This window comes from Thamnophis elegans, chromosome 3, assembly GCF_009769535.1.
Source record: "Thamnophis elegans isolate rThaEle1 chromosome 3, rThaEle1.pri, whole genome shotgun sequence".
In the NCBI taxonomy this organism is placed as follows: domain Eukaryota; kingdom Metazoa; phylum Chordata; class Lepidosauria; order Squamata; family Colubridae; genus Thamnophis; species Thamnophis elegans.
The window spans coordinates 26,852,685-26,974,580 of record NC_045543.1 but is presented as its reverse complement, the minus strand read 5'-3'; the positions used below and the strand labels follow the sequence as shown (position 1 = coordinate 26,974,580).

General features: G+C 41.1%; 1 protein-coding gene across 1 annotated transcript; it reads right to left on the bottom strand.

Moving 5' to 3' along the window:
• Positions 1–1,600: 1,600 nt before the first annotated feature.
• SPRED2 (sprouty related EVH1 domain containing 2) lies at positions 1,601–99,875 on the bottom strand. The gene is made up of 6 exons (XM_032214185.1): positions 99,152–99,875; positions 28,530–28,707; positions 24,802–24,970; positions 23,917–23,981; positions 7,048–7,197; positions 1,601–6,229 (listed from the first exon to the last, which is right to left on the bottom strand). The coding sequence occupies exons 1-6, from the start codon at positions 99,175–99,177 to the stop codon at positions 5,576–5,578; spliced, it is 1,242 nt and encodes a 413-aa protein (XP_032070076.1). The 5' UTR covers positions 99,178–99,875; the 3' UTR covers positions 1,601–5,575.
• Positions 99,876–121,896: the final 22,021 nt, after the last annotated feature.

Sequence of the window (121,896 nt, the reverse complement as noted above, 5' to 3'; positions counted from 1 at the left end):
TAACTTGGGAAACTGAATACTTATTTGTGGAAAGGGAGCCCGGTAATATCGGAAGGAATTCTCAGAACCCAAAATGCAAGAATAGAATAGGAAATTGATTTTTATCTGCTTAAGTGGAGATGGAGAATTCTGATATTACTTCAAGGAATAACTTGCAACCATAACCCTCTCTCAAAATGTTTTTTTAACACTTAATGAAGTTTCAGAAAACATGAAATCATTCTGGTTTGACTGTGTCTCTTCCCATCAACAATGCCAAGCACTGAAAATGCTAAGTGTTAAAATAATTGCAGGCAGCACAATGAGGCTTATTCACAGATATAAATACCTATAATCCTTATAGTTGAATAGCCAATCCTAAATATGTTTATTCAATGGGCTGTCCAAAATAAGTGCTTGAAATTACAACACAAAACATCTATCACATGCCTGTGAGATATATGTAGCCACCACCAATGTCACCCAGCACTCAAGCCAGAAATTAGCATCTACCCAGAGGCATATTGTCTGAATTCCAGGAAAGTCTGTCATACCCTCACCTGTAGTCAGTCTTTTAATTAAAGGTCAGTTTGTTTATCTGAATTTGATCATTGGGTGCAGAATCATGTGAGCTAAAACCCGGAAGTTCGGCTTTTCTGGAGCTGCCCCTCCGACGAGCATGTGCATGCACACACAACATTTCCGCACCATCTTTTCGGCACTCGGTTCCGAAAAGGTTCACCATCACTGCCCTAGACGTTTGTCTTGAATCTTATCAATTAACCAAAGTGTCCAGTTTGTCAAAACATGAAAAACACTTACTTGTTTTTATATGATGTATTTGTATTTACATGATACATTTTTAAAGCAATAGCTACAATGATCATACTTATTAGAAACAATAAAAAAGAAGTTAAGAACTAAAATGTACATCATACACTTGTATATATATTCTTTACACAGAGGTAAAAAGGCTTATAAAAATCAATACAACTGAGTTTTTAACTTTTAGTATACAGATACATAATGGAAGTTTGCTTCAGGCACTTAAATCTGTTAACGTGAGCAATAGCTTGAAAAAAAAAATCACAACTGAGGAAAAAAACCCACCTTTTCGTTAATGGATTGTTACCACAGATACAAAAATAAAATCTGAATCATTTCTCAGATGATTAATGTCAGTACTGAAAAGCTGAGAGGAGGAGAAAACCACACACTGATCAGCTGCAGTGTGGCGATCAATGGGAAATATTTACACCCCCCCCCAGTTATCCCCATTTCTGCTCGTGCCCCTCTGAAGCCTCCTTCCCAAAACAACCCTCTTGCTCCAATGCACAGAGAGAAAGAAGGAACATGAAACAAAGTGCCAAAGATTCAAAGAAAGCCAAGGTAGATATGGGAAGAAGGAATTTACAGGAGGAGGCAAGGTGGAAAGTTTTAGCTGCTTTAACAAAATAAATAGGGTGAATTTAAATGGGAAACCTTGACAATCCTTAAGATATCTTCTGTAGTGTTGTGCTTCATAGAGGAGAAAGACCTTATAGAAATTCAGGAAAATGGGACAACTTTGCAACAATAACTAGGATAATGAAGTTGTTCCATTATTTGATTTTTGAGGCTGGCTTGATGTTTGTTAGTCACCCTTTGGAAAGATGTCATTTGCTGTCAGGCACATAAAATATGCATTTGCCCCATAAATTTCTCCCCAGTTAAAAAATAATACTAATACTAATACTAATACTAAAGTAAAGTGAAGAGCTTCCTTTACCATTTAGCACTTTTCCAAAAAAGGATATTTAACAGCAGTATTTTCATTTGTACTATGTCATGTTGCCTGTATGTTACATACAAAATCCCAAATTTGGAATTTGAAAAATGAACAATGGAAATTTTAGAGCTAATTGACTCACCCTTTGATTGAAGGCTGCAATTGAGGAATTATTTTTTAAATAGCTGATGTAAACTAGCATGTTAAGGAGATTATATGAATTTTTACTGAATTCTTACTGATAAACAAAGAAAAAATATTACTTGGTTCCCTATGTATGTGAAAGATGAAGTGATCTAGTTCAGATTTTTACTTGCTATTAAGGATGAAAGAATGTTGAATTTCAATTCCTCATTTTTCCAAGCCTTAACCCAGGCTTATCCCATCTTTGTATTTATCTTTTTAAACACTAACTTTAGGCAACAATTGTACCATTTTTTGTGCTAAATGGCAAGCATATTTCCCAGCAGAAGGCAATTCTACACTCTAATTATTTTTGCTCACCTTTCTCCTGACACCTTGGTATTGTGTCTTTTTGTTTGGAGAACTGCAAGCCAACATTCTTGCATAAGTGCACATTTTAAAAAGATAAATTAATTTTCATTCAGGTATGGGTTTGAAAATGAAAAATCAGGTAGATTCGCAGTAAAATGCAGAACTAAAACTAATTGCCCCAATCCCAGTATCGTTCTGCAAATTATGTCAAAGATCTGAGTTTGCACTCTCCTCACTTTACCTTTATGAGAGGAGGGTTTACAGCCAAGTGTTCATTGTTCAGCTGTGAAGATATGAGAAGAAACTCCAGGGGCTCTGGAAGGGGAAAAAGCACCCCACCCCCCTCACACACACAAAGGAGGACCATATTGACAGGGGGAGGAGCTTTAGCATCAAATCATCTCAATACAGCCAGGGGAGAAAACAGGCCCAGCCAGCAGGGGGACAGGATATGTTTAATCAGTTCCTGCCTCTAAAGGCAATGCAAGGAGAATGTAAGATCTTTTTTGGCTGGTTTCTACACTGACACCTGCAAGTCAGTGTGGCCTCTCCTCAAGACTTCTCCTGAGGTGCCCTGAGTTTAAGAGTAGCTTGTCATGGCAAACGGTCGGGTTGGAAGTTGCGTTCAGGAGGGTTGTTCATTGAGAGGGTGCTGGATCCATGTCTTTCTGGATTGGTCCAATGCATTCTATGAAGTGCCCAAAGCAGAGAACTGCAAAAAAAAAGGGGGGGAAATGTCCTCTGATTGTGAAATCAATGCCTGAGTATAATCAGGGTTGCTCTGGCTGCAGGATTTGGCCATAACATCGCAGATTGTTGCATATGCAATTAAACAAGATCAAAACGACATCACTCCTGGAAGGAGCTTGCTGGCCTGTTTCGCATGGAACAATGCAAATGTGTTCACTCTTGGTTGCTGCTATTTGGCAAAAACGAAAAGCCATTTCCCTTTCTTTTAATTAAGACTCCTTTCAATGTGCAATAGAAGAGGTGGGAGAGGGGCAAGGCCACGCCTGCCCCGGCAGTCAGCTGCCCAAAGCAGGAACAGCAGTGCCTGTTCTCACAAGCCAGCGCCTATAGCTGCCTCAGAATATTCAGATTGTACTATGCTATATTATAGCTAAACTGTTCTACACTTTATTCCTTTGAATAAAACCTTTGCTATTTCCACATCATATATTAGAAAAATATCATTTTCCCAGCTAATTACAAGCCTTGTACACAAGACATGACTTTTAAAAGAAGATAAAAACCTCACAAAATTAAGGTTATCACTTTGCCCTGCTGTATTTTACAACTCAGAAATCAAAAAGTGGGTTTGATACAGGTTTTGCAATGCATGCACGCTTTGTACACTACCAAGTTATATTGAAATTCACTAGCTTGTCGGTGTCGGGATGCCTAGTGATTTCAGCAGGGCCCACCTTAAGGGCTACGAAAATATTTGACCTAGTATCGGCAAGATGATAAGAAGGGCCTGGGATTCGTCCAGTTTTGAACTATTCACCCTGGTTCTCTGCAGATGCCAAATATGCTGGTTCAGTGCATTTGAGAATGAAGAACAGGGTGGCCTTATGCCAACTGTAGGTTGATCCTATTGTCTGCACAGCAGATAGCTGGAGATAGGGTGGGGAAGGGATGTTGGTTTAGGCCAATGAACCCTACAAACACCCTGATGCAACTTTGCCCGGTTACTTTTTCTTCCTATCTGTGCATTATGTCACTGAACTGGGAAATAGTAACATTGACCCAACATCACTAGGAATTAATTATGTTCACAGTATAATTACTGTGCAGATCCAGGAACTTGAGAAATGGAAGATACACGCTGCCTGGATGGGGAAACTGTTCTCAGTCAATTTCACCTAAGAACAAAGGCATGCAGGTTAGTAAAGAAAAGGGGGAGGGGACAGCTAGAGCACGCATTGGTACTAAAAACATGAGTAAATGCTTCTTTTAACTCTCCCCTCCCCGTTTCTGCAATGTCTCTGGGTTCATGATTGGGACAGTATGTGTCAATTCTTCTTAGGCTTTTCTTTAAAGGAAAAAGAGAGAGAGAGAAATAAATGCACTTCCATTGAAAGAAACTGAATGATTTTTTTAAAAGCCATGTTCTTACCTATATCTAAGTGATTGTCAAGTGCTATAGCGGCGGTGCCCTCTGGCTCTATTAAATCCATACCCAACCAATCTAGGTGCAGGCAGTCCTATGTCCTACTCCATGATAGAAAATGTTCAAAGCACCCTCATTGGTTCAAAGGCCTTCAAGGCAAAGACACTGGCCAATGAAATGCCTTGCAATTGAGGCTTCCCTATATTTCTGGATTAGTTTGGAAAGCATAAAATCTTCGATTAATTCCAGACACACTCCCACCCTGGATTCCAAAAAGTGGGGGATGGAGGAGGATTCATTCCCTTATCTTTAGCATACTGACCTGTAGACAAAGTTTAAAAGCATAATTCCCACTTTTTCTGTTCAAGGTACACAAGTGCATGTCAATCTCAAAACATGCAAACTCCCCCTTTGCCTCAGATAGGAACACCACAGCATAAAGACTGCTTTCATCGGGAAGAACATCAATGCAAAGCTAATTTTTCCACTGTTATTTGGAAGAGAAAGGCGATGTTGGCTGGGGAAAGAGGAAGAGGAGAAACCTATTTATAAATATTTCACTTTGTGTATAAAATTGGTCTGAAATCACAGGAGTTCTCAGATTCTCACATATAATACAGATAATACTAAGGCTCATTTCCCACATTTTAGCTGACCCCTGAAAAATCAGAAAATCCCAGAAGACCACCCAAAAACCATGATGGGACTTTTCAGGAACTGTAGGTTGTGCAATTGGTGGTCCTACATTACCATGGTGCACAATTATTACCCACAAACATCTTCTGTATACACAAGAATCCATACCCTCAAACTGGCTGCAAGGTGCTCACAATCCAAAGTGGGATTTCACTCCATTGTTATATACTCTCACGGGTGTGTCAAGCTTGCTAAATATAGGTAACCCCCGTGAGATGTTGCAAATTCTGTCCCAGTCAACCGTTCCCATCTCAAAATGCTTTCCTTGCAGGAGGGAAGGAATAATCACACAGAAGACCTTCTGCTAGATGACAGATCAATAATACAAACGTCTAGGTGGTACATTAGTCTGTTAGAACTCCAGGAGCAATCAATGCATAGCAGCCAAGTGGGAGGGAAAGAGAAGGAGCCGTCTGGTTCCTAGATTCCAACAGGCTCCCAAGGCCGGCTCAGATGGGCGCAAACCGAGAATGCTCCAGACCAAGAAGGGGAAGAAAACTGGCCTTCACCGGCTTGGAGCGCTGTCATCCAGCTGCTTTGTGTTTCCCACCACAGCACCTGCACATCACCCCACAGTGGTAGCAAGCCCGGAGGGGCAAGTAACAGCACATACAAGGGGCCAGAAAGGACAAGGCGATTAGGGCCAACCACCGGAGGCAAAACTTTTCATCGCTGGTATCGCAGGAGCAAGGGTCTGTATAGTCTCCTTCTGGATCAGACATGCAGTGGTAGAGCATACTGTCTGCACACCACATGCAGCTGACTCGGCGGATACAGCTTTGGACTCGGTCTGGAGCATCCTGGCACTGACCCCGCCTGTTTTCCTCGCGGTTGAAGATGTCCCTACAATAGACACACCGTGACCTTTCCCCGTCTTCTTTTCGCCGCCGCTGTTTACACCTGACTGGCTGAGTTTTAATCACGGCACCCTTAATGTCATCCCCTCGATCAAAGTCAGTATTACTGACATAAGGGTAATTGTAGTCATGCTTCGAGGCCTCCGTTTTGGCAAACCGCACATAGGAGTCCCCATCATCGGGATCAATGTACTTCCCCCGCACAGGGGTATGACGGTAGTCCTCATAACCTGTCACCCAGTTCTTTTCCCTTGGATTAATCCGTACAATCTCTTCGTCATCATCGGGGAAGCTGACGTGGCGGCACGATCGTAAGATTGACTATAGGAGAGAAGGGGGGGGGGGAAAGAGATTTGAGAAAGCACAATTTTTTTAAGCCAGCAGGTGAGTATGACATTTAGCAGTAGATTTATCAGAGATACCAGCACAGACAATGACACAAGTAAATGCAAAGGCTAAAAATATTATATGTACAGTAAAAGCCAACACTGCAAATTATTGTGGCACACAAAACTATAATTCCCATAGAAAGGCACCCTTCCTCAACTGATACTCTCTAGAGTAGGGAAGGACACCAAAAAGGGTGCCTTGAAGCTTCCTCTCCACAGCAGGATACAAGCTGGGGTTTTGGAGTATACAGTAAGTCCCACAGTCACTTATTATGGCCTTAAATGAAGCCCCAAGTACCCCAAGATTGACTATTCCTTCTGAATTTAGAAAGCTAAGCTACTGTATATAACCAATCAGGACTGTAGCATTTGGAGACAATACCAATGCATTTTCAGTTACAGTCAAAATGTACAATGCTGTTTTTTATATACATATTGAGCAGCTGTAAGAAACAGCTGGTCTCAAAGATAACCTCTTTTAAAATAGGTTAAATTTTAATTAAATTTAAAATTAAAACAATATTTTTAAATAGGAAATTTTAAATAGGCAACACACCAAGCCTAATAAATCTTCTGCTATTTCTAGTCATGACTTGGAAGACAATAGTGGTAGAGCTCATATCACAGATCTCTATCAAAGAGCTCCTGCTTTCACACTAGCAGATATTCACTTTGGCTTTCTGGCCAAGCGAGTATGAAGAAAAATCAGCATGCTGGAGCAGCAAGGAAAGAATCTAAAGAAAGGCTCACTTGTTCTAGATGGTAAAGCTCAGGGCTAAACTGATCATGAAAGTGGCCACGGGTGCAAATTCGGTGATGCTCAAAGGATGGAGAAGATGCTAGTGTTCGTAAAGGCTGCTCTCTTTTCTGAGAAGAATTAGAAGAACTGTCAGTGGCATTCTGTAAAAAACAAACAAATGGGACAATATTAACTAAATTGTGAATACAATCTTTCTGCAGATTTGGGTCACAATACACACCTCCCTCCCTAAAAAAAAAAGCAGCTAGATTTTAAATTGACCAACTTTTCCAAAATCACGGTTGGTTATGTCAAACACTAAAACCCAGGAAAACAAGTCACAATTTTGTATCCATATACAATGTTATATCTGAAGCAGGATGAACCACAGCTTAGTCATTATTTTTAATAAAATAGTGTTGTTTTATGAACCCAGGTGGTTTACAAACCAATATAAACAATTTCGGTGGCAAAAAGCTAGTTGAATAATCAGTCTAATATACATAGAGGGATTTAACATTGTTTAAACCTCTTATTTCATGAAAATTAAGGAGGCATTGGGAACACTGCATTGTTGTATGTCAAAATACTACAAAACGTTGCCCCTTGCTACTGGCTATTATTGGCAGAGACCAGAAGAGTCACAATGTAGTGACTGCATAGCTGAAAGTCTGTGGGTCTTAAAATGTTAACGTTAAGAAGCAGAAATGTACCCAATCTATTTAAGTTGCTGTTACACAAATTACAGCCATAACATCAAGTTTCTACCCACACACCTGCCTCCTGTTTGACAAATTCAAAGAGATCTCTGTATACTACAATTCAGAGAAAAATAACAAGGAGTAACACTTATTTATTTATCTTTATTTATTCATCACATTTCTATACCGCTGACCTCACCTAAGTACCCTTGCATTTGCATTTCAAGTAATCCTTAAATTTCTCAGGCTAATTTTTCTGCCTTTCAATCACCAGGAAAATTTGAGACAAATTTTAGCAAATTTGTACTACACACTCAACGAAGAAACAGGAATTATTTATTTTCAACCAATGTGCAATTTGAAAAAAAATGTACAGTGAGAATTCTCAAGTCACAAAGTGGTGTGATACGCTAAAATACCCAGAGCCAGAAACCACATGTCAATATTCTGACTTGGGACTATGCAAAGGACTCCTTTAGAGATGCTGGAAACTGCATATAAACACACACACACACGAACGAAAATGGGATTTTATCCCCTTTATAAACAATGTGTACATCTGAAATGAGAAAGAATTAAAAACATGTTTAAAATCCTTATCTGATGCACAGAATATGCTTTCACTACTCATATACAGTTTTGGCCCTCCAGACAGGCTTTTAACAAATTCGCCTGGGGCCCTGTGATCCCAACTTGCAAAACTGGGCTGACATCTGTTGCACAAATGTTAGATCGTCATGCTAGTTACCTTCCAGATAAACCAACATTCTGGCCTGTATCCAAACAGAAAATGAATTGTTTGGATCAACTTCATCTAGGTCTACTTAGTACATCACCACCTCTTGATGCTGAGCATTGTTAAGACAACCCAATTCTTATGAAACAACCTAAAGTATTTTACAGATAGATTAAATGGCTGCTTAACTTCTGTTTCTTCCCAAAGAAGAAACTTTAGATCAATAAAAGTAACTATGCTTTTATACAAAGCTTGGCATATTTTGAAAGAATATTTTCAAACTTTTAGCGGCATCAGCTGTTGAATTCTATTTTGGCAATGGATTCCAGCTCAAATAAGTGTGGATGAACATCATAACTGCAAATAAGTGACCCCATCTGACTTCTTAAAATATCATTCTGCCTGCTCTGAGAAATCTCTGCTTGCAATAACGGTCTTTTTAATGTATCAGCATAAGCTCACAGATGCGCAGCTGAAGTCGGAAGGAATTTTTAAAAGCTGTAAATAGCAAAATATGAAGGCAGAGCATGTGAGCAAAATTTAACACAAACTTTTAATTGAAATGCTTCTATTACAGACAAACATGGTATTTCACCTGTCATGCTAATATTAAATCTTAGACAGAGGGCAGGAATGGAGAAAGGTACACATGCTTTAGAGACTCACATTTAACACAACACCCAAACCCGCATCAATATGACTCTTCCCCTTTAAAGAAGCAACAGAGGCACTCACGTTTTGATTCCCATGCTAAGACACTATACTGTCTTAGCACAGCATCCATTTAAAGGCTCACAATGCTCATTTAAGATGTCAACAGTTAGCCTTACTATTGCCTCTGAAGAGCATGTCTGCATAACCTTGATCCGGAGACTATATGCTGGCCCCAACTGTCCTTTTGTACTCCCAAGACTACCCTGAGAACATGCCACTGAACTGCTAAGTTTCAGAATAAAAGAAGTTATACAAAAAGAAAGCCCACATTTTAACAAATCGACAAATACAAAAAAAATAGGCAAGAGATGCTTGTCCTTCTTCCTCCTAGTGATACCTCTTCATCAATGGTCCTGCTCCCCATGATTTCTGGAGGCCAAAAAAAAAATCACTTGGCTAATTAATGTTGCCTCCTCCTTCTTTAAAGCCACCGTTTCTGTGTTCTTCTGTATAGTTGGTCATGAAAAAAGGACCTCCCAATGCATAACACTGCCTCTGGACAATGCAGCAGGCAACCTAGCGATTTCAAGCAGCCTGTCTCTGGGTGGCAGCCAGTATGAACAGAAAGAAAAACAAGAGGTCCATCCAGCATTCAAAAGTATCCTTCATGTTTACAAGAGGTTATTTTTCCTGCCCCAAGCTATCCTTCCATTTTGCAACCATACTGGTTTGGCCATACCATGCCTTGAGGAGACCAAATCAAAGAAACAATACCTGTTTTGAACCAGTCCTCGTTTCCTACCAGTTGCAATAAAACAGCATTCTAAAGCAGATCAGAGTATCCCGAGATTGCTTAAGGAAGAGAGCAATAATCTTGCATTATTATAATTAATTTTTGCTTTTGAATCTTCATTGGTTTATTTTCTGCTTGAATAGCATTGGAGGGAACCTACCCATAGGACAGGGAAGGCAGAAATCACTTCAAAAACTAGTTGCAGATCCCTTCCTTTAAGTATCCTTAGCTGTATTGATAGCCATTCATTATACTCTAGGCCAGTGGTTCTCAACCTTCCCAATGCCATGACCCTTTAATACAGTTCCTCATTTTGTGGTGACCCCCAACCATAAAATTATTTTTGTTGCTACTATGTAACACCGGGAGCCACAAAACCTGGGTGGGTATGGCCAACTCAACATCACTCCCACCCAGTCACATGACATCCCCCCAGACATGCCTACCAAGGTTTCATGGCTCAGTGTTTTCTTTTAGAATAGGGTCTCTCTCTCTTCTCTCCCCCTCCCTCTCATTTCTGTTTTTCTCTATTTTTCCCCTCCCTTTCTCTTCTTTCTTTCCTTCCCTCTTTCTTTTTCTTTCTTTCTCATTGAATACGATAGCAAATCCAAAATAAAGTTATTAATTGTAGGAAATTGCTTCTCTGTAATCTTTTCATAGTGAACTCTAAGTTGATAGAAGCTGGCAAGATTGTACTAACAGCAATAAGATATATATTTTGATTTCTTTTGAGTTTGACAATATAATACGCTATCCAAAATTATAAATAATCTTATTTTCAGATGCATTTTTTGCCATCACTGTCAATCAGACTTGCTTCCAATTTGTGCCTTCTGGCAAACTGCAGTTTTCTTGGTAAGAGATCTAGCTTGCCTTTACTTTCATCATAGGTCTGAGAAAGTTTCTTTCTTTCTTTCTTTCTTTCTTTCTTTCTTTCTTTCTTTCTTTCTTTCTTTCTTTCTTTCTTTCTTTCTTTCCTCTTCCTTTCTTTCCCCCTGATTTGTTTCCCTCTCTTTTCCCTCTATCTCATTCTCTCCCTTTAGCTCTCTTTCATTTCTTTCTCCCTCTCCCCCTTCTCCCTCTAATTTGTTTCCCTCTATTTTCCCTCCTTCCCATTCTCTCCTTCCAGCTCTCTTTCATTTCTCTCTCTCTTTCTCCCCTTTCATCTCTTTCTTGCACGTGCAAGCAAAATACCCTCCTGGGCATGGAACACGGCGGCGGGGACAGCGACTCCTTCTGCTGCTGCCACTGAGAAGTGAGTAGCTAGCTGCGCTGTGCAGGAGACTCCTCAGTGCCAGACTCAGGTCGGTCCCCTTTGTGTTGACTCAGGAAAGAGCCAGAGCAGCCATTTCTGGATGCAGAGAGGGAAGAGTTCCAGAGCCCTGCGCAAGGAGAACCCTGTGCAGCATAGGAGAACTGGAGTTCTTCCCTCCCTGCACCCAGCCACCTGCTGCTGCTGCTCCCCATTCTTCTCCTTCCTGAGCCAACACGAAGGGTACCACGGCTCGCGCTGACCTGAGTCTGGCGCTGAGGAGTCTCCTGCACTGCATACCCAGTTACTCACCTCATAGCGCAATGGCAACAATGGGAGGAGAGTCGTTGTCCCCTCTGCCTTGATCTTGCCCCAGGAGGGTATTTTGCTTGCGTGCAGGCACGCACGGGATGAGCACAAGAAAAGGGCTGGAGCTCTTCCCGACACTGAGTTGCCTGCGAAGGATGCGGAATTGCAAAAGCAGGCGAGAGGCTCGTGCCTTCTCGGGGCGGAGAGGAGATTGTGTGATTGGGTCAGCAGGGAGCCGCAGGAGAGGGGCCAAAGCCTATTAAGACTGTTACCCATGCTAAGCACTGTTACCCATCTCAGCGTACACGCATCTCACGTTCCTTTAATTTATTTTCCACGCCTTGTTTTATGCCTCAAATGGTACCTCTTGGCTTCTATAGCTCTGCCCATCAACCTCCATCACTCGGAGAGAGCTGCTTTGCAGTGTCCTCTGTGCTGCGCGTGTCCCTCTTTCCCCCCTCCTCGTCTCCATTCCGACTCCTACTTCCTCCCCATACACCCCTCTTCTTCCGGGGGGAACCCCAGCCGTTCCTTCCCTTCAAACCGGCTTCTTGCCAGCCTCTCTGTGGGAGGCTTCCCAGCGACCCCTGTGAAAAGGTTGTTCGACCCCAAAAGGGGTCGCAACCCATAGGTTGAGAACCGCTGCTCTAGTCTAAAAGACAATTTCCAAATTCGGTGCTCAAACTAAATTGGAACTTGAGGAGATGACGCAGGGTGACTTTTTCAACCTGATCAAGCTTTTATAGGCAATATAGATCTGCTCCCAAAAGTCACATAGATAAACAAAGAACTTTCTTACACAGTTTTTACTATTACCATTCATTTATCTGTCTTGAGAAAATGACAAAGAGATTCAAGCAAGCTACTTCTTGGCTCAGGATCAAATCCTCACATATGGATGCACAGGTAGAAGTAAATTGGTTGCATTTGAGATGAAGGTGCTCTTGAGGCATGTCTTCAGTCAGTATATAGTTCAGTTTTGCTGTCTATGGAAATTCTCAATTGTCCAGGTCACAAAGATGCTTCTTCCAAAAGGCAACAGGACTTTCTTGGTTAAGCTTCTTCAGTTCTAAATACTACTCAGTTTTGCTGTTCAAAATGTCCAGCCATTTCTATGACTCAAACCTAATACTAACCCTTTGCTATTCCATCTTTAAAAACCTTAGCAACTGAACATTAGCATGCAAATGCTATTGTCAATAATTAGTACCAACACATTTAGCAGCCTTTTAATTACAATGTCCATTAAAAGATACTGAGCTTCTCTACACATAAGCTCATTTTGTTTGCATTGCTTTTCTGCACAGACACAGGTTGCAATGAATTACCTAGGGTCTAATTTTGCAAAAGCAGTTTATAAAAAATCACCACCAAATGCCCAGTTTATTTATAAAAATTGTTTATATAGCTCCCCAGTAATCAAAAGGAGCACATACCCAACTCTGGGCAGCTTACAGATCCACTTGATCAGTAAGATTAAAACACGATACAAAAATATAACAACAAAATATCAAACCTTAAACCCAAAACAGCTTTGCATTCAGAAGAATTAGATGGTAGGGGAAATATTGTTCCAAAGAAGGGGGGCAGCAATAGAAGTAGCTTGGCTCTGGCATGTCAGGAGATGGTATTCCTCAAGGGATGGGATCCAGAGAGCTCAGTCTTCAAGAAACAGCTGGAAGTAGTCAATCCTGCATATATTCATGAAGGACTTTAAAAGTGAAGCCAGCACCTTGAGTTGCATCCAGAAGGAGATTGGTAAGAAGTGCTGCTCTCAGAGTGCTACACAGTCAACTCACAATATATTCATATCTACTCAAGTCACTGCATTCCAGTCATTAGCTGGAATTTCTGAGCGAACTTCAAAGGCAACCTAATGTTGCAGTAATATCAGTGGGAGGTGACAAACACCTGAGCCAATGTTGCCTTCTCAGAGATGTACCCACCTGGGATTTGGTTCCACCAGCAGCTTCTTACCTCCCCTCCACTGATCTGAAACATTCAGTCATGAAGAACACTTGCAACACTGTACCTCCCCCTTCTTGTTGACAATTAAGACAGACACTGTAGTAAAAGTCATCAAGGGATCAAACAGACCAGGACTTACACCTCCCCATCTGCAATAGTGATTGATGTGGATTTCCTCTAGAGTTCTCTGCAAATGCTGCCATACAACCCTCTCAACAAGTCTTCCCAGTAAGGGAATGTCACTGATACACTTAATAGGCTGAGAGTTAACTAACTTTGCTTGGCCAAGCAATTTGTCAGGGTTTCAAGTAACACCCCCAACGAAAGAAAACTCCGAGGCTTGAAGTTCCTCGAAATTCCATTTTATTAGAGATGGCATATTGGCACATCTGGGAAAACCCGAATCTGAAAGCTTCCAGGTTTTTGCCCACCCAAATGAAAGTCCAAGTCAGGTCCATCATGTGACCCAATCAGGCAAAATCCCAACTGGAGATGCTTCCCAGTCATACCCCTCCAGGTGCAAGGCAAGATGTCCTTGACTCTCCCGAGAAAGGAATGCTATTTTGACTATATATCTCCCATACTCCATATAACCCCACTCCTATTTTCCCATAGCATTGAATGTGGCAGGCCGGAATACAAAAGATGGCTTCCAGGCCTGACACAATAATTTCTTGAAGAAGGATTGCACTACTGCCTCTTTCAAGGCAGGTGGCACCATCTTCTCCTTCAAGGAAGCATTCAGTATTGCTTGCACATGGCCAGATTCCTTCTTGAAGGCTTTCATTAACCAAGAAAGGCAGGTATCTAAGATACAGTATTAACAGAAAATGGAAGCTGGGTTCAAACGTCATGTTTTGTCCATGGCTTATAGAATAAGGAATCTGGTTCACTTAGAATATAAAAGAATAGAATATAAAGACTTTGGTTTACAAGTCAGCAGGCTCCCAATCATACTATACCATTTGAACAAAGATGCAACTTTTAATATTACGAAAACCAGCCTTGTAGATTCAGTCTACTAAACTTCAATTGGTTCTCCTATCCTTTCTAAACTTCTGACATATTGCAATCAAAAGTTCTTTTAGGAACGAAAATACAAATTTTTAGTTGGGTGGGTGTAGAGAACTGAACTGGCTGTAATTTGTGAAATCAAACTTAGCTTCTCTTGTTCCCTCTCACGCACATTTTAGCAATGTGATTGTAGCATATTTCACACTCCTCTGGGAGACAAATGTAGGCCAAAAGCTTCAGGAAGGAATCTCTAGAAAGGAACATAGTTCCTTAGTTCTGACTGTGAGAGGGACAAAGAAAATAATATATATATTTAAAAATGTATAAATGGTTTTGCATTATTTTATTATTTATGCTGACAATGCAGCCAAAGGACGCTTGGTTTAGTAAGCAGGAGCCAAATGTGAAGAACTTACTCACATACTCTATATGGGACATTGCAATTATCTGTACATAAAGCAGCTGGAAAAATCATTATTCTAGCTAGGCCTATGGTCAAACTAAATATACATATGCTAAACAAATCCTCTGTATTGTAAGCAAAAGTAATTTCATATTAGCAAGTTTCGCAATATCTCACATCCCTACAATCTATCTTACAAAGATATTTCGGGTCCAGTTTTCTTGCCCTTGGCAACTACTTCACATATCTCCATCTCTGAAGTTTTTTTGTTTTGTTTTGTTTCCTCCATTTCTTGGATCTGTATATTTATATCGTCTCTTTATGCACAATGTTTCCACACTCCTTTCAAATGTTTTTTTGTCTCATTTTCCGACTGCCTGCAAATGTCCCGTAACTAATATGCTTGTTCTGAGCAGAATAAATGAATGTCATAAAGTAGTGGGCTCAAAATCTGATACAATCATTGAAGGTTTGAGATTAATGTAACTGATCAAACAAGCCTGGTATATACTATTGAGAATATTTTTAAACTCAGCAATTTGGTGTTGGCCCAACTTGCCAGAAAGAACATGAAATTTCTGAATGTGGCAACAGAGAGACAGATGCAAAAGGAGATCATCAGTCTCTTATGTGATGTCCACACACACACACACACACACATACAAGCACCAGCATCTTCATTGAAAGGCATGCATTAGTACTATAGAAAAACCAGGTTGCATTTACATAATAAATATCCTTTTACAAATAAAATACATACAATAAAGATCTCAGAAGATACTTATTTTTTGGCTTGGCACTATAGACCATGGCTCCTCAAACTACAGCCCGGGGCCCACATATAGCCTGCCAAAGCTATTAATCCAGCATGCACAGGACCACAAGGCTGCCCCACTCACATTGCTCTGGCCACCCTTTGGCCCCAGGAGGCCAAAAATGGGTGAAAACAGCCTGTTTTTGGCCCAAAATGGCCCATTTTCACTCATTTCTTGTCTGCAGAATGCTTCTGGAGGTGGGGGAGTTGAAAAATGGGGTGGACAGATGCCCCAGGATGCCAAATAATGGGCAAAAATGGCCCATTGCTGCAAAAAACCAGGCCATTTCCACCCATTTTTTGCCTGCAGAAAGAACATGAAATTTCTGAATGTGGCAACAGAGAGACAGATGCAAAAGGAGATCATCAGTCTCTTATGTGATGTCCACACACACACACACACACACATACAAGCACCAGCATCTTCATTGAAAGGCATGCATTAGTACTATAGAAAAACCAGGTTGCATTTACATAATAAATATCCTTTTACAAATAAAATACATACAATAAAGATCTCAGAAGATACTTATTTTTTGGCTTGGCACTATAGACCATGGCTCCTCAAACTACAGCCCGGGGCCCACATATAGCCTGCCAAAGCTATTAATCCAGCATGCACAGGACCACAAGGCTGCCCCACTCACATTGCTCTGGCCACCCTTTGGCCCCAGGAGGCCAAAAATGGGTGAAAACAGCCTGTTTTTGGCCCAAAATGGCCCATTTTCACTCATTTCTTGTCTGCAGAATGCTTCTGGAGGTGGGGGAGTTGAAAAATGGGGTGGACAGATGCCCCAGGATGCCAAATAATGGGCAAAAATGGCCCATTGCTGCAAAAAACCAGGCCATTTCCACCCATTTTTTGCCTGCAGAATCCTTCTGGAGGTGGGGGAGGTGAAAAATGGGGTGCACAAATGCCCCAGAAAGGCAAAAATGGGCCTATTTTTCATCTCCCTCACCTCCAGAAGATAGATAGAGAAAGAGAGAGGTAGACAGACAGAAACACGCACACACACACACAGAGTTGTCGATTGTAAGCTCCTTGGGGCTGAGAAGAATTGCTGTAAAACTGAGTTTCCTGAAGTGGGCCAGTAGACTCCTAAACAACTGAAAAAATAATCTAGTAAAAAGAAAGGTCAACCAAAAGAGCAACATGCAACAAAAGTAAATAAAACACCCCCAGAAGCAAAACAAATTAAAGTTTAATTTGTGTGCATTGTTTAATGGACTGTTAAATTGGCCACACCCACCTATTCACATGACCAAGCCACGCCCACCCAGTCATATGCCCACCTGCCCACCAGTCTGAAGGACTTTAAATTGGCCCCCTGTTTAAAAAGTTTGAGGATTCCTACTATAGACTATCTTAACATTTTTCCCAATCTATCCCAAGTAGAAGTACATGTGGAATTTTTTTTTGAAGATTTGTATAGTGAAAACTATTGAAGTGCTCTGAACTGAAAGTAGGCCTTTGACAATTTTCCACAAACACAACTAAGATTCAAAAAAAAACATTAAACTGTATCCCTGCTGTCAAACAAAAATTCAAGATTATTTTAGCAAGGCTGTATCTCTGTATAAAACACTGACTTACAACTTTCTCAACTCCAACACTGGGAGCGCGCCAGTTAAAGATATTTGAAGAGATCCAGTAAAATTACTTTTGTTGCTGTATTTTGACAATCGACTTCTTTAAAAAAAACAAATGCATAAACCAAACTAAAGAACAATCAACTGGCTTCTAGAATTACAATTTGCTGCAGAATATAAATCACCCTGAGTTCTTAGAGAAGAGTACAATCTGATTGCTAGAAAAGAAAACTAAGTTAGTGTTTTATATTTAAGGTGCAATTCCCTTTGGCCCAACCACTGTCACCTTTCCACCAAGCCAGCCACCAATTTTCAGAAAGCTGTCATCATTTCTAACGCATTCTCGTCATTTGTTTAAGTATAGCCTGTAAACATGTAATTCAAGAAGTGGCATCATAATAACCTTAGAACAATTGTGCTGTATCAGCAAACCAAAAACTATGCTAGTGCTCCATTTCATTTTCTTGCTGGCCAGTTGAATGGCTAATGTGCCTTAAAAAAACAACCAACAACAAAATATATTTTATTTAAAAATGCCTTATTTAAAGGTCAAAGATCATTAAACCACACATATCTAAACAACTGAAAAAACAAACAGCAGGAGGAATGTAAATATAACACCACAGTTTTTGTCAAAACTGGTAGTGTTCCTCTACCATGTATGCACAGATAACTTCACTATGCAGAATAAAGTAGGTTATTCTCAAGCAAGCAATTTAATAATGATAAATTTCATTAATTAAATTTCATTACTCATATATTTCTAGCATTTTGCCGCTCACTTTCTTTTTCCCCATTCCCTTAAACTTTAGGAGGAATTCTTATTGATACTCAATGTTTATGTAGTATCCTCATTGACTTTCTACCTCAGAATCGAACTTCCTGTCTCTCATTTCTCTTAGTAACTGGGTGCCTTCTTCATTCAGTGTTTCTGGGGAGTTTTAGGATGCATCTGTGCAAGCTTTCAACCCAAAAGGCATGACAAATCCTAAACTAAGCCAAAGTGTAGTTTTGCAGTATGACATTAGCAGTTCAGGAATATGCCAGAGAAATGAAACAGGGCTGAAATGGCGAACAGGAAATCAAGGCATTGATATCCCCAGGATCTCTGCCTCAGTGCTGTGTGGGATGAGAGCAAGTAACTGGTCCAAGGTCTCCAGCCAGCTTCATGCCCAAAGTGAGACTAGAATTCACAACCTCACAATTTCTAGCTTTTAAGTCTTAACCAATGCCCCAAACTGTCGCTTTCTGCACACCTTGATGGTTATCTTGTTTATTTTGAATTTTTACTTTGTGAGCCTATATACAATGTATGTAGAATTCTCCTGATTTTCTATCCAGATGACAGATAGAAGTACCACACTAATTTTCATTTTTAAAAAATGAACAACCCCCTGCATCTTTTAAATCAAGGAGTGTGAAGAAATCAGTGATTGCAATCACAAGAGCCCTCAGAACAGGAGGCCGCACTCACTGAATGAAGTCTTCCTTGTCCCCAGTCCATATAGTTTGTGTATAAGCTTGCATGTGTGTCCAGGTTTAGCTAATGTACATGATTAGCCTTAGATTCAGGAAGTGCCAAAGAAAACATTTCAACATACAGTAAATAATTCATGGAATTTACTGAAGGCCACTGTCTGAAAAAAGTTTTAAAGGGGAATTAAATACATTGATGAAATATGGTAATATAGGAATTCTTCACTCAGAAGTAACAGGCATCTCAGTACAACAAGTAGAAAGAAAAGCTATTGGCTTCATGATGGTCTAATTAGCATTCTTACTAGGTTGCTTAAATTCAGGAAGATGTCTGAAACTACATCCAATCTGGCATGTACTTACATTATTCCCTTCCATCCCTATTGACTCCCAACATGATGCTTCATCCAAGTGACCATTCAAGCTCTGAGCAGAAGTGGCCTGACTACTAATGTAAACAAATTCTGCTGGAAAAAGCTTGTCAAAACCAATGGGGGAGTACATAACTTTAGCCATAGATTCCAAGGCAGGCAGTAATAGCAACCGCTTCATGTTTTCCTTGGTCTGGCTTCTCCTTCTGCATTAAATGTGAACAGTCAATGTATATGCTATCCTACTATATAAAAAAAAAACCTGAATGGTTCTTCGTTCAACTAAAGCTAGATCGTTCTGTGGCTCATTAGTAGCAGTATAGCTATCAAGCAATCTGGTTGGCCTATAACTATTCGCAATTAGCTAGAACTAACTCAAAAGTGTTAACAAATCAGGAAGACCTGCCCTAGTGAGTAAATACTACATGTACAGTAAAGGACATAGAATGCTTGAACGCCACAAAAGGGGAAGAAGGGGTGTCCTTTCACCCAACGGAGAAACTAAGGGCAACCTCTGATCGCATTCATAAGCTCTTTATAAGTATTCAACTCAAACCTTTGTTCTTGAGAGAGAAGAAAAAACAAACAGTGCCAGAGTGAGAGAATATGCGGAGAGGAGGCACCCATTTTGGCTCTACTCTTATCTGGAATTAGCTTCAGCCCTGCCTTACCACATGATACAGTCTTTAACAAAAGGGGGGGGGGCAATAATTGCCAAGTTCTGCTTTATGAACTGGATTCTAATATTGTTGGTAATTTCTGAGTGTATTGCTGGTGTATAACCATACTAAATTGATGATGATTTCTTAGACTAATTTTTAAATGCATACTCTGGAACCTATATGTAGGTCTGTGGCTTGCCATAATTTTGTTAGTAGTTATTTCCAGTATGACTGCAGCATAAACAAATGGGTTGCTAAATCAAATGGCAGCATGTCTGGAGAAATCAAGATTATGGAACAAGAGCTTGTTAGAGCCGAAGAACCATAACTTCAAGTAACAATTGTTACATTCGGATAATAAAAAAGTTACAACTTTAGTGATGGTCCAAAATTCGACGTAACAGTTCCAGAAATTTATTTTAAAGGCCTTTTGTTTTATCATGGAGTCTCTATTCAAATGGGTTCTTAAAGAAAAAAAACAGTACATCCTTTGTGCTAATTTTCTGACCTAATGTTTTATCCATTCAACATAGTTCCAGCCTTCCAAAATGCCACTCTCAACCTGCCAAAATCAACATCTCTACATTATGTACAGTATGATTTGATAAACCTTTTAACTTTCCCAGATGGTTATCTTGGCAGGAATCATTTTGACAAAATGTGCTATCCAGTGCCATGCTGCAATAACGATTAGTTACATACAACATTAAGTGGTTAATTCCTGAAATACACTATTCTTCACCAGAATATTGCTTCTTCCCCCCTGCCCCACCAAGGTTAAGCTGAACCAAGCCATTCAGGATGGCTCATCCCATTTCAGAAATAAATGCCGATGTGAGGAGGTGGGCAGGAGGACAGATAGTATCCAATTTATCTCAAATACCCAGCTGCCTTATTATGGAGAACACCATAATATTGACAAAGAAAGAAGGAAAAGGAAGGCAACAAGCAGCAAGATGGATGAGCTCAAAATGCACTGGCAATAGGTGCTCCATTAGAAAATCTGAAGGAGAGCCAGATCATCCTGGAGAGATCCATCTATGTGGTTGCTAAACGGTGACACTAACTTGATGGCACATCACGTCATCAATAGGGGTGTTAGCAATTATGCCAGTTCCTTGGATTGTCTTGTGCTTGCGACTAGAAGGTAAAAAGATGCAATGCTTTCCACATGGCACTGTTTGCAATTCCTTGAAAGAAAATCTGTTCTACCCCCACGTACACAGGAGAAAAGGTACAGCCACTCTAAGAAGTTGTAACCTGGGGTTAAGTATCTTTAAATCTGAAGCAGTGAAGAGTCTGAATATTTATCACCTCACATCAGATGCTTCTCTAACAGTTGCACCGTGAAAGGCTGAGTACTACAAGAAAGCAAAACATCAAGGCTCAGTATTGCTTCTCTGCAGGTGAACTTTTTTCTAAAAGGTGCGTTGCCTGAATGCACTCAAGGCATATGTTTGTTGCTGGCAACCCAGTATTCTTTCACAAAAGACAAACTGAAGAAGTGACTTTACTCAGGTTGCCTCTAGAGAAGAGCAAGGGGTCAGGATAAGAAGCATGAAGAAATTTATTTTCAAGCATATGGGGAAAAAAGCCCAGAGCCTTAAGAGTTAAGGAAACAATACATGGAAGAAGAGTCCCCTAAAGTGGTGCTTCATCTTAGGAAGCAAGGACATGTTTTTCAGCCACAGCTGAATCATTTTTTGCTCCTTTCATTGCAATGTGTGCTTTTGGCCACAAACTGGGAGAGAAGACAAAAACTAAGCTCTTGAAATTCAAACATAATTAAAGTTTATCATCCAAAGGAGCAATAGAGATCTTTTTAGGGGAAGAGAGGGAGTGGAGTTTCAATGTCAGAGAGGCTAAAGTAGAGAACATATCTGCTTCTTTCCAGGGATATATCAGGACCAATAAATACTGGTATTTGGGGTATTTTGAAGCACTTTAAGTATGGATAAACATTTGTGGAAAGCTATATGTATCTACTGGGATCCTCTCTCCCTTTTGCTCCTATCTAATTGTGTAGAAGAGGAAGCCATTCCAGCTTTGTGATGCTCTCCCTCCTTTCCTGACTTTCTTCCCTCCCTCCTCCACCATGGAATCTATAAATCACTTCTGGCAGGTAGCTGGGAAGCAGCGGCTAATGATAGTTCTGCTCTGGAGGAAAGGAAGTCACCTTTTAACCCTGCCTGCTGTTGTTTGTCTTACAATAAGACTGGAGAACAGATAAAAACAACATGCCAACTGTCACAGAAGATCTGATCACAACTGCAGCAGGAAACCTTATGCCAGACCCACAACACGTTCAGACTGAGGATGTCTGTCCCTCAGTCCGAGTGTTTTGATGGGATGCCTTTAACCCTACACTCATTCAAATGCTCCGTACATTAAATCAGGGAAGAATCAGCCAATTTTCTGAATGGAAAAATCAAGAATATTGCATGCCTGTTTCAGTCCACTAGAGATGATCCCATCAACACTTTGACTTATGAAAAATTAAGGGAGGGGGGAGAGAGGGAAATAGAGAAGCATCATGCAGTTTAAGTCATGAGAGCTAAGGCTTAATAACGGGCCAAATTCCAGAGGAAAAACTGTGCCAAAAGTACAACACACAGTACGAATTAAATTTAATAGGAAATGGTGAGATGCTGATAGCCTGAACAGCTTTGTGAGTAGGTCTAGGACAACATATGAATGGAACCCTTTTGTTCCTTCAGTGATAAATAGATTATAAACATAATAAAAAGGTGAGTGTGTCTGAATGTCTTAAAAGCTACTCTTCAAATAATGTCCGGTAAATAAATCATATGAAGTACTGAAACAGAATCAATTCAAATAATCACCGAGGGTCTATCTAGCCAGTTTACTTTTCAGTTTGTGAAACTTGAGAAGGTGGACAAAATTCCTGGAATGATAAGGTCTACCATGCCTGTTTTAACTTATTAAATCTTCTAGGACAGAGCTGAGCGATTGGGTCAAGGAGATGATAAATGCTTTCCTGAAAGACAGCAAGGTCCTGATTCATCTTGAAGCTCCTAGCAGTAAACCTTCTAAAGACACCAGCCTTTTGCTAAAGCATACTTTAGAAAAACAAAAACAAAAAACAGATGTGGGGAATAAGCTCTGAGCATATGGTTCAGAGTGTCATGGTCTGATTGAGATAGATTGTTTAGATCTGCTCTAGCAGAACTTCTGGAAGAGATCATTTGGAGATTACAGTTGGAACGCCATTAATATGTCCTTCTCTTCCTTCTTTTTCTTACCTGGGAAGAAATGAAATTTCTAAACTAGTGCCACAAAACTTTCTGAAATGGATACAAGAACCTAAGCATTAAGTAAGATCCTAGATTTTTCTATTTACTTGCTAAGGTTGGAGATTGTTGGTCTTAGAAGATTCATTAACCTATGAGATGAAGCTGCATTCCCACTTGAAGCAAAAAAGAGGGGGGAAAGGGAGTGAATCAATAGAGCTATTCCCACTTAGGAGTGCCTGTGGTAGTGCAGCATTTATCACCTCCATCCAATTTGTTAACTGTTCTCTTTTCCTAGGGAAATTAATTGTGAGAACTTTAGAATGGTTGCTCAGGATAAATTTATCAACTGAATGGCATTTTTAAAGCCAGAGACTATATTGACAGCTTTCATTTTATTATTTTTACTTTTTTTTACTGATAGAATTATGCCATAATATCTATTTTGTAATTTGTCTTATATTTTTGTTACAGAAAAGCAAAAGAAATGTTCAAACTAAAGACATCAATAATGAATATTCTTACATGTAAATTTGCATGTAACCATTTAGCCAAAGTTGGCTGACCTCAAAATAGCTAAGTAGTATTGAGCCTGATAAGTGCTTGGATGGGACACCACCAGGATATCTATGCCTGGGAAATCAAAGCAGTATTCTAGAAGAGTACCAACCTAACCATTGGAATATTCTTTTCAAGAAAACAAAATGGAGGTGATCTTTGTGTTGTCATCAAGAGCTCCGTTTCGCTTAAGGAAGAGTTTATTTTCACTTTTACAACAACCTTCTGTTTGTGCATATGGCAATCAGTCCCCTAAGCTCTACTTTCTCATGAAAGACAAAAACCATTCACTGGCCACAAACATGAATTTGATATGGAGGGTACTTACAGTAAAGACATCGTCATCCCCAACTTCAGTTTCATTGTGGATCGTGGAAGATGATGTTGTAGAACCTGCAAAGACATTTTAAAATGTGTGTTGCTCATTTAGATTAAATATTATATTCCAGCCCATCCTATTTATAAAAATTAAGCAGAGGGTAAATATTTGTTCTGGATACAGCCATCCCTCTCATAAGCCACCTGCTAAGCCCACATTTCTAAAGTCAAACAAGCCAGAGTGTTGTGCTGGAATGAAGTAGAGCACCTGGTCTCATGCTTAAAAACCAGGTCAATGTTCTTTTAGAGCAAATACATTTTTTTGCATTTTCACGAAAGCAATTCTATATGGTATATATATATATATATATTGGGTGAATTCCTGATCAAGTGTTTTAGAATGGTACAAAAATTAGGTGAATTAGGACTTCGACTTCCTCTTGCCACTCTCCAACTGTATAAAGCCCAAGGTATGTCTCAGTTGGCAAAATAATAATGAATAATTACAATTTAACATCAATCTTAAAAAAGTATATTCAAGATAACAGCAAATATGGAAAATAAAAAGTAAGACCCACAGTATGAGAAATACATGACACTTGGTCACTCTGGATTAACCTTACAGTTCCTTCTAACAAAACAGTTCCTAGATAGTACAGAGGACTGAATGATGGGCTGAATGATGGGATCACATTCTCTGAAAGCCAATACAGAAGGTTAAGACTCTGATTTAAGTAACGTAGCAGGGCTTCTGTGAAAGACATGCAACATTCTGTCTTCAAAGTTAGCACCAAAATCAAAACAAAAAAATGGGAAAGGGGTGGGGGTGGGGTGGAGAATAGAGAAGACAGCCATTTTGCTACACACATTAAAGTGGTAGGATATTGTATAGTACCTTCTGTGAGATCTTCAATGGCTTTTCTCACCCCTCTGTCAAATGCTCGTGCATCAGCAGGGCTTAGAAAAGTGAGTCCAAATTTTCGGTTGTCAACTTTCCAGTGGTGAAATGTAGGATTTGCCTTAGTGTAGATCAAGTCTTTTTTCACATAGCATTCCAGCACCACCTGGGGTGAAAATGCAAAGATGTGCAATGATGATATTTACAGGCAAAGGACACAAGTTTATTAGCATAATTTACTACTTCCTCTTGCAGGCATTAAAAAAAAAATCTGCTTGCTTTGCAGTTGTTTGGTATGACTTTTCTTTCAACACAAGAAATCAGGAAAATTAAATGACACGACAACATGCTTGAAACATTTCCTGCTTGGCTGATACAGGAACAAAAATTTTTTATATTACACACAATATTTCATATCTCTGCAAAGCCAAGTTTAACTTCCTTAGGAACTTATTCTTCACATATGTGTGTATATAAATGCTGTACCATTTCAGCATTCATGACTTTACTCCTTTTCATGCAAAATGAAATCCAATCTATATTGCTATATAGTTAGTAGCATGGAGTCATTGCTGCTCTTCATTACCCATTTTATAATGAAAACTGCTTAATCTCACAACACATGGTCAAACTCAACCACAGTTTCAACTGGGAAATTATCTTAGACCAAGCCAAATCCCAAAATGCTAGGGAATTCCTGGAAGTCTGGCATTCAGACAAATAGACATGTAGAGATAAATCACATTTAGTACAGTTCAAAAGAGAGAATAAAAAAGCTAAAAAAGGAACAGAAAATTAGAACACATCCTCTTCAGCAGTTTATATCCAGATAAGCAGGGATTAACACAACACAAACAATCAAGCAGAAAACAATACCCTAATCAAGGGACTACCAAGGAGAAAACTATATTCCTACCAACACTGGCAGTGCAATCTACTGGGAGCAAGCCCCACACTCACTAGGACTCATAATGTTGTCTCTGCAAGCAAACAACTAAGCTCAGAGAATACCAAGGATTCCAACCCTGAGTTACAAATATTCTTTTCTTTTGGGCAATTAGTACCACACTGACCACTCACATATCATAATCAACCATGTAATCATTATGCTTTTTCTCTTCCTGTAACAGCTTTGTCTAATTTAGTATCCTCTGGACATATTGGACTACAGTTATCATAATACACTGGTAGAAGGCCAACCGGCATGCTAATTAGAAGATACTAGAGTTTAATTTATTATAGTGCTTTGACCTTAAGCGCATCTCCAAACCAGTATCACTGAATCAGTAAAGCCCAGCTCATTAAAAACATCTGTATCACCAAACCATAATAACAGATTCATCATCTCATTCATATTTATTTTAACAGTACCTCCATTTATCAGTGGTTTATCCACTCACTGTAGAACAGCCACATTTTTAACAATTTCCAAAATGTTATGGTTTTGGGGGTTGTGGGAACTACCCACCAACAATTTTGCTATTTTCTCTTTTCAGCCAGAAACAGCTAACATCTATGTTTTGCGATACTGGTTAAGACATGGATAGTGAGATCTGAATTATAACTAATACTGAACATAACAACCTTATAAGTTATTTTAAGTTATTCATTTATGATTGAGTTGTAAATTAAGTTATTCATTATAAAGGTTTAAATGTTTCTTCTGTCCAGCCAAGGGAGCATGGCATTGCCTGAGAGATGTTTCCATCATGTGGCCAGCATGAAAATATGAAACACAGTGACTTTTCCCACCAAAGCAGTACCTATTTACCAGCTTGCATTTGCATGCTTCTGAACTGTTAGGTTGGCAGAAGCTGGAGCGAGTAACGGGAGCTCACCCCAATATGTAGCACTTGGGTCTCAAACCTGGGCTGTCAGCTTTCCAGCTGACAAGTTCAGGGTTTTAATTGCTGAGTCATCACTTCTTACTCATTATGATTGCCACCAATCATAATGGCCAAATGCAATTCAGAACTCCCCGGAGAAATGGTAAGCATCTTTCTTTCTGTTGACAGGATGTGCATATATATACTCGCCCACGATGCAAAAAATCCTGGCCATATTTTCAGTGACAAACCTGAAGAATTTGGGGTGCAGAACAAAGGCAAAAGCATATTCAGAGTCACCTAGAACCTCAAGCAAGCCCCACATTTGATGGGACCACTTCAATTGTGAGAGGCCACCCAGAAAGCTAGCTTGATTTGAGGAAGCAAAACTTGCTTTAAAAGAAGGGGAAGAGGCAGAAAGATTTAATGAGGAGGGTAAAGCCAGAAGCAACCCAAGTAGGAATGAAAATGTTCAGTAGCCACAGAAAATGAAAGGATGGAATGGTTTTCTTCATCAATGTGATTGTCTGCTAAACAGCATTAACTTATCTAAAGTATCTAAAATATATAAACTGCTTCTAGTTCATACTCTGCTTTTACCAACAATAATTCAACCCACAACTAACTTGTTTTTTGTCAATTCTTCTTGCCTTAGAAATATTGTCTCCCCTTTCTTGTATTTCCTGGCTAGCACCACATTTGACTACAATTGGAATGGAATATTGCTGAGAAAGGCACAGTTGGCTCTGAAGACTTTACATTGTAACGTTTTATTGCAGGCCTCATTTGTTATGTCCAAGACCTAAAGGTGCAACAAAACATGTATCTATTATCTCTTTAGCTTGTTACCCCATCTTTGGATTAGACTAGAATAAACTTGTGGACAGGGGCACCTTCTGATTAAAAGTGGGCAAGAAGAGAATTCCAAAAATTTGTCCCACAAAGAAGCAGGGAGCTATGGCCAGAGCAACTCACAGTCACGGCAAAGAGCTAAGTTTAAATCATCACAGCATTTTTGATCTTCCGGACTCTTATCTCAAATGAAATGGTATGAATAATTCAGTCCAGAAGTGGGTTCTACCAGTTTGCACCTATTTGGTAGAACCGGTTCGTCAAATCTACCGAACTGGTTAGAAGAGGTTCCACCAGTGGACCCCAGAAAGCAGGCCACACCTACAGAAGAGGTTCCAAAATTTTTTGAAACCCATCACTGGTCCTTGGATATTATTATTCTATACTATCATGCTCATATTTATAAAACTCAGTGCCTCTGTGAAAGGTAAGGATGACTACTGCATTTGTGGTGCAATCAGAACATTGCATGTGTTGAAGTTGTTTTAATGCAAACCAAAGATGCCTTTTAAAAAACAAGTTTACATCATATTCTTATGCATGCCAGTGCTGTGTGTGAGGTAATTTAAGGTGGTTCTGACAAGTGTCATTGGCATCTTCATATCCGGTCACATGGGCGGCAAGCCACTCCCATCCGGTCACATGGGCAGCAAGCCACTCCTACAAAGGAGGCCACACCCACAGAGTAGGTTCGAACAACTTTTGAAACCCACCACTGATTCAGTCCCATTTCAAAAGCTTGAGTTATCTCATATAATGTGGCTGGCTTTGCTAGTTGTTTAAAAGACATATTTCTAATCTGTTTAATAAATTTTGGAGAAAAAATGTGTTGTTTTCCATTCTCATTCTCTTTAAATGTTTAAGGAGTTTAAACATTAATATGCACCTTACTCTTTGTGAAAATAATAGATAACATCCATTTACAATAAGAGAAGCTTTGTAGATGTATCACACAGGAGTTTAGGAAGTGTTAAGGAAGTTTGGGGGTGGGGGCATTTGGGAAGAAAAGGGGCCAAAGACAATAAATACCAAATCAATTTAATTTACCAGTTTGTCTTTTTGCCTTTCTCCATGGATGAGAAATCCATTCCTTCCATTGGCCTCTGTGCACTGGATCTTGCAGACACCAACCCTACTAAGGCCACCTCCTTCTTGGGGCAGCCATCCTCCACTGGAGTCATCTCGGGTCATAACCACAGCTTTGACTCGCACAATATAGCTGTCACTGCAACAGACAAAAAACAGGAGGCGAATAAATCACAGAGTACATTTCACAGATTTCAGCATCTAATTATCTAAAGCTGCAGGAAAAAAATCAGTAGTCTTCTGGGGTTGTAGACCTCAATTAAAAATGTGATTTGCCATCACAGTTAAAAAGTGATACCACAGAAAGATTCCAGGTGTCATTCATGCCCAATCCAGCCGAAGACCTAAAACTGCCTCGAAGAAAATCTTCATACATTGAGAAGGTAGATCTCACTCTGCACGCGAGTAACCTACATTCGGCACCAAATTTAATTCCACACACTAAGTGACACAGATGATTTTTTGAAACAGGGATGCGGGGGAAGATGAATAGCTAACGGATCTATGGAGTGAGATCAATGTTTATGTTTTATTGTGAAACAAAAAGATTCAATCTGGCTTTATGGGCCCTTGCCGATAAAAGCTGACATCAGAACAAATGCATTAGACAAAGCTGCTGTGTGACTCCGGCAGCATGGAGCTATTGGTACTTGAAACAGGAAGGTCAGAGTTGCAAAAATATGGTTATTGGAGATGAGAGAGAGGAATGGTAGGATAGAAGGGCAAGTTGAAGGGTAAGGTGTCCAAGTACAATAAAACAGCATTAGTCAGCATTCCATCCTTCCGAGGTCGGTAAAACAAGGAGCAAAATTGTTGGTAACAACATGCTGACTCTGTAAACTGCTTAGAGAGGGCTGTAAAGCACTGTAAAGCGGTATATAAGTCTAAGTGCTATTGCTATTACTCTAGAAACCCTAGGACTGAGAAAAGAGAAGGATTCTTTAATTTTGCTTTTATTTCCTCCTGTTTTGCCAGGTTCTGAATCCCACCCAACTTATCACAATCTGACCCAGAGGAATCTTTTGTTACACTACAAACATTCCAGCAGGAATGAAGTGCTGGCTATTGTTCATTCTCCTTTCTTAAAAGATCAAATCATGTAGCTTGCCTAAGGAAGCGCCATCTCCCTTTCTCTTGCTCTTTTTCCGGTTATTTTATATAATAGAACATAAACTATTTTCTTTACATAAAGAAAACATCCAACAGGATACTCACATAAACTCATTATCAAATCCTTAATGAAAGATTGCATTAGAATAAATGCAACTGAATTTCACAGATGCAACTTTCAAGCTGCTTGGGAGTCCGTTTTCGCTGGCAGAGTACTCAGGCCACCATAGGCACCCCGACACGAGTGACATTGAACTGGCCATGCCCCCCTCAGCCCCCTGAGGTCAAACAATGCAGCCCTCAATGAAATGCAGCCCTCAATGAAATTGAGTTTGACACCCCTGATATAAAACATCATTTTCTAAATATTTGAAAATTTAGAGTACCTAAATATTCTAGGTAAACAATTATTGACTGTGAAACTAATCTGTTTAGAGATTCAAAACAATTATGCTTCCTTGCTGACATGATGAGCATTAGCATTATCAATAGTACTTATATAGCACTGCTCAATTGCTTAAAAGTATTTCTCATACTTTACCCTTATGATAGTCATGTACAATAATAGCAATAGCAATAGCAATAGCAGTAGACTTATATACCGCTTCATAGGCCTTCCAGGCCTCTCTAAGCGGTTTACAGAGAGTCAGCATATTGCCCCCAACAATCTGGGTCCTCATTTTACCCACCTCGGAAGGATGGAAGGCTGAGTCAACCCTGAGCCGGTGAGATTTGAACCGCTGACCTGCTGATCTAGCAGTAGTCTGCAGTGCTGCATTTAACCACTGCGCCACCTTGGCAGCATTATCAGCAGCATTCCCAGAATATTGCAGCTATGGGGCTTTGAGAATGTGCTAGCCTAAAGTTTTAGGCACAGGTACATTGTTCAGTTTATGACAGGTCAGACTCCACTCAGACTTGCAGAGATTTCCATGCACTCTTTCTTTAAAATAAGCCCACCTAGTTCAATAGGTTTTCTCTTTCTTTAGTATATTCTTTTCTTTCTTTTTCCTTGTACTTTTCCCTCCTCTTGTTTTTTTCTTTCTTTCTTTAAATTTAGCTTGTATTATTAATATGGCCTAAGGGATTCGATGGCTCAGTGGCTAAGACGCAGAGCTTGTCAATCAGAAAGGTTAGCAGTTTGAATCCCTAGCGCCGCATAACAGAGAGAGCTCCAGTTACTTGTCCCAGCTTCTGCCAACCTAGCAGTTCGAAAGCATGTAAAAAAAATGCAAGTAGAAAAATAGGGACCACTTTGGTGGGAAGGTAACAGCGTTCCATGTGCCTTTAGCATTTAGGCATGCCAGCCACATGACAACGGAGATGTCTTCGGACAGCGCTGGTTCTTCGGCTTTGAAATGGAGATGAGTATTGCCCCCTAGAATCGGGAATGACTCGCACATATTATTATTAATATGGCTGTCAGACAAAAGGCCCTATTTATTTCAAAGGGGTGGTAGTGGTGAAAAATTATTAATTTCAAAAAGTTTTATGCTGTTTCAATCCTTCCAAGTGACTGAAAGGAAATGGCCTCTCATGTCTCTCTCTTCCTGGCCCCAGCGTGAGTTCATTACAGCACCCAATACCTGACACCCAACGGTGTGCTTCCTCCCTCCATGGTTTTGTGACAACTCCAACTCTTGGACATTGACAACAACACAATGAATGCGATAATATTCAACGCCATCTTCAAAACCATCCACAGATGTGGATGTCTTAAAGAGCAAATTGAAAAAGATATCTGGTGAGCTGCAACTTGTAAGAAGTTGATATAATGGGAGAGATAATGGTAAGATAAGGAGAATCATATCTTTTCCATCTCCACTGAAGAGACCCATTCATAGTAATGGTAGCATCCTGACCTGATCTACAGATTGGAATGAAGACAAAGGAAGAAAGATCCATGATCAGATGTACCATGGTTTATCATTATGGCTAAACAATTGCAGTTGCTTATAACTTTATATCTTCTAGGCATGATGCCCCACCCCCCCCATCTTAGCTGGTATGAATGTTGCCAGTTCGTTGGAAACTTATGAGAGGCAGAGCAGGTGTGCAGTTTTTATAGTTATGACTTGTGTATTCCTTAAGTATAATTATAATATTCTCTAGGAGACAATCAAAGGTTTGTAATTTCTTCAGAAAATCACAAATAGCCTGATATACTATTAGCATGAAATAGCACTGAGGATATCTAAAGCAATCTATTTATTGAATTGTGCATTTTGAAAACCTCAAAGAATATTCCTATTCAAGACTCTAGGGCACCATTTTATGCACATCCTATGTATTTGTTAAAAAAAATCATTTGTCATATTACATTATCTTTTTTTTTAAGAACTTCATAGTTAGGACCCTAGACATAATAATTAAATGATACTGGTAAAGTTGCATTGCTTATGAAAACCTGAGAATCAGCTGCTCTTCCCTTTGTTAAGCAGACCTTGTGACTGGATTATCAAATTTATGTCAAAATAAGGGCAACCCATTCAGTATAGTTGAAATCTTGACAAGTGAAGCTGCTTTCTGATTTTGTCAGCTTGAATGCAACAAATGCAATTGTATAATAAAAGCACAGACCAATTATAAATATTAAAAATTCCTAATATTCTAATTAAAGAAATATTAATATACGTAAGGATGTGATAAGGGAAAAATCTGCAATGAAGCCAAAGGCAGATCTATCACTTTTAACTGAGGAGAAGTGAGAGTTGTATAATGGGTTGCAAGAACAACCTTTAGATACAGAAGAAAGAGCTGCAGCCTAGATAATGATCCGATAAGAGGAAATTGAGTCCATAGCAGGAATGGGGTGGATAAAGCATTTAAGGGAGAATTGATTCTCTCTTGTTCTCTGGTCAGAGAGTGGGGGAGTGCTTTCTGGCTTGCAATTACCATAATCCTTAGAATAAAGGTAATATTAGTATTCTTGGTTTTGGTTTCTGCAGCATCTTGAAGGGCTCACAAGCTGGAACTCTTGGATCTCCAAAAACTGGGAAAGCAACGAGCAATTGAAATGATCTGTGAGAAAGGTGGATAAATCCTCCTCCAATAATATATCAGAATTCAGGGATATTGTCCGTTTAGAGGAAGGGTGTCAGACTCAAGGCCTGCCAGCCAGATCCGGCCCACAGGGTGTTAAATCTGGCCTGTGAGGCACCTTGGAAACAGCAAAGGACCAACCCCCTCTTCAGAAAACAGAGCTCTGTTTTTGCTGGCAGAGGGTTGCAAGAAGCCGTCAAGAGGGTTGCAAGAAGCCATCTCAGCCGAAAACGGAGCTCAGGAGCACATTTTCACTGGCAGAGCATCCGGGCCTCCACAGGCACCCTCGACACAAGTTACATCGAGTTGCCTACGCCCACCCTGGCCACCTGAGGTCAAACACAAACCCTCAATGAAATTGAGTGTGACACCCCTGGTTTAGAGATAAGGGAAAGTGCGCTGGCTATGCAATCTACAATCAGCAAATGTAATGATGACTATCAAAACAGATGCTTGGAAAGGGAGACTAAATGGATCTTCAGACTACCTGTAGTTTCTGTGAAAACATGCAACCAACTTCAATGAAGTGATTATTTAATGGACTTTCTGATACCTCTGGGGAAGTTTCCTGCACTTCTAAGGCAAACATCATTTTGAGGCCTTAGGCCAGTGATGGCTAACCTTTTCCCCATCGCATGCCAAAAGTGGGGGGAGCACAGGGGGTTCATGCGCAGGTGTGCCCACACCCATAATGCTATGCATGTGACCCTCTGTGCACATGCACGTGCAACCCCCTGCTTTTGGCGTGTGATGGACCCATTTTTCACCCTCTCAGGCTCCAGAGGTTTTCTAGGAGCCTGGGGCGGGAGAAAACAGTTCCCCCCTGATGGAGGTCCTCCGTAGGCTTCCCTGAAGCCTCTGGAGCGTGAAAAACAGCCCCAGGGGCAAACTGGAATTTGGGAACTGACTTCTGGTTTGCCCATAGGGCTGTTTTTCGCCCTCCGGAGGCTTCAGGAGGCTTCACTGAAGCCTACGGAGGGCAAAAAATAGCCCAACATGCAAACCAGTAGTCCATTTCTGAACTTCAGCGAAGCCTCCGGAGGGCAAAAAATGGCCTTAAAAGAAGGCTGAAGTCAGCTGGTCAGCACGTACATGCATGCTGGAGCTGACAGGGCAACGCCTCATGTGCCGTAACAAATGGCTCCGCATGCCACCTGTGGCATGCTTGCCATAGGTTTGCCATCACGGCCTTAGGCCATAGCACTCAGGAGGGGGGAATAGATGGGTAACCTAGATATTGGGGTGTTCTCCTTCCAATGTCTTTATGAAAATTGTAGTACCAAGTCAGGTCCTTAGAATTCTATGCTAAACATTAAGGTTCAACAAAAACAGAAATAGTAAACTGCCAATACATTTATAAATAAACCTAACTTAAAACTCATTAGCAGGCATATTTTACCACTGTTATGACTTCAAAATGGGCTATTAACAAGTGGATCAGCATGGGAGATATCTTTTGGAATTCTTTCCGGAGAAATTATCTTTAGATTTACCTCACCACCTTCCGAAATATAAATATATGAGTAGGAAAGACTAATAATAACTTATTAATTATGGTTGCTTTAGACATTTAGATTCAGGAGTAATATATGTCTCAACTGTAATGCTAGAGAAAATGAGCAAGAGACTTCTATTCATATCCTTTTTTTAAAACTTCTGATGGGCATCTGGTTGACTACTGTGGGATACTGGATAAGGAAGTTTTTAATCTAAGTCAGCTTGACTATTTTTATTTCTACTTGACTCAAAGTTTGGTAACCAAGGCAAAAAACTTGGAATTATCCATGCTGGTTCTCTTTAGACAGGTGTTTCTTTTCTTTTTTTCATATTTTCTTTTTCTTAAAGAGAAAGTGTCAATAAATGGATAGAGAAGTACTGAAGTTATACAATTCACTCAACCTAACATTAATAAAATATAAGCCATAGCAAGCAACATTTTATTATATTTAAATATTAAATGTTTTAGCTTAATGCCAAAATCTGTAATAGCAATCTATATATGTTTAAAAAAAGGAAAAACCCACCCTAAAATATTATAATTATAATTTTTTTATTTCTCCCTCTCTCCCTTCAACCAATTTATAGTACCTATTGGCATAAACTTAAGAAACCATACTCGAAATGCTTTTATTTATCTTGTCACATATTAAATGATATATATTGATACCATTCTTACTGAAAATTGTTTGAGACAGGTGTCTCTTTCTTTAAACAAGTTGATGCATTCTGGAAAAAAAGGGTGCTTGGGCTTTGCAAGCTCAAAATTGGTCACAATGCATGATATAAGATTATGTGGATTCACGATATAAAGAGATGAAATCTGTCTTTCCTGACAAAATAGCATTAACATTCACAAATTGGATCATTACTTTTTCATTTAGACAGCTTAGCTTGTGAACATAGATGCATTTTTCACAAGAAGTAGAACATTTTAAAATTTATTTTGAATTTTGAAGCCAAATTTCTGTCATCCTGACTTTTTAAGCATACCCTGATATGATATGATATATGATGATATATTATCCAAATGTGCTGGCATATGGATCTGTGAATTTGTGAATCCACATAATCTTACATCAATGCATTGTGACCAATCTGATCTTGCAAAGCCCAAGCATCCTTATTCCCCTACAAAAGCATCAAATCTCTTTGGCACAGCAATGCACTTTAAGAATGGAGTGCTCTTAATGACTTCACAATTTACAATGAAATAATCATCTGGCTCTGAAGCACCCATTCAGCAAAAGAACATTATAGTGTCAGAGGTCAAAGGCAGGCGTTGTTAAATCAGGGGCAGACAAAAGGGAAGGGTGGAATTCAATAACGAAGCAAATTAATGGTTGAAACTCCATTCAGAATCTGCACTAATTCCATTCAGCTTCACATTCTGCGTTTGCATTCACATGATGTGTTCGTCAAAAGCAGCAAAACAGATTGATCCAATTATGTCTAAAGAGGGCATTTAATTGGATAACTGGAAGGTGTACATATTTTTTAAAGCTTTAGACTTTTTGGGATGGGGAGAAAGACTGATACTTTCTTGAAATACTGTCAAGCATTTTTAACAATTCTATTTTCACTTAAGGGCATAATTTTATTTCAAAAATTAATATGTTAACACATTACACAGATTAAGGAGGTAATATTGTAAAATGAATCACCTCAGGCTACTGGTGTTATGTTTTTGGCTATATTAATATTTATGATACTCTCAGAATTACAAATTAAAGTTGAAAACCAGAAAACATTTTAGTATACTGTTTTGTTTTACTACCTATAATTCTAAGCTATCTTTCCCATTTGTTTTGTAAAATTCTGTCAAATTTAGAAATGCTAGTGGTCACTAAGAGCTTTTACTCTAAACCCCCAGATGAATTTGCATTGAATTTTAATGACTGCCAGGCTTATTTAAAAAAAGAAACCCAAACCTACAAAAATTGTAGCATGAAAGAGACTACCTTCACTGCTCCTAGCAGGAAAATAATACTTTGTGCCAAAGTCCTGTAGTTGCGACTCTGAAACACACCAACTTGGTTGACTGAAAGATTAGATTTTTGCTCAATGTGAATAAACTTTACATCATAAAACAAATGTATTTTATTAATGCTATCTACTCATTAGAAGCACCAATTAACTATCTTTAAGGGTTATACCAGGAGAAACTTTCTGATGAGGACATATTTGGAATTTTCAGTGGCTTAAGATGGGCACAAATGTGAAATGGCTGCCATTTGCTTCTCTGCAAAATGGACACCACAGCAGGCACGGAAGTTTCAAAACCACCATTTACAGAAGGAAAACTAGTTCTTGAAGATATTCTCATCTCAGTAGAAGTTTGAAGGGCCAAAGGCATTTCTGCCAATAAGTATGTTAAGGGACAATGTTTTGCTTTGCAGCGTTTCTGCCACCTGTTTAGTTTCATTTTTAATTAAAGGAATATTTTTTAAATGACAATTGGGACAATGAGTCAGGTGAGCACAATGGGAGGTGTCTACTGGTCTACTGCTGCTATGTATAATATATGTTGCCAACACATGGATAGTTGCACTAATTGATCAAAGCAGGGAGAAAAGTGATTAATTTGCTTTTACAAGCAGACAGGATTCAAGTCTACTCCCTATAGTGGCAATCCAGAGACTAACATTCTTCAAATGCATTGGACGCTGACTCCCATAATCCTAAGTCCGTGATGGCGAATCTATTGCACACATGCCAGAGGTGGTATGCAGCACCCGCTCTGAAGGCAGGTGAGCCGTCACCCCAGTTCAGCTCCACTGTGCATGTGTGTGCTGGTGTTCGAGTCTCTGCCGTGCATGCGCAGGGCACGTGGGGGACTGAGCACACATGCACGGGGCAGGGCACGTGCATGCATGGGGTGGCACATGGGGGGCTGTGCACATGCACAGGGGTGGGCTGCATGTACAGGACACGTGCGGGGGTGGGGCATGCATGCATGGGATGGGGTACATGCAGGGGACCACGGGTGCATGCACGGGGGGGGGGGGGCAAACATTGCATTTTGGGGGTTTGGGCGCACACGCTTTGGGCACTCATCCAGAAAAGGTTAGCCACCACTGCCCGAAGCCAACAGGGAGGAAGGGTTATCATATTCTACAGAGTTGATCTGGAAAATTTCAGCTAATAACCGAAGTGTTGCCATAAAGCAAACTGCTAAAGTTGGTTCTTGCTGACCGTGTCATAATTCAAGAATCCCCTTCTTAAAATGAAGGCAATATATTACTGAACATCAGTTAAGCCAAGAGAGACAGCCCGGAAAACTTCCTGGTGATGTACTTTTAAAAAGAGACCATTCTCTAATGGTTGCTTAAAGCCATTAGTCAGGCTTTCTAGGAAATGAATTCATAATTAGCCTCATGTCAGATAACGCAAAAGCACTTCAGTCACAGCAGGTAACACGTGGAGAGCTTGCCAGTTCTTCTTTAGCATGTTCTCATGTTAAAGCATGGTCAGCTACCAGCCTTCATTTATGAGAAGGCAAACTAGTCTTCTCGCATCAGCCCTACAGCATACACAATATATTTAATATCACACCCTCAACTTTGTCTATATATCATTTCACATAATTTTTCTATTAATGTTTCTAGAAAATAGCTAGAAATAAGATATTTCCTATTTCTATTTTCTATTGGTGGAACATAGTAAGTGGTAGACTAGTTGCAATTTTGAAAGAGCTAGTTCTTATCTGTTCTTAAATTTCCGTTTTGGTCAAGCTATCATGGCAGAATTCTATTACATTTGTCTAGAGACAACAGAGCTTCTTAGACATCAGAATGTTCTGCCGCATCTAAATTGCACAGCGTTATTCAAAAGTTATTACAACACTACATTCCTGGCAGACAAAAGCATGTAAGATAACTGCTCCAAATGCTCCATGAAGTGCTCCAAAATCTCCTTGTAGACGGCTGCATTGACCCTGGTTTTAGTGAAGCACAGTGGTCCAAAGTCCTGTTGCTCAGTGGTCCAAAGTCCTCTTTTCTGATGAGAGCAACTTTTGCATCTCATTTGGAATGAGTATGGAGGAAGAATGGAGAGGCCAATCAAGCACAGTAATCCACGGTCATTGAACCAGGTTTTAGTGCTTTTGGCAAAAGTTGCTCTCATCAGAAAAGAGGACTTTGGACCACTGAGCAACAGGACTTTGGACCACTGTGCTTCATTAAGACCAGGGTCAACGCAGCCATATGCTGGGAGATTTTGGAGCACTTCATGCTTCCTTCTGCAGACGAGCTTTATGGGGATGCTGACTTCATTTTCCAGCTGCCACACTGCCAAAAGCACAAAAACCTGGTTCAATGACCATGGGATTACTGTGCTTGATTGGCCAGCAAACTCGTCTAACCTGAACCCCATAGAGAATCTATGGGGCATTGCCAAGAGAAAGATGAGAGACATGAGACCAAACAATGCAGAAGAGCTGAAGGCCACTATGGAAGCATCCTGGTCTTCTATAACACCTCAGCAGTGCCACAGGCTGATAGTTTCCATGCCACGCCGCATTGAAGCAGTAATTGCTGCAAAAGGGGCCCAAACCAAGTACTGAGTACATATGCATGCTTATACTTTTTGATAGAGGTTCAATATTGTTCTACGTACAATCCTTGTTTTATTGATTGCATATAATATTCTATTTCTGAGATATTCTACACCATAATCATCACAATTATGACAAATCACGGTTTGAACTATCTTGCTTTGCATGTAATGAGTTTTATCTCATATATTAGTTTCACCTTTTAAGTTGCATTACTGAAATAAATGAACTTTTGCATGATATTCTAATTTTTTGAGTTTCACCTGTAGTTTTAACCTATGCAGATCCGAAAAAGCCTGAACTAACAGAGAACTTCTTTGCAGTCCTACATAATTTAGACTTGTAAATCTACAAATTATGGGGGACAAAATGGAGAAGCAGCAAGGATTCCTAAGTCTTCATATCCTCCCTGCCTACAGATATTCCTCAACAGTCAACTGGATTGTTTAGCCTTATTTAGATGGCTTTTGTTGGCAATGGCTTGGTGTGTCAGTCCAACTTCAGCAAGCATTATTTTTAGATATAAGTTATAACCAAGCTTGGGCCCCACCCAAAGGTGGGGACAAGATAGAAACGAAATGTTTGACAGTCAAAATACAGGGTAGCTTCAAGTAATTAAGTGGAAAGGGCTGAAGTCAGTTTGTCTTAATTATGAGGATTCAAGTTGACTTGAATAAACTTGCCAAACACACACCTTCTTCCTTCTAGTAATTCTCCTTGATAACAGTGTTTTCTCCTCATAGATATAGGCCCGGGATGGTGAACCTATGACATGCCTGCCAGAAGTGGTACACGGAGGCATTTGTCAGGGAACGCAAGGCGTTGCCCTGTCAGCTGGCCAGCACGCGCATATGCGTGCTGGCCATCTACGTTCAGCCTTTTTAAAAGCCATTTTTCACCCTCCCCAGGCTCCAAAGGCTTTATAAGAGCCTGGGGAGGGCAAAAAGAGCCCCCCTGCCCCCCAGAGGCTTCAGGAGCTTCCCTGAAGCCACCAGAGCGCAAAAAACGCCCCTATGGGCAAACCGGAAGTTTGGGAACGGACTTCCGGTTTGCTTGTAGGGTCAATTTAAGCCCTCCAGAGGCTTCAAGGACCTTCAGGAGGCTTCCCTGAAGCCTACGGAGGACTAAAAACGACCCTACGAGAAAACCAGAAGTCACTTCCAATTTGCTCATAGGGTCGGTTTACGCCCTACGGAGCCTACGGAGGGCTTAAACCGACCCTAGGAGCAAACCGGAAGTACTTCTGGTTTGCTCGTAGGGTTGTCTTTAGTCCTCTGGAGGCTTCAGGGAAGCCTCCTGAAGGTCCCTAAAGCCTCCGGGGGCCCTCTAGGGGGCGGGGAGGCTGTTTTCGCCCTCCAGAGGCTCCTATAAAGCCTCTGGAGCCTGGGGAGGGCAAAAAAAGCATGCAAAAAATGGGGGGGAGGTGTCACAGCTCTCATGCACGCATGCGCACTGGGGGGCGTCGTGCATGGCATTATGGGTTCCGCATGCCCACACATGACCCCCCTGCGCTCCCCCCTTATGGCACACGAGCCAAAAAAGGTTTGCCATCGCTGGTATAGGCAAATCAAAATGTTTCACATTTTTTTCATTGCCATTTATATGCTCATAGTTTGAACAGCAACTATTCCTGCAGGAATAGAAGATGTAGAATCTTGGAAGATACCTTAGAGCCATGATGGCGAACCTATGGCACGTGTTCTACCTGGACCCATTTCTGAGGGCACGCGAGGCATTGCCCTGTCAGCTCCAGAGCACATGCACGTGCTGGCCAGCTGATTTTCAGCCTTGGTTTTCAGCCATTTTTCACCCTTCAGACGCTTCCCTGATATTGGGCTGTTTTTCTCACTCTGGAGGCTTCAGGGAAGCCTCTGGAGGGAGAAAGCGGCCCAGTAGGCAACCCGGAAGTCCATCCCTGAACTTCCGGTTTCTGTGTTGGGTTGTTTTTCACCCTCCCCAGGCTCCTAGAAAGCATCTGGAACCTGGGGAGGGTTAAAAATGGACCTACCAGGCACACCGGAAGTTGGAAAATGGGCCATTTCTGGCCTCCAGAGGGCATCTGAGGGATAGGGGAAGACATTTATAGTGCACACATGCGTGCTTTTGGCACCGGAAGTTAAAAAAGGTTCCCCATCACTGCCTTAGAGGTCATCTGGTCAATTCTCCTAAATTCAGAATCCATTAGAATACCAGTATTTCATAGGGATGATTATATAGCCTCTGTTTGAATACCACCAACAAATTAGAAGTCATTAGTTTATGTGACAACCACTGACTGACAGCTATATTATCAAAAAATTCCTACTGATATCTAGTAGACTCTCTTTCTTTTCGGTTTTAACCCATTGGTTTTGGTCCTTCCCTCTGAGACATTAAAAAACAACAACCAAGTACATTTCCTCTTCATTGTAACATCCCTTCAGATATGGTAATAGATATTGCTGCTATCACATCTCCCCTCAGCACATCTATTTGACAGGTTAACCATTCAACCAATGGTTGAACCAAAGTTCAAGCATTCCTCACAGTACTATCTTCTATACAGCTTACCATCTTGATAGCCTCTAAACTAATTTCAATGTATCACTGTGTCTTTTTAACTGGAATGCCCAGAACCGGTTATCATACTTCAAGCAGGATCTGATTTAAGGCTGAGTGAAACACTTCCTTCCCATGATCTGAATTCTGTGCTCCTGTTTGTGTATCCTAAGATTGAATTAATTTGGATTGGATTATCTGGGGGTCTTCCTGAAGTCATGACTCCTACTTAAAGAGCAGGTGGCAGTTGTGGCTAGGAAGGTCTTTGCACAATTACATGTTGTACCAATTATACCATTTCCCGGGTCGGGAAGCCCTTCTTTCAGTCATTTATGCACTGATCATCCCCCATATGGACTACTGCAATATGCTCTACAAGGTACTCCCCTTGAAGAATATCCAGAAGCTGCAACTGGTGCAGAATGTGACAGTGCAAGCAGTCTTGGATGTCCCCAAGGGTTGCACATGTACTCTGCTATAAGGAATATGATAACTGTATAGTCTTGTGCATGAAATTTCTGAATTATGAAACTAGATACTCAGTTGTTGCCAAAGTCAACAATAAACTAACATCTGCCCATGTCTTCCTTTTTTTTTCCTTTGCACATTAATTCATAACTTAAATGCTTATTTAAAAAAATAGGCATAAGTTAAGAAAGACTGAAGACAAAGGAATAAAAACCAGAAAATTTTATGCTTATATTTATTTTTTCTTGATACAGTCAGAAATAAAAGCAAAAAGCCAAGTCACTATTAGATGAATGGAAAAGTACTGTTCCTACTGAATTATTCTCTGAATAACACCCAATACAAAAAAACTGGGGACTTGTACAAAACAGATAATGCCATTTTCACAGTCAGATCAGAAGTCTCCCTGCTTCGTCCACCACAGGGAGACAGATGAAGGGCCCACACCCATTTTGTGTGGGTGACATATATGCATGCACAGGTAGGCATAAGAGAACTACTGTTCTTTTTTAAAAATATTAGGTGTAACCTGATACTGACAGCACCTGCCTTCCGTCAACAACCTACTTGAGACTTTGAACTATAGATCTCAGGGCTGAAACACCTGGCTAATTTTTTATTTTATTTTTTTTTAAAAAGAACTTTCTTGCTTTTTCCTCATTCACTCAAGCAATTGGCCATGGTGGTTTAGGCTAGAGTTATATTCCAGATATCCTCAAATTTTTTCTTGAACTTTCCTCAGGCAAGGCCACTTGTTTGTTCATCTTATTTATTTTTAAAATCCTCATGTCAAAGTATTTACACAAATAAATTATTCATTTCTGTACCTAGCTTCGTCTTCCTGGGACCTTGCCCTTGAAAAAAAGCCCTGGAAAATTAGTTGAGAGATAACAGTCATCACTGCTTTTTTTCCCCTTTTATTTTCTTTCAAAAATTGTACAATTACACAAACACAGTACCAAGGGATTAGGTAATTCAATAAGATTTCCAGGAAAATTCTTTTTCACCTGTAAGCAATATTCCAATCAAGTGAAGAAAAATCTATTAAAATGAATTAAAAGATGGAAAGGGTGCAACAGTGCAAAAATCATTTCAAGTGAGCTTCTTCTATTTTAATCTGTTTGAAGCCAATGTTTCTGACATGGAACTATGCTTTAACCTCTTTATATGGCACCATTATTAATATAATTTGCTCACTGACTCAACAACTCAAATGCTAAGCCATTAGCTAAATACCAAATCGGTTACACAATTCTATAAATGTACTTTCACCTGTACTTCAGTCTGTCTGCTCCATTCTTTTATTTTAATGCTACATTTACATATTCTCTATGTAAATGAATATAACACACAGAAATGAAGTGTGAAACTGAGGCCATTTGCATTTGACCATATGCACCTTTTTTTTAAAAAAAAGAAACTTTCCCTAGGTAAAGGGAGTCTGTTATTGCACCTCACACTTAATTCTACAGCATTTCAATCTGGCTCACAGTTAAATACCTGAAGGAAAATTCATAATTTAAGGATGGTTAATCACCTGCAAACTTAAGTGGATTAAAAACTTAACTTCCAAAACAGCACATGTACATTGCTAAAGCCCAATTCTCCTTTTTCCTTTATTCCTTTTTGGAACTGAGAATATTCATTGCTCTCCACCCACATCACATGCCAGTGAGAACGATTCATGCAAACACAAGTTAATTCTTTTTAATGAAACTAAAATTAAAATGCATCTTCTCTTCCACCATAGATCTCTGCAGCATTCATAGATTCTTTTAAATGGAAACTAGAATGAGGCAGAGAAACAAACCCAAGTTATATGAGCAAGGGGAAGGCACATACCTGCCACCAGATGCCATTTCCTCTACATTTTATACCCCAGTGTGCACCATTTCCCCATTATTGCTACAATAAACCATATGCTAAAATGAATTGCCTCGCTGACTTGAGTAGCAGCTGGTTAGCAGAAAAGTGGCTTCCCCAGGCATGATTCAGTCTCCTGACAAATATACTGCGCCATACTAGATGAGTCATCAGAGGACTGTTCTGCATTTTATTCAGCAGTGGCATAGTTTTTCATATTTCACTGTCCTGATTCTCACCGTGAATATCAAAAACTGACCAAAGGTACTGTACTTCTTCATTCTTTGGTACTTCAGATTTTGGTTAAACAATGCTGCTCATACCCTGGATTTGCGGCGGAAGAAACTACTAATGTAAACCAAAATACACATGCCTCTCTAACAGGAAGAAAATGAAAGAACAGCTGCAGCATAGGCATTTTATTAGCACAATACAGATTTGCAAGATGTTAGTTTGCCTTTGCCTTCAGATACTTCTTCAATGTAGAAATAAAACTGCACAACTTCTGACCCATGAAGTCAGGCCTGGCCAAATTTTGCTAGCCACAACATTGCTCCTTGGCTAAGCCAATTAAATTTGATTTTCCAATGAACATCATATGTGTTCAACAGGCACTGCAGTATTTTTATTACACAGTTCTGTGTGGACTAGAGCAGGGGAAGTCCCAACAGTCATTCCTCATCTGAAATTTTGGGTCTTCAAAACTCCTTCCAGCTGTGAGGTCCCTAAAGGATGTGTCTGAAGTCTTTGGCCCTTTTATCTTCTGTTGGGTGGGCTTGATGATTGGAATGGGAGCAGGAGGCCTCTGGAAGGCAAGCTACCATCATACCCACCCATTATCCCCCCAAGCCCAAAAGGCAAATCTGAAATTGTTTTACTGAAGTGTGTTGCTTTTGCTGTCAAATTCTGATGTGATCTCAAAGTGGTATGATTCTCATGTGGCCCATGGGCTCTCTCTCTCAATCTGATGTGTCTCAACCAATTAAGCACACTAGCAAATGCCCAAATCTATATGTGCCATGAAATTGAAAGAAGTAGAAAGCATCTGCACTGATAAGTAGCCTCTGCTCCGTGAAGGAGTGCATGCAACTCTTTGGGTATTTACCAGCATGCCTTGCCAATATTCCACCCACCCCAAAAACACATATTTCAGTCTTAAATCAGGCTTACTTCTAGTTTATAAGACAATCTGGAAATAAAAGTTTAACAATAGCTGAATAACGGCAACCATGGGGAAAAATGGAATGTAGCCTTTTAATAACTTCTGTAGAAGCATCTTTCTGTACTTGCCTTATAAAAACGACACTTGTGAAGTCTCATGTAATTTCTCCAAACTACAATGTCCTGCTCCAAAAGGAAGAGAGAATTGTAGGAACAACCCATCCTTTTCTTTTGCTTGCTGGTTCACCAGAAGTTGGAATAATCAGAAACAGTGGCTTTCTACGATGCGTGACATCTCAACAACTGTCTGATGTAACTATCAAGAACAAGAGTAGCAGAACTAAGTTCAAGTTGTCCCACTATGGGAACAGTTTTTAAAAAAAATGGGAATCATGGTTCTGAGTGGAGCAGACAAGTGTGATACGCAAAAAGTTTGACCACACGGTACTTTCTAAGAAAGAGCATGAGAATTCAACACCTGTATTCTGCACTGTCTATTGTAAATCTGGGGAAAATCATAGGGAAAATCTGAATAGACAGACATCTCAAACAAAATAGTTAGTGCTGCGTGCTTATGTAAATAGAGCCCTGTATGCAGTCTAACTCTGATTAATCCAGCATTAACTGCACAGCTGCCAGAGCATAAAGCTCTGTAGCAGAGGCTGCTGGTGAAAGATGGAAGGTGTCGAAGAAACAGAACAAATGAGTCAGACCAAAGGACGAGAGCACCGTGATATGGGAGAGAAAGAGAACAGTGTTTATTTATATAATGTGAATATTTTAAAAGCTTTAGTCACAAGTAAGTTATCAAAATAACACAGAGGATGATATCTGGAAGAGATCCAAGCTGTCGTTTGCAAATGTATAGGATGCTAATGAAAAGGATGCATCAAACGGGTGCTATTTTTAAATATAGCTGGATGTAAAGCTCTAATTGCTTTTAATTCACTTGGAGTTCTTAAAGATGAAAAAGTAGAAATACTGAACTACTTTTGAAGCAGATTCAAAGAGCACCGATTGACAAAAATGAGCAAGGTGTTTCAAGGATTTCAGTTTCATTCAGGTTACCATAAATGGAAAAATGTCCAATGTTTATTAAAAATATCCTTCCATCCTTTCCTAAAAGCTTAAAAATGGTAAACATGGATATTTATCTTCCCAAGATGGAAAGGAGGTATGGTTGAAATCAAAACTAAACAAGGGTAAAATTATTAAGTAAGAATTTAGGCTAATTCCCCCTGCCCCAACCTAGAAACAGGATATTTCAGAATTTGCAGTTAGCTTATTCCATAGTGATAAGGTATTAATCATTCTGTAACCATGGTTTATGGAAATCACACCACTGTAGCTTGCTCCAAAAAGTTCTGTTAAAACTAGCAATTGCTTATGTGATGTCACTTAGCCAGAGAATAGTTTTTCAAGTCATAATGCAATCGAATTGTGCAGTAATCCCAAAAAAGTTTATGTCATCCATCTGTACATGTACAACTGAAGGCACAATATTGTCATTTTATTCTTTCAGATATTTTTTTAAAGCTGATTCTGTCAAAAATCACACTGAGATTCAAACAAGCTACAAATATGCTAGCCAAAGGTCAAGGAGCGAACTGTTCATCCTTAAATATTTAACTAAAATGAATTTTTTTCCACTTAATGATTCCAACATTTAGCAATAGCAATTAGACTTATATACTGCTTCACAGTGCTTTACTGCCCTTTCTAAGCGGTTACAGAGTCAGCATGTTGCCCTCAACAATCTGGATCCTCATTTTACACCTTGGAAGGATGGAAGTCTGAGTCAACCTTGAGCCTGGTGAGATTTGAACTGTCAAATTGTAGGCAGCCAGCAGTCAGCAGAAGTAGCCTGCACTATTGCACTCTAACCGCTGTGTCACCATGGATTTGAATTCATTCAGACTTGAAATCAGTCTAGTTTTCAATTTTTTCTCCTGAAGGGTACAATTTTGCTAATTTGGAATGTGATCTAACTTTGGTTCTGTGTCAAGTGTATTCCATTCTTTCTGGATCTGACTGCTTCATTTGAAGGTTGACATGGTGCTTGCTATTCACCACTCCTGGCTTGGCCAAATCTTTCCCAGAATGGCTGAAACTGCATTGGAAGAAATTCAGATCGTTAACCTGGCTAATGTTTTATGTCTGTTTATAATTTGCTTAATCTATATACCACAATGCTTGAATTCGTATAGAACTAAGCCATAAGTTCAACAAACCACATCGTGTTTATTAGCTTAGTATGACACATACGCAACTTGATTTTCCTTTTTTAATGCCTACTATGGTTTTATGCCTACTATGATAGAGCTTATTATGATTAGTTTGAAAACTGAAGATGCCAGCCTTCATTGATTTGCTCTAGACTTCCAGATGGCAGAAGGTGGTGAATGTTAGACAGGGGAGATACTTTGTATGGTGAGAATGAGCGTTGGCTTACTTGAATGGACGTTCTCTGTGCGCTGCGGTAGAGTCCAAGCATGGGTTAAAGTCTGTCTCTCTGCCCAAGGACTGGATTGAATTTCTTTTGACCACGCCTCCTAGTCTCCCCTGGTTCAGTTTTTCAATGAAGGCATGGTCCCTTCGAAGACGTAGCTCCTTCTCAGCTACAGGTGTCCTCCAAGAACTACAGTCAAGTGAGTCAATGATAAACAAACCCCAGGGCAGGGTTGGACTCTCCCGCAACACACAGAGAACAAGCATTCAAGTAAGCCAACGCTCATTCTCATGTGTGCTGCTTGGAGAGTCCAAGCATGGGACATACCCAAGCTGTCACTAGGGCGGGAAAACAACCCCAATCAAATGAAGTCTATCTACTGGAATGGACACTTGCAAGACTCGTCTGCCGAAATAAGCATCTGCAGAGGCAAATTTGTCCAGTTTATAATGTCTTACAAACAGTGAGGTCGACCAAGTCATAACCTTGCAGTTCCCCTCAACAGAAGCCTGGGTTGCCCAGGCCGCCGTGGTGGCTGCACTCCTAGTAGAATGTGCAGTAATACGTGGAGGAGCTGGTCTGCCCTGGTGTTCATAGGTGAGAGAAATGTAAGCCTTGAGCCAGCATCCAATGGTAGATGAGGTGACCTTGCGGCCCATGGACGCCGGCTGGAAGGCAATGATTAAGGCTTTGGAATGTTGAAATAAAGCAGTCCGTTTGAAATATCTCTTGAGTACCCTGTGAACGTCCAGAGTATGCCAACAATGCTCTCTAGGATGGTTAGGTCTCGGGCAAAAATTTGGAAGAGCCACTTCCTGGGCCCTATGAAAGTAGGAGTTGACCTTCGGTATGCAAACTTAACACTCCTAAAATAAAACTAACAACAAACAAATAAAACACTCTGCCCTAATTCATTAGAGTTGTGGAGACACTCTTTGAAATGTCCTGATGGGCTGGACTGAATTGAAAAACTGAATCAGAGAAGACCAGGCAGTGTGGTCAAAAGAAATTCAATCCAGTCCTTGGGCAGAGAGACAGAATTTAATCCATGCTTGGACTCTCCAAGCAGCGCACAGGAGAATGATAAATTTGTATTCATAATATTTACTTATACTACCATGTTTCCCTGAAGGTAAGACAGGGTCTTATTTTCTCCCCCCCCTTATTTTTGGGGAGGTTTTATTATTTTTGAGGTGCAGGAGACAGCAAGCGTGGTGACCTAATGGCTGCTGCTGTGTTGCAATATTTTCAGGGGAGGGATTATTTTAGTGCATGCGCTCAAAAGCCTGATTGGGCTTATTGCCTGGGGAGGTCTTATTTTTGGGGAACAGGGTATCCAGTCAGATCAACTCAAGCAGCCACCCTTGAGACTGTGCTTATAGCTGCTCATTCCAACTAAGCTACCGTATTTTTCAGAGTGTAAGACGCAACAAGGTTTTGAAGAGGCATTTTTTTTTAAAAAAGTAGGTAGGTAGATAGAGGGATAGAGAAGGAGAGAAAGAGATAAATACAGTAGGTAGGTAGGGAGAGAGAGTAAGTAAGTAGGTAGGTAGAGGGGTAGAGAGAGAGACATAGAGAGAGAGAGAGAAATACAGTAGGTAGGTAGGGAGAGAGAGAGTGTGTGTAGGTAGGTAGGCAGAGGGATAGAGAGAGAAATAGAGAGAAATACAGTAGATAGGTAGGTGTTTCTGCTGGCACAGCACTTGATCAATGTAATTCTCATCAATCAGTTAAAGAGCTTTTAGAAAGGAAAAAAAAGTTTTTGCACTCTGCAAACCTCCCCAAAATGGTCCGTTTTTCACAAAAACAAGCCCATTTTTTTTCAAAAAAAAAAAAAAAAAAGAAAAGAAAAGAAAAAGGCATGAATAGCCTTGGGGTGGGGCCTTGCAGAATGTTCCTAGGGCGGGTATAAGGGCCAAAAATGAGCAAAAATGGCCTATTTTTTGTGAAAACAGGCCTGTTTTTTGTCAAAAAATTTGCATGCATGGCCTTATGGAGGCTGCTGCTGGGGAGGGGGCAAAAAACAGCCCGTTTTTCATTCATTTCTGCCCTCCCCAGCCCCCAGGAGCTCTCTGAAAGCCTCCATAAGGCTATGCATGGCCATATGGCGAGCGATCGTGGGTGCGCCTCGCTTCGCCCACGTAACACCTATCCTCCGCGAGCTGCACTGGCTGCCTGTTGATCTCCAGGTGCGCTTCAAGGTGCTACTTATCACCTATAAAGCCCTTCATGGTAGTGGACCTGGGTACTTGAGAGACCGCCTACTGCCAATTACCTCCACTAGACCGATACGATCGCATCGATTAGGCCTCCTCCGAATACCATCTTCCAGCCAGTGCAGACTGGCAACTACCCGGAGGAGAGCCTTCTCGGTGGCTGCTCCGACCCTCTGGAACGAACTCCCCGTGGAGATTCGGACCCTCACCACCCTCCAGTCCTTCTGCGCTGCTTTAAAGATCTGGCTATCCCGGCTGGCCTGGGGTTAAGATTCTAACCCCACCCGAATTGTGTGACTGTTGTGTTTTCTTTTAATATGTTGTACTGTCTTCATGTTGGAAAATTGTTTGTCCTTCCCCCCCCCCCTTTTTGAACTGTGAGCCGCCCTGAGTCCCCCCAGGGAAAAGGGCGGCATACAAATAAAGGGAAATGAAATGAAATTTTGATGAAGGGGGAGGGGCTTCGGGAGGCAAAAATGCTGTATTCGGTGTATAAGATGCACCCAGATTTTCAGCCTCTTTTTTGATGAAAAAAGGTGTGTCTTATAATCCGAAAAATATAGTAATCAGAAAAAGAGCTAAATGTTGAGAAAGAGACAAACCAAGCCAAGTACACCAATTATTAAAATAAAATAGAATTCTTCATTGGCCAAGTGTGATTGGACATAAAAGGAATTTGTCTCTGGTGCTATAAAGGATCTTATAAGGAGACAGATATGAAGATATATGAAGAGCTTTACATCAAGCTGCTCAATTGCAGGATCAGCAGGATGTGAACAATACCTTTCCTTAATATGCACCAGATTTATTGAAAGGTTGTTTTAGGGCATCTCAACAACAAGTTTGTTCCTGCCAGAAGCTTGATTTTATAGAGCACTTTGGTCAAGTATCTTCACCCTTATTCTTGCTATTTAGTTGGGAAGAGCACTTGCTGTCCCTGTGTACAATAGAACTCCTTTGTTAAGTACACAACTGGACTAACCAATCTAATTGTACAGCATACACGTCCAACAGTATCAAATGGATTGATAGGTATTCTTCAACAGAAAGTGCTATTAAGTGAACACATTGCTATTCCAAATGATACTCTCTTTTTAAAGTCAGCATTGCAATTACTTCATTTGATCAATTCTGCATTCACTGTACATGTTTCAGGTTATCCGAAAAATTCCTATAGGACGTCAGTGAGAAGCCATTGCCTTAACCAAGCCATTTGATAACTGGAGCATAACAACCCTGCAAGACACTATTGATTATAAATCTGCTGATATTCATTAGCTTTTCTTTTATCTGCAAGTAAGATCATGGAATAAAATAATCTTCCTAACAAAGACCATGCCCCTTTCCTCTTTATCTGGACTTCCTACCAACCATGCTACTCTGTGGCCACCTTCAATTGAAGGAGATTGTTGGGCTCCAAAGTTGTATGAACCTGCATCTCAACTGAGGTAACTCAGTAGACTCTTCAGAATAACACATAATAACATCTTCAGGGGCATAGCTATACTGAGTTTGGAGCCCTTCATTCCTTCATGCTGTATTTTTTTTAAAATTCAAAACATTCCCATGTTATTTCTTAAATCAAAGTTGCATGCCATAAATCACCATGCAGTAAACGTACAAGTTGAAATGTATCTGAAGCTGGTCTCAGTGCTGCACCACAGTACAATTTTGAGAAAGTTTCAGGTCTATAAATCATGCTGGTTTCAAGAGTTAATTCCTATTTGCCTAGTGTCTTTTGAAACAATATATTTAAGTGTACAGAAACAGTGGCATTTTTATTCTGGGGACCATTAATACTGAAATGATTACAACCCACTCCAAAATAAAAAGCTCTATTTAATCTAGGCTCCAGAATGATCTCACTGTCAATAATGTTTTGAAATTGCATGGCAATATTTCAGAAATCCAGAATATAAAGTTCAGGTACATCAAAAGAAATCCATAAATAACATTCTAATAGTCTGACAGATGATAAATATCTTGGATCAAGGTATAACAGGGTTAGGATTACCTAGATAAATTTAGATCCTAAGTGAATGAGTAGATAGTCAAGACAATTCAGTTCCCCATTCATTGCTTTTCAAAGCTTTTATCACGAAGATAAATCCCAATAGATTTATTCCAAGTATTTGACTAAAGCAACAGTTTTCCCAACTAATTCAGTATGATTTTTTTTTACAAAAAAGAGATTCAAGAGAAGAAGAAAACATCTAGTTAAATGGGAGTAAGAAATAGTGGGCCAGCAATTCCTCCTCCACTCTTGCTCAGATTTTGTTGCCACAGAAACCAGTTTCTCTTCTAGCCTGACAACTGGAATTAGTACTTCTAAATAAGTATATTTGGTCTTTTAGATGTATTTGACTGCATCTCCCTCCATCATCAGGCAAACTAGTAGTCCAAATCAGATGCAGGGCACTATGGCTGTTGCTGGGATTTTTTTTTTGTTATTTACTTGAATTAAATAAAAAAAATTAAACAGTAAAACTGAATATTTATTTAAAATATTTGCATAGCTGTCCATTTTACAGCTAAACATTGTGCAATTTACAACCCAAAAATAAAAGAACAATAACACAATAAATAAAAACTCAAGAACCAGAAAAACCAAAACACAAAAACCTAGTACCATAACCACACTTCCCTGCTACCACTCACTACATTTCTATCCCACCTTGCCTTTATCTAGTTCTATAATTTTAGAATTATATCAGAATACATTTCATTAGATTGCAGTTTAAACCTAATAACATTTCTTGAGGAGGCTGTTCGAGAAAATTAGAGGATTTAAGTTACAGCAACTCAAAAAGTTATACTTCTTTTTAAAAAGTAGAGGAAACAATTTTAAAAATAAAGAAATCATACGTCTTATAGGGAGACGGGGTGACTGTAATTTATGGGGTTTGGAAATTCGTCTTGATCCATTTATATCCTATTTTTATATTTAGGCAAATATTCAAGGCACTCTAACAACTGAATCTAAAAAAAGTATATAACTACCATTAATGTTGAAGTTAATGTTGCCATTAATTCCAAAATCAAGTAAAAATGAAATGTTCACATACAAACGCAGTTCTGAAAAGCAAAATCTATAAATGTATTAAAAAAAAGGTAAAAAGGGGCAGAGAATAATGGGTGGTTAGTTCCATAAGCATACCTGAAAGCTTTTGTTTTATATTGATATATTGAAACATTTTAGATTTATATTGACCCATTGAGACATCAAAGACTTAAGTTAGAAGCTACTGTACAGAACCCCAACATTGAAAATAGATTTTGAACTTTTAGGGTTGTCTTGTTCACAAGTATACTGGCAGACTGATTGGTGTTATCATTTTAAATATTATCACTTAAGGATTGGATCCTACAGTGAACAACCGGCCCAAGAAAAAGATTAACGTCCAAGTCAATCTTGATTTCTGACTATTACATGGACAGGTCCCTGCAGTTTTCTTGAAAACATTTTCAGAAGTTGTTGACCCAAATTTCTATGGCTAAGTGAAACATTCATTAAGTGAGTTTTCCCTCATTTCACAACCTTTCTTGCCACAATTGTTAAGTCAATCACTGCCATTGTTAAGTTACTGACATGGTTCTTAAATGAATCTGGCTTTGCCTTTGCCTTTGCTTGTCAGAAGGCCCCAAAGGTGATCACTTGACCCCAAGCGTATGAACTCTGATCATATGAATGCTGCAACAATTTTAAGTGGGAAAATAGTGATAAGTCACTTTTTTCAGTGCCGTGGTAACTTTGAACAATGACTAAATGAATGGTTGTTAAGTGTTCTGACCTAGGATTCCCAAGAGCATGAAGCAAACTCCTTGTCCCGACAAAAACCCCTTTTATTAATTTGCTGTGAATTCTGCTCATTCACATCCAGCAAAGTCTTTCAAGGGAGGATTTATAGTCACAGACCTTATCTGGCTTGGAGAGCTAATAGGCTGATATTTTGCAAAATGGTAAGGAATCTCGGAGAGTCATTATCCAATTAAGCGAACTAATTGTCTCCTGAAAACCCCACTCCCCTTTTGCTCCTCTTTTATTTCCTTTGGGAGGGGTCATTCATTGTCTACCTGTGGCCTTACTCCCAAGTTAACCCCTGTTCTTTAGCTGTTCCCTTCATCTGACAACTCCAATCCGCACATTGGAAAGAGGCTCCAGTTGTTTGTCTGCCTCACTGATGTCTAACTCTGAAGGCAGCTGATAACTTGCATACAGCTCTGGCCCCCTCTCTGCCTCCAACACTAAGCCCTCATTAGAGCTTTCCCCAGGTGCCAGGACTGGCCCATGATCCTCCCCAACCTCCTCACTGTCCAAATCTGCTGCCAGCTCTGCTGGCCACTGATGGGCCACAACAGTAAGTTGAGAACTACTTGTACTCTTGCAGGTCTGAAAAAAACTCCCAAATATATTTTCAACAATTACATAATACTTGTATCAAAATAAACACCTAAGGCCTGGGCAAGTTTTATTTACATTTCATTTAAATTCATAAGCATGTGCCTTAAAGTTTGAAAGCTTCAACATTTCTATCCACTATCAAATAAGGTAGGGATGTCAAAGTCAAGGCCGTGTGCCGGATCCGGCCCATGGGGTGCTTACATCTGGCCCGCAGGGCTGGCCTGGAAATAGCAAAGGATCAGCCCATGGTGCTTCTACTAGCAAACACGGGGCATGGATGGCTTCCTGTAGCAGCACACACCCTGTTTTCAGCCTCGATGGCTTCCTGCAGCACTCTGGCAGCAAAAACAGGGCACGGGGCACCTGCATCCCATTTTGGCCAGCAGAGTGTTGCAAGAGTCTGTCCAGGCTAAAAACAGGGTTGGGAGGGGAATGTACAGCCCCCTCACGCCCCATTTTGGCCAGCAGGGTGCTGCAGGAGGTGTACATCCTGTCTCCCCACCTCCCGGCCGGTGGAGGACAACTACAATGCTGATCCGACCCTCAAAGAAATCCAGTTTGACACCCCTAAGATAAGGGATCCTTGGTGCTCTCTGAGCTTGCTTGTTTTCTTGTAGACATTTCATTACCCTTAACTAAGGAACATAATCAGTGCTAGTAAGGAGTGCTGTTTGCTGTCAGTTTATATTCTGGCGACATGCTTGTTTGTGCAGGTGTGAGTGGTTTTATATCAGATAATATATATCAGATAAGACAACTCTGAAAACTTGTAAGGATTAAACAGATATGTGACTTGCTAAAGATTAAGAGATTTGAGGAAGGGGGTATACTCTTTAATGGTGAGCAAATTATGGCATTCATCCTAGATTTAATCCCTTGGTGTTAAGGCTTTGTACCAAACACAGCAATTAAACACTTAGTCTCACATTTCCATACAGACAAGGTTAGAAAAATAGAGAATTACTGCAGGAAATTAAGAAGTCTATTTAGGAATCACTATTGTGAGATGAACAGCCATATAAATCATGTAATAAATAAAAATATAAGGAAAGAGTTCTGCATACACAGGTAGTCCTTGACTTACACAACTGTTTGTTCAGCGAGCATTCAATGCTACAATGACTGAAAAAGTGATTTATAGCTGGCCCTCACACTTATAACGACTGCAGCATCCTCACGGTCACATGATCAAAATTTGGCAACTCTCATGTTTAGCACAGTTCAGTGGTGGGTTGCAGGCGGTACACCCAGGTACGGGCACACTGGATCCTGCCCGGAGCACCGGGTACCATTTCAGTACGGTGCTCTAGAGGGCCCACATGACCTCATTACCTGTGCTTTAACTCTTTGGTGCTTCTGCGCACGGCGCCTGCACAACGCACTACCGAGCAGCTGGAGTGTCACCGAGGCTTGCGGAAGTGTCGCAGGCAAGTACAACGCATGCGCATGCCATGTATGTCCATGTGGGTGACGCCGGGGTCGTTCCAACCGTTGGAACGGAATCCGGAACGACCACTGGCACAGTTGTAGCATTCTGGGATCCTGTGAACACCATTTGCAACCTTCCCAGCTGCCTTCCAAGAAACAAAGTCAATGGGGGACGTTGGGTTCGCTTAATGACCACTTAACAACTATAGTGATTCATTTAGCAAGTGTGGCAAAAAGGTCATAAAATTGGGTGAGACAACAACTCCGCTTAACCAGCAAAATTATGGTCTTAAGTCAAGAAGTACATGGAGTCAAAGAGTAAAAGGTAAAGGTTCCCCTCGCACATATGTGCTAGTAGTTCCCAACTCTAGGAGGCGGTGCTCCCTTCCATTACAAAGCCGAAGAGTCAGCATTGTCAGAGGATGTCTCTGTGGTCATATGGCCAGCATGACTAAACGCCGAAGGCACATGGAACACTGTTACCTTCCCACTAAAGGAGGTTGTTCCTATTTTTTTACTTGCATTTTTACATTCTTTCGAACTGCTAGGTTAGCAGAAGCTGGGACAAGTAATGGGAGCTCACTCCATTATGCGGTGCTAGGGATTCAAACCACTGGAGCTACTGACCATTCTGATTGACAAGCTCAGTGTCTTGGCCACTGAGCCCTTGGTGAGTCAAGGAGTACTTGTATCTTATTCTCTGTCTCTCTCAATTCCAACATTTAAATCTGGAGCCTCTTTTAAAGTCAATGGCTGCTTTGCTGCTTGTTTCCCAGTCTTTTAAGATTTCTGCCATACGTCCCTTATTTACAAAATGCCTTTCCCTGGCATGACCATCAGAAAGTCATTCCCTTCAACTCTTATATTTGGCATTAATACCGCTATTCTTTAGGCATAATGCAAGATCCTTCTTGTTCATTATGCTTGTGACAGCATGCAAGGATTTTTTTAAAAAGGCCTTTTATCTGCCAGCATTTGATTTGTTACCTGAGCATCTGTTGGGGTTTCTCCCTAATAACTTAATGTATCGCATTGGGTTTTATGATTATGAATTGCCTCAAGAGTCACAGCCCAGTACAAGATGGGATGCAAATTCAGTAACCCAAGAAGCAAGACAACAGTTTTTCATAGAAAATTTGCCCAAACAGATCCCACTCCCCTCTTTTCTCTGATACACAATATCAGCCTCCATTTCGCTTTTCCATCCATTACTCTAAGGGAGGCCAGAAAAGGCCATGCCAGGTTAATTGTTATGGGAGGCCTGCTTACGCAGCAGGAAAATGACCAGCCCAGCATTGCTCCCAAGGAAATCCCACTCCACTCCTTTTTTTATTCTTTGGTTTTGTAACTACCATATTTTTTCGAGTATAAGACGCACCAAGGTTTTGAAGAAGCAAATTAAAAAAAAAAGGTGAAGGGATAGTGAGAAAGAGAGAAATACAGTAGGCAGGTAGGGAGAGAGAGAGTAGTTAGTTAGGTAGGTAGGCAGGTAAAGGGATAGATAGATAGAGAGAGAGAGAAATAGAGATAGAGAAATACAGTAGGTAGATAGGGAAAGAGAGAGAGTGTAGGTAGGTACTGTAGGTAGAGGGATAGAGAGAGAGAAATAGAAAGAGATAGAGAGAAATACAGTAGGTAGGTAGTTAGGTAGGGAGAGAGAGTAGGTAAGTAGATAGATGTTTCCAGGTGTATTTATCCATGCGCTGGAGAAGGAAATCACTGACAATCTGCAGCACCTAAGACTTTGTTCCTGCTGGCACAGCACTTGATCAATGTAATTCTCATCAATCAGTTAAAGAGCTTTCCAAAAAGGAAAAAAAAAGTTTTTGCACTCTGCAAACCTCCCCAAAACAGCCCATTTTTTTGTGAAAACGGGCCTGATTTTTTAAAAAAAAGGCATGAATAGCCTTGGGGGAGGGCTTGCAGAGTGCTCCTGGGGGTTGGGGGGGGCAAAAACAGGGGGTGGTGGGGCAAAAACATGGGGGTGGGGCAAAAATGATAATTCAATTTTATTCCATTCCAATCAATCTTGGAGGCACCATCTGACACTGGCAAAATCTATGTAAAAACCAATGGGGGGGGGGAATTAAATGTAATGGAAAAGATCCACTGGGCCTATTTCTTACTGCCTAACCCACCCCTTTAGGGATTTTTTAAAAAATCCCTAAAGCAGAAGGAAAAAAGATTTGGAAACATGAATTCTGCTGTCATTTTCATCGTTTTGCTGGTTTGATTTTTAGGTAAACATGTGCAAAATGTTTTAGCTTGAAATGGCTGCTTTGAGTTTCCAAGAACATGTAACAAAACTTGGCAATTTTAACCAGCCCTATTCTGTGTTTTCCAATCATTCCAGGCACTACAATAGGGTTGTCATTTTGCGATTGGGTTGCTGTTATGAACAAAATGTACCTTTTCCCAGTGTAGCCAGTGTAGTACCAGGGAGTAGCCATGTCCTGGCTACCATTGCTTTAAGCCAGATGGCATATGAAAAATGTTCAGAAGAAAGGAGGAGTTAAGTTGCCCTTTATTTTCAGTGTTCAAGGAAGGTACTCTAGGGAAGAACACCATTGTTGCTTCTGCTAATCCTGTGCATGGTATGCAGTTGCCAAACCTAGCCAGTGAGTTGCTTCAACTTGCTAGGTTCCAGTACCTAAAGAAAAAGTGATAGGGCTGTTATTTTAAAATAATAATAATAATTGGGAAAAACTTTATAGAAAGGAGTGGTGCTATGGAAAAAGGAATTATAAAGATATTACTGTTTTGTCTTGTAATGTGTGGGCTAAGCAACTAGTTAAATAAGGGGACACAGTGGCTTAAGGACACTGGAACTGCCAGCCAGAAATTATCTGCAAATGCTTCTGCTCACCCAGCAGTTTGAAAGCAATAGCAATATCATTTAGACTTATATACAGCTTTACAGCCCTCTCTAAATGGTTTATAGAGTCAGTATATTGCCCCCAACAATTTGGGTCGTCATTCTACCCACCTTGGAAGGATGGAAGGCTGAGTCAACCTTGAGCCTGGTGAAAGCTGAACTGCTAAATTGCAGGCAGCCAGCAGTCAGCACAAATAGCCTGCAGTACTGCACTCTAACCATTGTGCCGCCATGGCTCAATATTGCAAATAGATAAATGGTACCATTTCAGTGGGAAAAACCTAGCTGCATTCATGTGTGCAGAGAGCAGAAGCCAGGGCTGGACCTGGCCAGATGCCAGGCATCACGACACAAGGTGAGGCAAGACCAACAGAGGAGCCCGGAGCAGCCAGCAATCTGAGTGCCTTTAGCTAACTGGTGTAAAGGTGGCTTCTCCACGTGGTACACCAAGGTTAAGCATGCAAGGGCAGAACAGAATAAACTAGCAAACTAGGCTGTCAGGACTACATTACGTTTAGCATAGATTTCCCTGGCATTGTATGCCACATACTAAATAAATAAATAACTAGTTACAGTTTGGTTTTTAGCAAAAATGTCCCCCACCCCTCACCATTAGGTTGACTTAATGATTGCTACAAAAAAGGTTGCAAAATCGGATGAGTCATTATGACTGTCATGATGTATGACCCTATTGGGTTGGCCCCATTACGGGTTTAAGTTGAGAATTATCTGTATTAAAAAAAAAAGTTTAAAAAGCATTACTTCACCAAATTGTCTACAATGGGTAGTGGGAAACGTTCGGCATAGATGTCAACCTCAATTAGTCTTGTTGTTATGAGATAAAAAAACAGTGTGTCCCGTCCCCCCGAAATCTTTAACTCAACTTTTGGTGCTTGTCTCATTCAGAGTATACCAATCACTAAAATTCCTTATGACTAGAACATCTGAAATATCCCCAACATCTATCCTATTTCATAATTATTTCAACTGGTGCACCATTCCATAGATCCCTCACTACTATTTGCACAGTGAGATATTATCTGATGCAAGCAAAGTCCAGACTCACTGCCTATTTATTTTATTTATCATATTTGTGTAGCCACCCATCTCAAAAGGGACTGATTGAAAAAACGGAGGCATTTCCTGGGGAATACGAATCAAAGAACCAAAGAGTGGGGTTATCAGTTGGCTTCCCCTCCCTTCCACTAGGCAATGCAGATCCTTCTTCAGGTAGTTGCCTGAATTAGGGCTGCAATTTTCCCACAGTGAGGTACATGAAAAAGAGGCCAGAGAGGCGGAAAAGTCAAAACTCTTTAACTCAAGGAATCTTTTGAAGAATTGTGAGACATGTTGTCATAAGAAGCCCTGTCAGAAATTTATCAAATACAAAGCATAGCAATAATGCACCTACAATCCAGACACAGAATAGTTTATGCCAATATCAAAGCCAGGATATTGCACAAGTAACCCAACATAAGAACACAGATTTAGAAACTTTACTAAGTGTGTCAACAGGCTTATTTATCATCCATGAACCTGAAACATATGCTCAGACGCTTGGAAATTCATTACCTGTCCTTGCACAGCTTAAATGGAACTATATATTATGCATACACCGATCTTGGATGTTAGAAAAGATCATGTCTAGACAAGTGTTGCTGGCAACTTTCTCTGTACCAGTAGTTTGCAAAAAAAAAAAAAAGAGAGAGAGTTATTTCCCCCAAATGCTGCTTTTGTTTTGTCCATTTGATATTGCTGCAGGCCAAATAAAACTAATTCTATTCCAAAAGAAATTCTCATATTGGCAGGGAAATCTGTACACTATTGCAGCCCTTGGATGGGAGTTGCAGAGCCAACCAGTGATTTATCACTTCCAATGGGACAAAGGGCTGTCCCTTTGTGTTCCATAAGTGGAACCCATGGGCTGAATTCCAAAAGTATCTTTGCACATTTCCATTATTTCACGGGTGCTTCTGTTCTTTTCTTGCATGTCCCTAACCTGTGCCAGAAATTACCCCAGACCAGTTTTGAGGACTCGGCAATCTATTCTACTGTACATGTTATAATATCAAAGGAGGGATATTGCTGGATATATACTTTGTGTTTTCCACACAACCTTACTGTATGCAAGGAGGAGTTATGGCAAAGCAGCAGGCATCTCCATCACAAAAATGTTTCAGAACCAGAAGCATTTCTGTCAGTGAATACAGTAAACCACATAAACATTAATATTACATTTGTATACATATCGATCCATCAGGAAAAATTGGTTCTATCTTTCATGGCCAGATAGAACTCCTCCAATCATTCATTTTCCCCACTAACTGGAGAAGACTATATTCATTTCCATCTTCCTTCTACCATCAAGTTGGTAAGAAGGCATTTCTAGGATGAATCGCATATTAATTCGAGGCAGAAATTTGAAGAAGAAAACATGGATCCAACTCAAGAGTTCAGACTTAGCAATAAAGAGAAAAGTAAAGTAGAGAATTGTGTGTTTGATGTAGTCAACTTATGATACTCCATTATGGAGTATTCCAAACATTAATGTTTGACTGTTAAGCCAAACTGATAACATATGGCTCGCTCATCTCTTAAACAAAGGGTGTCCATAAAGCAAACTAACAAAAACAAAATATTGTTGCTTTTAATATACAAGATACGTTGCAACTGGTAGATAAAAAATCAGAAAGTCTTCCATTTCCTATGTCAAATCCCATCTGATCATCAAGAAGGCTAGATGTTTTAGTTATAAGTTCAAAGCACCAAGACTCCAGCGGAGGAATAAAAAACATGCATGCATACCACAAGACTTGAAATGCTCTTCTAAAAAATAAATATGTCTTGACTTGACTAATCATACACAAGGGCACATGGAAGAGAAATACCAAACAAAGGCATTAATATTCAGTTAATGGTTTATTTACAACATTACCAATGCCACCATATAACATTTTCTCAATAATCTAAAATAGGTAACAACCAAAAACAGTTTATCTACGAAACAGAACATCACCCTATAAACAATTACAAACTAGAAGTGTGCATACCTTTGCTTATAACAAGAACAGTTTTAGATAAACAAAAATCATCAGGGATTTTATAAGATCAAAAGCAAAGGCTCTAGGGCCGCAACAAGTTATGGCACTTGCAGATCAAAAGTACCCAAATGCGTGCTTTTAAATAATAGCAAATGATTGACTCTATTCAACTGAAAGCAAGAGGGAACTAGTTAGACTTTAAAAAAATGCCACAACCATCCAGAAAAATGGAAAACAAGAAAACCTCTACAGCATTTTGCACAATTTTACAACTTCTTATACAATTTTGGAGAACTGCAAATCATCACACAGAAAACATATTTCTTTATACAGCCTTTGGTTAACTCTCATACAATCTCTTTTGAAGCTGTCAACCCAAGCTGCAGCATCTCCTCAGAGCTTGATAAACAGCACTTCCCCAAATGTCTGTTTCTGACTTTCCTGGGTTATACAAAATTGCCCTCTTCGAGGAGGGGGGGGGGACTAAACCTGAATGTTAATTGAGGTGAATCTGGTCAGTCCTAAAGAGTTAGATTCAAGCCTTGTGGACTAATACTATGTTCTACTGAAGAATGACATGATGGGTAATGCAGTTCTACATAGTAGTTGAATGCATAAAAATATATCTAGTATATAAACTAGGGGTCTTTTCTTGCTTGTGTACATTCAGAACTTGATCTCTCTCTGTTAATACTGCACCTGGCATTTGATCATTAGTGGCCTAGTTAACATTCCAGTTTTTCCAATTTGGGAAAAAAATGTACCAATAGAAGATGTTTTAAACACCCCATGAGTTATGAAAAAACAAGCACAAATAATTTCCATTTCACTGGCTATTTCACAAATGAATGACTTCAACTGACTCTATAAATGACAGATACACTACAAGGAATAATTTGTTCTAATAATGACTTATTCAGTGCTGGATTTGATGTGCTACTCAAAATTACATTGAGTGTTAAATACTGTCATGTTAAACCAATGGGTTAGGCTATATTTGTTTGACACATGACCAACTGCTTTTGTGACCAGTTGCTCTCAACAAAGATGATCAACCTGATAAAGGGTAAGGACTGAAAAACTGCTATGTAACTACAAAGGAGAACATCATTAAAGAACGACAGGCATAATATTGGATTCTCCTTTATTCACAGAGGGGGAAATAAACACATTAAAATTCCTTTGCCAATATTAAGATCAGCCTGTGCTTTATCCGTGAAGCACATGCTTTGTGCAATGTGTATCCAAGGACTGAATACATGTCTCAAATGTCAGGTACAGATGGCTAGAGAGGCGGGAATGTAAGAGCCAGAACAAGCCTAAACGACACACCTCAGCTTGCTTTCCAACATTTTCTGTCAAGAAATAACATATCTGTATCTATGCCACAGTTCAAATACTGAAATCCTAAAACACACTTACTTCAAAACATCCACTGTTGAGAATGTAGCATTGGCTTACCTGATGCGCTCATTTTCTGAAGAAGTGGAGACAGCATCCTTGTGTGGGTTATTCTTGCACCATCCAATAGAACGGAGTCTGCAAAGTTTAAGCCCCGCCCCTTCCTGCTGAGATTCCCAGCTTTTATGATGGAACAAATACGCAGATAGACATGCATGAAAAGAAACAATTTCTCCCTCAAAATAGCGGCCCGGACCCTAAGGGTGGGGCAGGATGCTGTCTCCAGTTCTTCAGAAAATGAGCGTATCAGGTAAGTCAATGCTACATTTTCCTGATTCAGTGGACCCAGCATCCTTGCGTGGAACATACCAAAGCTTGTCCAACATTACGGGTGGGAAACAGTCTGGAACGAACCCCTCTGACTAACCCTGACCTGCTATAAAACACACCTCCCAAAGGCTGCATCAGCCGATGCGTACCTGTCAATCCAGTAGTGTCGAATAAACGTGGATGGAGATGACCAGTGTCTTTGACCAATGCTTGCTAACAGATCTATACAGGAATATGCCTTTACAATGCATGCCCTGATCCATATCCCTAATGAGGAAGAGGACGCCTTGAGGCCCATAGAGTCCGGTTAAAAAGAAACCAACAGCGCTTCAGTGCGATGGAAAGTCGCCGTTGGCTTTTCCAGTAAGCCGGCCTGGCCTGAATAGAATAAAATATAGGATTAATTTGGTTGTTAATTTTAATTTAATTTTTAAAAATTTATTGTAAATATCAATTGGTTTTTTTGGATATTTTATTTAATGTCCCTTTTAATTTTTGTAATATGTGTTTTCTTTTATGTTGTACGCCCCTCTGAGTCCTTAGGAGAAGGGCGGCATATAAATCCAATAAACTGAAACCTGAACCTGCCATCCTGCATAAATAGATCTTCACAGCCCTTCGAACATCAACGGTGTGCCAGTTGTATTCTAGGTGATGAACTGGGTCAGGGCAGAAGTTGGGAAGCACCAAGTCCTGAGAGTGATGAAAGATGGAGTTCACCTTAGGTACGAATGCTGGATCCACCCTGAGAAATACTCTGTCTGCATGGACGGTGCACAGATCCTGTTGCATGGAAAGAGCCGCTAACTCTGAGATCCGGCGGGCCAAAGTGATTGCCACCAAAAGTATGACTTTCTGCGACATGAAGAGCAGGGAAGTGTCTTGCAGTGGCTCGAACAGAGCCTGGGTGAGTGCCTGGAGAATGAGAGGCAGGTCCCAAGAAGGGTAGCGATGCACGGTGGGTGGATGCAGGTTAGCAGTGCCTTTCAAGAACTGCTGAATGAGTGGTTCGGAGGTCAGAGATCTGTTAAGGCCTGAATACAGATGGAGGACAGGGCCACGACGTGGTGATGGAGGATGTTGGGCACCAATCCGGCTGCCAACCTGTCCTGCAAAATTAGAGAATGTGGCACATCCGAACTTGGAGGAGAGTTACCTTCTTGGGCTGGCACCAAGCACAGAAGGCCTTCCAGGTGTAATCATAGATATGAATGGTAGCCAGTCTCCTGGCTGCCTGGATTGTCCGAATGACATCTGGTGACAAGGCCTCAGTCATCATTGAGCACCACTCAACCTCCATGCAGTCAACTTGACCACTGTGGGTCCAGATGTGACATGGTCACTTGGAAGAGACACGTGTTGGAGAGGAGGACCCTCCACAGGGGAGCGACTGACAGAGACAGGAGATCCGCGAACCATGGATGACGTGGCCAGTGAGGTGCTAGGAGGATTAATTCCGCCCTCTCCTCCAACAGTTTTCTGATGACCCACTGATCAGGGGAAATGGAGGGAAGGCATAAAGAAGGCCCTGCGGCCAGCGACATCTCAGGGCATCCCTCCTCTCCGCACCTGGAGTTGCATACCTCGCATAAAACCGAGGGACCTTCTTGTTGCGACTGCTGGCGAAGAGGTCAACCACAGGGACTCTGAACTGTCTGGTCAGTTCTCTGAAGTGGGTTGCATGGAGTTCCCACTTGGCCTAATCTACCTGTGATCGGCTCAGCCAATCCGCCGTGATGTTGTCTGTGCCCACAATGTGCTCTGCTCGCATGGAGTGAAGGTGAGTCTCCGCCCAGGACAGCAGCTGTTGGGCCTTCTTCATAAGCCACTTGGATCGGGTTCCACCCTGCCAGTTGACGTAGCCCTTCGCTGTCATGTTGTCCGTCATGATTAACACCTCCGTCCATTGCAGCTGACACTGCCTGACTATATAATTAAGGTTAAAATAATGGAGGTGCCAATCCCTACAATGGGCACACCAGGGCCCGGGTACTGGATCAATGAGAGCTGACAATGGCCCCTGTGGACAGCCATGCCAGGGCTTCTCCTTAGCCTGCAACAAGAGACCCACTGGTTCCTGTGCCAAAGACCTCAAGCTGTTATGCGAGGTAGGGCTGGCAGCTCCTGTTCCAAGGGAGCTGCACAAGTGCCTCCGCTTCCTGTCTGATCCCGTGTTGTCTGGGAGGGGGAAAAGAACAGTCCTCACAGTTATGACCTGGTCCCAGTTAGTGTCCTGGTGGGATTTGAATCCAAAGCCTGTTCCCTGGGCCTGCAATCTCAATACCAATCCCAGAGGGCACCCAATGGTAGTCTAGAGGGAATCCTCAGAGCTAGGTCAATAGACTGGGATCCAAAATGGTGGCCGCCACTAAGCGAGGCCTCCAAATAGTGGCCCCTGCTTTTTCGCACCAAAAGGGCACTCAAAATGGCGGCCACGGCAGAACAAGTGCTGCAAGCTCTCGGGCTGATGCGGAGAAGGTGATCCCGGCTCTCCTCACCCCCACGTGGAGATAAACGGCCCGTGGAAACCTCTCCCAACTCCCTGCGCTCCGCTATCACTTTAAATGGTGTGGAGAAGCCGATCCCAGCTCTCCGTGCTCCTTTAATTGCAAACGGCGCCGAGAAGCCGATTCCAGCTTCCCATGCCCTCAGGCATCTGCAAATGGCCCTGAGAAGCTAATCTCGGCTTCCTGTGTCTCCACGTGGCACCAAAGTCTCCGCTGCTTGCTACAAGCCTCCCTCCATCCCATGCGGTCGCTCAACAACGTACTGGAGGCATCTGCGCTGCCTTCCGACGACTCGTGATGCTGATTCCCTCAAGGGAGTCAAGCAGCCTGTAAAGAAAACAATGGGGGGGGGGCGCTAAAATCTAGAAACAATGAAAAGATAAGAAAGTTAAATGAAAGAGGAAAAAAGAAAGCTCAGTATTCAGGGAGACGTCTTGTTCAATAGATTGGTGAGTCTGAAAAGCTGGGAATCTCAGCAGGAAGGGGTGGGACTTAAACTTTGCAGACTCAGTTTTATTGGATGGTGCAAGAATAACCCACACAAGGATGCTGTCTCCACTGAGTCAGGAAAATAACGTGCAGGCTTATGGCCCCAACTCTGTTGTAAAGAAACATGTCTTCTGACTTAAATACAATCTTCAGTTTATTTTAGTTATTATACAGGAATACTTTAAAAAAAAAATCTCAAAAGACAACAATTATTATAAATGCTACATTAGATGGTCTGTAATCCCAGACAACTGCAGTTCAAGATACATAGTTAATCAAACAATGGCTTAAAGTGGACAGCCCAACCACAAAGTAAGCTTATAAAGTTGGCTATATATGAATTTAGTCATTTTAAGGAAAAAAATTAGGAGATACTGGGACTTTGAGTACAGACTCACAGAAAATTAAGCCTTTTCCTTATCATATATGTACATCACCATAATAAGATTCCTGGACTACCAACAAAATTCTGCAACTGGTTCAGAAGACAGAAATCAGAATAAGGAATTAAGCATTATGAGGACTTGGTAAAGTTCCTGGGCATGTTCATCAAAACCGAAGCCCAATGGGAAATATGATAGTAGTCTATAAATGTCTAAAAGGAAGGCTGCCCCATGTAAGGGTGGTGGTGAAATTAAGACCAGAACAAGGAGAAACGGGCTAAAGATAACAAGAAGAGATCCAGGGTTAACATTAGGAGTTTCTTAATGGTAACAGGTGTTAAGCAGTGGGGCAGTTTGCCTAGAACAAGGGTGTCAAACTCGATTTCATTGCAGGACACATCAGCATTGTGGTTGTCCTCGGTGGGTCGTGGTGTGGCCAGGGTGGTCATGGCCGACTGGGCATGGCCCAGGGGAGCATGGTCAGCTCGATGTCACTCACATGGGCTGCGCAGTGTTGGGGAGGGAATCCAGCAGGTGGGGTGGTGGGCGCGAGCCTCGTCCCACAGGATGAGGTAAGGCAACATTGGGGGTGCTGCCACTGTGAGGCAACACAGGGGATGGGGTGGCTGGTGCTGGAAGTCATCAGCCATCTGCTCCACCCCCACGGTCCAGCCCAGATGGCCACCATCAGGTTGCATATCAGGATTCGGTAGGTCTGGGCCAGGTTGAGATGCTGCAGGCCAGTCCTTCACTATTTCCATGACAGCCATGCAGGCCAGATTTAACCATCTTGTGGGTCAGATTTGGCCCATGGGCCTTGAGTTTGACACCCCTGGCCTAGAACAAATGCAAGATAACTTTCAATGTACGTTTTCAAATGTGGGCTTTGAGGAATTGTATAGTGTAACAGCCCCCCAACCTTTTGGGCACCAGGGCCGGTCCATGGATTGGGCTTTAGAGAACTCTGGTGTAGTGGATCCTTCCATCAAGCTGGAGACTGCATCTTATAAGATCTCTCCCAACTCATGTAATTCTCCAATCTAAATTCTTGATCAGTTCAGTAGAAAGATAGTGGATAAATAACAGACTGAGTTGCACAAGCCAGTAATCAAGAATGTTCATATGACACATCAAATGCAGTGATTGGATATCTGCAATTCAAGCTGCAATGAAAAGACACAGAAGTATAGATCTGTTAGCAAGCATTGGTCAAAGACACTGGTGCACCAGACACAGCATTATGACGTTCAGGTATCTAGACATATGAAATATATTTAAATATAAGTAGCTCAGGTTGGTATGTGGGCTGTTGATCTGAACTCCGAGTTTGGCAATTTGGTTGCAAACATTTCATTACCATTCGAGGAGACATTGTCAGTACGCTTTTAATTCAAAGTCCATCTGATATGTATTTTCCCTAAAATTGAAGCTAATTGCTGAAACTTTGGATTAATGCTAAAATAAGTCTCTTACTGCTTCTATGTCAAGTTCTGATACTGCACCTTACCGATAAATCAATATTATTCAGCAACAGTGAACATAGAATTCTGCTCTTCTCCACATTATTCATGCATGTAAATATCATGGCATTGGCATAGTTCAGCCCTGTATCTATTAAGAAACATGATAACTCCTAAACTAATTCTTTCTGTCCTCTCCTTCAATGCCAACCATTGAAGGTAAGAGTACCCTATGCTTTAAGAGTACCCTATGCTTTAAGAGTAATAACAAGAGGTAAACCTGCCCCTGTTGGTCTGGCTACCAACCCAAGAGTATATAAAGCAGGTTTTCCCTTGCCACTCAAGGTATGCAGACTGCCAGCCTTCTGGATTGAAGGGCAGAATAAAAAAAAGCAAGCCACAATATCACTCATGTTGGCAGTAGTGTGCCATGGAAACAAGCTACATTGCCATGGAGACTACCTGCTCTACTGGCACATGGTTGGCATTGAAGGAGAGGACAGAAAGAATTAGTTTAGGAGTTTATCATGTTTCTTAATAGATACAGGGCTGAACTATGCCAATGCCATGATATTTACATGCACGAATAATGTGGAGAAGAGCAGGCATAAGGTGGTTAAGCAAAGTTTACATTCACCTACTTGGAAGTACCATGAATTCAGGATTGTTTCTTGAATTTAAATGGTTAGGTATTTTTTTTAATTCCTCAGTTGTTGGTATGTTGCAAATACTCAAATTTCAGCACACTAGTTCTGTCCCTGCAGACAACTGCAGTAGTTCCATTTATATGACTGGTAAACTAACTATTCGATAACCATGCCACTGGCAACGACAGATTTTTCAGCACCCAAAGAACCACCACTGTGCAATACTTTTGTTCTCCACTAGGACTGTCCCCACTAAACTCAAAGTCAGAAATAGTGGCACACTGCCTTTAAAACAGTAAAAAGGCTCAATTTAAATCAACTCGATTTAAATCATAATTTTTAAAGAACAACTGTCATTTCTGTCCTGCAGTAGCTCCTCCTCTGACCTGCTATTGACTCACTGACAGTCCCAATATTGCAGGATAACTAAGCTCCATTTCATGCTGAATAAACTAAATTATTAATGTATCTTAAATAGAAAACTATCTTTAGATTTTTACTCCAAAAGCATTTTATTAAAATAAATTTCATAAAAATAAAAAAATCCAATTTAAATTTTAAAAAAATCCATTTTTTTAAATCATCGATTTTTATCCACCATGCTTTAAAGCAATGCGACTTTCACTGTTCCAAACCTACAGGGCAGAACTTGTCCACAGAAGTACTCAACCATCTACTCCATTGCTGTTAAAAAGAGGCCACCCTCATAGTGAAAAAGTCGCTTGCACAGAAATCCTGTACTTCATCACTTGATGGTGGTGAAAGAGGAGAATGGATATGCATCTGGATGTTTATGGTGCACTTTAGCAATAATATACATCAGGTAACATGATTATAAAACTTGCTATCCATCAATACCTTTGGGGTAGTTAGCAATGTTTACATCAGTTACCAAACTACTTTAAATCTGATTAAAAAGCTAGTTTGACAATGCTGTAGAACCCTTTCAGTGGCTAACGAGAGCCACATTCAAACAAACGATGAATCTATGTATGAAAACTGGCATCTAATGTATTTTTCAAAGTATAAGATGCACCTTTTTCCCTCACAAAAGAGGCTGAAAAACTGGGTGCATCTTATACACTGAATACGGCATTTTTTTGCCACCAGAAACCTCACCCCTTCACCAAAATGGCCGTTCAGAGCCTCTAGGAAGCTTTCAGAGAGCTCCTGGGGGCTGGGGAGGGCAGAAATGAGCAGAAAATGGGCCTTTTTTTTGCTCACTTTTGCCCCCCCCCCAGCCCCCAGGAGCACTCTATAAGCGTCCTAATGCCCTTTTTTGACAAAAAACGGGCTCATTTTTGTGAAAAACAGGCTGATTTTGCTTGTTTTTGTCATCCCCCCCACAGGACACTCTACAAGCCTCCTAAGGGCTATTCATGTCCTTTTTTTGGGGAAAAAAAAAACGGCCCCGTTTTCATGAAAAACTGTCCTTTTTGGGAGGTTTGCAGAGTGTAAAAACTTTTTTTTAATTTGCCTCTTCAAAACCTTGGTGCGTCTTATACTCCAGTGCATCTTATACTCCGAAAAATACATACATATCTGAGGATTCCACTGTGAAAGTGAAATTCATTATGCAACTTCCAATGTCTACTCTTATAGGATCAGACCAGAACCCTGGTCTGAAGAAAGTCTGAAAAATCAAATCTTATGTGTTTATATTGCTTTCAGCCTGGAGAAAGGTAGCTTGTGCTTATGAAATGCCAAAAAAAAAAAAAAAAAAAAAAAAAAAACCCAAACCCCAGCTTTGTTGATGTTTACATTCATGAGCCTGAAACTAAGCATCAACGTCACGTATTTCCTAATAGGTATAGGAAGTATACTAAGCATTAAGCATTAAGATATCGCATATCCAGTTGCAAAAATCCCTTACTTCATTTCAATAATCCTTCCAGGAACCTTGTAAAATGAGTCAGGAGGTGAGGATAGTAGCCTCACACCTTCTGGTATGGGGTAAGGTTAGCCAGGGCTACAAATCTGATGTGAGTAACACAATAAACAGCATGTGGTAATATTATAACGTCTTCCATTTTTTATACAAAAAAGTTATACATTCACAAAGATATACTCACTGCTGGTATGTTAAAAGTACAAAAACCTCAATTTGGAAAGTGGTGGGGGAGGGAGTTCTGTCTTAGCAAATCCCTTACCAAATGTTTCATATTCTTAAAGTGATCAACACACACATTCAGGCTGTATTCTTTGTTGTGTATAAGAATTTGTGGTTACAATATCATGGTATTGTCCTGTCCTATTTATTTTTTCCGGCAGTTTGCCAAATGCAGATGTGCCAAGTATAATGATAGAAAATGTTGCTTATGCTAATGAACTTTCAGGATGCCATTTTTTTAATAAAAAAAAGATGCTTTATTGATATTTGTAGACTATCTCAATCCAATAGCCAGAAAAATGCGCTTTTTGCTGCTGCTAACAAGCTGTATTTCTGCAGTGAATGACCATTGGCTTACCTGAAGGGTTCTTTTCTGTGCACTGCGGGAACAGTCCAAGCAATGGGTTAAATTAGTCTGGTTGCCCTAGGACTGAGGAATCTTTTTCCTTGGCCACACCTTCTGGTGCTCCTTGACGCCAGATTTTTGACCAGTTCTGGAACCAGTGAAGGTTGAAATTGTGATGATACAATAGAAGGAAGTCCAAGTTGACTTGATTGACCCGAATCCCTGGATCCGGAGACTCCATTGCTTGGACTCTCTCGCAGTGCACAGAAAAGGACCCTTTAGGTAAGCCAATTGTCATTTTCCTGTGCACTGCTTGGAGAGTCCAAGCAATGGGACATACCCAAGTTAAATGTCACTAGGGCAGGTCTGTCCTGGGATTTGGATGTGGAAACAACCCCCTGGAGAACCCACCTGCCGAACGATGCCTCGGCTGAGGCAAACATGTTCAATTTATAGTTTCTGACAAAGGGCAATGGGGATGACCATGTAGCCGCCCTGCAGATTTCATCTATGGTAGCCTGGGTTGCCCAGGCCGTAGTGGTGGTGGCGCTCCTCATAGAGTGAGCAGTTATGTGTCGAGGTACTGCTCTGGATTGGTGTTCATATGCAGCTGCAAGCCACCTGCCGATAATAGAAGATGTTAACTTTCTTTCACATGGACCCTGGCTGAAATGACACGAAGAGTGCCTCTGATCTGCGGAAATCAGCTGTTCGTTTGATGTATCTCCACATGGCACATCTGACATCCAGAGTGTGCCAGACACGTTCCCTCGGGCGCCTTGAGTGTGGGCAAAAGTTCGGTAAGATGACTTTTTGTGCCCTATGAAACCAAGTATTAACTTTTGGGATGAAGGCAGGGTCTAGATGCAGTACCACTCTGTTCAGATGAATGATACAAAGGCCGCCAGTTCTGATATGCATCTCTGCCTTCTCCACAATGATTTTGCGGATTACTTTGGTAGAAGCGGGAGTGGCAGAAAGGCGTATAGCAGTTCCTGAGGCCACCTACAGCGGAGAGCATCTGTCCCCTCTGCCATGGAGATTGGAAGTGGGAGAAGAAGCTTTGTAGCTGCATGTTCTCGCGGGTGGCAAACAGGTCAACCACGGGGGTGCCAAATCTACAGGATAACTGGTGGAACAGAACCAGGTGCAATCGCCACTCTGCATTGTCTATGGTGGTCCTGCTCAACCAGTCCGCCTGGGTGTTGTCCACCCCAATATGTGATAAGAGTGGATGGATTCGATGTGATGCTCTGCCCACCTGCCCAGGGCCTCTGCCTCCGCCATGAGTTTTTTGGATCTGGTGCCACCCTGGCGATTTATGTGTGCCTTGGTGGTCCATCATCAAGAGCATGTGTTGATGCAAAATGTCCTGTTGAAAATGACGGAGGGCCAGTCTCACTGTCTGCAGTTCCAGGAAATTGGCAGCTGGAGACCACTTGCCCTGGGTTATGCAGTGTCCCATGTGTGTGCCTCAGCTGGCAAGACTGGTGTCCGTCGTGATGACTACTCTCGCCGGCTCTTTGAAAAGATGACCTTTCAGAAGAGCTGCTGATCACCACCATCTGAGGGACCTCTTCATGGTTGGGAGAAGATAGACCTTCATGGAGGAGTTGCTTTGGTTGGATCTTTGATGAGGCAGGAGGAACCACTGCAACTCCCAGGAATGGAGACGTGCTCAGGAAACTACTGAAATGCACGAAATCATCTTCCCTAGCAGTTGCGAGAGGAGCAGCACAGGGACTTGCCTCAACCCCTGAAACTTTGTGTGCTAGGAAGACAAAGTTGTCTATCCTGTCCTGGGAAAAGGATACCTGCAGTTGGAAGTGTCAATCACTGCCCCTAGGTGGAGAAGCTTGGTAGTCAGAGTGAGATGGCTCTTTTCAAGGTTCAATGAGAACCCGTGGTTGCGGAGGGACCTCATGGTGACTTGGAGATCCCGCAAGGCCTGTTTCCTGGACGACGACTGGATGAGGACTCTTACGGCTCTGTGCCTGAGGTGAGCTGTGACTACTGACAGAATGTTTGTGAAGGTCCTGGGTGCCAACAACAGGCCAAATGGCAGAGCCCTGTATTGATAGTGTCACCCTGCATAGAAGAACCGCAGGAACCTTCAGTGTTCTGGCCAAATTGGGATGTGTAGGTAAGCCTCCTTTAGGTTGATGGACGTTAGGAGGTCCTGTTGGTGAATCCCTGCAAGGATGGTTTGCAGGGCATCTTGAACCTCCTGTATGCAATGTGACAGTTGAGGTTCTTTAGATCCAAGATTGCCCTCCACCCCCCAGAGCTCTTGGGGACCAGGAAGAGTATGGAATAGAATCCCCTGCCCTCTTGGTCAGGTGGTACTTTCTCTATGGCATTGATCTCCAGGAGATGATGTATCTCCTGAGTCATGAGCTCCCTCTTGAGGTGACACAAGGGGGTGAGGCATCAAATAAAGTTCCTTGAGGGGGTGTGAAAGGAACTCCAGGGACAGTCCCTCTATGACAATCTGAATGACCCAGCTGTCCTCCGTGGTCTGCTCCCATTGGGAGGTGAACAGTTGAAGCCGTCCCCTGATGGGAGGTGGCTGTTGGTGGTCACTTGGATTTGCGGAAGGGCCTGTGGGAGCCCCCTCATGGTTGGGTTTGCAGAAGTTTAACTGCTGCCTACCCCTGTCCTGAAAGGACTGTCTGTCCTGGGAGCGATTGGTGGACTGATTGTACGACCTGGGAGCAGAAGCAGATGAGGAGGAGGAGTTGGACCGATACGACTGCCTCCTGGAATAGGGAGTTGACTTACGATCCTGCTTCTTAGTCAGACTAGGAAGAACTTTCGCTTATCTTTAGACTCAATCAGGAAAGGGTCCAGGACATCCCCAAATAGCTCGCTTCCACTTGGCCGGGAAGAAAGCTCTGAAAAGAACCTCCGCTGCCATCCAAGGCGGCACTGTCAGTGGAGCACCCCCACGCATCTGCTCCTACCTCACACACTGAAGAGAAAAAAGGGAATGAGGAAAAGAAACCAAAATAACACAGGAAATGAAGAGGAATTAATAAGTGGCAAGGAAAAAAATACTAAGGTGAAAAAATATACTAGGAGAGTCCAAGCCTGGTTTAAATAAGCTGGAGCTCACAATTTTAGTCCGTTAACAGGCCAGACTGAGGAAAAAATCTGGTGTCAAGGAGCACCAGGAGGCGTGGCCAAGGAGAAAGATTCCTCAGTCCTAGGGCAACCAGACTAATTTAACCCATTGCTTGGACTCTCCAAGCAGTGCACAGGAAAATCTCCATATTTGCTGACTTCAACTCCACAGCTATCATATTGGCAGGCCATTGTGTGCTATGAAAAGTTTTACGGTTATTTTTTAGTCTTATTTTTATGAGTATGTATGTTAGATAGCATTCTTGTACTGTTCCATTGCATTTGTGACCCCATCACATAAAATACTAGTTGAGCAAAGACTTATTTCAATTTTTCTGTGGCAGCATACTGAAAATTTCTGAATGTTCTAATAAAACATTCCAAGCTGGATTATTTTGTTTCAAGCAGTTTAGTTTTTTTTTTTTAAGAATGTGCATGCCCCTTAAGTTTACCTTCCAATATTCAAAATAGTTCATTCTAAGAAATACACTTTGGGAACTCCCTTATTTGGCATAAACGTCTTACCGAAAGTTAGAAGAGAGAGTGGGAAGGTCACCGAAGAGGGAAAGGGTGCTGCAAAGACCATTTTCAAATCTCGTGAACACAAATTAAAATATAGCTACAAAAAAGACACTACCAAAACAAACAAATGAAATATTTAATAGTTCCCATTACTACTCAGTAGTATTTTAAATTAATGCTGGGATATTCCCTAGTGATAATATCCATGTAGATACTTTAGGCTACACATTTTTAATTTGTTTTTGAAAAACCTGACACAAAAAGCTTATATGGATCTTTGTGAGTTGCATTTCTCCCTTGAAAAACACCACTGTTCCCCTCCCCACTCTACTAAACAGCATTAGATAACATGGAGCAATAAGGTTTTACTTCTTAAACCAATATGGCATTAATTAGAAAAATCCATTCTCTTCTGGTACTCTTCCAGGCACAAAAATTCAACCAAACAAACCCCCTTCAATACTACACAACATTCAAATGTATAAAGGATATATTACCATCTATTTTTGCAGCTTTAAATTGCTGGAAGGAGAACTATAATTTGCAGTTGAAAACAAATAATTATAGATACAAACTGATGGGAACATTAAAACCTAGCCTCCCTTAAACATCTAGGTTAGCACCTTTCCTATTCTCAGCATAGCTTTCAATTCAAGATCTACTTAAATATACAAGAGGTAAGATACATCTCTTCTTTATGTATCTTATATATGTAGTAAAGATGTTAATGTTCACCATCTTAGCACATGGTCTATATCCCATTTGTTTCCCGCATGGACACATGTTCTTATAAGTCTCCTGTAGAATTCTAATAAAATCAGACTTCATATCCCCCACAATGATGGCAATTTGTCCAGGTTCTCAAGGGGAAAAAAATCCTAAAATCATCATCTTACCACATCAATGTCTAACAATTGCCAGGTTTTTTGACATGCACTGTTTAACTTTTGACAAACAGGAACCCAGGAACATAGGCTGAGTCTGGAGGGATACCCAGAGTCTTTTTGGCAAAGCTGAATATGTCATTTCTAATGAAAGGGATACAGCTATTTTTCGAAGGGTTTGCAAAACCAGGTTTTGAAATCTACTATGAGTAGTTGGAGTTTTGCATCTTTTAATACTGTAATTTTTAGGTTTTTCTTACTGTACGCATAAGAAAAAAATAAGAAAGGTGTGAAATAATGTAAACTTTCAGAATTAGATTGTAATTCAAAGTTTTAGGCTATTTCCACATTAAATTTCATGCCCCATGATAAGGGATAGGACATGAGATAATGAGGAAAAAATAAATATCTGGGGCCCAACTATTACACAGTCTACTCTATTTGAGGGTTAATGCATTCACCATCTTTGAGTATTGCTTCAACTTGCAAATCTCTCTCTCACACGCACCTTTATATGTTGCAGCTTGAATTCTTAGTAACCCTAGATCAGCTCCAGGGCATGAACGTTTTATTCATTGCCTATATAAACAGTCAGATTCTTTTCAAGTGTTAAAATACAGGCCATGAATCTTCCCCATCTTCCTCCCTAAAAGCTCTTAAAATTATACTGTTAAAACTTGTTGGTGGAAAACATAAGCTGGGAGGGGGCTTATGTTTATAGGCCCTCCCTCATTTCTGATTATTACTGCCCTGAATGCTTTAAAAAAACAAAACACCAAGCACAGGAATGGTAGAGAAAGAATCTCTTCAATTTAAATAACTGGAGAACACAAGTTGACTTCTTATAGCCTGGACTGTTCCCTCAAACTTTTAAACGATATCAAGATCTTTGGAGCAAAAGTAACCCACCATGAGAACATAATTAGAATAGCCAATATTAATGTAATGTGTAATGTGTAGTTTATGTCTTATTTCAGATCTGCCCAATGATAGATGATAGAGGCTTAGAGGCTGCAATTCAGGCCAAATCACATTGCTACCCTCATTTATCAACTATTTCATGGGTATTGTAAGCACAAGTCCCATCCAGTTATTATATTCCCTGTAGTATTTTAGTCTTTTACTGAGCAAAAAAAATCTCCCTGCTCCCTCAACAGCCTGTCATTCTAGCAATTCTCATACCAGCTCTTAATTTCTTTTCCAGTAAAACTACTGTAAAGGATTCATTTAAGGATTTTCTCCTAGTCACTCCTCACCATAATTTTCTATAATCCTTGCCATAATTTCATATAATTGTAAGGAGCATCCCCCTGAAATGCAATAATGGCTTTGTACATTTGCCATGTTAACCATCCCTGGAGGGATGCTATCCTTCCTTTTCTCTGAACATGATTTCCCTTCTTTGCAAAAAGGCCACCCTTCGCAACCAACTGGAGTGTTAATAGCAAAGTGACACAAGTGATCCGCTCAGCCACATATTAATTTCTAGGGCGATGCAGTGATCCAGATTCAAAGGGGGAAACGCTGATTCAGAGTGTGTGTGGGAATTTAAGTCGCTGTTGACGGCTTCTTAAAGAAGTAGCATCTTTTCCTGGCCTCAATCATATAGTTCCTGGCAAACCTGGAAAATTAGACATTTAAACTGGTTCCAGCAGATGTTTCCCTCCCTCCTTTCCCCACCCTCTCTCACACACAGACATCTTTTCCTCTTTGAACCCAGATCACTACACAGTGATCTTTACTAGCATATGTTTGAAATAGAAACTAAATTGTATGTTGCAAAAAATGCTAGTTACCAAAATCTTTCAAGCATATATCAAATATGCTATGGCCATGCTGCCTTGAATGCAAAACTGGATTACGCTGCAGTTTATTTATTTATTTTGTTAAATTGATTTGCTGCCTATCTCACCATGGGGCGACTTTAGGTGGCTTACAATAAAAAGAAATGTAAACTAAACAGAAGTAAAACAATAAACAGAACTTCGAAATAATGAAAAAGAAAATGAGAATGCATCAATATAACAAAAGATGGATAGGCAGAGAACCGGGGTGGGGTCTGCCACCAATCCAGCATCCACCCCCAGTGTGGAACTCCCCCACTGGATCTTCAAGGCCAACTGGCAGAGCCAGGTCTTTGGCCTCTTATGGAAGTATAGGAGGGCTGGGGCAGATCTTACTCTGGAGGGTAGGATGTTCCAAAGGGCAAGCATCCTGGCAGGGAAGGCTCTTCCTCTGGATCCTGATAGTCAGGAGTTCTTTGATCTATGGGTTCTGCATTAGGACTTCTCTGCTGGCATGAGTAGGACAGCCTGTCCTAGTGGGATGAGGCAGTTTGTCAGGTAGCCTTGGACCTATTTTATTAAGGGCTTTAAAAGTCTTAACCAACACCTTGAACTGCAGCTGGAAGCAGATCAGTAGCCAGTGAAGTTCATGAAGCAGAGATGTAATATGGGGCCCCAAAGACTGCTCTTGCTGCTGGCACTTTGCTGAAACTTCCAAGTGGATTTCAAGGGTAGCCCCATGAGGAATGCATTGCAGTAGTCCAGACAAGAGATGACCAGGACTTGAGTAAACTGAGCGCAGAGGGTCATGATCCAGGTAAGGTCACAGGTGGTTATGTTCATACCATGTCCACTACAAAAGTTTCTTTCCAAGTATTTAATGCAAACCTTTGCATGCTCTTCTGTTGTGTTTGATTGTTTCAGGTATTTAAGACAAATTCAGTTGCCCAGCTTTTATTAGCAACACAGGCAATCTATGATTTCAGATCAGTTGCTTAGGCTAATATAACCATTCAAAGTTATGACAAACCCAACAGAAGCTACTTAGGACCTGGTTCTGAAGTTATGACAGTCACCCACCTCCCACAGTTGCGTAACTGCATTTTGGATGTTGAGCATTTAGAGCTATTTGCAGCATTCTAGAGTCACATAAGGGGACATGGTGGCTCAGTAGCTAAGACATTGAGCTTGTTGATCAGAAAGGTCAGCAGTTCGGTGGTTCGAATCCCTAGCGCTGCATAACGGAGTGAGCTCCCGTTACTTGTCCCAGCTTCTGCCAACCTAGCAGTTCAAAAGCACATAATAATGCAAGTAGAAAAATAGGGATCACCTTTGTTGGGAAGGTAACAGCGTTCCATGCGCCTTCGGTATTTACTCATGCCGGCCACATGACCACAAAGACATCTTTGGATGTCTGGCTCTTCGGCTTTGAAACGGAGATGAGCACCGCTTCCTAGAGTCGGGAATGACTAGCAGATATGTGCTAGGGGAACCTTCACCTTTACCTAGAGTCACACAACTGTGATTTGCGACAGTTTTGCTGGAAACAGGCAGTTACTACCAGTTTCTGGCAAAAAACACTCATCGTGAACATCACCACATTCATTTAATGACCCTTGCCACAAAAAAAGGATGTAAAATCCAGGTAGACACATGATGACCTGCTTTACAATTGTCATAACTTACCATGGTAATTGTCAGGTTCAATTTTGGTTGTAAATTGTATTCTTTCTCTACTAATTTCAAATTGGTCTGTATTGTTCCATGATAATGGGAATATTCAATTCATTGCCTTGTTTCTATTTAAAAATTTGCTATGTATACAGATAATCAAGTTTGTGTCTGTGTGTATGTGTATAAATGAACATTCATTAAATCCATCATATTACTCTTTCTGAGACCATATATAGAAAATAAGTGCAAGCACAAGGTAAGTCACATTCTTAGATTTGTCCTAGCTTAAAACAATGCAGTTTAATTGAATCGTGTTCTTGTTTCTGTGCATATAACAGTTTTATTTCTCTGGCATGGGAGATTTATCTTAAAGGATAAATAATTCTATTTTGTAAAGATTAAGTGGCTGTGTTTCTTTTAAAACACTTGTAAAAGGAGACTATTTAGAACAAGCACAATACCATGTACCCTTATATATTTCTTACTGATAAATTCACTCTTTTTTTTACAGCACTAGCCATAGGCTATGTTCACAGAAACTGCTAAGGAAATTACTGACCAGTTTTGATTATCACCTTAAACCAAACAATAACTATGCTTAAGAAACCATGACTTAGTGCAGGGGTGTCAAACTCAAGGCCTGTGGGCCGGATTCGGCCTACGGAGTGCTTAGATATGGCTTGCAGGGCTGCTCTAGAAGCAGTGAAGAAGCAGTCCACACCGCCTCTGCCAGCAAAAACGGAGCTCGGGGGTGTATGCACATCTCTCCTGAGCTCCATTTTCGCTGGTAGAGGGCTGCAGGAGGCTATCACAGCTGAAAACAGATGTCGAGCTGGCCATGCCCCCTGTCCACCTGAGGACAAACACAACCCTGATGCGGCCCTCAGTGAAATCGAGTTTGACATTCCTGATTCCTGCAATGTGTGAAGCAATTCACGGTGTAACATATTTACTCAATGCAGCCTTAATTATTCATTATGACCGATTCTGCTTATTGCACTAAGATTCTTGACTTCTTCTTGTCATGGGAATCCGCCTATTGTGCTTCATAAATCATTATATGCAGCATAGCATGCTATGCAAATCCAGTCCCATGAATAAGTACAACAAAAGTTTAATACATGACATTAATTATGGACAGTGAATTGGCACATATGAAGAGTAGAGCAGCAGAGCAACTCAGATGCCTCAAATCCTACGAATGAACTACGGTTCCACTACTTAGAAATAGCACAGCTGCATCAACTCTGCAAGCTGCCAAGACAGGTAACCTCTAATTTCAATTAAATTTATGAATTTGACTCTTGATCACCATGTATCTTCTTGGCAATGCTACCAAAGTGGTTTCTCACTGCTTTATTGGCTTCCCAACCTAGATTGTAAGCTCTGAACTTTCCTGGTGTTTTTCAATGCAAATGCTAATCAGTAACAACTCTGATGAAGGTTTTTTTTTCTGAAATCACCAATGATGACCATGGGCAAAGTTAAAGAATTAAGTTCAGTTCCTGATTGTAACTTTGCTAGATGGCCTGAAGGCACTCCTGACTTGGAATACTGCATCAGGATTTAGTTTGTAATGCTGCTTGGGGCAATGTTTCTCAGCCCATCATATATTAAATCTCATCACGGACAAAAGTACAGGGTTCCACCTAGCCAGAAACAAAAACTCAGCTTTTCCAAGGTAGGCATATGTAAGGTTACAGGTATTCTTTGACTTATGACTGCTTGCTTAGTGACTATTTGGAAGTTATGCAAGACCTCCCTAGGGGTACTTGCAAAACAGTTCTGAGGCTTTGACAGCTTGGCAGCTGGTCTGCATTTATGGCTATTTGCAGCATCCCGTGGTTATGTATTACGACATTTTTTCACAAAACCAGCTTTTACTTTCATTTTTCAGCAAACCCAGCCATAGCAAACCATTTGTTCACTTTATAACTGTGGCGTTCGATTAATAACTGTAGCGGTCACTTAACAACTGCTGGGGGGAAAAAATCATAAGGTCAGGTTGGTTATGGGTGACTTAACGACCACAATGGGTAGACTTCATTGTGTTCGTAAGTCAAGAACTACCTGTTCTACATTTATGAGGTACAATGAGCTTTAAGAACATGAATATGACAGTGAGGATGCTGACAATAATTTTAACAACCCTAATTGTAACATAAAAATGACTTCTATTTTATTTTTGCTCTTAAATGCAAATCTTTTAGAAACTGTTTCAGTCCTGGACTCCAGAAAGCTCATTGCTGATATATTCAATTCTCTTGGCCTAAAACAAAGAAATCTAATTCCCCATATTATTTGAGAAAGGGAGTGAAGTGCTAAAATGACTTTGATACGGATTTAGGGACATTCTTTAAAAACATTTTCAACTATCTGAAATATTTTTTGGGGGAGGGGTGTCTTCTGGTGAACCATTATGGTGAAGGACCATTGGACTTATCTGAAGGGTCGTTTTCAGGGCGCTGTGAAGGAGAGTCCAAGCAAGGGTTAAATACAGCCTAACTGCCCAGAACTGAATTGAGCCCTAGGAGCCGCACTGCACGCCGGCCACCAGGACGCAAGGACGATGGCCACGAGAGCCTCAGTGGGGAATCCCCCCCCCCCAGCGGGGGTCACGGCAGCGCTGGCATCGGCACTCCAACCCGCACGTTTCCCCAACAGCTGCCTGAGTTCCTAGCGGCGCCTGGGTACTAAGCAGGACGCCGGGGGAACAAGGAGTGAGATTCAAACGTTAAATCACAGGGAAGAGCAAATAATCTCACTAAACCTGCTCACACCTCAAATTCCAAACTACTTACAATTTAAGCTCAAAGAGAGTCCAAGCAAAACTGTTAGAATTGAAGAGAAACTCTAAGCATGTCCACTGGGCTAGCTGAATTGAAAAAAACTGAAGATAATCAGCACCAGAGGCGTGGCTTAAAGTTTCAATTCAGTTCTGGGCAGTTTGGCTGTATTTAACCCTTGCTTGGACTCTCCTGAGCAGCGCCCTGGAAAACTGATATTCCTCTAGAATACGCTGTGGATGAAAATGGCACCCAACTGTAGGATTCGGGCTCTGAAATCTCTCTGGATTAAAGAGAAATCACAAGATTACCCACATATATTCCATACAAGGTTTCTTTCTTTCTTCTGTAAGCAGGTGGCCGGAAATTCATTTTTGTGGTCTGCTTGTGATTAGCTGGGAGTCACAGGATTCCATCATGCTTAGAGTCACTAATGTTGCCCATATGGACTTTATGTTCAACTGAAGCTGATCTCTTAATCACTTTAGATTTAATTTTTCCCCTTTTGGCTGTTTTTCTTAAAAATAAACATTGAGAAACTTCCGACTGGTTTTATTGAAATCACCAACTGAGACTCCTTTAATCCTTTTTTAAAAAGTTGAAATACAACTTGTACATTTTAAAATGTACAGCAAAAAGATGATTATTTTTTCTTCTTTTTCCATTTTTCTTCATCTTCTATATTTTCATTTTTTAAATGTATTTCTATATCATGTAATATTAATTCTATATGTGTGATACAATATTTAATTGTGAAGAGCAGAGGTGGCGCAGTGGTTAAATGCAGCACTGCAGGCTACTGCTAGATCAGAAGTTCAGCGGTTCAAATCTCACCGGCTCAGGGTTGACTCAGCCTTCCATCCTTCCGAGGTGGGTAAAATGAGGACCCGGATTGTTGGGGGCAATATGCTGACTCTCTGTAAACCGCTTAGAGAGGGCTGAAAGCCCTATGAAGCGGTATATAAGTCTACTGCTATTGCTATTGCTATTGCTAATAAAAATCATTGGGAAAAATGAAATATTTTGGGCACTGTAGCATTATATAAGAGAGAAAAGGGGAGGGGAGCAGAATGGATATGTAATACCTCTACTGAATACTGACCATTAGACAGTTACAGAATAGCAAGGCTTATCTGGGTAGCTTCAATGCACCACAGGAAAACTCATCATATAGCAAGCAATTCTTGAACAAATATACCTTGTAATTATAATGAAGCAGGAAGGATAATTTGGAGATATTTCCTCATACTTTGGCTCTGTTCACACCCTTTATCTGAACTCTGTCTTTGTGATGAACATCTTCTCATCAATGAAAGGGGGTGCTCAAGTTATACCCATGTTGGCACTTACTCCTAAAGAATCTGAACTGTTCAATTATGCCTGTCTTCCGAGACTATGATCATGAACCATAGTATGGTTAGTATCGCACACATACAACTAAACTTGCAAGTGACTTTTTTTTAACCGCAAACCTTGATGGAAACAACCACCAGTTCAAAGAAATAACGGGTTCCACCAATTTATCCAAAGTCAGAGGATTTGTAAAGTTAGACTGTAGATTTATTTTGTGTTTATTTTTATTTTGTAATCAAATGCCCTCTTGGCACCCTGTAGTTTAAACAGTCAACAACGAGCTGGATTTTTGTCCTGGAGATAAGGCAATTCGACAATTGTCACACTTACACTTCCCAGGACTGTGTTTCCTGCCTTAAAAGCAGAGACTAATGTCATGGCAGCAGGACACAGCAGGGGTCCAAGCGACACAGCCAAAATCCATGATGATAAATAGAGCTGAGTAGTAATCGCCACTCCAAAGCCATTCATAACATTTCATAAGGAACCGCTTGCCTGTGAATGGGAGATAAAACTGATGCTGCAAAGCCATCGGAAATAATATGAGCAAGCATAACGCTGGACTTTGGAACCAATGAGGAAAGTGGTGCATGAAATATCTTCTTGCCAAAGGGAAAAAAGCTGTAGAAGGCAGCTGCTGAAGCGCATGTCCTCCCACTCACATAACAGAAGCTTCATGCATCAAGGAATATCTTGGTATTGAAGTGTTTTACAAAAGCTGAGATAAAAGCTAACTGGCTAAGAGATACTGAAGTCCCCTCATATCTCACTTTAGTCAAGAATTTACTGAGGTGGCCTTAAGAAAGCGCCTTGCCTTTCATCCATGTAGGGCAGTAAGTGCAGCCTGTGCTGTTTAAGGACACAAAAGCATAATAAAAGCTACATGGAACATGTCAAACTCTGTTGTAGAGCATTGGTCCTTTTTACATAGTTTCAAGTGATTAATTCTATTTCTCTTATCAACTTTGCAGATAATACAATTATTAACAGTAAACTAAAAAGAGTCTCCTTTTCAATATCTTGCAGCCTTCTAGATCAGGGGTGCCCAAACCCTGGTCTGAGGACCAGCACTGGTCCTCGGCATGCAGAAATTGGGCCGTGCAAATAAGTAAAGCCCCATTCGCAGGATGCAGGCAGCAAGCAAAACCACGCTCCCTCCAATCTGTGGAAAAACCAGTCCCTGCCCAAAAGGTTGGGGGCCACTGTTCTAGATAACAGTCTGAAACTGACTTGTCACTGCAGATTCCTAAGCAGTTCCCATTTCCACATTATCCTTATAGGGATCTAGAAGATTCGCTTGTCAATTCATTATTTATGGTTGGAATTGATACTGTGTTTCCTCTTCCTTGCACTTCAGTATTTGTGGGAGGAACCAACACCATCCTACTTGTTCTTGTATCCTCTTGCAAATAGCCTAGTGAGAAGGAGGTATTTCTGGTGGTATACAAAATGAGAAAAGAGAGGTGAGGGGGGAAAAAATAGGAGCACTTAAATGTTTGTGAAAGGGGAACTGGAATTCTGAGAATTCAAATCCAATTTTTATGAGCTTCTGTGAGGTTAGCACCATAAAAGAAACTAGAACTCATACCACAAGCCTGATTCAGACACAACACTAACAAAGTGTGACACTTAAGAACAAACATTTTATATATTCTTTGTGTCTCTTTCATTGTACTCAAAAAGGCTCAGAAGGACCCTTGGATTTATCTGAAGGGTCGTTTTCAGGGCACTGCGAAGGAGAGTCCAAGCAAGGGTTAAATACAGCAAAACTGCCCAGAACTGAATTGAAACTTTAAGCCACGCTTCTGGTGCTGATTATCTTCAGATTTTTTCAATGAAGACGTGGAACCATTGCGGGCTGAGAAGTCCAACAAGTAATCCAACGATCACACAACAAATAAGTCCAACTGGAACTTCAAACCGAACATGAAAACAGTGGAGCCAGACGCCTGGGCGGGGTGGACTCTCCTTCGCAGAGCCCTGAAAAAGACGCTTCAGGTAAGTCCAATGGTCCTTTTCCAGGGTGCTGCTCAGGAGAGTCCAAGCAAGGGGCATACCCAAGCTAAATGTCACTAGGGCAGGAAGCAGAAGCACTGAAATGAATACCCTGCAGCACACGCCTCCCAAAGGCCCCTTCCGCTGAAGCAAACCTGTCCAACTTATAATTCCGCACAAACGGAGACAAGGAAGTCTATCCACCAACCTAGGTCGTCGGCCTCCGACATCATGGACCTGGACCGCGTACCCCCCTGGCAGTTGATGTGCACCTTCGTTGCAACATTGTCCATCAACACCCTCACGTGATGTCCCTGAATGCCAACCTGAAAGTGAATCAGGGCTAACCGGACCACTCTCAGTTCCAGTCAGTTTATGCTGTGCGATGCCTCGGCTGAGGACCACCTGCCTTGAGCAATCTGATTGCAGAAATGGGCCCCCCAACCGTACAGGCTGGCATCCGTCGTGATGGTGAGCTGGGTCAGCTCCTTGAATGGGGACCCCTTTGTCAGGGCTAGAGACATCCACCACCTGAGCAAATGACGTACCTTCATGGAAACTGGGATGAACCTTGGTGAACTGCTCTCATTGGCCCTTTAGTAAGGGAACAGGAACCACTGGAGAGGGCGAGAATGAAGTCGTGCCCATGGCACGATGGACAGGCATGAGATCATCTTGCCTAGGGGCTGTGACAGCTGAACGACCTTGGCTTGGGAGGATCGCTGCACCTGTGCGACCTTCTCCCTGAGGCTTGCCACCCTCTCCAGTGACAGGAAGACCTGGCAGGCGACGGTGTCGATGACAGCCCCTAGGTGTTGCAGCCTGGTCGTCGGATAAAGGTGGCTCTTTTCCAAGTTGATGGAGAAACTGTGGTCTTGAAGTACCTGCATCATGTATTGCAGGTCTTGGACCGCTTGCTGGTGCGATGACTACTGAAGGAGGACATCGTCCAGGTAACAGTGCAGCCGCACCAGATGGGATCTGAGGAAAGCTGCCACTGCCGTGAGGATCTTCATGAATGTCCTGGGGGTTGATGACAGGCCGAACAGCAGGGCTCGGTATTGGTAGTGCTGACCTATGTAGGTGAACCTCAGGTACCTGCAGTGGGCTTTGCAGATGGGAACGTGGAGGTAGGCCTCTTTGAGATCTATGGAGGTTAAGATGTCTCCCGGCCTGATGCAGCCCAGAATACATTGGAGGGACTGCATCTTGAACCTCCGATAGGTGATGTGATGGTTCAACCTCTTTAGATCTAGGATCCCCCTCCACCCCCCAGAGCTTTTGGTAACCAGGAACAGGATGGAGTAAAACCCTGATCCTTCCTGTCCTGCTGGAACTGGCTCTATGGCCCTGATATCCCTGAGGTGCCTGACGTCCTGCTCCATGAGGGACCGTTTGACTGGGCATGAGGGAACGGGGCACCTGATGATGTGATGAGGGGCAGGGGAGAGGAACTCCAAGATGAGTCCCAGCCGGATCATTTGCAAGACTGGGTGTGAAACAACTGGAGCTGCCCTCCAATGGGAGCTGACCAGCGACAGTCACTTATACCTCCTGAAGGGGCGGGAACCAGAGCCCCCTGGAAAGGGGCAACGGGAATAGTGCTGCTGGCAACCACTGTCCCAGAAAGACTGGCGATCCTGGGGCCTATCTGACTGTTGGTTAAAAGGCCTCTGCGACTGAGTGGAGCCGGAGGAAGACTCCATGTTCCAAAAGGGCTGCCTCCTGTAGGAGTAAAAACCCTTCTTGTCAGATTTCTTGGTAACCGACGGCATCACTTTCTTTTTGTCCTTGTTTCAACTAGGACTGGATCCAGGACCTCCCCGAAAAGCTTGTCACCCTTGAAGGGAGCAGACACCAACTTCCACTTGAAACGCATGTCAACGTTCCAGTGCCTCAGCCACAAGAGACGCCTAGTGGTAACATTAGAAGCCAGGGCCCGAGAGGCAAACTTAGCTGCACTTAGGGTGGCATCCGCGGTGTACTCTGTGGCCGCCATGATCTTATTAATGTCCTGGCGCAACTTGGTGTCTCTAACTGGAACTTTGGCCAATAGCTGTCAATAGCGGCCCTGGAGAGAAAGGAGGCAGAGGCGGATGTCTTAATCGCCCATGCAGCTGCCTGATGTGTCTTGTGGCAGGCATTTTCAGACTTTTCATCCTCAGCCTTGAGACCCTCCAGAAGGTCAGGCGGGAGCACGGAGGTCAAGGTAAGCACCACCACAGGAGGATCGATGGGGGGCAGCTTAAGTACATCCTTCAGACTAGCATCCACATGTACAGCCTCTTATCATTGTTACTGGGGGTAGCCATAGTGGCTGGTTGAGCCCACTGCTTCTGAACCAAATTAAGAAAAAGTTTGGGAACAGGCATGATTTCCTGAGCCGAAACAGGCTCCTCAAATAGATCGCCAGATAAATCCTCCAGATCAGCAGTAGCTTGAACCGGGGCGGGGGTAGACACCATGCTAACTTAGCCTTATCCAAAATGGTTTTGAAATTGGCCAATTTAAAGAGTCCCAACGACGTGGGCTTTTCAGTGGTGGCACCTTCCTCTCCAGAGAACTCAGCCTCAGGAAGAATGTACTCCCCCTCCTCCCAATCCTCGGAACACAAAGAGGAATGGAGGGAATGAGATATAAGTGGAGGAGATGCGGCCCCGGCAAACGCCTGGGGCTGGAGGTGCTTAGTTTTGCGGGTACGTTTGCCCGAATGCATCATGCCCGCTTCAATGCCGTGGGAAATGGCTCTATTAATAACCTCCTGCATCTCAACTGACAGGTCAGGCCCTAGATCTTCCCTGGGGCGAACCCTGGGGTCGGATCTGGGAGGTGGTTGTTGAGGAGCCAAGGGCCCCGGGCCCGGAGCCTCCTCCAGATCCGAAGGACAAGCGAAAAGGTCAGCCTGTTCTGCCATTGGAGGCCCCGGAGAAACTGCCATGGGTGAAAACTCCCGTTCCTCCTCCTCAGTATCCGAAACAGGCCTTGACTGAGCCGGTGGAACCTCCATAGAGGGCTTCTCAGGAGACACCGAATGGGAGGTCTGTGCCTGGTGCTGGGCCTTGGAGAATTGTTTTTCAAGGGACTTCTGGCGACGCAATGCATCCTTGTCTGGGCCCGCTCCCTGCCTAGGCCCCGGCCTAGAGTATGGCTTTGATCCCCTGATGGCCTCCTGGGCAGCCATGCTGGCCTGCCTGGAGAAATCCCTGGATGATCCCCCTACTTAGCTAGGGTCCTCTGGCACCTGATCAGCCATGTAGAATACTGTGGATGATGAAAGGGATTGCTTCCACTCACCACCTTGCAAAGCCCTCCGCAGACGCCTGAAATGCTCAAGAGAGACGCAGGAGATCGTAGCACCTAAGTCAGGCAATTGGTAATAAGCGCGAGTGTTAAATGCTCCCAGCGCCTGCAGGAATAGAAGGTCTGTGACCAGTACTCACAATTAGCTCAAGAGAGTCCAAGCAAAAACTTTCAGAATGAAGAGAAACTCTAAGCGCGTCCACTGGACTAGCTGAATTGAAAAAATCTGAAGATCATCAGCACCAGAGGCGTGGCTTAAAGTTTCAATTCCGTTCTGGGCAGTTTGGCTGTATTTAACCCTTGCTTGGACTGTCCTGAGCAGTGCCCTGGAAAAGCATAATTTGTGAACATAGATTGTAATATACAGTTTAATAAGACAGCTAATATCTAGATCTCTCATAGATCAGCAACAACATAACATTTACAAACTTATAAAGAGTAACAGGCAATTATTCTCACTAAATTTCATGATTACATTGCTTCTCAGGTACATTCTACACAATACAATAACTAACTAGGATTCCCAAACAAGTCCCTTTATATAAGCAGCATATCTTCAACTCAAACATCTGTTTTTCACATGTGAGATTGGGAGTCCATTAAAGGATTCATAATGAAAAGCTTTTTTTCCCCCACTCACTTTCTGAGGCACAGCCGAATTCCATTATACTCTAAGCAAGTCAAGTATGTTTGGGTAGAAGTTTCTGACATTTACCTTTTTATGTAAATTGTTATTGCTTATTTTCTCTACTTTTAGACAAGTTCATCCCATGCTCTGCTTCTGGTCAAGTGAGCATCAAGTGGAAACACTCCCTTTAGCCTATAATTCTCTTCACTTAGGTTTACTAAATAGTTTTGTTAGGATAGTAATAGCACTTAGACTTATATACCACTTCACTGTGCTTTACAGCCCTCTCTAAGCGGTGTACAGAGTCAGCATATTGTCCCTCAACAATCTGGATCTTCATTTTACCCACCTCAGAAGGATGGAAGGCTGAGTCAACCTTGAGCCTGGTGAGATTCAAATTGTCGAGCTGCTGGCAGTCAGCAGAATTAGCCTGATTACTGCATTCTAACCACTGTGCCATCACAGTTCTTATGTGGACAGTAGCTGGCTTTTCTGGCTGGCTTCCTGTCGCTATGGATTACAAATCAAAAGTGGGCCTTAGAACATTTTTTTTCATAATTCTGTTCTTTAGAGCAATTTCCTTCCTCGTTTCTCCCTTGTTTATCAGCAAAGCCAAAATCAGAGACATTAGCCTAATTATGATTTAAGTGATATAGGCAAGGGAGCTTGGTTCTCCTAACTGCTTGTATTATATAATGTAACACCATAGCTGAGACTAGGAAAGTTGATGTCCCAAAGAGGAACCTCACAATATGCAAACTAAAATTTATTGAAACCAGTATAACTACCATGGCCAATATTCATATATGAGATATTAATCAGCTTACAGTTGCAAGATGGGGAAAAAACTTTAGTAAGGAGAGGGTATGTGCTAATATTTATAAGTGCTTATATGTATATCTTGCATACTCAAGGGTATCCCACAATTTGCTTAGTAAGAAGCCAAAAGAAGTAGAGAATATGAGAATTGCAAAAGATAAAGGATAAAGCCTGCAGACCAAAAAAGTCTCCTTGGTACAAATCCATTCGTCCATCCTTCATTTCGGTGTTGAGGTGGTTAAAACAGCAAGGTAGAAGCCAAAAGGCTGTGATGTCTAGACCTGCCTTAGCCATAAAGCCAGTTGGTTAACCCCGATCCAGTCCCTCTCTCTCAGCCATAGGAAGTGGGCAGTAGCAAACCAGACCACTTCCAAAATCCAAGAAACCAAAAGAACGTGTCCAGGAGTCGACATGACTCAAAAAGCACTGAGATATCTGTCATTACATTAGTTGCCTTTTATTCACAACTAGTTGATAACCCAGCATTGCCCAGGTATTTATTTATAGGGGGAAAATGCCCAGACCAAATGTAATGTCTAATGTTGGATTACAAAAGGGAGCCCCCTCGTAGAGTACTGTGAAGATGCTACCATGGCAACTTTACTGCGCTGTACAGTAAAGCCATTTTACGGCAGTATAGTAGAAGCCATTTTAAGGCACAACAGGCTGTATCTTAACAGAACACACACTCCGAGGGGTTTTAGGGGTGTCTTATTTCCACAATATTTTTTCCAGTTATATGTGTAGCAAGTTTGGTTGAAATTGCTCGAAGTGTTCCAGAGTTATACTGGAACACGAGTGCGCGCACGCGCGCGCGCACGCACACACACACACAGACAGACACCCTTCCTCTGGAGACTCCTGAGGTGCTCAATTAGAGTTTTTATCAACCTAACATCCATGTTGGCCTGAAGCAATCATTTAATATATCAGGTGGGCTCCAAGCTGGGAATGGCTTATGTTCTCATGTTCAAGATTTGCAATTAATTTAAGGTGATTTGGGTTACTTGATGCAAATCTAATACCAGTAAAGAGAGAAAGGAATTCTAAAAGCATCAGATTTAATAAAAAATTTTCCCAAATGCCCTTTAACAAAAACCTTCCCCCCAGCAATTTAGCAACGGTGTTGCCATTTTCTCCAACAGAAAGTAACTCAAAAGCTATTAGGTGCAGGTGTTACTCATTAAAAACAATAGTTGTGTGCAGAACATTAAACATTCCATCAGAGACCAGATTTCAGAGCCTAGAAAAGCTTCTATGCACCACAGGCAGGAGAAGCAAACACTTTTTTTACAGTGGACCTCAGCCAAAAATGTGCATACATGCGTTGTCCCACAAAGGAAGGCCTACATATATCATCTTGGTTTTCTTCCAAGCAGCTCAAAGTAGCATACATATATAGCAAGTTTCAAGACCAAAACTGTATGAATTCAGATACATTCTACAAACTCTCCCATTTTTTTATATAAAAGTTTTTTTATTTTTAAACAAACAAAAACAAACATACATATAACATAAAAATATCATCAATTACATGTGTCGTTTGGTCACAAACAATTGTGCATCACCGCTTTCAATTGTGTATAAAATCAGCAATTATCAACTCAGCATACATGAGTACATTGTTATCATTGTAAATCATTGTAAATCATATATTCAGTTTACTCTTATAATTCCTTCATTTTAGACATGTATTCTAAGAATTAAATTCATAGGTATGCCAACTATCTGTTACATCATTATAAATCTATTTAATAATAACATATCTTTATAGTATCTCCCATTTTTTTAATGCTTCTTTCATATCACACAGGAAATTCCCATGGGCAAGAACATACTTGCCACATAGAGAAACCTTACACTGGGCAGCTTTACAGTCTACAGAAAAAGGATCCAAGGCAGGGGATATTCACCAGGACCCTGGTAAGTTAGCTGAGTGTATGTTTGCATGGGAAAGAGAATGAGCAGGCAAGAGTTAGACATAAACACTGCTGAGACACATATACAATCCTACTGATGATGTTGAATGGTACAATTCCTCCAGTATCTAACTGCCTGCAACTCAATTTTCGTTTATATCTTCAACTATAGATTGTAATAATATTACAGCTTGTTTTTCCCCCTGTTAAAAATTTCTTACATTAAACCCTAAAGCACAAAACAAGGTTAGCTTTATCGTCCAGGGCTGATGTTGGTAGGACAAGCTTGTTTTGAAGGAATCAGGGGTGGGTTTCAACCGGTTCGCAGTGGTCCCCGCGAACCGGTTGGTCGGCGAACCCGGAAGTAAGTAACTTCCGGGAATGGCGAAGGGCCCACCCGCGCTCCTTACCGGTCTTTGAAGGCTTCTGCGCTTCCACGCAGGCGCATGGCACATACAGCGCCTGCGCGATTCTCCGCGAGCAGCTGGATGGCACATATAGCACCTGCGTGATTCTCCGCGAGCAGCTGGATGGCACATACAGCGCCTGCGCGAGTCTCCGCGAGCAGCTGGAGCATTGCGCAGGCGCTAAGACGCATGCGTGAACTGCGCGCGTGCACGAGGATGCCGCCGGCCCCATTCCAACTGAACCGGTTGGAACGGGATTAGCAACCCACCCCTGGAAGTAATATACCGACTCTGAGAGTATCACTCCGCAATAAGATGTGGGATTGCAATCTGACATTTAATTTTACACTGGAAAGGGGATAGATGAAATGTTAACCACCAAATTAAATGCTGGATGACCATCAGAATTTGAAGGTATGAAAGATATCTCACCGAAATATCTAAAAGGAAACTTGCATAACCATTGCAAGGACTTTTACATTCTGCACTCCAATAGCCATTTAACTGCAAACAATTGAGCTGTATTTGGTAGGACTTTCTAAGGCATGCATACATTTCTTCTGTTATATATTTTCCTCATTGTTGCCTTAGTGATCTTAACGTTAGACTTCTACATTTTTCCAACTGGAATATTTTAGTACTATCTATGTTATATGTTACTGACTTCAAAATGTTTTAATGTTTGACACATTTCAGTGGTTCAGCTTAGGTGGCTGAAATATAAATATCAAAACGCAGTTTTATTTGTTAATCAAATTTATATAGCTGTCCATTTTACCAAAGAAAGCTCTGAATGGCACATAACATAGTACATAAGCTGTACTGAGTTGTGATGAGACTATCAACTGAGATTCCTCTCTAAAATGTATTACTCTACTACAGTGTTTCTCAACCTTGGCAACTTGAAGATGTCTGGACTTCAACTCCCAGAATTCCCCAGCCAGCGAATGCTGGCTGGGGAATTCTGGGAGTTGAAGTCCAGACATCTTCAAGTTGCCAAGGTTGAGAAACACTGCTCTATTACCATACTCTAGATCGGTAATTCCCAATGTGGGGCCTACGCCCCACAGGGGGGTAATTTGATTTTTAATGGGGGCAGTTTGAACCTTGTATAAACCAAGTTAATGGCCTTTTAGGCTTCCTCCACATGAGTAGAGTTCACTTTTTGAGTAAAGTAAGAATTACCATATTATTTGGATATATGACGCACCGGAGTATAAGACACACCAAGATTTTGAAGAGGTAAGTTAAAAAAAAAGTTTTTGCACTCTGCAGACCTCCCAAACCCTCTGTATGCCTCATTTTTTTGTGAAAAACGGGGCATGCAGAGAGTTTGAGTGGCCTGCAAGGTATTGTGTGTGTGTGGGGGGGGGGGGAGATGAGCAAAAAATGGCCTATTTTTCCTGAAAACGGGCCAGGGTTTTTTTTTGCCAAAAAAGGGCATGCATAGCCTTTAGGAGGCTTGTAGAGTGCTCCAAGGGGCTGGGGGGGGGTTGCTTGTTTTTGCCCTCCCTGCCCCCCAGAGGCACTTTGCAGGCCTTCCAATCCCTCTGCACATCCATTTTTGTGAAGGGGCCAGAGTTTCATGAGGCCAAAAATGCTGCATTCAGTGTATAAGACGCACCCAGATTACCACCCTTTTTTCTGGGGGAAAAAGGTGCATCTTATACTCTGAAAAATACAGTATATGTTACATCAGGATTTTAGAGATGCTTAGGTGGGGCATGGCCAAAAAAAGATTGGGAACTACTGCAGTAGATGGTAACTTCCTGGCCAGTAATGATATAATCAGTTTTTTAAAAAATATTTATATATTTTTTCTCAGAAAATAAAATAAAACTGACCAATAATCTCATTTTTCTCACGTACTATTTAAGTGGCATGTTGGTAATACAGGTAGTCCTCAAGGAACGACCACAATTGAGCCCAGAATTTCTATGGTTAAATGAAACATTTGTTAAGTGAATTTGCCCCATTTTATGACCTTTCTTGCCACAGTTGTTAAGTGAATCACTGTAGTTGTTAAGTTAGTAACACAGTTGTTAAGTGAATCTGGTTCATCCATTGACTTTGCTTGTGAGAAGGTCACAAAATGGGATTGCATGACCCCAGGACACTGCAACCGTCATAAATATGAATCAGTTGCTAAGTTTTTCAATTTTGATCATGTGACCATGAGGATGCTGCAGTGGTTGTAAGTGTGAAAAATGGCCATAAGTCACTTTTTTCAGTGCTATTGTAACTTCGAATGGTCACTAAATGAACTGTTGTAAGTTAAGGACTACCTATACTAAGCAGTTAAAGAATTAATATTCAAATTCTGCTTTAACCATATCTGACATAACACACAAAAAGGAAAAGTTTTGCATTCTTACAATGTAGGGGTGGTAAATGAAACTGCCCAAGTCACACCATATGATGTCCGGTAACATATATAGGCATCGCATCAGAGGTTTGCTACAGTCAATGATAAGGAATCAATAATAATGACAATTGAGCCCCAAATTTCTGTTGCTAAGTGAAATATTTGCTCCATTTTCCGACCTTTCTTGCCATAGTTGCAATTGCAGTTGTTAAGTTAGTAAAACTGTTGTTAAATGAATTTGGATTCCCCACTGACTTTGCTTGTCAGAAGGTCGCAAAAGGGAAATCACATGACCCCCCAGGACACAGGAACAGTCCTAACTATGAACCGTTTGCCAAGCATCTGAATTTTGATTGGGTGGGGTGTGCTGCAATGGTCATAAGTGTGAAAAATGATCATAAGTCACATTTTTCAGTGCCGTTGTAATTTTGAACTGTTGTAAGTTGAGGACTACCTGTATTAAATATAAACCCTCAAAATCCTCATATCATTAGAGTGAAACTTGGGAAAATGTTGGCAAAAATGGTTGCTTGGAGGTTGAAACATTAAGCAAAAGAAATGGTGATAATATAGTCGTCATGTTTATGGTACCCAAACCACAATACTAAAAACACACAACGTTAAGATAGCGGTAGCTCTCTTGCATCATAGTTCATTATGCATTGTCAATATGACTCTGTTGCTATACATATCTGCTCATCCTAATTTTACCATTTCTGGGAGATGGATATGCATGCTTTTATTACAGCATGTTCTATCTACATTATAAACAAATGCTAAAAACTGAGATTTGCAGCAGACAAATCTCCTAACCTCCTGCTGCCAGGACTAAAATAGTTCTTGCCATAGGTGGAAATGACTAGGCTATTGTTTATATCCTCATCTTGCATCTCTGCCAAACAGGTTTGTGTCAAAGTGCCTTCTAGAAAAGGGTCAAGGAGATCTGCAGTCATCTTGGCCCAAACCTGTGCCTTTTGCCAAAATATAAAGTACAACACAAGCACCTTGCTGAAGGTGTTATTCACAGGTTTCTGTACTGGTAGTCCTCGACTTAGGACCACAATTTAGTCCAAAATTTATGTGAAACATTTGTTAAGTAAATGTTGCCCAATTTTACTACCTTTCTTGCCACAGTTGTTAAATGAATCTCTTCAACTGATAAGTTAGGAACCCGGTTGTTAAGTGAATCTGGCTTCCCATTGACTTTGCTTGTCCAAATGTTGCAAAATGTGACCACATGACATTGGTATACAGCAATGGTCATAAGTATGAACCAGTTGCCAAGCATCTGAATTTTTATCACACGATCATAGGTTGTAACTGTGAAAAATGGTCCTAAGTCATTCTTTTCAGTGCCATTGTAACAGTCACTAAATGAACTGTGGTAAGTCGAGGAGGACTATCTGTATTTTATTTGGCTCTGCATTTAGGCTACATTGGCAAGTAAATGGAATCCTTCACTCCAATGAGCACTAGTTTCAGTGAAAGAGTAAGCCACCAAGGTAAGTAAAAATATTTGACTACTACTAGACAACCCGTGTTCTGTTGGGTTCACATTTCAGATATATTTTCTTACCTAAACAGAAGAACAGCATAACCATTGATAAAAGATTCATGGGAATGGGAGCAATTTCCCAGTTCCTGCTGGTCTCCACATGGACCTTCCTTATGGGAAACTTGCAGGAAGCACTGGAAATAATAGTCACATAACTGCAGCAGCATTGTGATGCTGAAATAGCCACAACTTTGCCAAACTTCAACCCCACAAGTGTCATGGGCCCCAGTTTTTGGATGCATTCTGTGTAAATTACCCTCTTTGAGGTTCCCTGGTTCAAATATTGTTGCCCTGGGATTTATTTTCAAATCTACAATATGGAAGTACAACACTGAAATATACTACAAATTAAAATATATCACATTAGCTCATCCCCGCCCAAGAAATACAAGGACATCACTTCTTAACTTATATCTTCCGCTCATTAGAGATGGAGCTTTTTTCCTCAACTCAATAGTTCCAGTTGTTCCATATTTCTCACTTTGGTGGTAGGGAGAGGGGAGAGAAAGAGGGAAGTAACAAGAGGAAGATACGGTGCTGCCAAGCTACTGCAGAGCCAGGATTTTAAAGTTGTCTTCTATGAGGCTTTTTCAGTTTCCCATTCTAAGAAAAACTAGGACAGCCAGTCTAAAAACAGCTATTCTATGCCTAATGCCTATCCAGGCACCATGTACCCAAGTCACTATGTCCAGAAGCTCTCTGAGAAATCCTGCAAGTTGCAACCTAAATACAATTGCCAAGGAGCAGCTAAGAGTATTGTGAACACTTAACAGCCTATTGACAACACGGCCTAATACCAGTATCATTTCAGGGCCAGAACCCATTTTGTCTCACTTGGGTTGTGCACACACAATATAGTACTGATTGTTCTTTTAATTGTATGGGTGTTATGTGTGTTGCCTTCAAATCAGCATTTGTCTCCTGGCAGTTGCCACAACTACTGTACTGTAGTCTTTGCAGTTTGCTTGGCAAAGTTTTTCAGAAGTGGTTTGCCCTTGCCTCCTTTCTAGGGCCCAGAGACAGAGACTGGCTCAAGGTCACCCAGCTGGCTGGATGCCCAAGGTGGGACTGGAGTCTCCTGGCCTTAATCACTACACCAAACTGGATCTTACAGTTAACTACTATTCACTGAATTAGCCCAGTTTCCCAGATTCACGCAGTATACTGAGCCGTAAATGTTCCATACAACAAGATACAAACTAATAATCTGCATTTTAGCTTAGCAAACTCGGTCTTGCTGTTTCCAGTCATTTTTTTAATTTTCTTTTTTGTGTTTTCAAGGTTGGGCTCACAGCTGTATGGCAGCTGCAGATTATATACAGATTGCAGGTGCAAGGAATATTGAAGCAGTCTAAACTATTCTGAAATAGTCCATCTTTGTCATGCTCGGCCATAAACCGACAAGGGCATTTATGTAAGAGTTGTTCTTTCCCTCTCTAACCCCCACCCCATTTCCACAAAACTGAATTAGCAACAGCTACATCCTCTCCACGGATGTTCATTTAAAACCTTCATCCACCAACCCCTTACATTAGAAAAATAAGAAAAAAAAATAGTGTGAGTCACTTCCCAATTTCCAGAACGAAAGAGATGCTTTCTTTTCGCCCAGAAGCTCTATTTAGAGAAAATCCATTTCCTAATCTTTCAGAAGTGTTTTCTTATTCCCCCCCCCCTCCACGTTTCGCCAACGGTGCAAGAAAGGTAAGGACAGGCCAGCAGCGGCAGCCAGCGAGCGAGCGAGCGAGTGAATGAACCAAGGCTGAAGGTTACTGGATTTATGAATGTCAGGATCATGTGACAACAACGGGAACCTGTCTTATTCACAAAAAAAAGAAGGCAGAAAAAGAATCCAACCATATGCAGCCGTAGGGAGCAGAAAGAGCTTCGCCCGAGTCAGACAGCGAGAGGCACTTATAGCCCTTGCGGGCGAGTCGGATCACCTTTAACCGCCAGTAGTAGTCCAGGGAGCCGCACCCCGCCACCCAGGCAATTTTAAAGAACGCCGTGCCTCAAAGGAGAGGCGCGGTAAGCAAGGAGATTAAGTGTAGTCTGGAAGCACGCTGAGAGGGATTTGCTTGGAAGTTAACTAACTTTTACGGGCGAAGACGATCGTTAATGGTTTCTCCCGCTGTCTCTTCGGCCGCCCACCTCCATTTCTTCAGTTTAGACTCTCACACAACAAGCGACGGTCACGACCGGCTGCAAGGCTAACAATGAGCTGAAAGCAGCGAGGCGGCCGTGCCTAAAATTCTATCGCTGCCCTCCTCCCCCAGGCCAGCTTCAGAGTCAGCCAAGGCCCAGGCAGGCAAGCACCGTGGCGATCCGCTCTCACCACCACCCCCCGCCCGGCCGTCACCGTGCAGGAGGGGAGGGAGGTGGAGAAAGGAGACCCGAAGCCTCCCTCCCCCCATCTGGCAGCCCGAAGCCGCCTTGCAACAGCGATCAAACCTTTTCCCTCCCTCCCCCCTTCTGAGATCTCTCTCTCCCACCCCCTCCCTCTCTCTCCCACGGTCCGAACAGACTCCTGGCCTCGAATGGTGTTTTTTTATGAATGGAAATGTGGTATGCAAATGAGAGCAAGTCAAGAAAAAAAAAAGAAATGGCGGATGTGAATGCTGCAAAAAAAAAAAACACAAAAAACTAGGCAGGGGAGAAGTGAAAGGGGGCAGAGAAACGGGGGGGGGGGACTGGCATCAATAGCGACCTTCAAGCTTACAGAGCGAGCAGCATGAAGAGAAGGGACGCAGAGAAGTAAGGGGGGAGAAGCCCGTCTTAGACTGATCCCGAAAAAAGTCCATCAATACTTCTCTACGCCTTCTCGCCCCCCTTTTGCCAGAAAGGAGCTTGGTTAACATTCCCCCTTCCAAACCCAGCAGGCTTGTAGAACTGGGGCCCTTGCACGCCCTGCTCCAACCTCTCGAGCAACGGCAAGAAGTGGGGCGCTGGGAAGCCGAGGGCTCCCGGGCGAGGCGACCCAGACGTGGGATAACCGCAAAGCTTGCACTTCTTTTTGCGATCGCCCGGGCACTGGGGCAAAGCGGCTATAGGGAGAAAAGCTCGCCACGACCACACCGAGCACCTCCCCTCGCCAGATGTTTACAAGCATGCTGCTCCCCCTCCCCCTGCCCCCTTCAGCTCGTCGGACACTTACTCGTCTGGATGGGTTTCCTCGGTCATTTTCTCCTTCTCAAAAACTCATCCCCCGCCGCGGGCAGCCGGGCAGCACCTCTTCATTTTTTCTTTTTCTTTTCACGCCCCCCCTCCTCAGCTTCACATCGAGGGCAGAGAGAGAGAGAGAGAGGGAGCCGATCGAGCTCGAAGGATGCGGGGAAAGAGACCGCCTCGGCTTCGCTGGAAAGCAAGCGGGCGGGCGGAGTGGGGGGGGGGAGAGAAGGGGGCAGGGATGGGGAGGGAAAAGGAAGGAAGCCAGGCAGTTTGCTAAGGCCTCGTTGGCTGCCAAGCGCAGGGCTGCGAGGGAGACGAGACCTGCGACGGAAGGGCGCTCAGCGCGCGGGAAGGCAGCGGGGCGCCGCGTCGGCCAACGCGCCCGGATGGTGCTGCAGCCGGCGGCCCCGTCCGAGCCCCATCTCTGTCTCTTTTACTCCATGTTGGATTCTTAGCCGCCACCGCCAACAGGAGGAGGAAGCTGGGCGGAAGCGATGACGTTATCCGAGCAGCCCAGCTGCTTTCGGGGAGGGAGAAAGGCAGGCAGGCAAGGCGCCAGCTAGTTTCCCTCCCTCAAGATGGTTGGGAGCGAGGAGCCACCGTCCAGGCGCAGAAGGAAGCGGAGGCCACTCCGTCCGGGGCTTTGCAAAACAAAAAATCCTCGCGCTCCGCTGCTCCTGCCCCGAGGCCTCACGAATCGCCGCTGGGATCTCTTGCCCCAGGGATGCGTCCGGGAGTCCTTCGGCCCCTTCTCCAGCTCTTCATCCGTGCAGCCGGCGGCCTCGCCGTCTTGGCGGGGCGGCGCTGAAGCGAAGGTTGAAGGCCCGCCTTTGCTGCAGGGTCCGTGCGACCCGCGCGACAGGCGGTCAAGAGTCCGAGAAAGCGCTTTTGAGCGCGTGCAGAAGGGGTGTGTTTGCGTGTTTTGAATGGCAGAAAACGCCTTCCACGTGGCTCTTGAGCAGAAGTCGAGCAAAACTATGCGCTCAGAAACACCTTCCTTCCTTCAATCAGAAAACATGGCTTTCTGACACACTCTTTAACCTACGTTGCTAGAGAAACAGACGCAGAATTACTTAACTCAAGTTTAAAATCGGAGTCCGAAGGCCCGAGCAATGTAATGCAACGATATAGTTTCCTTCACGCTTGCCAATACTTCGTCTGTCCTTCCCTCCCCTCTCATCTCCTTTCCCTGTCCCTGTCTTCCTTTCCTCCTAAGGGGAGCCCATTGATCTAGGATGCTGTATTTCAGTGGCAATGATAAAATGGAAAAGTAATCTTCATTATGATGCCATAGGTTTAGTGAGAATACCGTTTGACCAGAAAACAAAGTATCCCCTCAACTTCCATCTCCCACAATCCCAAGTCAACAGGCTAAAAAGTAGGGGAATTTTAAGGATGTCATGTTGGAGAAAGCAGCACTTGGCAGCTCAGTAGAACTGTTTGATGGATGCTCCTTGGGAAATTCCAGAGATAAAATATTTCCTTTCAAACCCAAGCAAAACTGTACCATTAATACTCTTCCTATCCATGTATAGATTGTCCCCAATGAAGGCTTTATTCTTCAAGCCAGGATTAATACTCATTAATATCTGTATTGACAATAAGACACGCACATTGTGGAAATCAACATTAATGGTTGGCTGATATAATGTCTGAAACCTAAAGAACAGATTTTCCAACTTCAAATTGTTTTATACAAAGTAGAAAACTATAAAGAAAACAGATCAGTGTAACTCCCCCCCCCCCCCTGCCACAGTTTCACATTTTTCCTGGTGTGTTTATTTTGAAGAGGATGATGATTTATGAGGATAATGAGAAGCAAATCAAGAGTATTTAACATCAATAAACATGTGTTTAAAAAAACCTTGGAAGGAGTTAATGACAAGAATTAAAGCAATGCCAGTAATGTCTAGCATTGGGCTAAAAAACCCAATGCGAGACAAATTGTCACTTCAATATTCAGGTTTTAGTCTCCTCAATTGATGAAAACAAATAAATGACTTCAGTTGGAAAGTTAACACTGTAAGAAGGTTAGCAAAATTTAGCAAAGTTAGCAAAACGCTCTAGCAAGATTGTTTCCTTTCCTTTGCAATTGTAAATGACTTGGACACATATTTTAATATTACCAGATTTGTTTTGATACTTATGTAGTGATTGAGGAGGGGGTGGGGAGCTATTGTTCCAATGGTGCTAAATAAATGTCACAATGGAAATAAAACAGACAGTAGCATGCTGATAGGATCAGGTGTTTCATCATAATCTGTATATGTCATAAAAGCTTGTGACTGCCATCTTCACTACTCAAATGGACATACTGTTTCTTGTTCTTTTAAGTCAAGTTGACATAAAGAGACACCCCCAAAGTCATGATATATACAGAATCTCATAGGGACTAATCAAGTGCTATGACTGCTATGCATTTTAAGCAATCACTGTGCATAGTTAATATAATAATAATAATAGGCAATTTTGTAAACTTCACATGAATGTACAGGTAGTCCTTGACTTGTGACCACAATTCGCTTTAAAATTTCTGTTGCTACATGGAGCATTTGTTAAGTGAATTTTACCCCATTCTATGACCCTTCTTGCCATAGTTGCTAATTGAATCACTGCAGATGTTAAATGAGGAACACGGTTGTTACGCTTCCCATTGAGCCTGCTTGTTAGAAGGTCGCATAAGGAGATGGCATGACACTGCAATGGTCATAACTGTGAATCAGTGTCCACGCATCTGAACTTTGATCAAGTGACCATGGGGATGCTGCAATGGTTGTAAGTCTGAAAAGCGGCCATATGCCACTTTTTTCAGTGCTGCTATAACTTCGTATGGTCACTAAATGAACTGTTGTAAGTCAAGGACTAACTGTACAGTGGTGACCCCTGAGACTAGCACCTTAGGATTAGTTATGGGCAATGACTTTAAGGCATAAACAGCATACCTTGGCCATGTGTTTTTCAAAAATGATAAAAAAAATGCAATTGCATCTGCTTTAATAAGCAGGGGATTTCCTGATCCTTTATAAGAGCAGAGTTGCTTAATTTATAAGACAAGATTGCTTCAGATTCGTCCTCTGAATCAGAACTGATGGCAGTTAATGAAATTAAAGGGGCTCCAGTCACTCTAATAGTATACAGTAAATTTAGAAGAAGAAGAAACAACTCCGCATACTGCAATCACAAGGAGTGTCACTGATATCATTGCTATGGCTCCTGAGTGCTCTGTTTGAAGCCTGATAACCACTTCCTCTTGCTTACTTTGTTTCCCCGTCTCATCACAAGAAATGGCTATTCATAGAGGAAAGGCTCCCTACAAAAGGCTATGATTTCCAGATAAAGCTGAAGCCTGACATCCTGCAACAGAGAAAAAGGAGGATGGAAATATATCATACTACAAAGCAGAACAGAATTTCTCAGATTGCTACCTACTCCTTTTTCTTTTAAGCTGGCTGTTCTGAGATTTTCCCTGAAGTAACTTCTTGGAAGAGAAGTGAAACGTTTTCATAGAAAAACTATAAAGTCCAGTTGCCTCTTGAAAAAGCACCTTTGGGATTCTCTGGTTAGTGTTTTGAAAGATGACTAGCCCCCAATAAATAGTGTTGATGCTGTGTACAAATTCAGTCATTAATAAAATGATGCTTATGACAAAAAACAAAAAAGATTCATCTTGTGCTCAATGTAAAAAACTTGTTTTTTGCATTTATTATACTCAGATATATACTATATTAGGGAAGTTTTTCCTCTATATCCAAGTGGAATAAATACAAGAACAAGTTACAGTTTTACATTGGTTTCAATATGAATTAACCTTTTTGTTTATTTTACTTTAAAATGGTAAGGATGTTTCACGGTGAATATAATAATGGAACAAATAACTTCTATGCAATCTTTATTTGGGGGACTTATGATTTAATCAATATACTAACCACACACACAAAACATGTATAATGGGCAACAAATGTCAGAGAATGTGATATGGCATATTGGCATGAATTAGTATTACAGAAATTAGAGCAATGTGTGATGAAAACCTATGGGTGAAACTTAACGGAAATGGAATATAGAAAAGTCCTAAACACAAAATAGAAGTAATAATCAATTTTATGATTTATTTATTTATAACATTTATATAGCTGTCCATCTTACAGCCAACTCTGGGTGGCTCCCAATTAAAAATGAAAAGATGGATAAAATCATATGGCACATATAATTTGCCATCTTAATTATCAATTTAACAATTAGGTAAATTAGCTACAAGCAAATTAATATTACATTTATTTATTTGTATAATTTATATTCCACATGGTTCCACAATGTCTGGGAGTTTTATAAATGATAAATATAAAAATGTGTTGCAATAGAACCAGACTCTGATCCTCCTAGTTGGTGGGATGTGTACATACTGATGGAGATATTAAGAACTATATTAAGAACTTCCCAAATATTGGTATGTTAAGGGGAACTTTATAAAATCCGAGATGACACTGTGCTTCATAATACAGGTAGATAAGTATAAGTATAATCTTTATTGTCATTGTACTTAAATACAACAAAATTGGTTATGAAATTGATCTCGACTTACGACCACAATTGAGCCCAAAATTTCTGTTGCTTACTAAGACATTTGTTAAGTGAGTTTTGCCCCGTTTTACATCCTTTCTTGCCATGGTTGTTAAGTGAATCACTGCAATTGTTACATTAGTAACATGGCTGTTAAGTGAATCTGCTTCCTCATTGACTTTACTTCTCAGACGGTTGCAAAAGGTGGTCACATGACCTCAGGACACTGCAACTGTCATAAAAATGAGTCAATTGCCATACATTTGAATTTTGATTACCTGACCACAGGGATGGTGCTATGGTCATATGTATGAAAACTGGTCATAAGTCACTTTTTCCAGTGCTATTGTAACTTCGAATGGTCATTATATGAACTGTTGTGAGTTGAGGACTACCTATACAAAGGAAATCAAGGATGATAAGTGGGATGGGGTGGGATAAAATGATGGGTTACAAAGTGGTCTCTAGGGATGGTAGCTTGCACAAAACACAAATGTCTGGAGGGAAACTGAACATAGGTTGCTCTTATGGCATATGGAAAAAATATGTCAGAATTGATTGGCATTATATTTAACATTAGCTGGGAATGTTGCAGGAGAGTCTATTAAGACTAAAGCCAGTATTTTCATCTGCCCCAATGGTGTGAAATTCAGATAGAAACAAGAACCACTAAACCATACATAAGAATCCCTGCAGGCACTTTTGACAGAAAACTACATATTTATACCCGTTCTTAAAAAGAACATCAACCCATTAAAACCAGAAAGGATCTAGTTACGACTAATACATAAAAATAAATGTATTATCATGAATTTAACTATTTTAAAATTGTATGTGTATTTGTACATTTATTCTATAAATGCATAGCAATCAAGAAGAAACTAGTTCTAGATAAAAAAGAATAAAAATGTATGCTTTAATATGTTTTGAACAGTTTCAAAATAGGTACAAAACATATCACTATAAGAATATTCAAAATTAATGTTCTTTGCTGGAAAGTTGACATCTTTTCCCATAAATTATTTCATCAAAAGAATTACAAAAAAGCATTTATATCCCCTCCCCTCTTTCATTCTCTCCCTTTCTTCTTTTCAGGATGTATTCTAAACTTATTTAAAATTTAATTATTAACTTAAAAGTGGAATTTATTATAACATTAGTAATGATCACAGACCTTGTGCAGCCCAAGGTCAAGAGATATTAATTAAACCTTTTCTGAAGGAAAGCAGGAAATAAATCCAACCTACTTTAGAGGGAAGGGATCCTTTGTTGCACTGGGGATTCTGGGGTCTCAAGCAGGTGGGCTACCCCAGCAGACTGCTTATCTGTTGAGTGGGAAAAAGGACAAGCTTGCTGCCTCAGCTTAATTGCAGCACCCAGAGATGCTTGGGGTGGTTGGTGCTGCTGCAGCAACACAGACTGAGAAGGAGCACTTGTTACATGATGCTCTGTTCAATTTGTAGCTAGCACAGAGGTAGGTTCCTACCGGTTTGGTAGTAGTAGTAGTAACTTGGCGACTTGGGTCACTGGAACCGGCAGCAACCCAGGCCTGCCACCCCCCTGAACGAGTTTTCTTGGCAGCTCCGTAGGCACCACCATTTTATTTTTGCCTTCTGCGCATGCACAGAGCATTTTTGTTGCACTGCACATCAAGCATGCATCAAAGAGCATGTGCGGCGCATCCCTGAGCGAACTGGCAGTAGCGGCAGCTGGACCCCACCCCTGGCCCTGCAGTGCTGAATGACCAGGCCTGCACTGCTGTGGTTAGGCCAACACAGCAAACTTGTCCAGGAGCTTGTGAATTGCAAGCTCAGGTTTTTTTTGATGATTGGTGGACATTATTATTTAGTTTAAAAATGTCATATTACCTATTTTTAATTGTTATTTTGTGAAATATTTACCAAGCTGTATTTAGTTCAGGCCACACTTGAGAGTATCGTGTGTTATACCCAGCCTCGGGCCATGTGTTTCATACCTCTGGTCTACAGCTTCTCTGCATTAGTAAATAGTGATGGAAGAGCTTGATTAAGGAAAGCAGTGATAGCTGTAGCAATAGTGTTTAGACTTATATACCGCTTTGCAGTGCTTTACAGCCCTCTCTAAGCAGTTTACAGAGTCAGCATATTGCCCCCAACAACCTGTCTCCTAACCACTGCACCACCACAGCTCCCAATGATGGCTATAATCTCTATATGAAGAATTATGGGTTTATCAAACATGGGAGAGGAGCGGTAAAACACTACTATATTAGAAAGACAATGCAACCCAGAATTATCATTTTGGAATAATAATGTGTGTTTGTTTTCTGAAAAGGCATTTTACTGATATAATAGAAAGAACCGTTAGCATTATTTTATAGTCAAGGTATACTGCTGAGTTTAAAAATTAGGCTGGATGGTTTCTTATATGTAAAATAATACTTGTTTTCTTCCCCCACCCCCCCAGAGTTATTTTATTTCTTCATTCTTTTCTCCCCTGCCTCTAATATATATTTATATAATTTTGTTTTAAATTAAGCCATGTGGGCTGGAGAGGTCAGCAACTATTGGCTCATTAGGTGATGCCTCTGTATTGGGAATATTGTAACTTGGAATGTGAATGGAGTAAAAGGTAAAACATGAGTTAATGAAAAAAAATGAATATATAGTAGATGATCCAGATCCAGATCCAGATCCAGATCCAGATCCAGATCCAGATCCAGATCCACATCCACATCCACATCCACATCCACATCCACATCCACATCCATCCATCCATCCATCCATCCATCCATCCATCCATCCATCCATCTATCTATCTATCTATCTATCGTATCTATGAAACTAAGAGGAAAAGGAAAATAAATCTGAATGAAGATCTTATGGTGTGAGTTTGTGAATACATACAGTATTAAGGATATCAATTTAATTATGAATAAAAAGGCTAGGTATGTCACATAGTATTAATTTTTATCTAAGTAATTGTGGGTATGTATAAAAATAGTAATCCATAAATGGGTGATAATTGTATGTTACAATTGTACAGTGAATGGTGATAATGGAAGCAGGTTTCTCTCCTACTCTAGCGTTGTGGACTCAATGTGCTGAGTATTTTACAGATTGGTTTTAGAAATTAATTGTAAGTTCCCAGAGTCACTGGTAGGATGGGTGGTATATGAAATAAATAATAAAGTCAGGAGGTAAGTTCTGGGTATTTTAGAGATTAATGGGGGGAGGTCATATTATGACAAAAATGGATTTGAAATATAGGTTATGAAAAGGAAATAATAAATGTGTGAGAATTTTGAAAAATTGTAACGCTGCAGGTGTAGATGGTGTAGCTGGAGGAATGATAGATTTTGGAATGTTTCACATGACTATAAAATTGAAAGTTGGTTGCTGAATGCAATAAGAACAGAATGTGATGCAAGTAAAGCATGAGGAAAAAATGGATTAAATTAATTAATGATTCAATGCTAAAGCAAGAAGTAAAGTCTCCTTAGTTGTTTATTATATTTATGTATAGATGTCTTAGGAATACTTGTGATTGCATTAGAGATGTGTTACTAGGGATGATGTATCTGCATATCATTTTGTTCATACAAGATACTCTGTTGTTGACTTAGAACATGAATTATTTGCAGTAAATGTTAGACAGATGGTATGAGGCAAATGAGAGCATGAATTTGAGTATTAGTGTAAGAAAGAATAAGATAATTGTTTTAACAGGGAAAATAGAATAAACAATTGCAAGGTATACCTTACATGATGAAATGTTTACAAATAGGTACCGTAATTATAGAATGTTTATTAAAGACAGGAAAATGGATTGAAACATTTTAAGAAATACAAATGCTTGTAGAAGAATATGATCTGTTTTGAGAGATGAATGTTTATTGAAAGAAGTGAAAGTGGCTTTTTAAATGGGTGGGAAGGATTCTACCTACTTGCATATATGGAAGTGAGAAGTGGATATGTCATGAGAAACATAAAAGTAAAGAGAATGTAGTGGGAGTTCAGGCTACTTACGAAGTAGGGTAAAACAAGAAGAGATAAGGATTAGAATGAGCAAGTTCCAAATGAATGTGATTTGAATAAAGCATGACCAGTTCAAAAGCAGTACCTAGAAATGGTTTTGGCCATTATAAGAAAACAAATTAAGGTTTAATTGCAAACAAAATATACAAAAAAAGTGTGAGTGGGTGGAGAGTGAGGGGAGGACCAAAAAAGCTGTAGCTGAGTGGAAATTATAACTTTCTCAAAAAGAGAGAAGTGAGAACAAAAACAATGTATGAATAAAAGATGGTGGAAATACGGAAGTTTTGCATGGGTAGCAAGATGGAAAAGTATGGTGTGAAATACATTTAGGTAGACATCCTCCTCCTCCTCTGTCTCAAATGGTACTAGTTAGAGGAAGTGTTCAAGCTCTAGGTATCTTGGTTGTAGGGTGCTACAAAGCTTGGCATACTACTCAACTCCAATATCACATCAATATAGAATGATTGGCAGAGATGAGTCATTGGTATGAGGTCAGGTATCATCATTATTCTGATGATATTGAATTTTGCTTTTCAACTCAAAGCAATCAAGGTCTTACTCTGGTCCCAAAGCTCTTTTTCCAAAAGACAACTGCAATTCCTTACCAAGAAAGTCCAGTTGCTTTTTGGAAAAGCACATTTGGAACAACCATTCCCTGGATGATTGAGACTTCTTACTCTAATGTTTGGAGACTTGGAAGATGTAGCTGGGAAGGAACAAGCTGAAACTTAATCCCAGCAAGGCTGGGTGGCTTTGCCTTAGAAGCAACTTGATTCAAGGAAGATTCTCTTGATCAGGTTTACAGTCTGGGAGTCTTTTTTTAAAAACTCATATTACCTTGTTCCAATTGTATCTACTCATCCAGTAGAATCAGGAGAAAGAGATTCCCTTTGTCTTTCTCTTCACTCAGAAAATGCCACCCTGTAGATTTTAGCCGCTGTTCTTCTCTGAAACTTCATTTTCCCAATCATCCATATGGCTTCAACCTCACTGGACTTCTGAAAGACCATTAAAACTTGGCTTTTGAGTAAATTTGGGGAACAGATGTGACATAAAGTCAGTGGTGGGATTCAGCCAGTTCGCACCACTTTGAGAGAACTGGTTATTAATTTTCTGAGCAGTTTGGTGAACTGGTTGTTGGAAGAAACCATTGGGGCAGAGAACCAGTTGTTAAATTATTTGAATCCCACCACTGCAAGTGTCACTTTTTGTAGTGTGATGGTGGACTAGCATATTAAATCTGTTTATTGTCCAAACAAAACATGGAACTGTGAGTTTGGCTTTTATGTATATTTTTAAACCTTAACTTATAAAACAGGTACATAAACGCTCAGTCAGTAAAAGTAGTCATTGCTTTGACTTTTATGTATAATTTTAAACCTTATTTTATAAAATAAGTATATATATAAATGCTTAGTCAGTGAAAATTAGAACAGCATATATGCCTGCTAAATAAAGAACAAAATTTTGTCATCTCCCTGTCTGCTTGCCTGCCGATCTGTTTGTCTGCCTTCTTTGGACTGGCTGTTTTTTCCTCCCTTTTTTGCTTTTTGTTTTGTTTTGATGGTTTATACAACACTGCTTACTCCAAAAGGGAATATGTGTGCATGCACAATATACTCCTTGGGCAAAGATAGGAAATGTGGAATCCTGAAGTTTTGCTAGGCTGACTTGGACCAGAATTCCCCTGGGACCATATTTGAGCATTGTGGAGGAGTTGCATCTCGAATCTAGAAGGAAGAATCTTCAGCTGAGATGGATCATCATGGGAAGTTATGCCAGGAAAGGAGAAATGGCTCATTTATCTGACAGTGCAATTCCAGGCATGTTTGTTTAGTTGGAAAGAAACACCACTGATTTCCAAAGCAAGGATTGAGCACACAGTTGTGCCCTTGATGATATTTTCAGTGTCGTAAGATCGCATTGTAAGATGTATTGCTAACAGGAGTGAAAAGGCAGCGAAAGGTACACTTTATTTTTAATTATTTATTTGTGGAGAATCAGGCATGATATTATTTCAAGGCAGCAGGTTCTGCTTAGTCATCTTCAGCATGCTATATAGGACTTCCACTTTCTCTAAAGAAAAAATGTGTGCAGTTCAAGTATTTTGAAAACATCCGGGTACTCTGGTTAAGGGCAGGAGAAATATTTGATTATGTCAAATGGATTTCCTTGACTGTGATCGTCAGATGCAGTTAACTGATTGTTTTGTGACAGCCCAATGAAGGTTCTTCCTGAATGCACGACTGACTGCAGGATAAGGGGAATTGCCCTGAGTGACTGGAGGAATGCTTGCCTGATTCAATCAAACAGAAGCTATCAGGTCTTTTTGTGCAGGGTACTGATAGCGCTCTGAGTGTTCATCACACTTACAAGTGTGTGTTGTCATTGCTTACAAGAAATCAGTGGGAATGACCAACAGGAATCCCAATGCCAATCCCCAGAAACCACTTATAGGCCGTTTAGAAATGTGAAAGATAGATAGCTAGTTAGATAGGCAGGCAGGCAGACAAGTGGGGCTTCGGTGTGTAGGACATAACAAATGAGTTGAAGCTATCACAATAGTGTACATCAGAAGATCTTACTGGGGAAATTAGTGATCTGATGTACAATGTATAGTATGAATACTGTGCTAAATTGAGATGACTTACAAGAGGGTGGATCAGTTTTCAGGCTTGAAAGGAATGGGACAAAGAGGCAACCTGGGATCTATTTCTTATATTTATAGTACATTTGAACAGGAAAGCAAAATGAATAGAATAAACCAGACTTTTGAACCCCCTGGTGCCCAGCCATCTAAGTAAGGAGATATAGTTCTCCAGTTTCCTACTAAGAATTATGAAAACTGTTATTGCCCACATATTGGAACATGCCTGACAGTGGTGGGTTTCAAAAATTCTTCAAACCTACTCTGTGGGTGTGGCCTCCTTTGTGGGAGTAACTTGCCGCCCATGTGACTGGATGGGAGTGGCTTGCTGCCCATGTGACCGGATATGAAGATGCCGACGACACTTGTCAGAACCACCCTAAATTATCTCACACACAACACTGGCATGCATAAGAATATGATGTAAACTTATTTTTTAAAAGGCATCTTTGGTTTGCGTTAAAACAACTTCAACACACGCAATGTTCTGATTGCACCACAAACGTAGTAGTCATCCTTACCTTTCACAGAGGCACTGAGTTTTATAAATATGAGCATAATAGTGTAGAATAATCATATCCAATGACCAGTGGTGGGTTTCAAAAAAAATTGGAACCTCTTCTGTAGGTGTGGCCTGCTTTCCGGGTCCACTGGTAGAACCTCTTCTAACCAGTTCGGTAGATTTGACAAACCAGTTCTACTGAATAGGTGCGAACTGGTAGGAACCCACCTCTGATGCCTGAGGAAGATATATGTGGATAAACAGCTAAATGTCCTCAAGTGTGCATACTATATATATAATGGGTTTGCCACTTCATTATTTTACTCGATTGTAGGGTAATATGTTATTTTGTATTGATGATAGTTTTCCCCGACCCTCCTTCTTTTTGTATGCTCTGCAGAGTCAAATAGTTTGGGTTGAGTTAAAAATGCTTTATGAATGAATTAATGAATAAATATATACTATTCAGCTGTCAGAAATCTGTGACTTCAATAGCTTATTGTTTTCGGTGTAGTGATGTGATCACTCTAGATTGTAGGGGGAAAATGTAAACCATTTTTTTCAAATTTAGCAATTCAACTAGAGGTGGTTAGTCCTTGACCTATGACCACAATGGAGGCCAAAATTTCTGTTGCTAAGCAAGACAATCATTAAGTGAGCTTTGCACCTTTTTATGACTTTTCTTGCCCCAGTTGTTAAGGGAATCACTGCAATTGTTAAGTTAGTAAGACAGTTGTTAAGTGAATCTGACTTCCGCACTGACTTCATCGTCAAGGTCACAAAAGGAGATCACGTGACTCTGGGACACGGCAACCATCATAATTATGAACCAGTTGTCAAGCAGCCGAATTTTAATCATGTAATCATGGGGATGCTAAAATGGTCATAAATATGAAAAATGCTCATAAATCACTTTTTTCAGTGCTGTTGCAGTTGCAAACAATCACTAAACAAATGGTTGTAAGTTGAGGACTACCTATTACTTTCTATGCTGCCCTGACTTGTGTGGTATGTGTTTCCTAATAAACTCGCTTAGCCTTGCGGAATATTCTAATGTTGAAAAAAATGTTGGATGCTGTAGTTTTTATTATGTGTCTTTTTAAACAGCTATAGTTAATGTGGATATATTTTATGGTTTGCCTTCAAAGAATGAGTCGTATGATAGCAATAGCAATAGCAGTTAGACTTATATACCGCTTCATAGGGCTTTCAGCCCTCTCTAAGCGGTTTACAGAGTCAGCATATTGCCCCCAACAACAATCCGGGTCCTCATTTTACCCACCTCGGAAGGATGGAAGGCTGAGTCAACCCTGAGCCGGTGAGATTTGAACAGCCGAACTGCAGAACTGCAGTCAGCTGAAGTAGCCTGCAGTGCTGCATTTAACCACTGCGCCACCTCAGCTCTGTTCATGATGTGCTCTACATAATAACTGGACACACCCTATAAGAAACGATGGCTTTTAATTGTGGTTTGTTAGGAGGAAGCAAGCCAGAGGCCTGTTTTTTTTTTACATAAAATTAAATATATAAGAAAGGAGGCCTCTATGACTAATGCAAATGCCCCCAATAACAGGAAGGGGCAAGTGGGAAGAAGTCTCATCCAGGAATACATTGGATAGCTTATACTAAGTCAAACTTCTGGCCAAATCTCTTTTGTAGGTATGAGCAAATAGGCTTATAATTAATTCTGTAAAATGGAACTTTATTGGACCAGACAGTCCAGGAATAATTGCACGTTTCTGATTTGAAGTAATTAATTTTGCTCAAGATGCATTTTTAGAGGTTGCTTTCTAAGAGCACTGTGCCTATGGTATTGTCTTCCACAGAGTTCATTCAAATCTCATCTTAAAAACCCTAAATAAGAAATAACCTAAGGGACTATGCATTGCAGTTAACACAATGCTTCTCTGTCTTGTATTTATTTTTTAAAAATCTGTCTCTTGGGAAGCACTTATATGAACTTTGCCCAGATTGAAATGCTTTGGATGCTGAAGGGGAATTGATTGTGGTAATCCAAGACATATGGAGGACATCAGGCTGGGGAAAATTGACCTATATATTATAGTCACGAGTACGAAACATTAGCTAGAGGCCATTGTATGTGGCTATTTGCCTGCATTTCAGTCCATATTCATTTGTTATTTGGAAACAGTGATTTTAGCCAAAGCTTTTAATATTTTTGACTACTACCAATATACTTTATTTATTTATCTGGCTTACTAATTTTGGACCATATTTCAGAGCTTAGTTCCATTGACGATATCCTGATTTGTTCATTTCCTTCCTTCCTTTATTGTATTTCAGCAACACTTTTCGTTAAGCAACATCGGTTTCTACCCTCCCTTTCCACTATCTCCATTATTAGTTTATACAAAATTAACTTGCTTCCATTCATGTGCTTGCCTTTAATGTTGGTGTAAGAATGGGAAGGATGTCTAATTTAATTTATATTGAGGTAGATACAGTGGCGGGATTCAATTTTTTTTACTACTGGTTCTGTGGATGTGGCTTTGAGGGTGTGACGTGGCTTTGTGGGTGTAGCAGGAGAAGATTACTGCAAAATCCCCATTCCCTCCTTACCCCACTAACTTGCTTTCCAGCTCTGTTCTCCTGTTCAGGGCAACAAAAGAAGATCAGCCGGGAGGCAGTGGGGGTGGGGCCAGCCTATTTGCCGGTTCTCCAAACTACTCAAAATTTCCACTACTGGTTCTCCAGAACCTGTTAGAACTGGTTGAATACCACCTCTGAGTTATACACTTAGACACTGTAATGTAATATAATAAATACAGCATGACATAGCACAGCACAGCACAGCCCAACACAACACAACGCAACATAATGTTTATATACCCCTATGTTTTCCACCAAGAATCTGTTTATTCATTTTTTATCTTGCCTGCCTTCCAGGGGTTGAAGACAATGCACAAAAGCCTCCCTCCCCTTCTCTATCTCCCACAAAAGCCCTGCGAGGTAGATTGGGCTAAGAAGCCTGTGATGGGCTTTGGGCTCTCTGAAATAAAGGGAGGGGAACCCTCTTCCCAGGGTTATGTATTCTGCATCAAAATGTACCAAATCAGGCCTTGTTGAATTTTAAAGTCTTCCTGATAAACTTTTATGAATGGAGGTCTCTGGAATCTATTCTAAAATCTTAACTACAGTGAACAATTCATAAGTTCTACTAAAGATATTGCTCTGCTTCTAAGGAATGGATCCCTTGTTGATGTATCCTATCTATCTATCTATCTATCTATCTATCTATCTATCTATCTATCTATCTATCTATCATCTATCATCTATCATCTATCATCTATCATCTATCATCTATCATCTATCATCTATCATCTATCATCTATCATCTATCATCCACCCACCCACATGTGCACGCACAGACATACACAAAGGTAGATACCCTGTTTCTCTGAAAATAAGACCTCCCTGGATAATAAGCCCAATCGGACTTTTGAGTGCATGCACTAAAATAAGCCCTCCCCTGAAAATAAGCCCTCCCTGAAAATATTGCAATCCAGCAGCAGCCATGAGGTGACCACCCTTGCTGTCTCCTGCATCTCAAAAATAACAAGACCTCATCAAAAATAAGGCCAAGCACTTATTACGGGGGTCAAAAGAAAATAAGACCCTGTCTTATTTTAGGGGAAACAGGGTACCTTCTAAGACACATACTTTCAAATTCTCCCTAGTAGATGCTTGCCTTGTTGTCATAGCAACGTCTTTCCAAGTTCTGGTATTCACTCCTTTCAGGTTCCCGCAGGCTGCAACCAGCTTCTCACTGCCAGTAGCAAATCACTTAGCAGTATTTATTTATTTATTTATTTATTTATTTATTTATTTATTCCTGCCTACCTGCCTGCCTGCCTGCCTGCCTGCACCTTCCTAAGATTTGCTTGCTTTCCTATTCTAAGGAGACCTGGCTGGGAGAAGTTTCTGCCTGTTCTACCTTTGTAGTGGGGGAAAAAAGGCACTGGGCTTTCTGAGGCCAGAATGAATGGGTTGCTGTCCTTTCATTTGGATGCTAAGGAAGAATATATGAAGAACCAGACATGATAGTTTCCAATGTGTAGCTTCTCAGAGGGGTGCTGCCAGTTCTAAATCTGGCTCGGCCTCCTTACCAACCAGCAGGCCAAGAAACAAACTCCCTTTAAAAAAAAACAAAAACCCTCTTTTTAAAGCCCCAACTTCAAAAAGTCTCTTCAAAATAATCAATTCAGGACACTTGGTCATGCATTAACAGAACAGAGTTGCGTTAGCAAAAAAAGTGCTTTAGTTGAACAGGTCAGTCTTTAGAGATCTGTCTTTCTGCGAGAGTTTAAATCTGACTGGATATAATTATATGGAGAGAAGTCCTTTCTCTCTACTCTTGGGAGAATATTTTCACTTAAGAAATGTATCCCTGGCATCTGTTTTTTATTTGTTTGTTTGCTTAAATGGGTTTGATAACACACACACACCAGTTAACCTCTTTAGAAAGTATGCATGAGTCGATGGAAACAAAACGAATTACAAATGAGACTATTATAATCCTATATAGCAGAGATTTAAGTAGTCATTGCTATAGGATTGCTAGATTCTTAAAAAAGTTGCCTTTCTCAGGTAAAATATGAACTTTCTCTAGATCAGTGGCTCCCAACATGAGGCCCAGGCCCCACATGGGGGGCAATTTGATTTTTAATGGAGGCAATTTGATTTTTAATGGGGGCAATTTGAACCTTGTTTAAACCAAGTTAATGGCCTTTTAGGCTTCCTCTATTAGTAGAGTTCACTTTTTGAGTAAAGAAAGCATTATATGTCATGGGGGAGGGGGCATCAGGATTTTAGAGATGCTTAGGTGGGGCATGGCCAAAAAAAGTTGGAAACCACTGCTCTAGATTATAGAAGTGCAGATTTTTGATGGAAGTTTTGTGTTTAGCCTTTCAGTATTTTAAGGCTACACTCCAAAAACTGGGCAACTCTGGGAGAAAGAAATAGGGATGGCTGGGAATAAAACTAAAGTTGATATAAGTATTTAATCAGAATTAATGAAACAAACAATTACTTAAATGCATGAATATTCCTCATGTGTTTAATAATTCCTCCTTTTTGTCACATTGAAAAGTATAGTTCAGTAGCGCGTTTTAAGGGTCTTTGGAGTTGCAGATTCTGTTTTTCTGCTCCAGACAATGCTGTCATTATTAAGTTGCTTTATCTTATTCCCCAAATGTTATGGATGATTCAGACAATGCACCTATCAGGCACAGAGGAAACTGCATATCAAATGTAAGAGATGTCCCATATGGTTTTCAGTGTACTGTAGGCAGAGGGCTTCCTGAAAACCTTGGAAAATATTTGTGTGAGTCAGACATGGATGGAAGAACATTCATGCATGCTTACCAGCTGTGACCCTGTTAAGATGAGTAGAGATCATGTGGGCACAACATGGATTGTGGTTTAGGTTCGCCTAAGTCAGTGGTTCCCAAACTTGGCAACTTTAAGACTTGTGGACTTCAACTCCCAGAATTCTCCAGCCAGCTCTGCCAAGTTTGGGAACCACTGGCCTAAGTGAACCTAAACCACAACCCAATCTTTAGTGAAGGACTGCTAAACCCTTTCTATAGTTTCTCATCAGATCTTCCATTCTTTTTCTTACCAGAAAAAAAATAGACTAAGAAGACAAAGATGGAATAGTTGTGTAGATTTTTTAAAATCATTAACAGAGATATCTTTCCCAAAACATTCTCCTAAGACAGTGATGGCGAACTTTTTTTGTCTTGGGTGCCAAAAGCACATGCACGCACACTATTGCGCTCGCTCACGTGCCCACCCCCATAATTTTATGCCCCCTCATGCCATAACCATGGCACATGCGTGTGTGACCCACCTCACATGCATGCACAGCTTTCTTGGAGCCTGGGGAGGGCGAAAATGGCCTTCCCCGTCTCCCCTGGTGGCCCTCCGGAGGCCGGAAATGGCCCATTTTCCAACTTCCGGTGGGCCTGGTAGGTCCGTTTTTTGCCCTCCCCAGGCTCCAGAAGCTTTCTAGGAGCTGGGGAGGGTGAAAAATGGCCCAACAGGCAAACCGGAAGTTTGGGAACAGACTTCTAGGTTGCCCGTTGGGTCATTTTTCTCCCTCTGGAGGGCAAAAAATGGCTGAAAATCAAGGCTGAAAATTAGCTGACCAGCCCAGGGATGCGTGCTGGAGCTGACAGGGCAACGCCTTGGATACCCTCAGAAATGGCTCCACGTGCCACCTGTGGCACTCGTGTCATAGGTTCGCCATCACGGTTCTAAGATGTAAAATTATTAACTCATGCTCTGTTACACCAAATTTCCTTTTTGGACTTCTGCCAGTAGTCAAAGTGCAACTTCTACCTTCCTTAAACATTGTCCATGATGTTTGGCGTTGATAGGACTTGGTATCCAGCAACATCTGGAAAAGTCTACCCATTCCCTACCAAAGACTTTAAGAATTGATTGGGTTGTATAGCCAAGATCTGCAAGATTAAATAATTTCTTCACTACCAAGAGCAAGAACCTTATCGAGTTTTTACTAGGCCAGTTTGTCTCTGCTTTAGAGATTTATGTAAAGGTTTAGACATGTAGTTCTGATGTAAGCCAACAATTAAATAAGTTGGTGCTGTAAATGAACATCTATTCAGTGCTGGTAGAAAAAGTCCATATGTGCAGTTTGTGATCTTTGTTACGTAGATTTAAGAAGTATTTGGACTCTCTGTATACTCTGCTCTCTGTAATACAAACAGCAGTTATTCTAGAAGGAGATTCTTAGCAATTCCTAAGGAAGAAAAATAACATTATACCAGATCTTTGACATTTTCTACGTTCAAATAACCATGTTGCATGAACTGAAAGTTGTTTTTGTGAGTCTTAAGTATTCATCTTTTTTTAATGCGTTAACTTATTTTTATGAAGGGAGGAGAATTCTTTCAAGAATTGAGTGAGAGCGACATCTTGTGGTAATTGCCTCAACTGCATGTAAATACTATATATTGGAATACCAAGAGGGGTATGAATACATATGGATTAAAAATGAAGCGTGCTGTAGTTTCAATGCTTTGTGGCAAACATTAAATATAATGACACAACACTTTTATGATTTGTACTAGGGTGGGCTAGTTTATCTAGTTATTATTTTATTTATTTATAACTATTTCTAAGGCCACACATCTTACCAAGGGGGCTTTGGGTGGTGAGCAAGTTTAGAAATAATAATAGAAATAATAGTAACAAAACAAAGCACTCATATGTGAAATAAAAATGGGCACCTAAGGGTTCCAGGAACTGAAATAATCACACCTCTACTCCTGAAACTTCCTGATCGCCTCCTATCCAATATTAAGGAAGGCCAACTCTGTGCAGTTTTTCCAAGACCAGCAAAGGGTTGCTACCTGCTGAGGATGATTTCCTAGTATGCATGTGGAATTATTATTCACAGAATCAGGCCAAGTACACACAACCATCCAGTGTAGCTTGCAAGAACCTTTAGTTAGACTTTAAGCAACCCAGGAAGTCAAAAATCCTTGGAGTATTTGGTTGCAATGAGCTCCAAACTGAAGCAGAAGGCAGAAGCAGAGGTGATGGTTATGATTGAAAAGTCCAGGAATCAAAAAATGGTTCAGCAGCTGTTCCAGGTTTCTAGGAGTAGAGGTGTCTCAGGCAAAACATTCTTGTAGATGTGTAGGCAGAGATGGGGTGGGGATGGGGTGGCGGCAGAGTTAAACATGTCATTAGCTTAGAGTCATTATGTTGCCACAAATGATCCAAAATCTAGTTCCCCTTTAATTCCTTTGATGCTTATTTACTGCCAATGTAGTGATGGCTAGATTCTTATCTATCGACTTGAATAAATCTTCTATGCTGCAACTTAATGTATGGTCCTGATTCAGATTCTTGGAACCTGACCATTCCAAAGAGAAAAGCACAGATTTCTGGAAAGCAAAGCCATGATCTACAACCAAGATCTTCTGGACAGCAAAATATACTAAGTGGAGTCCACACCATTTCTTTCTGTTGTGCTAATGCTAGGATTGGGATCAGCTCAGTGAAAATGTTTAGAATAAATGAGATCTCCCTCTTTAATGGAAGTGTTTTCTTTTGCAAATAGCGAATACATATCAACCTGCGGAAAACACGAACCTTACGGATGGCATGATAATGAGATGGATGGCATATGCATTTAATAAATAAATAAATAAAACTTCTACAAAGTTCTTAGGGGGTGGAATTTGGTATTGATGTATTAAAGCCAATATGAAAGACTTCATAATGTGAAACTAATTTTACATTTTAGCTTAGGGGTAAGTTGACTCTGTGCTTATTTTTATATTTTTCCTGTGCAATAAATTGTAAATAAATATCTATGTTCTATGAGTACCATTTCACTCATATTATATCATGCATATGAATCTCATTCTGACAGTGTTGAACATTCCTGTCCCATGGAGGCCCTGGCATGGTTGCAAAACTTCTGTAAAAATATATATAAATAATATAATGTTTTTCTTTTCATTTGACTTCCATGTGTAAGATGCCATGGTTTGCATGAACAAGAAGGGAAGAGGGATTGTTGGCAAGGATGATGAGATAACTCTATATCTCCACATTCTTTGATCTGTAATAAATTGTAAAGTATGAGTTGTATTTATTTGTTAGAAAGTTTTGAGTTTATTATAAGTTTCAGGAAACAAATCTTACAGGAAATGGAAGAGAAAGAGATCTTGGAATTAAAAAGTATTTCTGAGACATTCCCATTTAAGTTTTATTTCTTGATGAAGAAGCAAGGGTTAAAAAAAGAGCATTGGTCAGGAATACCTATGACAATATGAGAGGGAATGTGGTGTATTGATCAAGTTGTTATATTACGAGTAGAGTTTTTAGCTCTTCCTTAGGCACAAAAGCCAGTTGGGTGATTTGGGGTCAACCACTCCTCTCAATTATAGACTGGAAGTTGTAAAACATCCCTCTATCTATTAACCAAACCAACTAACCAATCTTCATTGGATCAGTGTGGTAGATTACAGCCCATGCTGTCCATGCATATAGTTTAGTCCTAATCAGAATTTGGCAAACCATAATAGCATTAGAAATCATGGCTATGTTGTCTGTCTGAAAATGGCCTCTTCATAGAATCCAAAGCTCTTAATGGGACGTTGTAGACCACCCTGTCCTTTGTTCTTGCCACAGAATCCCGACTTATATCTTCAGAGCACAGCACTTTCCTGCCCGTTGTCTTCCCATCTGGTTGTACTGCACCGCCTGTGCCCCTAGGAGGCATGATAACACTGTGAGAGACCGCTCAGTGGAAAGCCTTGAAGACAGCACTGCTTATTTTTCTCCCTTTGAAGAAGACAGGTCTTATTCTCTTACTGACATAGCAAACTTGTGGCCGAGTTGAGAAGCAAGGCTCCGTGCTCCACCACACAATATGGGTTTTGCCAGGATTCAATATCATACAGAGCTATGGTTTTAGTGATGATTTATTTAATAAGCCGCAAGAGCCTGTGGTTATGCCAAGTAGCAAACCATAAACCCTGGCTTATAAGCTACAATGTGCTGAAAGCCAAAACCAAACACTGATGTAACAAGTGAATTCTATTTCTGTAGATATAAGTGAAAAGGAAGTCTTACACTAGTCGTCTTCCAAATAATATTTGTTTTGTCTGTGTATATTTATGTTTATGAAGCCAGTTTGGTGCAGAGGTTAAGGCATCAGACTAAAAACTATTGTGAGTTCTAATTGCTCTGTGTGTGTGTGTGTATGAACTCACAATAGTTTTTAGTGTGTGTATGTATGTGTGTGTGTATGTGTGTACACACACACACATCCATCTGCCCAGAGTCACCTTGTAGGTGAGATGGACAGCTTAAAAGTTTCATACGTACAGTACATGCATACACAGATACACATTCCTAATTCAAGAGGATGTCCTTCCCTGTGTTTGAAACATAATGCTTCCTCTACTCACACTTATTAAAATGTTTCTGATCACATCAGATTGGTGAACTGCAGCTCTTATAAGAGGCACGCCTCCTAGTATTGTCTCGAATGAAAATAAAGGATCGTTGGAAAGGGAGTTAAGGAATAAGGTGCAAAAAGGCTCCACTTAAGTGCCCCAATAATTCCAGAGCTGGAACTGGCTTTGGCTAACAGGAAAGTATTTTAAGGACCACCAGGATTTGCTTCAAATTATTGCTCCCCTTGTTAAAGGTTCCACCACAAAACCGCGGTAGACAATTGCGCGCTCGACAAAAGCGCATACGTGACGTCATCATAGCGCGACGAAAACATCGCACTGTGAGCGGTAAATTTAAAATTAAAGCGAAAACCTTACCCTAACCCCCCCAAACCTAACCCTAACCCTAACCCTAAACCTAACCCTTAACCTAAACCTAACCCTAAACCTAACCCTAAACCTAACCCTTAACCTAACGCTAAACCTAACGGTAACCCTTAACCTAATGCTAACCCTAACCCTAATGCTTAACGTAACCCTAAACCTAACCCTAACCCTTAACCTAACCCTAACCCTAACCCTAAACCTAACCCTTACCTTTATGTGAATCGGCTTGCTTTAATTTTATTTTAATTTTAATTTTATTTATTTTTAAATTTTTTTCGTCGCGCTGCTGATGATGTCAGGTACGCGCTTTCGTCGAGCGCGGTTTTGTCGACCGCGGTTTTGACGGGTCACACTTGTTAAAATCTCCTGGATCTGGATAGTTGTCTATCTTCAATACAGAAGGATAAAGAGTTTCCTTTCAAGGAAAAGTTGTATGTGAACATTAATATTTTGGGGTGCACACAATTGACAGCTCCCTGTTTTATTGAGTGCATTTGTTTCGGAATATGGTAATAAGAAATATACCATAGAACCAATTAATATTCTTATATCTTTCACACATATACAGCATACCATAAGCAAAGCATTTAAGAGTACAATTTCACAGAATTGGAAATTTGAAATACACTACTGAAGTTAAAGAAAATAAGTGCTATA

What these genes read in the sequence shown, in the direction of transcription:
- SPRED2 (XM_032214185.1), bottom strand. Translation starts at nt 99,177, where the DNA reads ATGACCGAGGAAACCCATCCAGACGA. An exon ending in CATTGAAGATCTCACAGAAG is followed by an intron (nt 23,982 to 24,801) that starts GTACTATACAAT and finishes ATGTCTTTGCAG; the next exon opens with GTTCTACAACATCATCTTCC. An exon ending in GGGATGACGATGTCTTTACT is followed by an intron (nt 7,198 to 23,916) that starts GTAAGTACCCTC and finishes TGTTTTTTACAG; the next exon opens with AATGCCACTGACAGTTCTTC.